The sequence below is a fragment of the Cebidichthys violaceus genome, unplaced genomic scaffold, assembly GCF_023349555.1.
Source record: "Cebidichthys violaceus isolate CVI_PGR_0920_01 unplaced genomic scaffold, fCebVio1.0.p SCAF_36, whole genome shotgun sequence".
NCBI classification, from domain to species: Eukaryota; Metazoa; Chordata; class Actinopteri; order Perciformes; family Stichaeidae; genus Cebidichthys; species Cebidichthys violaceus.
Genome location: NW_027176550.1, coordinates 1613640 through 1747232, shown reverse-complemented (window position 1 = coordinate 1747232; position 133593 = coordinate 1613640). Strand labels below are relative to the sequence as shown.

At 45.2% G+C, this 133593-nt stretch overlaps 3 protein-coding genes across 7 annotated transcripts; all 3 read left to right on the top strand.

Annotated features, from left to right (window-relative positions):
* Positions 1-36925: 36925 nt before the first annotated feature.
* Positions 36926-99588, top strand: LOC137883974 (protein shisa-6). 5 transcript variants are annotated; one of them, XM_068725587.1, is made up of 9 exons: positions 36926-37011; positions 37464-38364; positions 42551-42708; positions 48880-48975; positions 49373-49441; positions 85873-85935; positions 86855-86875; positions 88381-88509; positions 94916-99588. In XM_068725587.1, exons 2-9 carry the CDS (start codon positions 37802-37804, stop codon positions 95563-95565), a joined length of 1749 nt encoding a protein of 582 aa, XP_068581688.1. In that variant the 5' UTR covers positions 36926-37011; positions 37464-37801; the 3' UTR covers positions 95566-99588. The 5 variants fall into 5 exon arrangements, with proteins under 5 accessions (XP_068581688.1, XP_068581689.1, XP_068581690.1 ...); XM_068725588.1 differs by lacking the exon at positions 86855-86875; XM_068725589.1 differs by lacking the exon at positions 88381-88509.
* Positions 99589-126545: 26957 nt separating this feature from the next.
* Positions 126546-128151, top strand: LOC137884012 (phosphoinositide-interacting protein-like). The gene is made up of 2 exons (XM_068725639.1): positions 126546-126619; positions 127728-128151. Exon 2 carries the CDS (start codon positions 127744-127746, stop codon positions 128149-128151), a length of 408 nt encoding a protein of 135 aa, XP_068581740.1. The 5' UTR covers positions 126546-126619; positions 127728-127743.
* A 2155-nt stretch (positions 128152-130306) lies between these two features.
* LOC137884018 (transmembrane protein 238-like) lies at positions 130307-131368 on the top strand. Its single transcript, XM_068725645.1, has one exon. It carries the CDS (start codon positions 130420-130422, stop codon positions 130930-130932), a length of 513 nt encoding a protein of 170 aa, XP_068581746.1. The 5' UTR covers positions 130307-130419; the 3' UTR covers positions 130933-131368.
* The last annotated feature ends 2225 nt before the right edge of the window (positions 131369-133593 follow it).

Here is a 133593-nt window from a genome sequence, read left to right as displayed (position 1 = left end):
ACCTTTTATAGAATATAGTGAGCTACTCTCCACAGCTGAGTTTCACGACATTATTCTGAGGTTAATGAATCAACGCAGCAAAAGGAGGACGAGAACAGAGAGGAGTTACGGAGCGACTAAACTCCCACCGTCACCTCTGTGCCGCCTCCTCAAGGATCGGTCATACGTCTTCAACGCAATAATCTCATGACATTTACAGCCCAGCACACACACACACACACACACACACACACAATGAGACACGTAATTAATTAGGGTGAAATACCCTCCTGCAGAACAGGAGTGACTTTTAAGGTTGACTGTTTTTGGTGGACGTTTCCCCGTCCTCAGACCTTTCTGTCGGAGAGAGAGAGTCCTCTTCACAAAGTGTCAAAAGATTTCCCAGCCGAGGCGCATTAAAATGAACAAAGTGCTCACCGGCTCCATTAGCTGGAAGATGTCTCTGAATCCGGAGAGCCTGTGGGAGGACCCGCCTGAAGGAGCAGCAGCTCCCCTAATGAAGTGAAGGGATCGCACGGCGAGGCGAGTGGACATGAACTTTGACTGGAAAATAAAAGATTTCGCTGCGGAAGCAGTTTCTTTTATGAAACCCAGGGGGTGGAGAGAACGGGAAAGTCGTGTCACGGCGCTCGGAGTCCACGTCTGAGGACCGTCGGGGGGGGGGGGGGGGGGGGACGAGGCGCCTGCAGCTGATTAACTCCAATTGAGGACTCATTAAGATTCCTGCCGGATCATCAGATGCACGGTTGTTGATGGAAATCACTACTGACAGGTCTATAATTACGGGACGGTTCTGAAATCGGTCTGGATGACCCGACTCTCTTCAGGATGAGGGGATGGGGGGGGGGGGGGGGGGGGACTCAGAGAGGACAAAAATGACATTTGCAGACTCGGGGGCCGCTTCTCATTGATTGCTTTGTCAACATGTAATCTCAGCATGGCATCGTGAACGGGGGGGGAGGGGGGGTCGTGGGATGCGAGAGGGCCCCAGGGGGAGATAATGTGAGGCAGGGAGGGAACCTCTCTCCTCTCTCGTCGTGGTCCTGCTCCAGTGCCCTCCCCCTCCTCCTCCTCCTCGTCCTCCTCGTCCTCCTCGTCATCCTCGGTCTCTCTTTCCCCCCCTCAGCGCTCCGCTGTGTCCCACTTTCACAATGGGCAGATTTACCACGCTGCAGACAGAGGAGAGCACGCTTTCACCGAGATGAAGGCTATTTATTCCCCCCCGGCAGATTGAGAGCTTGAGATACAGGTTATCACTGGTGTATGTAGGTCCCCTCCGCTGAGGATCACAGCCACATGCTGCACTGTAGCCCAGTTGTCTCTCTGTGCCGTCGCTCCGGCGGTCGCGTCGCGCAGAAGAGATGATAAAACATCGAGTCACGCCGATTAGAGGCCGTGAGTCGCGATGTCTTCTGAGTCTCCTGTTAAGTGGGAACCAGATATCGTCCAATCGGTGAACAGATGTTTCCACGCGAGGCTTTTTTCCGAACAGATGCCCCCCCGAACCTTGTTCCACCTTGGACGTCGTGATCAACGCCACATGTGTGAAACTCGCCGCGAAATGAACATCTACGGCGCACCGGCGGCCTCCGTTAACCCCCCCCCCCCCCCTGCCGCCTGGTGTCGAAGACAGGCTGGAACCGGCAGACTGAACACCTCAGGGTTCAACCGTGAGGGGTCAGGAAGCGAGAAAAGAAAAAGCACAAAACACGGCGTCCGTCATTGTCTGTCAACATGTCTGCTGACCCATCAGAGAGCTACAGTACTTAGTGCTTTACACGACACAAAGGACCATTAAAGATCATTTCATGTTTAGAACAACAAACACTGCTGAGTTGAAGTTTGGGAAAGATCGTGTTTCGCGTTAGAAGAAGTAGTTGACTGACGCCACAAACAGTTCTGCAGAGTGAAGCCACAGCTGAAGGGTCTTCAACATGTCCACCCTCAGTGTTTCCCCATCAACGAGCTTGAGTTTGAGTTTTTCTTGATTCGGGTCAAAGGACGTCATTATGCTGATGTACGGAGAGTAAATCCCTCCGAGCTGAATTTGTGATTTTGGGGCGTTGTAAAGATAATTGACTTCCCTTCAGAGCGACTGGATCCGGTCCACGTCCGGTCAATACCATGTTCTTTTTCATCTGATCTAGTTGTATGAATATAAATATGTATTTTCTGACAAAGAGCAGTGTTGACACTCATGCTTGTTTTTTTTGTGCTCTTCCACCGTAAAAGCTCACCTGCCATTAGCAGGATTTCTTTCCAGTGAACACAGAGGGTTTCCTTCACAGCGCTGCTGCTTGTTATTTTTCCTCTGTAGCTCCACTTCATAAGCAGAGGATCGTTTGACATCCTGTTCGGCTGCACCGGGCATTAGCTTTATGTAAAACATCTGAACAAACACCTCCCCCCGGCGGTCACGTGACATTTTAGACACCTCCTCGTCGCTTCCCGATTTCCATCGTCCGTTTCAAAAGACAATTCAATTAGTGACGTTCCATCGCAGCCAGTTCGAAATATGGCGAGAACCCAGGATGTGAAGTGACACATGGCGTTCCAGCAGGTGATTTGGTGGCGGCGAGCGCGGCTTTTTATGGCGGAGCCGTTTGGGTTTGACAGAAGCGGCGCCTCGGGGTGATCTCGTGCTTCTGGCCGACGGACTCGGGGAGGCGGGAATGCGGTCGTCGACGTCGGCGCTTGTGCAGCAGATCGCATTAATAAACCGCCTCCATGCATCATTCTCCGGCCCTCTGGCCTGGACCGCTGCCCAGAACAAAGAGATTGAAAGTCATTTGAATCGGTGGGGGTGGGGTGGGGTGGGGTGGGGGGGGTACAGAGCAGAACTTACACGGAATGAGAGCTACCGACCGCACCGCCGGTGAATACCAATCAGGCAGCGAAGGCCATCAAAGCGATTGGTTAAAAGAGACGGGAGACGGCGAGAGGCACTTATTCAGGGTTAGAAAACATCGTCTCTTCAACAAAACGTCACGCAACGCAGGTCTGAATCCTGCCGTCTCTAGTGCACGCCTACTTTGTCTTTTCCGTGCACGTTTGCACCACCAGAAGGTAAGTGACAGCAGCCGATTCCACACGTCACTGCAGTGTGATTAGAGAAGGTGCGCTCAGCAGAGAGTGCAGAGCTCCGGCAACGGCCGCTGCTGTATCGTGAAGCTAAAAGAACACACACACACACACACACACCCACACACACACACACACACACACACACACACACACACACACACACACACACAGCAGCTCTGCACGTCTCACACAACACAACCTTTTAATTCATGCAGATGTCTGTGTGCAGGAGAGCTCCGTCAGCTCCGTCAGGCGGGTGTGAAGCGTTTATTCTGGCTTCAAGTCTTATTTTTTTTCCGAACAATATGCATGTGAATGTGAGGTTATTATTATTATTAACTGTGTGGCTTGCGGAGCAGCGGCTCAGCGGTCAGCTGTGTGTGTAGTTCTGTTCCGCCAAACACACCGTCTAAAACACAAGCACTGTGTTCTTCACTAGTGAGGAGTAGTGAGTCAGGAGTCAGCCAAGGCGTTTCAGCCATTAAGGGTCTTTGAGCGTGCAGCCATAACCGACTACCCAAAATATTGTGCATTTTGCTGCAGCAGAATGTGAGATCAGCCTTGGACAGACACGGAGGTGCACACTCACTCACTCACTCACTCACTCACTCACTCACTCACTGCATCGCTCGAGGGATCGCATCCTGACAGAGACAATGGCGACAGCGTTAATCATGACCCTGTTCTGTACTGGTGGGTCAGGGAGGGACGAGTTAGAACAGGAATAGAAGTGATTGCTTTGATCACTCCTGTGTTTACGCTTCATGACAAGATGGCCGCTGTGAAAAGTGACTTCTGTGTGTGCAGAACACAAACAAGATGTGGACAAATTGCCATCTAAGTGCTTCATTTTATTTGCTTTTATGTTTCTGACTGCAGGTTCTCTTTGAGAGACATTCAGAGACTCCATTCAGCATTTACGTTTATTTATTAGACCTTTTAAAAAGTCCAGAACAAAGACAAACTAAACTAAAACAGAAACAAGTTGAACCACAATTCAAACCCAGGGAACAGGATGAAAACAGAGGACAGCAGTGTGTTTAAAGACGCATCAACAGACCCGTCCTGTCTTTGTCTCTCTGCATCTCTTTTTGTCTTTTAATCAGAATTCTTTTGTCTTCTTCTCGCTGTAAAACATCAAATCTCTCTGAGAAGGTCCTCTGAGATGGACGCTCAGCTGTGAGACCTTGAACAGGTTCTGGGACTTTTCCCCCCAAAATGTGTCCAATCAGCTGAATCGATCTCAGGTGTAGAAACCTCTCAAGATGATCAAGAGACATGGGAGACACCTGAGCGGAGTTCGCTTCTTTTCATGTGATAGTTCAGCTTTTTAGTTTCTAACAAACATCCTGACTTTGTCTCGATGGTGTTTGGAGTGAAGATTGATTCATTTAAACGTCTGCAACATAACAGAACTTGAAGAGCGTGAAGGGGCCTTGAAGGCACCATATTAATGCTTTAATGAGGCACTTCTGCCACATATTCATGTCTCAATGTATGTCATTGTACTGATAACAGTGGAGCACAGACTCTTGTGGTGTTCTTGCATTAAGTTCACTACAGAAGTGCTCCTCAGACTGGTTTTATCTTCTCCAGCTCGTCATCGACTTCCACAACAGCGCAGAAGATGAAGCGCTCCGACGCCGTGTTTTTAATCCACAAGTTCACCGGAGAGTAAGTAACCGAGTTCTGTGGAGCTAATTGCTCCACAAGGTCCAACACAGACTGTAACAGCCCGTTCTGACATAAACAAACACTAATTGCTTCCAGTAGATTTGCTAGATCTGCTCTTTATTATTTTGTATGTGATTTGCTTTTCATACATTTTCACCAGCTCCGTTTAACGTCTGCAGGTTCCTGCAGACAGCAGCCACATGTTTCATTCAGCAGGAAGCCTCACAGGAGCCGTTGAGGAGGAGGAGGAGGAGGAGGAAGAAGAATGTTTGTTTGTTTACACGTGTTGAGACCGAAGACGTCCGTCTGTCGCACCGACGACCTCGTTCCAACACAGAAGAGGCAAACTGAGCCGACGTGGTTTTTCTTCGATAAATTGCCGACCAACACGAGCCTCGTTCAACAGAAAAAAGATCAACTAAATGAGCTTTCTTTTGGAAACGGCCATTCATCACGGAGTTAATTAGCAAACATTACATCCGCTTTCACTTTGCACAGAGCAGTTTAACAATTCATTATCAAGTGATTCAATCCGGTGAAATGAAATGGAGGCTCCTTCTCTTCACGTCGGAGGTAACGTTTGCACAAAACAAGACCCTTGTCGCAGATTGTCGTCTCTCCCAACAGAGCTCCAGAGCGGGTGAAGCGGTCTGCTGGCGTCACGTGTTCGGGTTTCAGCAGCCCTTCGGCCGATTGCGTCTCCTGCTCCGATGCGTCTCGGGCCGCCCGCTGAGCATCCTGCTCTGATTCGGCGTCGCTGAGAGAGGATCCCCAAATTACAAGAGGGTTTTATCTATTTATTAATCCAGCCCTTCCCTTCCGCACCGTTGCTTTGTTTTCCCAACTGACAGACGTATTAGAGCTAATTGAAGATGACCCGGTGACGGCCCGTCTGAAATAATGACGCCTCTTTCCCTCAGGGCGGTCTCTCGCTGCTGCACTTCGGTCCACATCAAAGTGCCTTACACTGAGAGTCCATTTCACTGCTACTGCACCGAGGGAGAGACGTCATTACGGAGCCAGGAGCCGTGCTTTCAGAGTCAGGAGACAATGGTCGGACATTATGGGGGGGGGGGGGGGGGGGGGGGGGGGGGGGGGGGGTGGTTGTTTTTGGTTGTTGTTTTTGTTGTTCTAGCGAAACATCAGGGTGAGTGAAAGGGACGCCAAATGTAGCCAAAAAATGTGTGGGCGGTAATAGAATCTACTTATGATTATGATTGCTTGTAAACACGTTTGATTATTTGTCTTTGAAGAAGCCCAAACTGGGGTCATAATTCACTTCAAATTGTAGACAAAATGTGGACACAACACAAGGTGTCAAAAGTAACTGTAATCCCTTTTATGCTAACAGCTCTCAGTGTGACTCCCGTTGTTTAACTGTATTGCATATTTTACCACGATGTTTTGAACTATTTTACATATTATAAACGATACTGTTATTGTTCTAAGATGCCTGAAAACATCAGGCAAAGGGACGGCTGATGAAAACCAGCTTTTCAGTTAACTCAGGGAAACTTAACTTAGTTTGAATTTAAGTCCTGGGCCTGTTTTTAGGCCTCTGCTCGAAAATTGCATACCCATACTAAAGAGAGTGTATTTCTCTAACTACAAGGAGTATTTTAATAGTTTTGGTGTTTTAATAAAGGGAACACTTGTGAGATTTGTTTAGATTTGTAAATATCAATATATATGTTACTGGTTAAGAGTAAATTAAGATGGCACACAGCACAAATTGAAAATTTTCGACTATAAAAAATTATAGTTTTTTTTCATTTTCTTTTTTAAGACATTTTTAATAAATATATTTTTTTAATGTTGTAGCTGAAAGCTTTAATGTACATTATCCCTTTTCAAACACAAAAAGTATTACATTCAATGTCATTAGCACAGCCTCACAGAGTCTGCAGCGACTATTCGTGCTCCCCAGAGGATGATTTATTATATTGGTGTTTCTCTATCTGTAGCAAATATCCACTTGCACAGCAATAATATCAAAAATAAAGCAGACCAATAGCACATTCATGCTCCCCAGAGGATGAACTCTTTCCACTGTGAACAGTCCCATGTAGTTCTCCATTCACAGTAATAGTAATGAACCTGCTTCTGTGTGAGCAGAAGCTCTACCTTTTTTAAATGTGGATTTAATGTGTACAACGTACACATGGATACAATTCAATTAGTGCAACAGATGAAGTACGGAGCTGTGGTCGGACAGGAAGCTGTACTATGAACCACGGTGATGTTCTTGTTATTCATTTGGCCGAAGTTTGCGTCGGTGGTTTTCAGCTCACTTAACACGGAGACACAGCTCCAGCCCTGCGGTCGGTTGTCTCTCCCCGCTCTGCGGTTCACCAGTATGTTTATAATGAAGGCTGACTGATGCTTCCATGTGTGCTGGATTAATGCGGCCCAGTGTCATTTGTTTATAAGTGGAGATTGGCAGAAGAGGCTCTTGACATCTTACACAGTAATGAAAATGTAAATCTGCAGATGATTAGCCGTACTGCCGGCTGACAGGGTTTTATAATGGCCTTCAGATTATAATGAGGTTACAGTATGTTAATAGACTGCAGTACAGCAGTGATATACCTTCCTCTTGCTATATGATGTTCTAGTGATGTGAGACGCTTCCTGATATACTGCAAGTATTCCAGCTGTAGGTGAGGAACTTTTAACTGGTTACCAGACAGACTTCATGTAATGCTAATGCCTGTACAATGCATGCATGTAAGACCATCAGCGAGAAGATCGGCAAGTTCTATGTTCTTGTCATTGGGTCCGATTGCCTTCAACATCAAGGAAACGACTCATGGCCTGCAGGTTCATCAGAACCTCCAGCAGCAACCGGCCCGCCGAGAAAACACAGACCACGGTCCGGCTTCGGTTGCCGGCTTGATGGGAGGGGTTAGAGATCTGCTACCGGGCCTCCTGGGAGCAGACACGCCGCTGGAGGAGACCCAGGACACATCGCTGGAGGGAAGGGAGGCAACGGGAGAACCAGAACCAGGACTGAGAGGGGGCAGACTGTCGGAACCCTGCTGCAGTAACATAAGTGGTTTTCTAAAAAGGTGCACTGGCATTCTTATGACCTTTCACCATCAGGACTTAATATAAGTGTAGGAATCATATCCATGCCGTCCAACCCAAGGTTCTCCTTTTCCACCTTCCACGTCTTCTGTGGACAGAACACGTGTTTGCATTTTAAAACGTGCTTATTCCATAAAAGATGTACGAGTCCAGACCGACTAATCGCACAGGATTCAAGGAGGCTTTGGCTCAGACGCTCGTAGTTTCTATAGTCCCAGATATTTTGTCCTTTTTTTTTAATAAGGGATGAGACCCGCGTTGGAAACCTGGATTCAGATTTCCAATGTCTTTAGAATTGATCCAGAGGATGTCATACACCACCTTGCTCTTTTTCTGCCTCTATTGTGTAGAAGCGTATTATTTATAGGTACTCTGGGGCCACAGACAAGAAATACAACCCCATTCATTACTTGTAAAACTTGAGAAATGTCCCTGCCAGGCAGCAGGAACACCCCGCAGACTGTGAGCGCCGTCAGAACCAACGGGCATTTTCAAAGCACTGCGTCTTATTTCATGGATTTACAATACGACAAAGCAGTAGACGATCGACACGACTTTCAAAGCTCTCCTCCGTGGGCCTCGTGTGCTCGGTGGGACGAACCTCTCGTCGGTCCAGATGCTCAGATCGATGAGGGAGAGATATATATCCTCGCGCTCTCATTACGACTCACTTTGCTCTTCACAGAGATTACTTCCCTCCGCTCAGAAGACAACTTGTGCAAGAAGGACAGCGGGGAGGCGTTCTCTGAGAGCACATGTCTGCAAACATGGCAGTGAACTTTAAAAGTAATTTATTCAGCAGACAGGAGCTGAGAAAGATTGATGTTCATATTTCATCCATCAATGGTTTTCATAATTCACTAGCCTGGTGGACGGCTGCTAGTCAGAGCTTGTCAAGAAAGCTTCGGCAAGTACGTTCTCAATTCAGCGGGCTTATTGATAATCAAATCTCAGCAGCGAGCGTGTCTCGTGGTACATTATGATGGGGGGGGGGGGCGGCGGAGCGAAAAGGCGGCGATGCCGACAATGCAGTCGGCGACTCTTCTGCAGTCTGGAGCTCCGCAAACCTGGACTGCTGCGACGCCACGGCCGAGCGATAAACGCCTCCGATGATCAGTCAAAAGTATAATTGAATACATAAATAAATAACACAGTCAGTTAAATTATTCAAATTCATGTTAAAATGTCCCATTTCTGCAGTCGCTTATATGATAATGAGAGGTTTCCAAATGAAGAGACGGTTTCTGATTCATGGCTAATATTTAGCTGTATTGTAATTCAGGGGCTCATGTGGGCCTGTGATGGGACCAGAAGGTCAAGAATGTCCCGTAAAATGATAAGGTCTGGACTCACAGAGATCAAAAACCCCCTCGGCGTCGAGGCAGCCTTCAGATTCTGCTCTTTCAACTGACTCCAATAGAAACCCGTCCACGACGTTGTTAGACGCACGAAGGACACGACGTAGCATGAAGAGAGAGAGGCGCTTTTAGGGTGGAGGTGAAACCCGATGACCCGTTGGCAGTTGTCACTCCCTCATTGACTTCAGACTGTGAGGCTCTTCCTGCTCCTCTGGTGTCAATCTAGTTCCTGTCAGGGACGGCGTTGTTAGGGTCTCAACTCTCTTGGACAAAGGAAGGCCGCATGTGGCAAAAACTCAGCTGGTTCGAGTTCAAATCAAATCAAAAGATATTTAATAACTACAGAAGCAAAACAGTTACAAACCGAATACACTATTAATAACAAAACAACCATGAGAGTGAGGCCTCGTCCGGGTCACGTGACAGACTCTATGTCTGCTCCACGGTCAGGAGGAGGTCTGAAGATGGTCCAGGATTCAGTCCTCTTGTTCCTCCAAAGTCTCTGAAAAGTTCTCACCTCACAACCATCGATCAGCTCAATGATTGGCTGAAATCCAATAAGCCCCCCCCCCCCCCCCCCCCCGGCTGATAACCCATTGTTCTGGTCAAACACCTCACTCATCCAGCAGGTATCCTTCCCCCTAACCCTGGCACATTCCTCACCCCCCCCCCCCCCCACAGACACTCAATATACATACAATCCTCACAGCGTGCCAGCTTCCATTATGGTTTTACAAAATAAACGTAAGTTTAGGAATCAAAACCGCTTCGTTAGAAGAAGGAAAGAGCGTGGAGGACTGTAAGTTGACTGAATAAAGCCTCGAGTCACGTGACAAATGGTTAAACGTTGACTTTAAGTTTCACATGAGACACTAGCGGCGGTCTCCGACACGGACGTCCCGTGTTTGTTTCTGGGGTTGGTAGGGACCAAAAACAGAGCTAAAAGTGAGAACATTTTGATTTAAATACAGGAAAATGAACGATACTGTTGACATTGACACAAACAAAACCAATCTCAGCGCATTTAAGAAACTCATTTCTCATCATTAGAATGAACAGGGACAATGAGGGACAATGAGAAGTACTGTAAGAGAACTGGAAACGTTGGAAGAAATAGAAGACATGAAACTTGATAATTCTACGCACCACATCACATATTAAATTCACATTACTTATTTATTTTTCTATTTATTTATTCAATTATAAGCTTGACTAATCAAGCTGCCTATTAGCGTCACCTCTGGGACTCCTCGTGACCTACAGCTCATCCCCCTCGTCTCTCGGAGGTAAAGAATAATTCTCGTCCAGAGATCACTTAGAGTCAGAAATCTCTAATTTCAGGTGAATCATAAAGCAATTATGATTCAGAAAAAAACATCTAATTGGTTGTTTTTCCTGCTTTTTCAATTTGCTTCAATACAACGGTCTTATTGACAGCCGTAAACAATTAGATAAAAAAAAACAATAATCAAAATGCAAGGAAGCTCAGGCCTGTCAGTTAATATTTAATGAGCAATATGCAGTTTGTGAAGAGGAAAATGGAATTACTGATGGAATTGTTCCCCCCCCCCCCCCCTTCTCTTAATTTCCTAAAGGGCAGAGGAAAGCAGTCAGGAGACGACTCTCTCCTCAGCCAAACTTGGATGCAGAGAAAACGAGCAAACTTCTGCAGGGAAGGAGGTCGGCGTTCGAACCCGAGCCGTCGTCGATTTTGGTAATACCAGCGCCGACGTGTTTCACCGGCAGCATGTTTTGTAACACCAACATCCTCGTGCTTCTCAAACATAAAGCCGCCTCGATGCAATTCCCCCTGAACGTCTTGTGACTAATTGCTTCCCGAATGTTCTTCCTCGCCGCTCGCTTGGATTCGTAGCGGCGCCGGACACGTGCTCAGACGGAGCGCTGCCTCCGGATGACCGCGGCTGACACTTTATCACGAACCACCAGTTTTGTTTTCCTCGTTGTTCGTAGCTTTGTCAGGGACGGATGTCTCAGTAAGGCGTGGAAGACAAACGATGACAAATCCAATCCGGAACATTGAATATCCTGCAAACTGCCAAGAGTTAGAGATGTCTGCAGGCTACGTTTGATCTCTTGTTCTTACTTTACTTTGAAAAGGACGCATAGAGATCAGTCAACTCTTAAATAACAAATCTATTGAACAATGAGGAAGAAGTGTTCACACCCACAAATAAATACTCATCAAAGTGATAAAATACTTGTTTTGCAAAACAAGCCCCATGTGACCAAGAAGCACTTTACTGTTTCAAGTCTACAAGTTTTAACTCCTTCATATCGATCTAGTTTAGTCCAGTGGTTCCTAATCTAGGGGTCGGGCCCCTCTAAAGGGTCAGTAGGTAACTCTGAGGGGCCGTGAGACGATTAATGAGGAAGACAAAGAAAAAGGTTCTGATGCAGAATGTTCCAAATATTTGCACATTTTTGGGACTTATTATGAACTTTGGGGACATTTTGGGGAAATGTCTCTTTGGTGGAACCGTCTCAACTAGACAATAAGTCACAAACATGTTGGGGACAACTGGTTCAATCTTTAACAATGTGTTGTATTTTAAATATTAATGTCAAATATAGTACAGTTTACATGAAATGTAGTGGAGGAGAGCACCTCAAACATTAAGTAGATGTACTAATAGTCAGTGGTAAGAATGTAATGAAAGTAAGTAAAACAACAAGAAGTACACATCAGAAAGTCTTACAGACGGTTGCGTCAGATCTGTGGACTAAAGTGTTGTAAACAAAGGGAAGTCAAATGAGTTATTTCAAAGTAAAACAGCTCAGTTCCTCATAGCCTGCATGTGATCAAAATGTTACGACACCAAAAAGAAGAACGACTGGTAAACGGAGTGTGTTCGGCGGAGTGAAGATGGCGTTCATTGTGACACAGCTGTAGTCTGAACGCTGGCCGTGGTGACGGAGCGGTGGACTCCGGCTGCACCGTGATCGTTCTCCTCATGGACGGAGAGCCTCTGTTACAAAGCACCCAGGACCGTGATGCATCAGACCTGTGAAGGAGGCCTACAGCTACCTCTCACAGCTTTAATTTGCACATTAATTCTTGCCGACAAGCATACAGATAGCCAGCGTGAAACGGCTCAGAAAATTAACCCGGTGAATTTGTTAATCGGCCCCTAGCATTTTAGAAATAACAGAAGTTAATGGAATGTCGCTGCACAGCGTTTGTCCTCTTTAGTCATCCCAGATATTGTTAGGACACAGATAATAGCTGCTCATGAGCAACTGTGTGTTTCTGTGAAATATTTACTTTTGATGAAATAGATTTTTCGTCTCTCTTTCAGGTTTTGTACCCGTTGTGTCATAACTCTGAACTCGGCCGATTACCTTTCAGTCGTTCAGCCTTTTTATGATCGACTTCTCTCATAAGAAGAGAAATGTGTCGTTTTATAAAGCTTATCTTTACATTTCTCTGAGAACGTAATCGTGAACCAAGTCAGCTGACGTCGTATAACGGTCGGAGGAGGAGGATCGGTGCAAAACAGGACTTTCACCCAGGAGATGGTGTCAGGTCTGTCACATGACTGCCGTACTTACGTCACTACTGTAGTTATTGCAACCTAAATGATGACTTATTCACCACGTCACTTCTGTAGTTATTTTCACCTAAACACTTACTTATCCTTGTCCCCTTCCTAACCCTAACCACGTATTTGTGTTGACATCACACTGTAGGGTTTGTGCAGCACGACTGATCTGTGGTGTTGCTGGTCTATTGGTTGAAAAGAAAACGTACTAAAATGTATTTCCTCAGATATCATACGACCCCTTGAGGATAAGTCGCGTTGTTAAGGCACTGCAGAACCTCTTGAAGAGCAACCTGTGTTGTGGTTTAGGTTGAAGACTTGTTGTGTGTCAGTGTTGCTCTCAGACTAAACCAGACTGTAGATAAGAAGTGGACGTAATCGTCCTGTTGTCACCCGTTGGTTTGGAGACGGACGTTTTGAAGCCTCGATTCGATGTTTTGGCCGTCGCCATCTTGGCTTTCTGCAACCAGTGAACAGATAGTGACCATATTTGGACTGAGGAGGAGTCTGGCTCTGGTAGAGACCCGTCAATCACAGTAAGCCCCGCCCCCCTGCTTTATGGTGTGTTTGACTCTAAATGGAGCATAATGTACTAAATGAACATCATGCTGTATTGAAGAAGACTGTAAACTAGAGATTGAGACCATAAACTCATGTTTACAATGTTTACTGAGGGAATAAATCAAGAGAGAAGTAGAGTCATTTTAGACTAGACTTCTATACGACCAGAGGAGTCGCCCCCTGGTGGACACTAGAGAGAATGCAGCTTTAAAACATGAAGCTTTGGCTTCACGCTTCAGGAGGTTTCCGCTCTGTGCTAAACACGTTAAGATGAAACTGATGCACTTTCCCATTCAACAAACAACCAAATAAAGAGAAAGACGTAAACAAACATGGTGATGGGCCTCTTGAAGGTCGTCCTGACTCCAACACATGTTGAAGACAGTTTTTAATTGAGCTAATGGTGGGGGGGGGGGGGTAGAAAAACCACACTCTCTGCATATAATCACTTTTTCTAATCGCAAGTCTTTAACATAAGACATCATGAAGCGTTTCAGCCTCCTGGCGTCAACATCTCCGTCTGTAACTTGACACGTAAACTTATGTTGAAGGTACTTATAAATGGGGGGGGGGGGGCTGATTTGACAGTGCGAATGTGTTTTTACTTGCTAATTCAGTCGTTGTTTAAAACAAACTGCTCACATTTGTTCCCCACCAATGCTCTCGGTTTGGATGCTTCTGGCTCAGTTACAAGTCTAACAAATCATTGAGACTCATTGAGTCTTTTATTTCTATCGTTTCCTATTTTTTGAAACGTCAGTCTTTTCGGCTTTTAGTCCGCGAGCGTCATGATTATTCATGAGGTTGTTACTGGAGACGGATTCCTCGACTCCCTCGGTGGCCGAACCGTCGCTTGTTCTTTTTAACCGCTCGTCTGTTTTCATTGCTTAAACCAATGAAAGAGCGACCTGTGACCTGCAGCTATATAATGTAATTATTGCTTCATAATTAAAGTGTAACGTGGTGTGTTTCCCCTTTTCCTTTTTAAACTGCCTCTAATTTATACTCCGAGGCACACATTGTGCACGGAGCCATTGTATTAGCCATGCTTATTACACCCACACATGGCTCATTCATAATTAAGCTGCGTATCTTAATAGCTGCAGTTGATTTGTCTCACTTTACTTTGTGGATTCTTTTGTTATGGGAGTGGGGGTGGAGGTTGAGAGGCTCTTCCTTAATGATTCATTAGTATTTGCACACGTGATGACTTCTTGTAGCTTGAATACAGGCGAAGAATTAAGCTGTTTGACAAAAATGGCACAAAAATAAAAAAAAAAAGACAAAAGGTTTGATGAAACGTGCGTGCCAGGACGAAATAACTCGTCCTCGTTATTGTAAAACAAAGAGTTGTCATAAAACCTCCCTTCTGTCGGGCGATGCTGTTGAATAAGTCAGCGTGTTTTCCTGCCTGGTGCTCTGGGGTCTGAAGCTGAACCTCCATTGTAATTAGGAGACGTTTGTAACCTCCCCCGTTATCTCCCGCTGATTAAAAATGTATCCGATGCTTGTTTGTGCAGCTGCCTGCAAAGTCACACCGAACAGGATCTTCCTCAGCCTGAGAAGCTTCGTAGGCGGCGGCGGCGGCGGCGGCCCTGTACATGAATACTATGAATGAAGTTGGGAGTGGAGTAATGGAGTAACGGTGTAGGAGGAAGGGAACGGCCTCCGGGCCTCATCCCGGCGTTTATCTCTCTCCGCTATCAGTCTGAGGAAGTTGCCCTTCAAAAGCTCTCGGGGGGGGGGGGTGAAGCCGAGAAGACGCGCCGACAGATAAAGCCGGCGGCTCTATTGCGCCTGTCATCCGGCCGCCCGTCACCCAAAGGCGGCTCTTCCCGGAGCGGCGATAAAGATGGATGAGGACGTCCCAGCCGGTCCAATCACGAGTCGGAGTGATGCTGATGGAAAGCTCGCCGAGGAAGATAGGAGCGCCGTCCGTCTCACCCGGCGTTCACTCCCCTGGTTCTGTACGCATCCTGACCTCACGACTGTGTTCGCAGCAGCTCTTCGATGCAAAGGGTCTTAATGTTGGACAGCAGGAACAGTCATTTACAGTCGTTCCTTTTTAAAGGCTCATCTGTACCGCCGATGAGACTTCTGGCTCCACCTCAGTACAGTGAAGGAAATGTCATTTGTGGAGCTCAATGCATCGGAAAAATGAAACAAAAAAACCTCGAGAGGGAACAGCTTCTATGAACAGCGCTTCATTTATTTGTGTTTTGGATGAAGTGACTTATTGAAAGCTAGTTTTCATTCACCGCACAAACCCACTGTGACTCTTCCTCAGCCTCCCAATTAACTGTCAGTGAGTTGATTAAGAGATGAACGACTGGCAGTCATTTACCACTTCATCACAATCACATCTGTAACACTTATTTTTTCATGCTGTTTATGAAAATAGAATTATCATCAAACTGGGATCTGATCTTTGAGGGAGCTGAAACTTGTTCTTTTAGAGGCCATTAAATACTAGATTTAGATGCTATTTTATCAGCCAATACACAAAGCCCAGGTGTTGGTATCAGGACAGAAAAAGTTAGATCGGTGCGTCTCAGCCGGCGTCACGGCCGAACTAAAACTTCTGTTTTAAATGTCATTTTGTCCCAAAAAGAAGTCGTTCCAATCCGGGCTAGTTGTTGTGAGACTGTGTTGTGCGTTCAGACCTCTAACCAGACATTGTTACTGGTACATGGTGTACATTTGGGCCATCAGGCAAAGCTAAATTGTTTTTTATTAACAAACGAGTTCTATTATTGATCTCACTTTGTTTTGACAAAAGCAATCATCCGCAATGAACGGAGCAGCTGTTTCCTCTGAAAAAGTTAGCTAATTGGATTCAGATGATTCATTGAAGCAGATTTCTCTAATATCGTACAAAACACTAGAAAATACAAACTAATCAACAATACTTTTAATAACAGCCGAGGACGGCCGTGTGTGTGTGTGTGTGTGTGTGTGTGTGTGTGTGTGTGCGACCCGGTAATGAGATAGCAGCACTATTGATGCGCTGCTTTCTGTCCACAACATCTGGCCTGACCTTGTGCTGCAGAGCCAACTAAATAAGACTGAATGATAACGATGTTCTCAGCGGCCCCGGTGCCCACATTAATCTCTGTGAGCAGAGGCAGGCCGTGTTTACCTGCGGTTTGTTAGCATCGCGCTAGTCGTCTAACTGCTGTCTTGGGGGCTGCACTGTTTATTCCCCTCACATAATACACTGTGTAAGCTGCACTGTGGCTCTGTGGAGCAAGCAGAATTACAGACCAATATTTGAGTCTGATAAGGACCACCAGAGAATATACTACTTATTTTTTTTTTTTTTTTGCAAGTACATGTACCCGCATGCTAGTCTACTTTAAATGCAGAGCAGCTTCAGCGGCTTTAACGGAGCTACAACTGTCAGGTGAGAAGTTACATTTGACGTAAAAGATAATGAAATGAATGTCCCCATCTCATCTGTGATAACAGGCATTAACTGAACAGATGGACGGATGGATGGATGGATGGATGGACGAATGGCTTCTCGGAAACAGTAAAGTCATTAATACTGAACCTTTTTAGGAGATGAGTCCTTCTTTGGCACATGTCAGTGTGTAGTACTGCTGGCAACAAACAGGGTTGTGTTTACAAGAAGAGAGCCGGTGAACAAACACCCTTTGTTCCTAAAGGTCTATCTCTAAAAGCTGAGCTATAGCAGCTCTCACGCAGTTCAGAAGGTCTGCTGGATCCGGATCAACCAGGGAACCAGGTTTTTTAGGGTTTTTCAGCGACCAGCAGAGATTTAATTGACTTTGATGGACTTCATGGTGTCCCCCTGTCTGAAGAACTGGAACAAACACATTTCCTCATGTGGGACAAAGACGTCGATCAGAATCTGAACGATGGTACTCACAGAGATGTTTCCTCGCCCACAGAAGTCGCCGTCCACTCTCCCTTCTTTGAGCTTCATGCAGAGCCAGCGCTCCACTCTGCACCGTCATTTCTCCTCCCACACACGTTCCATATCGCAGCAACCAGACGGTGAAAAAGAAACGTTCTTCAAACACTCCAACTGGGCGTTTTTTTCCAATGAACATTTTCGACTTTGAAACACTTTCGGTGGACACGGCTTCTTAGCCTTCCTCTACACGATCCCTTCAACAAATTCAGGTGTTGTCGTTCATCATTTTGTTTGTGCTGTCATGAGGACCGCAGAGCCGTAAACCAGCAGTGGATGGAGAATGGAGGACAGGGTGGAACTCTTGTCCTGGTTCTGCCAGCTCCCCGTGACAAGGAGCCACATTAATCAACCCCGTCCAGTAGACGTGGGGAGAGTCCAAAATGAACATGTCACCACATTTAGCCCATTTTGACGACAGAGGTTACTACCCCTCTCCCCCTCTGCAGGAATACCCTGGCCAAAATAGTCCTCTCTGGCTCCGTCTGAAGTGGGAAAAAAATCCTTCACCCGTGGTAAAGGTTAAGGTAATATGAAAAATAATTGGACTCTGGCACTGGAATTGTTTTGGATAATGTTAAACATGAGAGATATATCGCTGAGCATGTGCTATTCTAGGAAGGTCATATTAATTTACGACAAAAGGCTAATTAAACGGACATCGCTCCCGGTTTGACCGGCTGATGAAGCCCGGACACCTGCTGACAGTCCTCACACGGGGAGACGATGGAGCTCGCTGTCTCGATTCATTATCGATTCGAGGTTGAAGACGTGGAAAGATCCAGACTATTTGCATCGCAGCAAATCAGGTACGATTGTAACTGAGACAGAACCCAGTTTGGATTCAGCACCGGTGATGCTGGGATTTGGCTCTCGTCCCACCCGGCACCAAAACAAGGCGCGAGTTTGTCACGCCAGATTGAGCGCCTCTCCGTCCGACCGTTAGTTATGGTGATGGAGAGCGCGGCCATTTATCAGCCCAGACGATTCCTTAAATGAGGACGTGTTGGCAGGCTGCCCGAGCAGCACAAGCTCGAGACGAGGGCTTCACGTCTTCACGTCTTCACGTCTTCACGTCGGCCGCGACCAACAGGCGACGTGAAGAACCCTAACCCTTAATACGGGAACGGGAGCATTTGTGGCTAAAAAAGTCGGTAAATGGTTGTTTTGCCTCCACCGCATTGTTGCAACGCTGAATGCATTTTAATTATGAGTCGATGTAGAAATACAAATGATACACCAGGACATGAAATATGTCACAGGCTGCCTGTTCAAATATGATAACAAGACATTTCTTCTGTGTGAATCAATAACGTTGGCCTGTTATCAATTATAATTCTGTGTTTTTTGCTAAGGATGCAGTATAGTGGCAGTCAGACGATATCGCCTAGGCCACATGATGAGAGATGGAACGAGCTTCACAGATTCATTTATAACAGAAGAGTCAACAAAGGAAGGAGGCTGGTGCGTCACCTCGTGCAGCACGGGGTCTAAATGATATTTGTTGAGGTACAAACGTAGATGGATTACCTCTGTTCCCTGAACGGTAAATTAAAATGCAGCATATTCACCTCCTGCTGCAAGAACGGGGTTTGATTTTTTTTTGCTCTCTTCTCATTTATTTGCTTATTTATTTTCATTCAAGCGGGCAGGAGGATGGAATAATAAATCGCTGTCTTTGGTGGTTGGTTAAGACTCATTAAAAATCTCTATAACACACTGCAGCCAACTGAGACTGCAGCCTGCACAATCAACATCGCGCCTCGGACATGTTTTCTTTCAGGGATTTACATTAATAAGATAGTGGGTGTTTGCGGTAATCAGCTAATGGCAAGCTCGGCCGTGGAGGGCTAATAGCGGCGAGGTTGTGCAAATTAGCCGGCGATTGCAGGCGACAGCTGAGACACCGGAGGAGGAGGAGCAGCGAGAGGCCGTAATGAGAAACTATTTCTGGGGATTATTTTCAATCTGTTTTCCCCAATTTGTAAGCAAAATGCAGCCCATTATAGTCCACCTGTCTAGATACCTCCACATGAATAACTTCATCACATCAGCAACACGAAGACGGAACAAGCTGCCAACGAAGACTGAACACCAAGCGCTCTATGATCGCTGGTTTTGCGTATTTAGCAGTAAAGAACTGTTCGTCTCCAGACCCGTCACACGGCTCCAGCCCATCCAGCAGCTAAACAAAGAGCCCGTCTGTGAGCGGAGGACCTGACCTCCATTCAAAAGGACATCATGTGAGCCCTCGCAATAGAACGGCGGGTATAAATAGCAGCCTCCCGGTCCTCCTAGCTCATCTCACTCTGCTGCGTTTCTCCAACATTTAGCGAGTGGGTGATGGAGACAAAGAAGAGTCACAGCAGATGTGACCAAGTAGCCCAGATGTTTACCGTCGGCGTTCAGAATCCAAAATAATACTGAGTTGATGTTCAGTGGCCACCGCTCAGCTTAGTCTACTTAAAGTCTTCTTCCCATTGCAACAAAACTGCTTTGTCAATTACATGTTTTGGGCGTATCACAAATAAGTTTCTGATCATAGTCTGCAGAAGTCAGATATTCTTATTTCAAAATGAATTCATGATGGCGTCATGGGATTGAGGGCGGCTTAGGGTTAGTCCACAAACTTAGATTCAGAATGAATTACCTCAACAATCATGGGATGGATTACCATGAAGTTTAGTGCAGACAGTCGTGGTCCCCAGAGGATGAATTCTACTGACTTTTCCTTTTCACACCATCAGGTTTACAGTCCAGTTTTTATCAATGCAACGTCAACTATCAGATGGATTCCCATGAAATTTGGATGAATGTTCAATGCTAATTAGCTCATGTTAGCATGCTAACATGCTAATCTAAGACAGTGAACATGACAGACCCTGCTAAACATCGGCACGTTAGCATTTTTATTACCGCATCTTAGCACGTTGACGTTAGCATGTAGCTCAGTCTCGTGACGTTAATGTCACGTTTCACAGCAGCATCTACTATTTCGCTGACCCAGCTAGTAATATTAGTAGCAGTGGGTGTCAGCAGGGCCACGGTCCAGGTCCAGGTCCAGGTCTAACCACGATCCATGGAAACCTGCGAGGGTTCCTGCTTTGTTTACACGGACGTTTCAATGCTGCTGATGGAAAAAAACAAAACACGAGCAAGAAAGAAATAAGAATGCTTCTGTTTCGGTGGGATGTTCTTCCTTTTTGTCATTCAAAGATGTCTGCCGCTTCCTGAAACTGAGTCCCTTCCACTCGAATCTTCAAGACCTTTAAGACCTGACCTCCTCAGACCCCCACATTAATGCTGACCGTGGCGATTGCTTAAAAACCTTTGTGGGTACATCATGGTCACGCTTTCGATGGAGTCATTAATACAATGAGTGCAATCAGGGCCAAACAGAGTTCTAGATTATACAAATTCATAACCTGGGCATCTGCGTCACTTCGGCTCCGATTCCGTGATCTTTGTTCCCGACGGAAATCGAGGGCAAGACAGTCATTTAATGGCAGGTCCGGGAGGGAATTAAACTCATTAGCTTTGCATACATGCATTATTAAATCTTGAATACACTTTGGTAATGTTTTCGTTTGCATTATGTATTGTGACAGCTCGATGGTGAGAGTTGAGCAGCAGAAGTTTGGACCGCTCCGCTCCGAGTGACGAGCGAGGAGACGCAGCAGGTTTAGGACCCGCCGGGCTGAGCTCTGGCCTCTCCCACAGAGACGTCGAGGACGATTCAAAGACGTGTTTTCTGTTTGTTTTCGCTCCTCGCCGTTGTTTGTCTGCAGCCTCTCTGCGTCTCCAGAGGGCCATGCCGAGGTGGCAGAGGTACAAGCTGCATTAAAAGACCGAGAGACGTTTCCTTTCCTTCCCCCAGCCCCTTTATGGTGGATTAATGATTTATTGCTCTGGCTTCTCGTCTCTTCTCATCTTACTTGGAGGGGGGGGGCAGTTTAACAAGCGATGCTCATTTTCTCCCCCGGCCTTCAGATAGTCCTCACTCACGGAGAAATGTGCCACGGTGCCACTGTGTGCAGCACAGCTGTGACCCAGTTCAGAGACTTTATTTCACCAGAACAGCCTCGGCGGGGTTTGCAGAGAGATCCAGCAAGAAAAACCAAACCCGACGGGCACGGCTCGCTCTGCAAGCTGCTCCGAAAACCCTCAGTCCTGCTCCGTGTCGCTGCGCCGCGGAAACAGCATGCCGATGCACACCTTGGGCGGACGAAATAACGACAACACCTCATGAAAAAGGGACTTTGAAGAAACTTAATTGCGCCGTAATGATGTGCGAGGCGGGTCCTCGTGTTACTCCGTGATTTGGAGACGTGATGTTTTCTGATGCAAACTTCAGAATCAAGACTTGTCTCACCTTTGTCTTCCAGCAGCAGGTCGCACCAGCGTCAAAATCCAAAAGTTTCCTCAATTCAGTGTTCCAGAGACTGTTCCTGTTTGTCTGTACTCCCATTATTACATATCACACACTCCATTGTTTCCAAAGCTCCTGCAGTTTGTTTTTAAAGTCGAGATTAATGTAAAATGAAATTAAAACACGTCCCTGGTCATATTATGCAACTATTTACCAATACATGCATTTGTTTATTTTACAAAAATGTATTTCTTTGTCAAAATCCAATAATTTCTCTTCCTGTAAAACTAAATATGAAGTGTCAGCTTGGTTTGAAGTGTCAGCCTGGTTTGGTTTAAACCAACCAGTTTAAACCAAACAGTCTGTTTCTCTGGGACTTTAAAACGCTCATATCAATGTGTCAGTCTCCAAACCTCTTTAAGTTAGCAAAATGCTACTGATTTGGGGCAGGTAGCGCCACCATGTGGTCATTTAGAAAGCAGTAGTTTACATCAGAACTCCTGGAAGAAGAAAGATTCCTCTGTCAAAATCATACAGGAATTGTTTTGTACTCTTTATTAAATTTGCTACAATATGCGCTTAGATAAATTAAATAGCATGTGTGTAATAACTTTGAACATGATTAATGTTTAATGTCTGCAACACTTCATTTTAGCGCCTGTCTCTTTAAGACTCCCCCTCCTAAAAAAGTCCAGTCTGCTCTGATTGGCTTGCGAGAGTGCATTTCTTTCATGATACGTCCTCTTTAAACATGAACGAAATTTAAAACATATATCTTATTTTTAAGGCGTGAAACTCATTGAAACACATTTTGAACATGCTCTCTGATTTCTCGTGAGCTTTCCTGTATTTATAAGACTTTTACTTTGTATTTATTTTCCGGTAGAAAACTTCTCACGACTGCAGCCAGACTCCAGCAGCCATTGTGTTAAAGCTGCAACAACCTTCGGGATGTTCTCGGTGATCACGGGCGCTTCGGCGCCGACATCATCGCCATAATCCCAGGGAGGAACATCCTCCTGGGTGTTTGTGCTGGAGGCAACAGCAAAACTCATAATCAATTCAGTTTGAGTTTACACCACTCATTTGCCCGTCAGGCACTCGTAGAACGATATGGTGAATATATATATATACATATGTATATATATATATATATCTGTCTCGCCTTTCGTCAAACCTGACAGACTCACATAGAAGCATGCATGCCACTTATATTCCTGTCCGTCACACCAGCACTTGAATTACACGTAAGAGGCAGCAATCATGTGCAGAGTGACAGGAGTCTCTTCAAAAGATAATGAGACCGTAATAAAACGACATGACCTTTATATGGACATTTGAATAAAACAATATCTCTTTCTATGTTCATGCACAGTGCATTGATCCACTTTGGTACAATACATATATATATAAATGCTATTTTATACTTGACCAAACATTTTAAAATGCTCGAGGTTGACTTCATGGCGCTAGCTGATAGCCATCATAATCCTTTATATCATACGATCTAAATCAATTAGATTTTAATTCATTTTTCTTTATTCACTCTCTCACTCTCTCTTCAGGCATTCATGTCACTAATTTATGATCCGCAGCGTCTCTGAAACAGCTGTGAAATGTCATTTTATTCACAGCTTTGTCTCTTCAACCTGCGCGGGAACCTTCAGTCCTTTAACCGAGAGAACTCACCGAGGATCCGGTGAGGCGTCGGTCACCGAGTCGGTATTCTAGCCTTGGGATCTGAAGCTCTGCTTTCCAACCTGAATAAATGGAAACGCTCAGCTGCAACAAGCAGCGATGTAGTTTACCACAGTAATCATCGGTGATGAAATCGCCCCGTTTTCATTCACTACTCTACTCTTCGTCTATGTAAAGATATAGTAGAGCAACGTCTACCCGAATGGAGAATGAAGTGCCTTTAGCACCGTTAGCAACTTTAAAACTGTTAGCAGCATTAACACCGTTAGCAGCGTTAAAACCGTTAGCAGCGTTAACACCGTTAGCAGCGTTAAAACCGTTAGCACCGTTAAAACAGTTAGCAGTGTTAAAACCGTTAGCAGCGTTAACACCGTTAGCAGCAGCGTTAACACCGTTAACGCCGTTAGCAGCAGCGTTAACGCCGTTAGCAGCAGCGTTAACACCGTTAGCAGCAGCGTTAACACTGTTAACGCCGTTAGCAGCGTTAACACCGTTAGCAGCAGCGTTAACACCGTTAGCAGCGTTAACACCGTTAACGCCGTTAGCAGCAGCGTTAACGCCGTTAGCAGCGTTAACGCCGTTAGCAGCGTTAACACCGTGAGCAGCAGCGTTAACACCGTGAGCAGCAGCGTTAACACCGTTAGCAGCGCTAAAACCGTTAGCACCCTTAACGCCATTAGCAGCGTTAGCTGTCGGCTCAGGCGTTGCCGTCTTGAGAGGCAATCGTTCCCAATCTCGTATTGTGCAACTTACAGTGGTCTTCGGTTGATTTTTTGAGGTTTCACACTGAACAGCGGTCTCCTGGGGGAATGTTATTTTTCCAAAATCCGTCCATACACGGATTTTCTCACTTCCGGAGAACTGGCTGCGACGGTCTAATATTGCTGCGGCATGAATGACACGCAGAGTGACTTCAGATATCGGCATTTCCTTTAACAATGCAGCCTGGTGTTTGTCCACCAGCACCGCTAGCTCAGCTGAACCATGCTGACAGACCCGTTTATGTGACTGTCACACGTACGCCGGCCCACCCGGGACCGACGCCGTCGGCGTGGGATGTCCCGCTCAGGTTCCTTGTTCAATCACCGCTCCTCGGCTGCCGGCGGCGTCTGCCTGTGGCATTTTGATTGAATGTTTTCTATTCACACACAAGAGCTCCCTTTTAATGGCTCTTTTCATGTGACAGTGATCTATATGCAGGTAATTACAACGGTCTATGATGGATAGCGCTGTCCGCTTTACCGTGATTATCCTGAGATTAAACATGTTTCAGAAATCCCAAAATGTCAAAAACTATTACAAGGTCAGGGGAGGAGTCGGTTCTGCGGTTCCTCACGTTGTAATGTATGTGTAAATATGACCGCAGCGCTAATCATGAGCGGATGAACTTCTCTTTAATGTACAATATTCAGAATATTGTTTAGAAGAAATGCTCTGCCGGTATGTAACCGGTGTGCCTTGTTTACGGTGCCTGCGTGTCACGGCTGTCACGCTGCAGAGTGTGAAAGCACACGTTTGATGTTTGGACCGACAGGTTTCACCGGCCCGTCTGAGTGACTGAAGGTTGCCGGAGCGCCGACGGACGCTTCACAGACGAGATGACGGAGCCGGAGAGTCGACGGAGGAAACTAAATTGAGAAAAATGGAAAAAGTATTGCAAAAATGCCCTTTTTCTGTTTGTTATTCAATATTCTTGTTGGCTGTGTTGTTGCTTTTCGACCCTCAAGAGGCATTTATCTTCGTCAGAGTGAGAAACAATCTCTTCTAATGTGACCTCCCTTGTTAAATAAAGGTTATGTGGAAAATAAAAAAAAATGAAATATAAACTGCTCAAGGTTGTTCTCTGAGAGCTCGGCTGGGCCAGCGCCAGAGAGTTTTCCTGAAGCAAGAGGACATCCCGCCCAAAAGACGAGGCCTCAAAGTCTAATTGGTCTGATTAGAGGGAGTCCTAAGCCAGCGCTCGTGATTAAGCGGAGTGATGGAGGTGATAAAGGCCGACTGGCAGGTGGGGCTGGACCGTTAAGTGGGCAAAATGAAGCAGGATCTCCAGCCAGCCAGGTGTGAACTTTGTCTTATATTTCATCCTCCGTGAGCGGTGAGATGGGACCGTGTCAGCCATCGTCTTGTGCCAGCGCCGGCTGCAGACCGACACGTGCTCCAAAGTGTGAACAAAAGAGCGAAAGGACAGGAGGACGTTTCTGCTTCCAGAGTTTTCACATTTTCGTCCTCAGCCTCGTTCTTTTTCATTCCTTTACGTGTTCTTACGCTGCCTGGACCCGAACATTCTCCCTGCACCTTCTGCAATATGCACAATTCAATATTTTGTACTTATATATATACAATAAGCAAATTAGGTTTCATTTTCCTCTGGCGAAACACAAACAAGTTGAAATTCGGTTTAAAAACAATAACTGGGGGAGAGGAGGAAGCCGTGTAGCTCTGCAGGGCGTCGTGCTGTAACTGGGTTAACGAAGCGCGCAGAGAGAAGCAGCTCTTCCTGGTTCTGTTGTGCGTTCGGCAGCTTTCGTGTCCCGGCGTCTCCAAAGTTCGCTCACTTTTACCAGTCTCAGCGCTGAACACTACATGTGAAGAAACAGAAGTCTGTATGTCTGAGCAGTGTCACTTTGGGACACGAGTCTTGATAAGGAATTAGGACGTTTGCGAGGAGACATCGCACGCCTGGAAAAGAAAATATTATTCTCTATTAATGCTAATCCTGACTGCATTAAAGTGGATTCATCAGCGTGGACGAGTGGGAGTCACAGCAGTCGACGAACACGCCGTAAAATCACAATAAAAAAGAACGTCCTCTCATCAAACCAGCTCTCTTTGATTGTTATCGTTTTAGATCAAAATTATTAATGCTGTTTTTCCCATTGTTGTCGACCCCAGCTTTAAGAGATTCAAGAAGATTCAAGATGAACTTTATTGACATTACTGCTATACACAGTGCGAGTGCACAATAGAACAAGCGAGCGATGTTTGTGGCCTCGATCCAGCAGCGTGCGTGTTCGTCTCAGCTGTCTTCCCGGCTGAGGTTTAACACACCAGATATAGAGACTCGACTACCAGGTCTGGTTGGTCCGTGATGTGGACCCCCGGGACCTGAACGTTCCGTATCGACGACCGGTTCTGGTTCCCAACTCGTCACACGCTGATGCCCAGTGTGAATTCAACCTGAAACACTTGCTTAGGGTTAGTTTAGGAAAAACATCACGGCGGGGCTTAAAATATGCACGTAAACTAAGTAAAACATCAAAAAACATCACTTACGTAAAATAACTCAACTTCACGTTTGTGACACGGACAGCGGCCTCCTGGGTGAAAGTCCTGTGTTTGTTTGTGCGACCGTATTTTGACGAACTGGTATCAAAGAGACTCGCGCTGCGCTACACACACTATCTAGACGCTCATTGTGGCGAGAGACGATATCCCGAAAAAACCCAGTTACACGGCGCCACTGTTTCTGCAGCCCGGATACAATATCTCTGAACGAAGTCAAGGCAGAGGCTCCAATCCGGTTTGGACCGAGCGTCTTCTTCTTCTTCTCTTTTACAAACACCGTCCCCCTAACCGCGTGAGGAGGAGGAAGGCTTAAGAGATTCCTCCGCTCATAATACACGTCAAGTCCTTATTGCCTCTAGGTTATTAAAAGTAAAAAGTTATATTGACGTTTCAATCACTCGGCCTTATTGCTTTCTCCACGGCGACGGTGAACGCTCGGAGCCGAGGACTTTCTTTGGACTTGGCTTTCAAAGCTTACGTTGCCAGAGTTGCCAAAGGTCATCCATAGTCTTTATAGCGTCTGCCTTTGCTTTGCATAATTAGGTTTTTATGATACCTGATGGGGTTTACACATTACAGTCTCTGGGGAGAGTTTTACTGCTCACCTTTACACGACGACGTGGGCAGTGGAATTTCCTATTTCCTCTGCGACGCACATCCAAGTGAAAGACGATAGTTTAATTGGAAATCTGTCTTTTTTTTTTTTTTTTGGTGCGTGTTTACGAAACCTTCAGCATCCATTCCGTCCTTAATAAAGCGCCGGTTCCTCTCGGTCTCTGCCCGGTGACAGTTTCCAAAGCTGTGACATTTATTTCCAAATGGTAATTGATTCAGAGGAAGCTGTTAGTATGCAGCTACAATTTAACAAGTGTCCTCTTGGGGTTTGGGGGAGGGATCAAACCCGGGGAAAGGAGACACCACATTTATTTATTTTCTTCTTCTTGTTTTCTGTGTTTCAGGTAGCCCCCCCCCCCCCCCTTCTCCAGATGGGAGAAAAGATTGGAAAAAGAGAGGTGGCTTGTTTTCCACGTTTTGCTTCCTTGCTTCCCACACACACACACACACACACACACACACACACACACACACACACAGCTTGTGCAGTGGGATGCTGCCGAGGCCGTTATTGATTGGAAGCCACTGACAGAATGGACTTTGTCACAGGCAGTGCTCTCCACTCTGCTGCAGGCTGTGTTTACTGGTGCGTTCTACCTGCGAAGTCCGGGCACCGACACCGGAGCGGACGACGACAACAAACAACAACACGAGGGACCGACGGGCAGCGGTAATCCTCCCCAGATACCGTCAGGCCCGGCTCCACACAAAATAATGGCATCCGGGAAAAAATAAAATAATAAATCACCGGGGCTGTCACTCATGATTAACGCTGGTGAGCACCGGCTACGGACCGGTTCAATTATGACACACTTTAAGGAGAACAAATGAAGCGATGATTGACCATGTGATGTGACCCCCCCCCCCCCCCCCCCCCCCCTAGCTGCTGCCATCAGGGGTTCACCGTGTGTCCTCACAGTGATGACCGGTAATCACTTACCATGAAAGCCGCTTTTTACGAAAACACGGAGAAGAATAAATAGAGAGCCCAAGGATCGCTCCGTTCATTACAGAGATCCGAGGCTTGAACACAAACAATCGCCCCGGCGTTGCAATTTTGGAGTCGGGGCCGGATCAGGAGGTGAAATGAGTTTAGCGCCACAATCTTAGCTAAACAAGACAAATGCACTCTTTCCTACAGTTTACACCCTTTAATCTCGTTGTTAGGCCTCCGTTTCTTCTGGCATCTTCTTTATCACACTCTCAGAATCATGCAAACCAGCAGGATAAGGATGCAAGAAGTCTCCTTCACCAAAAATAATCAGCCTTTTGTTGTATTGTTATTTGATTTGACGTGGAGAGCAGACATGTATTAGTGTGCTGCAACGTCCCTCTAAAAGACTGGAGTGTTTAAACAGCACTTCACCAACTCCTGACAGCCAGATGTCTTCTCATAAATACACCACCAAACACCTGCGATGGTGTGATGCACACACACACACACACACACACACACACACAGTCCTCAGCTTCTGTTTTTACATTTACTTTTCAATCATTGATCTCCTCTGAGAAAATCGCAGCAATTTTGTTCCTCCTTCCTCCTACCTCAGCGTTTATGCAACAAAAACAGACATTTAGACAAACAGCCCTGCTTTGCATTCTTAAGGACTTCACCACGCATTCTTTAAGGTGCGACTCATCCAGTCACTCAGGTCCAAATTAGGAGTGTATTTTTTAAATCCCCTTCTATGCATCACAGAGCAGCGAGGTGTGTCAAATAGAGACGGAGCACTGGGCTCCACCGGTCTCCCCGGCTGCTCGGGAGTTTGATTGGAAGAGTTTTCTTCTAATTTATGCTCCTGATCCCCTCAGACTGAACGTCTTCAGACATGTTCATTAAAACGTGGAGCTTTTATTCCTTTAATTAAGTTTGTCCACATCACAACAAAACCATAACCCGCACACTGCAAGAAGTATTACAAGTACTGTGAAACTGAAATGATAATATATGTATTGAAGATTAGACTCTTGTCATTTTGGTCAATATGGTTATTTAGAATAAAGAATAACCAATACTTAAAAATAAATGCACAAGAAGTAAAAACCTCATGTATTTTCTAAGCTATGTGGCTATGTTTTAAATTTAAAATTGGGCAAAAAGGCGGACATTTTCGGAAAGTTTCCCCTGTAAGACATTCATAGTGTTCGCCACGTATTATAAGTATGTTTGTTATGTAACTGGCATTAGCTAAATTTATTTCGATGTACTGTTATGGATCAAATAAACACATGGTTGATGTTCATGTTCATACAGCATGTAGCTGCATTCAAGACTAGCAAGAGAACTTTAGTTTTCTCAAATCCATCTGGCGTGTGAGGAGCACTCTCCATGAAAAAAGGGAGTTTTTCCTCATTTACATAATATTTGCTAAATAATTCATCAGACCATCATCTCTGCCACATGGGAATAAAAGTTGTGGTGACAGGTGAGTTGGTAGAGTTGAACGAGCTCAGTCAAGAGTGCACCGGCACCCCGTTATCACTTTACATTTCATCTATTAACCGCAATATTTTGTTCTGCCTCAAGAGAGTCTCGTATTTAATAAGTAACATTTTGCAAGTAAAATTGTCAATCAAAAGCTTTTTTTTTTCCTCTTTCACAGCTGAATAAAAAGCTGTTGTGACTCTTGAATATTTCATGGAGGAAGCATCACTGACATAACAATGTTTACATGGACTCTTTTTATGGAACCCCAAAGTGTAGAAAATAAATTATGAAAAAATAAACGTGTAAAATGAGTAGATGAACCAAAAAATCTGTGAAATAATTGAAACTCACACGCCAATCACACGCCCTCATATGAGCTAGCAAGCTCAACAACTGCTACCAAATTTAGCCAGCTAGTTCCCGTTAGCTAGTGCTAACTACAATGCTAACGTTGCTCTGTCAATAAACACAGTACACAAACGCAGTTGGGAAACATCTGTAACTTTTAACTCTTAGCTTAACAACGCTACTGATGCTACCTACCTAACGTTAGCAGGCTAACTAGCTAGGCTGGTTTGTGAGTTTGTATTATTAGCGTTAGCATCAAAGTGCAAAGACAGTATTAGCAGGGTTAACGTTAGCAGGCTAACTAGCTAGGCTGGTTTGTGAGTTTGTATTATTAGCGTTAGCATCAAAGTGTAAAGCCAGTATTAGCAGGGTTAACGTTAGCTATGTTAGCCATATTAGAGACACACTGAAATAAAAATGAGCTTAACTTTAACATAAGTACACCACTAGTGCAGTTAATGCAAATGACGCGTGTTAGAAAACACCAGACTAACACCAATCTTTGCATAGTTCCGAAAAGGAATTTTGAAATGATTTGTATGCACTCTGGCCTTGCACTCCGAAACAGCTTTTAATATCTTCTTACACAGCTTTTAACAACATACTCAATAAAGTCAACATTTATTCAGAGTAAAACACTTTTCTCTCCGGTTCTCCCCAACATATTGTTAAGAGATGCAGCTTTGAAGAAGATCATCAATCATCTCACTGACTGGCAGGATTTCAGGCATCATCGGAATAACTGTCTAAAACTTATTAGAAAAGCCAAATGAGATTTTTGCAAATAACTCATCGGGAGTTTTGGAAAATTATCAAAACGCTGCCTTGCATATCAAAACAAATCATGTGTGTGAAGCTTTTAATGATTTACTTTCTTCTGGCAATATATTCACCAAACTGTTCACTACTACTACCTCCAGTGCTGGATCACCGTCTGCTGCTTCTTTACCAAATATTTTCCACTCTGGCAATATTTTCTTTTTGATGAGGTTGTCGAAGTCGAAGACAATTAAAAGCACATTTTTAACAATTTTAACGTATCATTTGCATCAGGTAAAAATCGAAAAATCTGGAAGTCTTAACAGGTTATCCCATCACATTAAAGGGATCCGAGAGATTAAAAGAAATTACCAAGCAAACTCATTGGCAAATATTACAGAAGGCTGGAGTCCTATTTACTCGGGTCGAACAAACGCAGGAGACCAGTGTTTCGTGTCCCAAAGTGTTGTTAAGTTATTTTGAAGTTACGCAGGTTTTTTCTTTTGTACTTTTGTTATGTTGTTTACGTTTTACTAAACCCAAGCAAGTCTTTTGGTTTGAATTCGTTAACGTTAACCACACATTTACTGTGATCGTAGTGAAGCATCAGAGTTTTTGTAAGAAAGTGACGCCAAGGGTCCCGACCAAGCGTCAGCAAGTTCATTTTTCATTCATTTCGTGTAATTGTTATATCAAGAGCCTTTTTGTTTGTTAAGTGTTTCATTTCTTGTTATTTGTACACATGTAAACTAATGTGTTTTATCACATGTTTTGGGAAGAAAAAGCTTAAACTTTGTTGTTAGAACATAAATTACATTTGGTTTTGAGAGAACTAATTTATTGGAATATTGGGAATTTTTTTCCAAGTGGAAACAGTACAAAAAAAATTTGTTTTTATTTGAATTATCACAACTAGCCCAAAATAAATGTGTACCCTCCCAGTCAAAGATTGGCTGAGAGGTGAGAGGACGGTGACAAATAAGTGATATTATGAAATACAAAGTGGCATGGAATCAAAGTGTTTCTTTATTTTACACAATTTATTATTATTAACTTAGTTATTTACACTTTTGGGCTTTATACCATTTTACCTCTCACTTGATATCCTCTTTATCGGTCTCTCATACCTACAGTACGCTTTATATGCTGATAACCTAAAAAACGTGGTTCAGTCTTCAGGCCTGAATGTGCTTGATGTAAAGTTAAGATTTAAATGGTACCACTTAAAGCCAACGGGCCCAGTATGGAGCCTCAGACACCTACAAGGTCGATATGAGCAGCGCGGCCCCTTCAGGGATACGCATTCATACCAAAAATGGTGTTAAGATTCACTTCGCATCGAGTGTTGAGCTTTTGAAACGCGTCGAGACTGCCTGGCTCATTAACAGAGGCGACGGAGCGGACCCTTGAACAGGGCCCGGTGTCAGAGGAGAGCAATTCCCCTCTGCACCAGAACTGGGACAGACATTTTGGTTGGTGCTCTGAGCTAAGCCAAATCAAGACCCACATAAAATCCCTGATTGAAATGACAAAATATAGACCGACTAGATGCTAGAGAGAGAATGTGGGGCAAATATCTGTGATGCTAATCAAGCTGACAATTACAAGGCGAGTGCTTTCAAGAGCCTTCCCACAGCGAGTGTAAAGTGCTGTATTACTTTCCCCGTGCGATTGTTTGGCGCTGTCGGCGTTGGAAAGCCACCGCCGCGCTCGAGATCTCTCGGCGTCATTCATTACTTCATTCTCGTGTCGAAACACGGTCTCATTATTCTGCAGCCGCCGTCGACCCCGTCGTTACCTGTCAGCGCTTTTTTGCTGAGGCCGGCTTTGTGCACTCAGAGCTGTTAAACGCTAATGGACGACCGCTCTTCCCTTTGTGCTCAACATGCCATCTGACGTGCCATTGTGACTGGCAGACGAACGGAGGGGCCAATTTGCAAACGCTGACTTCCAGAGCATCCAGTGTGGAAAGACATTCATCAAAAGCGTTGTGCCCTTTTTCACGTCTCCTTGTCATATTATCTGTGCGGCGCTGTCGGGGGGGGGGGGGGGGGGGCATCGTGGAGTTGATCGCACTTTATTTCTAAGGCCCGCTCGAGTGGGTCGCATGACTGGTGTAAAGTACGGCAGAGCAATTAAAGTCCACTTCCTCTTCTGTCTGGGATGTGAAAATGACCAGCGAGAGATACAGAACGAGTCGAGAAGGAGAAGTAGAAAATCCGCCAGGATTCATTATCGGAATGACTTCTGAATCCACCGGTAATAATGAAGAGCGACCCAGTGGCCAGAACCTTTTCTTTTGGCGTCGTATGTTTCCGCAAACCAAGGATACTTTGAAGGACGACGTTTCTGAACCAGAAAGAGGTTTCATATCGGCCTCGTATCCGGTTGCAGAAACGCACAACGACGCGGCTTAGTTTAGATCAGATATCGTGGTTTGTGTTCAAGTCGTAACAAAACAATGGAACATAACGTAAATCACACCTGCTCTTCACAGACGTTATAACCTAACGTTATAACCTAACGTTACAACGTTGACGTTTTGGTTTCACTCGGGGACATGAACATCGGTCTGCTGGGTGAAAGTCCTGTGTTTGTTTGACCCCTCCTTCACTGGACTTTCTTGCTCGTCATAATGTACCAGGTGTCTTTCAATAACGGCCGCTCAATACACCGCGTCCCTTGGCTCTGCCAGATTGCAAAAAAACCTTGATGTTCAACGTACCTGTGGTGCGTTGACGTAGCCGCCAAAAATGCAATCTATTGTTTCGTGTACGGCGAAACAAATCGTCAGTTTTATTACGTGTGCTGTGGAACGACGTCTTTTTTGGCACGACATTACGTCACAAAACAAAAATGAGGATAAGGTAACAAACACTTAGTTTAGGAAAGACATCAGTGTTTGGGAATAACACCACTCATGTTAGGTGAAGGTGACACGACCACATCAACACGTTGAGGGACGCGGTGTCAAACACCGGTCTTGTCCTTTGTTCGTTGGACCCGTCCTCCTTCCCTCCTTCTCACAATAAGTTGTCTTTTTGATATTCTGTTCATCAAGAGGTATACCGGTCTATTAATGTTTCAGATACAACATCCTTCCGTACAGGGAAACCTTTAAATACATTTAAAAATGTACATCGTCAAACGGCAGTATATCGGACCGTCGCTTTGTCCGACAAGAAAAAACAGACATTTTGTGTCCCTGTACACGAAACCGATAGATTGCCTTTTGTGATAATTGCACAACTTGCCGTGATAGAATACTTGTGCTATCGTGTGTCTTCATGACAACACTCGAGAATCTAAAGTCCTTCCTACGGCTGCAGCATTTTATCTCCTGATATATTAGATATGCAGAGATACTAGGACGATGTTTTGGGAAGAGAGTGACTCTTTAACTAAAATATACAATTCACGTCCCCTCATCACAGGTTACATATTTCAAGCTAGAGAAGAGTGCCTTTTATGGATTGTGGTAATAGGTTTTAGAGACCCGAGGAGGTACATTTTACAGGAGTTGAAAAGATAAATGTCTTGAAAAACAACAACTTCATGGAGCTGATTTTCTTTTTCCCTCTTCCCTAATTTATTCATTGTCGTCACTGCTATCGTCGCCCACCATCGCTGGTGAAATGCAGAATTATAGTCTTTTTCCGAGCTTTTCACCGCAACTCGTTTCGCAAATGAAAGCGGCCCGTCCGTCATCGAGGTGTGTCGTTACAGGGGATCGAACACGGTCCTCGCCATCAGGTGTAATATCTGTCTTTGGAGCAACAGGACACTCCTTTACAGACAACCGGCTCGAGGAAAAACCGGTAATAAGGTGTGCTGTGAATCCTAATCCTCAGAATCACAGCGACCATAATAAAGCTTACAAAACACTTTTTCAGACCCTTTTTTGGGGGGAAAACGGCGTGAGAAACGATGCACAAGACATGGAGAACATGTCCAATGTTGGAAAGGTACAGCCATAAAAAAACATGAAGTCTGGTGTAAACATAAAGGAGCTGAAACACGATAAAACAGAATATATTTGATGCTCTCAGACAGTGGGGAATTGGGGGAAAAGATGGTTTTAACACCTACAAAGCTACTGAAGGAGACTCTGTTTGTTCTTCACTATATGATACGGTGTCAAGCAGCGATGTGACTTCTTCTTTCAGCCAATCACAGGCCCTCTGGAGGAAGCCCAGCAGTTGTCATTAGGCTGCTTTATTTTACGTAATTGTGTGTAAGTACAAATTGTTCTGGGCTCAGGGTCATTATTTTGACACGTATCAGTGTAATACTACCTTCAGTGCAGTTAAACGTTGCAGAGAACAGTAGGTATAATCACCTCGCCTTCTGGGGCTACATGAAACCCCTCCGCCATAAAAGTAATGACAGCAGACCTCGGTCAAACTCCATTCACCTTGATCAAATAGCACTCGGGCCGACCAAGACAAATAAATCTCGGCGGTGGTTTTTTAGTCTGGACGCCAGATGGATGAGCTTTGACACGCCGGATAATAACTGAGTGAATGAGGACGGCCGAGTGGAGCCAATGACAGAGAAGTGTTTGAAAGTCAATTTGATGTGCTTCCCTTTCCACTGTCACCTGTCTGCGTGTTTTAATGTGGTCATTTACACCATCTGGTACGACCACATTCAACATGTTCAAACACATTTGTGAATACGATGATTACACCTCCATCCAAACACGCTGGACCTTAATAATAACCGTCGGATAACCGTGAATTCTGCAATCAAACGAGGGATTTTGAGAATAACGCCATCATTTTAAGAATCTAGTGGAAGTTAAAGTGTTATTAAAGTTTCTCTACACAATATCCAGAGCATTATTATAGCAGCGAATACCTATTGTGTATTTAAAGAGCCGATAACGATGAGGTGTAGCGCTCTCGGCCGTCGCCATGTTGAGAGCCATGTGGAAGCAATAGAAATGCTCTGACTTTCAAATTTTGCACTTTTTACTATTGACGTGTTTTCACAGTTTATCGTAACGTTTATCTTCAAATGTCAAATTTCAAAAACTCAAATCGGCCCTATAGAGCCAGTGTTTGGTTCCTCTCATTTCTAGATGATTATACAGAATTTATTCAAAACATTCTGAATTTTTCACAAACAATACAATTATTCAGAACTTGAATCACTCTTTGACTGTATTTATCATGTCAGAATTCTGCCGTATACCTAAAAGGTTTTTACTTTGTGTAACTTCATTCTCATGTTTTTCCAGTACCGTAAAGTCAAATTTCAGAAAAAAAATAATATGTGTTTAATATCAGAATCCCCCCCCCTCCCCTAACCTTTACATACATCCAGTAATAACTCATTTTACTTTGAAAGTCAGAATGACAAAATTCCCAATCGGCATCAGACATTTTTGAAGCAACCAAATCCTTCTTCCACCTCCCCTCAGCACTCGCATGCACGGCATTTGATTTATAATTCTAAAGTAAACCAGCTCGGGCAGGTTTTCACATTTCCCTGAACACACACACACACACACACACACACACACACACACACACACACACACACACAGGGAGAGGATGTGATTGGTGACTTGTGAGTGGATCCAGCTTGTGTGCGCACTGATGCGTAAATGTACACCAACAGCAGCGCCTCGCCTCTTGCAGACAACTTCTACACTGTTATCTTTCTGTTTCTGTTTTTTCTTCCTCCTCCTCCTCCTCCTCCTCCTCCTCCTCCACGAGTCATGGAGTGAAGCCTGGAAGCATATGACCAAAAGCAGGGAGGGGGAGGAGAGAGAGAGAGAGATGATGCCGATTGATAATTAACTGAGGTACCTGGATTGGTGAGTGTGGAGGGGTGACGAGAGAGAAAGGGAGAGAGAGAGAAAGAGAAGGAGAGAGAGGGATGGAGAGAGAGAGAGGGTTGGAGAGAGAGGGAGGGAGAGAGAGAGAGGGAGAGAGAGAGAGAAAGGGAGAGAGAGAGAGGGAGGGAGAGGGGGAGAGAGAGAGAGAAAGGGAGAGAGAGGGATGGAGAGAGAGAGAGAGGGAGAGAAAGGGAGAGAGAGAGAGGGAGGGAGAGAAAGGGAGAGAGAGAGAGAGGGATGGAGAGAGAGAGAGAGAGAGAGAGAGAGAGAGAGGGATGGAGAGAGAGAGAGCGGGAGGCGGGCCGGAGAGGAGAGAGAGGTCTTGCCTCTTGTCTTGCTGAGGCTCTTTGATTCAGTGGCAGTGGCTGAGACAACCCCGCTACCGGCCACCGTTCACCCGGTAAGTACTCCTCATCTTCTCTCTTTTTTTACGACTTCATTTATTCTCAAAGAAGAAATTTAGAAGTTTAAAAGCTCCGTTTTCACACGTCGGATAGAATAAAGTTCATGCGTAAAATAGAGTCGAATGAGGCAAAATGACTGTCTTTTGTTCCTCGGTGTGGCTTCAGGAACACGACTCGTCTGTTCTCGAGTTAAACAAAACCTCAAAGATCAAGAATCTGTTTTACGTTCTGACGCTGAAGCGCTCCAAACATCCGGACGGAACCGTGGGCGCTGTCCGCGGTGCTGAAAGTGTTCGCAGGTGTAAAATAAATCGAGTTTTCTCCCAATTATCGATCCGTCTCTCTGTCAAAGCTGCTCATTAACACGGTTTCTCAGGGATACCTGGCCGTGACACGAAGTCATGTGTTAGCGACTGAACCCCTCTGTGCATGCCTCTCTCCTCCACAGAGCTTCCATCATCCGCATGGTGAAGATTTCCCTGGAGGACATCGCGTCTTCATCGCGTCTCTGCAGACGAAATAAAAAAAAAGAAAAGAAAAAGGGACATTTTGGCCAAAGCAGAACTTTTATAAGAAAAAAAACCCCGATTCACGCTGGACGGCAGCAAAGTCAGAAGATGCTTTGCGTGTCCGATGAGCGCAACACCTGCCAGTCAAAGTCCGTCAGTGAGAGCTCGGCACGCACCAAGGAGTAGCCTACCTGCGATGAAGAAACCCGCAAGGAGCTCCACGCGGTAAGAAGTGGAAGAGAGAGAGACACTGAGAGGGACACCAGCGCGTCCTCAAATGATGGGGATAAAGCACCTTCTGCTTCTTTTGATTTACTTAGACCCGCTGAATGTCCTGTGCGCCGCCGCCACCGCCAACAAGAAGAGCAAAAACCCGCCGAGGAGGAACCCAAAGGTGAAGGAGGTCAACGGCAGCACCACCGCGGTCCCGCTGGCCGTTGCCGTCCCGGGGAAGATCACCCAGGTCCAGGCTCCCACGGTCCAGCACGACACCTGCCTGGGCTACTACGACGTGAGCGGGCAGTACGACAAGGAGTTCAGCTGCAACAACACCGACCACCGCTTCTGCTGCGGCAGCTGCTTCCTGCGCTTCTGCTGCGCGGACCGGGGGAAGCGGCTGGAGCAGAAGACCTGCACCAACTACAACACCCCGGACTGGATCAAGACCCAGCCGCCGTCGCCGGCGCCGACGGGTGACACGTACGACCCGGAACTGGACCAGACCAACACCACGGTGTACATCACGTGCGGGGTCGTGGCGCTCGTCATCGCCATTGGGATTTCAGTTAAAGTTGCCTATGATAAAGCCACCAAGCCCCCTCAGGAAATGAACGTGCACAGGTAAGATCGCCAAGCCCGATCAGGTGTCTATAGAGCAGCCTTAAAGGGACAGTTGACCCCCTATCAGTGACATGGACCTGCGCACAATTGGGTTACCGTGAGTAACCAGGTCACGGTTTCTTTTTCAAATAGATCTTTCAAGCCGAGTGTTAAATAGTCCCATCGTGTCGGAGAGAAGGCAGATAGCTCCAAAACTAAATAGCACTGTCGGGGTGAACTGTGCCTTTAAGACGCAAAACGGGGGATAAACCCATCATGTATTCCTGGAGCTTTGTGTCAAGTGAGCTCACTGCATTGATTCTCATTACAGCAGAGAAAACATGTTCATTTATAATATAAACTGTGGAGAACTACCGTTACTGTGTAGCGACACGCCGTACAGCGGCCTACTCGACTCAATACCACGAGTTCAAACAAGCCCACGACCTTTAACACGGCGCCGCTACTCTCCTCCCCAGAGCTCAGTCTAGATTGTACAGCTCTCTATGGTGCTGGGGGGGGGGGGGGGGGGGGGGGGGTCCGTTCAACCCCAGAGGGATGAATGTAAATGCCACTGAAAGCCATCATGATCATGTTCATCTCTCCTACGACGACTGCATGTTTAAATCCTCAAGGCACCGGCGGTGCTCACTGAGCGTTAAGGGAACATAAATAACCGTCCTATGGCAATGCATATATTATATATATATATATGTATATATATATATATATATATATATATATATAAAGCTTCGTCGGTTTTGAATTTAGTCCGTCTCTAACTCTCCTCTGTGGCCCCAAAAAAAACCAGCTCAATATTTGGAGCAGATTTTTCCATCTGCTCCTCCGATGAACTGCAGGAGACGTCCCTTAACGTTCCATTCAGACAGATTTCGTGACGCTCAGTTTTACATCGGAGTTTCTTTTCTCGGTGATGTTAAATGTTCGTGACACGGGGCTGCGTGGCTCCATTCTGATTGGTGCGCAGACGTATGTGACATCATCCTTTTTCCCACTGAGCCCCACCCACTTTAAATTGAAACAGTAAAAAAAAAAAAAAATGAACATATGCAATGGGGTCCTTTAAAAAAGTGGACGATTAATTGGACGTTTTGACGGTTGGTTAGTCGTCATTCTTTAACTCAAACCATCTGGTGGAGCCTCTCTAGAATGAAGACTTGATGCTGTTCCTCGTCTTTCTTTATCGTAAACTGAAGATCTTCGTGTTTTTAGACTGCTGACCGGACAAAACGGGCATTTTAAAAGACGTCAGCTTGAGCTGTATCGCCGTCCGTTACGGCCAGATGATTAATAATCGATAATAGAAGAATAATCATCGGTTGCAGCTCAAACTAGTTCAACGTCTGGCATCGCTTTAAGGTGAGCGCATTGTGTGGATTAAACTCTGGTGTCCTCCCACAGTTCATTCAGTCTCTCTATGACGTTCGAGGCTTTACAAGTGTCCGGGCCGTCTTTGACGTGATGCATGCTGGGATACTCTGCAGCCCCGCTAAAGCAGGTGTTGAAAAATCTATTAACAAAAAAAGTTGTATAAATGGGTTTTTAATTGAGGTTGGATTTGACTAAAATTGCATGTTTTCCACCGACTGATTTAGAAGAATCACTTAGTCATCGCTCTTATCCAAGAGTCACTTGAGTCACTGGCGTTAAGCAGAGGCCGCTGTGGACAGAGCAGAGGAGGACGCGTGGCGTTGACTTAACAGTATGGATGTAATTAAGCGTCGTCATCCGTCGGTCGTGACACTTTGGCGCCTGCTGCTTTGAAAATGTCAAAGAGGATGACTCAGCTTTCTCAGAAGTTCTTTTTGATAAAAAGAAATCAAAATTCGAGCCCCGACGACGACACAAAGGAGCTTTGTTGTAGATTCAATCCAAAACTCCGGTGATTGCTCCGAGTGTCGTCTCAAAAGTCGGCACGGCCGGCTTCATAATATCCAGATGGACTCGTGAGAATTTACAATACACTGTCTCATTTGAAACGACAAGAGAAGAACCACAAAGCTCATGACGCAGCACTTTTATTCCCTCGTCTCATGCTCGGAGAAAACGAGGAGACGGTGAAGTTGGCGTCTCCTCGCTGAGCTTCCATCCTCGCCGCGGGGCGTGCTTTCAAGTGGATCTGCTTAATGCCACCACTCCAGTGTGAGCAGCAGAGAGAGAGAGAGGTCGGTTAAATGAGGAGGCATGGCGGCTTGCTGGGTGCTCAATGGCTTTTATTTTTTATGATTTGTTTATTTTCACCGACCATTTGGCAAACAGAGCGCCGTCGTAATGACGTCTGCTGGAACAGAGCTCGGAGGCCGGCGGCAGACATTCACGCCGACGGCCGTGACCGAAAAGAAGTAGTGGAACGTGGGATTAGCTGCATGTTGGGCCTGCTGCTAAAACGTGGCTAGCTTCTTCTTCCAATGCGATCCGGCCTTCTTACCTCTGTGAGCAGAATACTGAGCTGCCGGCAGACCTTTGCTGTTCGGTCCGTGACCTTCACCGAAACACAACAAATGCAGAGTGAGAGCTATGAAGCCGGCGGTTTGAACGGGTCGTATTGATCACATTCTGCAGGCTGAACCGAGAGGCGACGCGTGCCGGCTAGGTGGTGAGAATAGAAAGACCGAGATGAAAGGAAAGACGAGTGAATGGGCAAAACAGAGCTGCAGGTGACTGAAGGTTCAAGAGAAGCTCAAAAGTTAGTCTGAGAAGTCTGCTCTGAGAATGTATCGTCAGCCGATCTCAGCTCATCGGAGGAATAACGGAATCAGCACAAAAGTTTGGACAATAAATCACGACAGATTGCAGAGAAGATGTGTCCTCGACGTCGTAACACAGTTTGTCCCACAAGAGAACGATGACGTGTTTGTTTCTGCTTGTTGAGTAGATGGAGCTCTCTGTTTGGCCTTATCTTAAAGTGATGACGCTGGAGGTCTTCTGCTATAGACAGAACAAAACCGACGACGTGTGAGTCTCTGTCCGAGTTCCCCTCCCTCAGACTCAAGCCCATAGCTTCCTACTGGAGATCTAAATCTTCACAATTTGATTTCATGTTTAGTTGTTTCCTAAAAGGCACCTATCAACTTTGGAAACACACAGTACTTATTAGAAGGGTCAGCTCATTGCTAGCGTTGGTCTTAATTAATATGAAGACTTTTAAAGGGTGCTACTACTTTAACACGGTTATGTTCTTAGCTCTCAGAAACAGAACTTTATGTTCTGTTTCTCTGAATCGGTTCAATTGTGGCGTTCCCCAAGGACCCATTCCTGGCCCATTGTTGTTTTCAGCTCACGTCAAAAACTAGTTTTAGGATCTACAAGTGTGTAAAAAAAAAAAAGAGATTGTCTATATTGTTGACAGACGTTTTGAACTCCCAAATATCGATATTAGTATAAACCCCCAGAATGCAGTATTGATCGGGCTCTGTTCGGATTATAAACGGTCACGGCGAGTCCTGCAGTTTTCCGTGCAGCTTGAAAACGATGAAAAGCGTCTTTTACCTGTTTTTGGTTTTGTTTGTCGTTCTCATTAAAACACTCAAAGTCCGGCCCGCTCTGCAAACCGCTGCACACGACGTCGCAGCCAACTGGGACGATGCAAAATCAGGTCGCCTCTGTCTGCGGAAAAAAAGGAAAACGGCTAAAGTGTTCCTCATCCTGGAAGGGAGACGCTATTAATACACTGTGTGTCTCCCAAAGTCACAGAGTTAGAGAAGAGTGGAATGTGCGGCTGCTTTAGGTTGACATTGACACACTTAAATCGCCCTTTTTCATTTCCTTTAAGGAAGAACGAGGAGCCGGCTCCCCGTCTCACAGGCCGACACTCTTCCACCGAAAGTTGGAAATGGTGTCGGTGAAATATTGCTTTTATTCTGTGACTTCAAAGAAGAGACACTGACTTCTAGCTCCTCGTATATATATATATGTGCGTGTGTGTGTGTGTGTGTGTGTGCCTTGAGCTCGAGTCCGGCGAGCGTAATAGGACTGGTCTGTACCTTGTGTTCAGCTCTGTTGAAAGTCTAACTCCCTTGTGGCTCTGGGTGTAATTAGGATTTCCTCTCTGCCTTGTCCCCCGTACCTCTATGATTCAAATTGGAGCTGGAGCTAAATAAATTAGGAAGACCTTCAGGGGGATGACGAGGAGAACAGAAAATGTTGGTAATTGCTCTTTTTCTCATTTGTGTGATTTCTTTACCAGAGCCCTGGCAGACATTCTGAGGCAACAGGGACCAGTTCCAATATCTCAGTACGAACACGAAAACATCGCAGCGATTGATGGATCACCCAAAGACGAGACGCCGGTCAGAACCTCGAAGAATCATTACACGCCGGTTCACGCCAAGGCTTCAAACCACGGTAGGTGACACTGCTCTGCTGCTACACAGATCAATACTGTGAGCGCTTCTTCAAGGCCAAACGATGTCTTATGTAGCTTCCATAGAAAATCCAACTTTATGTTATTACGACGGTAAAGCTTAAGCATCGTAAAGGACGACCCCCATTCGCTCTCCTTAATCTGCCACAACGTTCTTTGATTGACGTCCACTGAAATAGATGGACCTTGAATCTTAAGCTTTTCCCGCTCAGTCCTTCTAAAGACGGGACACATGAGGGAATACACAGAGAATTAAATGCAAGGCTCTGGCTCCTCACGCTGCGGTTCCCATAAGCCCACTCAGCTATTGGCTCAAAATTGAGATGCAAATTATCGTCTTCTGCGGGAGACGCGGAGCTTTTTGTCCAGAGATAATTCTGTCGTGCTCCGCCGCCGCCGCCGCCGCCGTTCCTCCTGCTTTTATCCGGTTCGGTCTCCAGATCACCGCTCCAGGGATCAGCTCGTTTGCTAAGTGCCCTAGTATGGTGTCCCAGATTCAACGGTGTTGTGTTTCACTCTGGTGTCACCCTGCCTCCACCCTCCTCTCCACCACCACCACCACCACCGCATGTGTCAGGAGAGAGCCGATGCAGACTGTACTGAACTGCAGCATTTTGAAGATGTTCTACTAAAGACAAGTCAGCAGTCCGGTTTTAAATAATCTTCTGTTTGTGTCATCTTTTTTATATAAATCAGGTCTGCTTTTCCACTGAAAACCGCTGATTTAAACTTTGCCTAGTTTAACAAAATCAATGAAAATTGGGAGGAAATTTTGAGAATTTGCTTTTGAGCGTTAAAACCAAACCATTGAGTTTATCTTTAACCAACCACAATGTATTCATGAGGGTTCATGTATTAATTAATTTATTATTAAGACAGTTAAGAAAGTCCAGGAATCGAGAAAGTTCATGTTTGTTTGCAATAAACAGAAGAAGTGAAAGAAGAGTAGGTAGCAGAGAAGGAAAACCACCAAGGCTGAACATAGAAAAGGAGCCACCATGAATGGATTATAAATCGGGCAAATGGTCCAACGCACCAGGGTCCCAGACCTCCTGGTCCCAGACCACCTGGTCCACCAATCACTTTAAGTCGGTGTTAATTTAAGTAATTGCAAATGTGTTTTGATAATCCTGCATGCGCCACTAAAGCGCGTTATGAATGAAGACGATATGCAACACCTGCAGGGATACTTGTTGTAAAGGTCCCGTCTTGTAGGTGAGTTATGGGGTCTGGATGAGTTTGGAACGCTTACACTCGAGTTGAAATTGTGCTCAATCGTCATATTCTACAGACGTAAGGAAACGTCCTTGTTGGGTATAGATCGACGCGTCAATGTTTTGTCAATGAAAATGAGAATAATGCCGTAAAACTGCAGAATCAGACACCACTGGGTATTTTTCAAGATCATTGAACCTTAGTCAGCATTTCTGAGAAACATCAAAGCATGGAATGTTCTGCAACACAATCTAAATTCCATCCACATAACACCTCGTACTAAAGACATTTCTTACATGTCTTTGTCCAGTGTTGAGCTGGAATCTGTCTTTATTCGCTGATACTGGCTCGTGTTTCTGAAGCGCTGTGTTATTTGTATCAGCAGCAGCAATAGAGTCTAAACCTTAAGCACATATCTGAGGAGGTATGGAGCATGCAGAGAGGAACAGGCTTTATTACTCAAACTTCTCACATTGTGCGATCGTATTGATTAAACGTGAAGTATTGCTCGTCGCAGGCCACAGCGCCGTGAGCGTAAGCCAGCATCTGTGATTCACAAAGCCACACATTATTTAGCATGAGGCGCCCACAGACAAGATGTCTCGATTGTCCGACCCGTGTCACACCGGCCTGCTGCTGTTCGCCGTGTGAGCACGACGCGACACTGTTCGGCTGAGTGCTTTTTGAAGGGAGGGCGTCCGAGCAGCGATGGAGGCTCTCCGGGGAAGACGTGACTCAAGATTTATGACAAATTCACGACAGTGATGTGAATTTGAAACAGACGATGGCTCTGTTCTTTTTCTTCAAAGCTCATTACAGTTTTATGGCTGATTCTGGATGTTGCCTCAGTAGATTTTAGTGCTACTATACTGTCACTACTAAAGTACAGTATGTGAATATGCACATGTAATCAGGTATGACAGAGGTCTAAATTTGCAAATTTGACTTTTAGTTTGCAAAAATGAACGGTTAGGTATTTGGTTTAGGGTTGAAGTTAGACTACAGTTTAAGGTTTAGTCATACGGAAACAATTTTTATACTCAAACAATTACAATTACAAGGTGTTACAATATGCAGATGATGTCTCTGTTTTTATAGAAGTTAGTTTATTGTAAAAAGAGAATATAAATGAATACGTTTTTTGTTTAAATGCATACTTTTCTACTTTATTGTACAGTATCACAGCTTGTTTTTATACCTTATACTTGGTCTTCAGTTACATACATGTTTACAGTACATGTACTACTTTATGGAGCTGTGCAAGTCTCTCCATTTACCACGACACTGCCCTACAAATATTTCAGAATAAAAGCCTTGTGTTAACGATTGAAAGGATTCTGTCCACATGAAAATGGTCTGCAAGTGATGAAATTAAATATGTTTTCTGTCATGTCTGTGACATATTCTACTGATGAAGACATTCAAATTGCAATAATGTTGCTGGTATGATGTTAAAAGATCGTGTTAAGCGTCTATTTTTGCTGAAGAGAAGCTGAAGATGTGCCGCAGCCAATAAGCAGGCTGACTTTGTAGTGCGACTCGTTGTAATTGAAGACATCGAGGTTAATTCAAGATTTCACACCTTCGGTGTTTACTTTCCCATTGAGGTTTTCAATCAATAGAAAGGTTAGGTAAGTAAAAGGGTTTATATATATATATATATATATATATATATATATATATATATATATATATATATATATATATATATATATATATATATATATAAAGAAAAAAGAAACACATTTCCAATCGATAATGCACGTTTAACCCATTTGTGAGTTCAACCGCACTGGAAACAGAGGTACAAATTCTCCTTTCATGATGTTCCCACTGAGTGGAGGAAGACAAACGGTCCATGATCCACATTTGGTTCATAAGAGATCCTTCATGAGGGACGCCAGCAGCCACCATCTCCTGGGTCACAGATCACAGTTAATGAGTGAAGAGGATGATGATAGATTTGTTTTGAGGAGGATACATAATTGGTGCCGTCAGAAGCCACACTCAGTCGGTGTCCTATATAGTGTGCAGCGTATTCCCTCTTTTAAATCCTTTTTATTACTGCTTTTATTTGCCCCCAGTGATAAAAAAAAAAGGTGTCCTTAAAATAATAATTCAACAAAGACACTTTTACGGCATTTCTTCCAAATAGGAAAGTATTAACCTAGAGGGGGGAACGATAAAGAGAAGCTAATGACAATGCAACGGTGGATCTCTGGATTTAATATCGAAAACATCAGCAATATATGATGTTTCCCACTCGATGTTCCAGAAGAGTTATTACGGCGAGATGAGACGCCGAGGAAGAGCGTGTTTGGCGGTGGATGGTACTTCACCAGGACCGCCCTTGAGTGGACATTATCACCTCAATGTCCCGTAGTTCTGTTCTCTCATTCTGTTTTCTGCTCTAAGGTTTCTGTGGTGCTGTAAAAAAAATAATAAAAAATAGGCGACAAATGTCTTCCACACTCTGCAGACGGAGAATGGACTCGTCTCAGCTGGGTTCATCTGGGGCTTTAAGAATGACACGAGACAAACTTCTGAATGATGATAGTGAGCGTCTCAGTCTTCCTGTAAAGACGATCACAGACAAGTTCATTAGTATTTTATTAAAGATAGAGCGGTACACAAAAGTCGCTGTTTGAAATGTACCTTGGTTTGTTTTGTTCTTGGTTCATTAATACATTTTTTTCCATTAAAAAAGTGAAGAAATAATAAAAAAAAACAAACAATAAAGCTGTAAAAATCATTTCTTTTGGGACTTGGCTTCATACATGGATGCAGTTTTGTATTGAAACAGGAAAGTAACTTCCCCAAAAAATGTTCCACCAAGTTGGAAGACCACTTTGTCTCAAATATTAATGCATTCTTTAGCATTAAAGAGAGTAGCTCAGCACAGATGATGCATTGGTTCCCATTGGTCGGAGCCAGGCTTGTTTTTTTGAAAACCTATTTGTGTTTTGTCAAAAACAAAATGTGTTTAATACGAAATGTAATTCACAAGGTAGTTCTGTTGGATGTGTGCTGTCCTGAGTTAGTAGACCTTAAGCTAACAGGGAAGTGATTCAGGATTGACCCACGTTGAACTGGTGTGCAGAAATGTGCACACTTGAGTCACTAATTTGAAAACTGTTAATTTTCCTCTAAAGGCCGAGTCAAATATAAGTTTGTAAATTTCACTTTCATCCAGAGATTTGAGTTTCTATCTCTGAAATAAAACACTTCATGAATGTGTGGTGAAAACGTTAATAGAATGGTTATTCCCCGACAGAAAAGGTTAGATCCCTTCTCATTATGCAGAGTCGATATGGCAATTTTGAGGAACATTTCCGGAGATAATAAGTGGCTGTTGGTTTGTGCTGCCACATGGGAGCAATTCATATCGCAGGCAGCGTCTCCAGCTACCTGATGTCAGCTCCACGGCGCCGTCCTTGGAGCACATGGAGGTTATAAATCATCGGCATTTCCCCCCGGGAGACATCGCACACACACACACACACACACACACACACACACACACACACACACACACACACACACTACTGTATCATCGGCATAGAAACAACACTGTGCTATACGTGGGAAATACGTTCATTCCTTTTCTTCTCATATTTGCGGGATTTCCTCCAAGGTCCCGCATTAACCGTCAGTAACCGGTTAATGTTCTTCTCTGGGTTTGATGAAAAGGAAACAAACGAGCCGCGGCGCTCGGTCTGGAGTGCCGGACCTCGGTTTGTGATGAAGACCGGGCCTAAAGGTCCCAGGTGTTTCTTTTCATTATGATAATTTGAAACGCTGTTCGATATCGGCTTCCCGAGGCCCAAAAGTCTGAGTGATGTTATTGGCTTTGAAGTGGTTCCCTTGGAGAAAGAGGCGTTTAACTGTTCGCCAGTTAATGTGGAGAGAGAGAGAGGGGAGAGGTTTGATGAAGTACGTTTTCTGTTCTTTTTTGCCGTTTTCGTCGACGCTTACATTCTTTTATTTCTTCTCAAGACTCGTCTGGGAATGACGGGACAATTGAAAGTTGTCGGGGTGCCAGCAGGCACCTTGCTGCTTTGTGCTTCAGGCCGGATTCTCAATCACAGCACCGGTGATGTGGTACAAATTGCATCACGGAGTGGCCTTTTAACCGGGGGAAATCCGAAAAGGGCGTGTCGCCATCCTCGGAGAAGTAAATCCCTTCTAAAATCAAGTGCATCCAACTCCAACCATCCTGCCTCTAAGAAGCCAAAAGTATTGCTATTTTATTTTTCAATTGAATGTAATATTTCACTCACTGCAGACTGCATCTCTAAGCAATATTGACGAGCCGGTGGCGATCCCTCCCTAGGGTTGGTTTTCACCAGTTGTGCCATTTCAGCCCCGTTTAGTATTCTCGTCGTCTCCGGCTAGTCTGTTGTAAAATGGCAGATATTTCTGGGGAACTTTGATACAGACGCTTGTCAGTATTAAGGCCCACGGTTGATGGATTTGCTCGTGGGAACGACGTGTTCTAAATCCATCTCTTCACAACAATGAATCATTGGCGTTGTACGTTTCTGCAAACCAAAGAATCTCAAAGTTTCTGAACCAAACAATACGCTTCGTATAAACACTTCTGCACATTTATATCAGCGTTATAGTGATGGTGCTTTAACAGCTTGTGGCATTGACTGGATGTGTCTGATGTGCTGAAATGCACCTTGGGAGTTGTCGTCAACATCTGGGAGTAAACGACCCACTACAGAGAAAATTCTAATTATTTCAAGGCTTTCTGATGAACTAGCGCCGCCTACTATGTTGCTAGCTAGTTAGCCTTTTGGCTCGCTAGCTAAAGTAAGTCAGTAACCTGCTATTATTCTACGTCACCAACAAGGATGAAACAAGGATGGATTTCACTGCACCACTTTTTTGCTGAAATATATTAAATTTCCCACAATTGTTTTTCCCACCAGGGCACTATGGGAAAGAGAACCTGCGCGGCGGAGGCCAAGACATGCACAACTTCATCTCTTCTGGGTTCGTGACGCTCGGACGAGGCCACTTGAAAGGTAAAGTCCGTCCTCGTCGAGCGCTTCTCTCTTCACAGGATCCTGAAGTTCAGAACAGCACAGAGCCGCTGTGACATGCTGTCCTTCTCTTTCTGCCAAATAACAAAGTGACTGTGACTTTTGTTTCAGCTCAGCGGAAGTTGGACATGACAATACATAATGGCTTGAAGTGACATCTTGCAAAAGTCCACACAGACATTTATTATCTGTGATTAAATCCACACTTCCACTGACAAACTAACACTTCCCGGCGGCGTGAACGCAGCACGGCGCAGTAGTAGATTTCCCGGCTATTGTCCTCCTTTGGAGTTTTAATGAATCCGAAGCCGTGTTGGAGCGAGAGCGAGCTGTAAACAAGCGGCCCGTTGTTGTTGTGTGTGTGTGTTTCTTTTTACAGCGCAGCACTCCATAGACGAGTCGGGCCAGATGTCCTGGCAGGGCGACATGGACATCCCTCTCTCCTACGGTACGTTACACAAATGTTCCCGCTTTCATGCCGGAGAACCGGCTCTCTGTTCGCCCGCGATAGCAAAAGTCACTCACACTTCAAAACACACACACACACACACACACACACACACACACACACACACACACACACACACACCGACCAGCCCTCGGCTGATAATCACAGAGCAGTCATTCGGTGCCAAAAGTCGTAATATATATTTTCCTGTTGGTGGTTTTTTGTGAGCCAAAATGTTTCCACTGGTGGTGGTTTGTCAGCCGGTTTGAATGAAAGCCACACAGTGTATCTGTGAGGCTTTTATGAACACATGAGGCTGTCAAAACAGTGACAGCTGATACACTTTTCTTAACTGTCTGCAAGGTAAGTGAACGTTTGATTTAAACACTCAGCTTCGCTCTGATTGAGAGCGTTGATTCAGTGGTGGTGGTTTTGCTGTGTATCAGCTTGATGTTGATGGTGTTTGAGTTTGAACATACCGTTACGTGTTTCTGTTGTTGTTGGAGTCTTTGAAGTCAGTTTATTAAATATGAACACGTGAGCCGATTGACTGTCATTGTGATGTCACCCATCGGTTTGTGGACTTCTGGTTTTGAAGCCTTGAGTTCGGCTGTTGCCACCTTGGTTTTTGGTCGCCGCCATCTTGTTTTTTTGCAGACCAGAAGAGACAAGAAAGGGTGGAGCTACAACCGAACGAGACATTTGTAGGCGGGCAAAATGTTACAGTTAACTTTCATGAAGTGAAAAACTCACTCTGAAAGGGTTAAAGTTAAACTCCCAGACTGGACAACACCGTGGTAACGAAACCGTCAATCACTGTGTAGCCCCGCCCCCTAAAGCATCCCCTCTTTGTGGTCTGTTTGACTCTAAATGGAGCATAATGTACTAAATGAACATCATGCTGTATTGAAGAAGACTGTAAACTAGAGATTGAGACCATAAACTCATGTTTACAATGTTTACTGAAGGAATAAATCAAGAGAGAAGTAGAGTCATTTTAGACTAGACTTCTACACAACCAGAGGAGTCGCCCCCTGGTGGACACTAGAGAGAATGCGGCTTTAAGACACTTAAAACTGAAGGCTGCTGTCCGATCCCAACTAACACACTGATGATCTCATATTGTCGTTTTAATATGAATGAATGTTTTCAACACGTTTGGACTCTGTGGTCCTTGTGGTTTTCACTCCTCCCGGGTCTCCTGCTGGTCATTTTTATGCCGCTTCTCCGTGGGTCTGTTTCAGATCAGGTCCGATACTTTGGACCCATGAAGACCTCTAGCTTCTAGAGTTAATGTACTGCTGCTGCTGTAAGTGGCATAAATCCCCAGAGAGCTCCGTGCCGAGAGGAGTTTCTCCTCGAGAGGACTACTTTATTGAAGCGGTGATTGTAACCCGACAGCTTTATTTCAGAGTCTCTGTGATTCACGGCGACGGTCGCTGCCAGTAGAAGGTTTCTGCAGTCGAAATGGGTTTACTAGATCACAAAATATGTGTGGTGTTGCTGAAAAAGGTAAAAAGCCTTTCTTCAACTTGCTGCATGTGTTTTTATCCATCAATAGTTAACACGAGCGTCTGAAACTGACCTAACAGCTCCTCTTTAGTATCTCTGAAGCCTCCACTCCCCGACGTTTAGCTACATCAACGTGTGTGAGTGTGTGTGTGTGTGTGTGTGTGTGTGTGTGTGTGTGTGTGTGTGAGTGTGTGTGTGTGTGCATACATCCACCTCAAGACACCAAATAATGTGTTCTAGTGATTATTTGCAGAAGACTTCTTAAATATCTGCTTCAATTTGGATGAAATGAAAAGATTTTGACTTTATAACCAGTTTAATTGAGGACCAAAAATGCACGAAGAAGAGGAGGATGTTTAATTGACTGTGTATGATTAGTTGTTGAGTGGCCCTCTGAGACCGTGATGAGGACACCTAGCCTCCTAAAAATACCCGCTGGTGATGAATCGACTGACATCTGACTGTTGTTGTTGTTGTCATGTTGGAATGACTCAACCCTGAAGATAAATGACGGAGAAAAAGACAGCGCCGTGTTTCATCCCCCGGATTAATCCCAAGAATAAACAGAATTTTCAAAAGCAGTGGACGACTCGGCCGCGGTGAGGTTCCGGTTGTAACGCCTTTAATGGATGTTTAAACGGCCTCGAGCGAAGACTAGTATTTCAAAACGGCGCCCGAGGCGGCGCCCCTCTTCCTCCCGCACCCGTCACCTATTAGAGGACACGCTTCAGCGGCCCGATGGTGACGGCTGTCACTTCAAAGCGGAGGTCCTGTCAGCCTCTGTCGTACGCGTCTTACTTTAACAGCTGGCCACACACACACACACACACACACACTCTCACACACACACACACACACACACACACACACACACACACACACACACACAGCTCCTGCTGTCGGGCTTGAAGCAGACGGACGGATGTGCACCGTGTCACCACAGACTGCATCCAACGCTGCTGCACAGACGCCTCCTGTGGAGAACATCTCTATCTCTGCACAGGTCATGTGACTCGCCTGCTCTCCATGTTCCTCACTCTGCTTCTATGTGAGGAGGAGGAAACTGGTTCAGTGCTGGACCATTGGTTGAACGTCTTTTGAGGGAAACATTGCTCTCTGTAGACACTTTGTTCCCCCTTCACCTCTCTTCTTATTGCTCTTCTGTTCTTCCTTCATTCCTTTCAAAATACTTTCCACTCTTTCAGGCCGTTCCTTCCTTCTTGTTCCATCTTTTTCTGCTTCATTCTTTCTTCCCTCTTTTACTTCTTACCCTCCTTTCCTTCCTTCCTTTGCTTCATCACTTCTTGCTTCCCCCCTCCCTTCATCTTCTTGCATGGTTCCTTCTTTCATTTTCCTTACTTACTTTCCTTATTTCGGTCATGCGTTCCTACCTTTTTTCCCCTTCCTTCCTTCCTTCCTTCCATCTTCCCTTCCTTCCATCCTTGATCCCTACCGTACAGACTAAACTGTGAATAAATCAGCACTTTAATTTGGTGCAGAAGTGCCTTTTTACGTCTGACATTTGTTGATTGAATATTAGAATTCATGACCTGGATTTGTAAGATGGTATTTTCGTGTTGCGGCTCGTATTCTTACATAAGAAGCTTTGGAGCAGCAGCTCTGCTCTTATTTGCATTTCAGAGGTTCAGCGCTTCAGGTAAACAAAACATTTGCAGTAGTTCCTTCAAAGTGCACAACGCTCGAAGACGAAGCGCGTCTGAGCGCGAGCGACTCAAACTCACCTGCGTGTGAAACCTTCCATTGTTTGTGTCGGAGCGTCGCAGAGCTAAAGGAACATCATGCTGTAGTGAAGAAGACTGTAAACTAGAGATTGAGACCATAAACTCATGTTTACAATGTTTACTGAGGGAATAAATCAAGAGAGAAGTAGAGTCATTTTAGACTAGACTTCTATACAACCAGAGGAGTCGCCCCCTGGTGGACACTAGAGAGAATGCAGCTTTGAGACACTTCCACAGGTTGCTGCTTTGGTATTACAGCGTCCGAGTCCACAAGGTCTTAATCTCACATCGACGGTTACGCGATTCCGTTGTGAGCATTTAGCGAACATCTTCCCAGATCCCCCCCCCTTCTTCTTCTCTGTGGCATCCACTGATGTGCATCCTGCTTAATTACTTTTTCACGAGTTGCTCCCTGTTTTCGTCCTGAAGGAATTGCCCCCCCCCCCCCCCCCCCCCCCCTCATCCCAATTCACTTAAGGTGACCTTGCCTGTTTTTGGGACACATTGCTGCAGCGCTCCCACCCCCCACGCTGTAATCCCTGCAGACCCACAGTGTGTCCGTGCAAATGGAGGGAGGAGCCACAGCCAAAGCAGGCGTCACTTCGCCTCCATTACCGAGTCCTTACAGCCAGCGGCTCTGAGCTCCAGCAGGCGGTGACTGAAAACTTTGAACTCGTGAGTCGCAGGTCGATAAACCGACAGATACCTGATCTCCTGCTCTGTAACCACGTGTTCTTGTCGGTAAAGTATTTCCGTGAACTCGTACGCTAACAACAACAACAAGCATGAGCGTGCGCCTGGTATTCAGCCACTTCCTGCCTCACTTCTTTCATGACGAAGCGTGGCGTGGAAACAGACATCCTGGTGTGTGTGTGTGTGTGTGTGTGTGTGTGTGTGTGTGTGTGTGTGTGTGAACACCACTTCCAGCCTCTCGGCTCCAGAGCGGTACGTGGTGCAGTGAGGACAGAGCGGCTCTCTGAGGACGTTTTGTGTGAACGAACTCGCTGAACGCCGAGACCAAACGGGCCGACGAGACGGTGAGAGCCGTGTGTCCTATTTAACGGCCCATTGTCCCACACAGTGCTGCTCCCGTGCTGTCCACATTCACGCTGCACCACATAAAAACACCCAAAGAGTCCGATCGAGTCGATCAAAGAGACTCAAAGACGAGGCGTCGGACCGAGTGAACCGGCGGTGGAGGCTTTACCCCCTCCGCCTGCTGTCAGCAGACGGTGAACTCTTCATCCCGGTGATCCTCGTGGTGGAAGCCAGACTCTCATGAATCCAGTGAAGCCGGGTTTTCTGGCCAAACGGCGTCACTTTCCACTCTCGATTTTCTCTCTGCTGGAAAAACAAGCCGGAGAGGCTGAAAGTCGTCCCGTTGGTTCACTGAGATTTAAGAAATAAAAAGGTGACTTCAGAGTTCAATGAACCCCATTTTGTGCCTCTCACAGAAAAAAGAATCAATGTATATTTATTCCAAACACTAATTGGTGGATTTGCATAAAGTTTTTGGGCAATCACAGGATTACATTTCCATAAAAGCGTCGGTCTCTGAACCAGAACCTCGCCAACGTTTAGCCACAAACCGCTTAAAACGGTGAATTAAATTTCCTCTGACAAACAACGTCATGAATAAATGCATCCGCTCCTTAAAGTGATGGAGGAAGTCATGAAACACAGGCAGAGTCTCCCGAAGAACATCCTATATATTAATATTAATATGAATGTTTTTACAAAAACACATTTCCAAAGAGCGATGTTCAGTCTCATAAACGGTGTTCTTGTGTCAGTTCTGTTCTGTAAGCAGCTGTTCTAGTCTCAGTTTTACTCTCTTTTAGTCACATTTAAGTTACTTTTGTCCGACATGTAAAGTTTCAGTCGACGAAGAGGTCATTTACATGTTAGTCAAGTCTGCTAAATTTTGGCAGCTGTTTCTTAAATAAGTCTCAGTCCTATGTCAAAAGTTTTTCATCCAGACAAAACAATCATTTTGTCATTTTAAATCAAACTTATTTCCATAATTTGTTGTCCTATCACCCGTTGAAAAACACGGGTTGAGTGATTCGTTCCTTCTAGTCTTCATATCAGTAACGGTTGTGAATGAACGCGTTCTTCACGTGACGTTAACGACGTCAACAGACCGTCTGTTGATGCTGATTGGACGTCTTCTCGTTCACTAACAGCTGTGAGGGGGAACCACACGCTCTTCACATCTACTTGTACAGCAGCATGCTTCAAACACGGACGGATGATGTCGTTGGACTTCCGCTGAAAGTTGATGTTCATGTACTGAGAGACAAAGACACGTGTTTGGACACAAGAACTGAGACAAACGAGGTTAAAACACACCTTTAATGAAGGAAAAATTCATATTTTCATCTATTTTTGTAAGCTGCTCGCCCACAGTACTTGATGTCTTCTATGCTTTGTCTCTCTGAGGTCGAACATACAATATGAGTCTTTGGTCTGATGAACTCAAAACCCTCGCTCTGTCGCCGGGCGGTTTCCCGGCAGCGCCGGTGCCTCTGATTGGTCTTCATCGGGTCATTTGAAGTCAGCGCGGCGTTCGCCAGCAGCGGGGTAATTTCCTCTTCCTTCTCAATGAGCGTGATTCAGAGCAGCGGGGAGACCGTTCCCCTCGCGGCGCAACACCGATCCGCCGCCGCCGCCGCCAAATGCACAATATGAATTGATTCCTCTCCTCATCTCCCCCGTCCGTTAAATAGCAGGCTAATGAACCTGATTGGGTCGGTTAGATGAAACTCACACGGCCGAGAGTGAACACTGAGATTCTCACACACACACACACACACACACACACACACACACACACACACACACACACGCAGATAGCCTCTTAACACCTCTTCTGATCCAGCCGCTCCTCATGCATTATGTAGTGCATGTTTGTACACTGAAATCACATCTGAAGAGCTGACCGGACGGAACGTCACCCGGCGCTATCGCACCACATTAAAGCGCCGCTGGCCCTCGCCAAACATTCTTTATCTCAAATTGGAAATAAATATCTCGTCCTCCTTCCGGTTTCCTATCGAGGCCACCGCATATAGCTCCCGCATATATATATATATACATATATATATATATATATACATATATATATATATATATATATATATATATATATATATATATACATATATATATATATTTGTGTCAGGCGTTTCAGAATGTATTACAATATTCCGGTGAATTCAAATATCAGCTCTCGGTTGTTGATTTGAATCTGGACCGAAAGTGGAAAAAAAAAATCCTCGTGATGTAAAATACGTGAATCCTTCACTCGTCAGTCTGGACATTTATTCAACATCCGAGGCAGCGGCGCCGTGAAACGCCGTTAGCTGCACAACAAAAGGTCCAAATTGAACGAGAAAGCCCGACGCGACACGCGGAACCCTGTTAGGAGGCAGATTAGCGTTATCGGCGCTGCACCTTGTCGATATCTATTACGAGAGGAGGAGGGCAAGGACGGGGCGGAGAATGCGTCTCGTCAGCACAGTCCAACCAAACGCCAATACTTTAAAAAGAGGACGGCTTGTGTTGGTATGCGAGGAGTTAGCTGTGATACAGTAGGCAGAGCGAGCCTCGGGCGGCGTTGTTTCATCACAGGGGAAAGTATTCGCTCTGTACAATGACGACGGATTGCATTCAAACCAGAAGGAGAGAATAATTCAGGAAAAGAAGCTGACACCCAAGGACGAAAAGAAAGAAAGGAAGGCCGAAAGAAAGGAAGGAAGGAAGGAAGGAAGAAAGGCAGAAAGAAAGGAAGGCAGAAAGAAAGGAAGACAGAAAGAAAGGAAGGAAGGAAGAAAGGAAGAAAGGCAGAAAGAAAGGAAGGCAGAAAGAAAGGAAGACAGAAAGAAAGGAAGGAAGGAAGGAAGAAAGGAAGGCCGAAAGAAAGAAAGGCAGAAAGAAAGGAAGGAGAGGCCTTGCAGTGGCGAGGAGAGGCTGAGCGTTAATGGCGGCGTTGTGAAGGACGAGTTCCTCATTTGGAAAACAAGGGAGGAGCTCAAGCTGACAAGATTCACTCGCTGACCGTTAGTAAGCAAACTACTGGCATACAAATACAAGAGGAGGTATTACTACCTCTGTGTGTTTTACTGCTGATACTCTCAATTAACCGATGTATTAACAGTTCACGTCTCCAGAATTGACCGCTCGCTAAGCCCCGCCCCTCTGCTCCTCAGAGCCATGTTACCGTGGAGCCCACACTGTCACTAACTGCACTCCCTGAATAAATGTCTACATCTTGGAAAAAGCTCAGAGAGAGACGCAGACTTCCCGATAGAGCTCAACAGTGACTCAGGAAGTGAATCTCCAAACTACGGCAGAAGAATCGTGAGCAAAAAACATTTGATTCAGAGCGAATAGAAATAAAAGAAAGGTACAATACAGAGACGTCACAGTGTAGGGTTGTGGGTAGACGAGTACTTCTCCATGACGTTGTGATTAAAACACGGTTGATATCGTATTCTACGGGAGCACACACCGTCGTTTTACCGTCCCGTGCCTCACGGTGACGACATCATGGCCGATAATCCAATTCAGAATATGAACGGGATTTTCCCTTCGAGCCGTATTTGACAAAATGTAACTTCTGTTGACTGTACACACACGAGGACGATGTCCTCATCTGGAGCGCCCGCACATCTGTAATCAGAACACACACTCTCACCGCACAAAGAGCTCGGTGAAGACACAATGAGCTCATCAGAGAGACACAAACAAATCAGCGCCCAGTTGGGCAGAGATGTGATTTCTGTTCCACATCAAACCTCCCACTCTCTCCCACTCTCTCCCACTCCTCTCCACACAGCGCCGCCGCCGCCGCCGCCGCCGCCGCCGCCGCCGCTCGAGTGTCAAATTGCGGCTGGCGGCGAGCTCTCGCTCCAGGCACACAAGCGGCTGGTAATTGCGCGTACAGAGCGCGGCGTCAGAGATTCAAAATTGCGCCTCATCTGCAGGTCGGCGCCGCCGTCGGAGTCTCTCCCTCTAAATCCTCCGTTTAGTCACCGCCTCCGAGTGTTTTCTGTGAATGGGAGAAGCCGAGCGCTGAACAACACAAACCCCGACGCCCACCAGTGACCCTACGGGCCGACCTACAGTCGCTGGAGTGATGCGTCCTACACACACACACACACACACACACACACACACACACACACACACACACACACACACACACACACACACCAGGCCTCATTCATGAATCCAGCTCTTTCAAACAAAAGGCACAGATGTGAAGCAGTCCTTCTTCTGCCTCCGTACCGCAGCGACAATACCAGCGTTGATTCTCAGGCTCGCTGGAGGTGGAAGAGCTCTGATTAGCACCTTCCCTTGTGTGTTGTCTTGGTAAAGCACCCAGCATGCATTGCACCGAGGAGAGCAAAGCGCCGGTTTGAATGGTGAGCTTTGGATATTCTTCTTTTTTTTTGGTTTGTTTTCCTGCCCTGTAATGTGAAACTTCTAGCAGTGTGGCCACTTCTCTTCAGCGCTCATTAAGAGGCGACGCCAGCTGAGCGCCTGCAGGAATGCATGATGGTTCATTATAATATTTACCCATTTTGCTCCTCATTCATCACCGGGCATAATGCGCTTTGCAGAGCGCCATCAGCGTTATTATAAGTGCGCGCCGCAGAGCAACTCCTGTGCCTCGCGGTATTAAAAAGGTTTGGGATGGGGGAGCTGGCTTCTTTCTGGATTTCCTCTGGGTGCTTTAGGGGAACCGGAGACTCGGTCCTCTGTTAAACGAGGTGCAGAATCCCGCATACATGCATGGGGAAGGCTCCAAAGTACAGATGTGTAGAGGATCAGTATGGACAGCAGAGGTAGGCGTGCGGGAAAGAGGGTCGAGAGACGGAACATTTATCATGCAAATCTTTGTCTTATTAGCTACGGTATTTGTTTAATCGTCATGGAAGAAGCTAATCACCGTCGGTAGATCAGGGTCCGACCGGTCTCCGGATCGAGGTCTCTCCTTTCCTTCTCTTCCTGTGATAGGATGCAGTGATTGAGGGTGCAGTGATTGTAGGATGCAGTGATTGAGGGTGCAGTGATTGAGGGTGCAGTGATTGAGGGTGCAGTGATTGAGGGTGCACTGGATCCATTTTTCTCGTTCAAAGATGTCATTTCTTTGCACTTTTCAAACTAGTTTTTCGTGGCCGACAGAGCACACGGCGTTACCACAAGTCTGTCAGGTTTGATGACACCGAAGGACCGACGGGTTGATAGATATGGAGCGGAGGTTCTAGCGCTTCATAAAAGACCTCGTAGAACAGTAGCATCCAGTGTGTCGAAGCAGTGCGACCTGAATATAGAAACGTAGTTATAATCAAAGCTCAAAGTTATATGAAACTCCTCCTCAGTGCTCAACATGGTGGCCTGTTTGCATTAATGTGCGACTTAATAAAAATGCACTTGTGATACTTTCACTGAAAAGAAGGTGTGGAGTGAATTTAATCAGTCATTGTAAGTCAGCGCCTCACCCACACACCTGTGGATGATTGGCTAATCAGAGGGCGACGGCGCTCCTGCGGCGTCTGCAGTCTTTTCTCAGATAAACACGGCAGCCTGTGGAAGTGAAGACGGCGGAGTGGAGGCCACAGTATCGACTCGTTTTCAGGGAGCGCCGGCGTTCCGGTTTGTGCGTTTTTAACACGTCTGGTAAAATGTTCATATTGCGAGTCGGCGTGAGACTCAGCCGAGAGTCCAGGACAGATTTCATGTGGAGGCTGGACTTCACTCATTTGCATTGGAGACAACGTGCGACCGGTTTGATCCGTCAATTAACTCGACTGTTTGGTGAATTCAGATTAATTGTAAAATCTTGTGTTGAACGAGGAAACGAGACTCCTCCAAGGAGCAGTAGTAGCACCTTATCGTTGTGATGCGAGCTTTAATGTGCTGCAGAGCCGTGGCCCGATCACATCAGATCTGGCTCCGGGCGATTGGAGCCTTTCATGGGTGGAGGGAGGGGGGGGGGGGGAGGAGGAGGAGGAGGAGGAGGAGGGAAACAGAAGAAAAAAGAGGGAGCGGCTTCAGCTCGAGGTGCATCATATTCTTCCCATTCCTCTCCGGTTCCAGACAACAGGCCCCGGTGAAATGACTGTGGGTGCCGCCAACTGTGAAATTAATTGAACTTGTGATCCGCGGGGTGCGGACCGGCATCGGCGCTTCCGTTCGCTCGTGACGGAGGAACGGCCGAGCCCAGGGGCGCCGACCGGACCCGCGGTCGGTTTCCTCGACAAGATGTCTCCCGACGTGCCGTCGTGCCGCCGGCTCTCGTTGGAGGCCGTTGTTTTGGAGGGAGCTCGGGGATTGGTGCACAGATCCATCTTGTCGAGCCGATAATGGTTCTGGTGATACCGACTCAGTGCTCCGGACAGGTTTTTGGTGGCCGGGGATTAAGACCGGTCCGCACAAAGTCCAGAGAGGGTTTAAAAAGGATTATGTAATTATTTTTCAATTTGCTAGGCTGTCATTTCTCCCCGTAATGATACAGTCGCAATTCATTGATGTCAAGAAACGGGAAGCATTTAGAACCAACGAGCTCTCATGGGACGGCGTTTAACTAGCGCAGCAGTTTTAAGGACATTTTGCATGTCACGTCTTTTGAATTTTAAGCTTTCTAAATGTGCCAATTAAGGCTCATTCTGGCTGCCAATTCACCACACGTGGATTCACGGGTGTATTTTTGTGGTTAGGGACGTGAATTAAAACAAAACTACTCGCTAAGGGGCCAGGTAAAAAGATCACGGTTTTGGATTAAAATAACGGTGTTTGTTATGTAAATGAAGTTAGGTTGAGCAGTCTACATCGTGGGACACTAACAGCAGTCTCCTGGGCGAAAGTCATGTTCGTTTTTACCCACTCGAAAAATGAGTTACGAAATTCTACAGTTAGAAACCGTAAATGGAGATTACGATGGCAACACTGTAAAGAGTAGACAGTATACAGTATATTACTGTCAGGTTAGCTACAGGGTTGACACCGTAAGCATCGACCATACGCATCTGATGAAATGCCGTTAACCTCACAAGAATATCCTAACAAAATTAACGGTAATATACTGTTGAATTAAACTACGGCATAGACACTAAAGAATAACAGCAGGATGATGAACTTTCTTATGGTCCCAAAATAAAATGTTCTCGTTCTTCCTCACGTGTGGACTGGGTCAGGTTAACGACCGCAGGAAGCAAAGTGCTGAAACAGAATTGGCTTCGGCAGATTATTTTCGTAATTTATGTCTGAAACCATCAAATCACACCAACTGGCCGAGTGTGCCGAGGTGTGGAATTATGGGATTATTAACTTCTCTCACAAGCTCTCTCTTTTGTAATCCTGCACACTAAACCTCTGACACTTTATCTGAGTTCAAGGACTAGACTAGGACCGGTACGAACAAGTCTGGAGCCCGCTGAAGGCCTCCTCGCAGGCAGGTTTAACCTCACATTAACGCCGAGTCATCGTGGATTATTTATATTATTTTTAATGAAGACGTTTAAATAAAAAAACACCACCAAGCAGACGAGAGCACTGAAAGCACCCGAAGACACCAGACAGTCTCCACACATTCAGAGTAGTGGAGAGCATTTCTACTCGCATTAAAGCGTATTACTTTCTTGCTCGTTACGTTGAGGTACTGTTCTTTTTTACTCCTCTAATTCCACCAAGTGATGAACCTTTTTGCGATTCCTCCCCCCTCCACTCGTACCAAGCAGCCTCGGGGCCGGGGCCGTGTGCAGGTAGTCTCGCTAACGAGGACGAACACAGGTGCAGGGAATGAATCTCGTTAGTTCAGCGCTCCAGAGTCGAGGAATGGCAAATACAAAAAGGAACATTTCTTCACAATTTGAGACACTTTTAAGTTACGTGTTTTAGTTTAATTTGTTCCCAGTAGTGTTCGTTGTCAAAGAGGGGAAAACAAAAACGTGACAACTATTTATTTCAAACATCATCTGCCTCCACGCTCCGCACTGCGAGTGTCTTTCTGTTGAAATTGAATCAATAGGGAGTAAACGAATCAATTACTTTTCTCCGTTTGGCCTGCGACCAGAGGCGGAGCCGGAACAGACCGGAGGCTCGGAGTGAGGAGAGTAGGCCATCTCTATCTGCTTTAAGCAGATCGGGTCCCTGAAGTTCCCCGGCTCTGCGCTCCCGGGCCCCGTGGATGCAACGCAATCTGCGCTGCTGCCCCACATTAGATAAGTATCCCTCCAGCTCTCATCCAGGTCACATCGCACCGCAGAGGGCAGCGGGGCTCCAAGACTCTGCTGCTGCTGCTGCTGCTGCTGCTCAGGTGGAGGAAGCTCTGCGTTCGATGGTCAAAGTGTTTCAGGTCAGCGGAGTGACACAAGATCTGAGTCCACTGGTGTGTTCCAAAATGACTTGAGTGAAGTGTAGCTTGAGTACTGCTGTAGAAGTATTGTCAGCATCTGCAAGAAAATGTAGCTTTTTATTCTATTTTGCAAAAGCTGAAAACCATCTGAATGCCGAAGCTTTAAGACATCCAGAGTCAGTGTCACGTGAAACCAGGTCACAGTACAGCCAAGTCTCAAGTCCTTGAAGAAAGTCAAGAATCGTGTCTATTGAAGTCAGAGAAGTCCTGTCCAACAAGTTCCAAGTCCTTGGAAACAAGTCACATGTCCTGTCCAACAAAGTCCAAATCAAGTTCCAAGTCCTTGGAAACAAGTCACACGTCCTGTCCAACAAAGTCCAAATCAAGTTTCAAGTCCTTGCAAACAAGTCACAAGTCCTGTCCAGACAAGTCTCAAGTCCTTTCCAACAAAGTCCAAATCAAGTTTCAAGTCCTTGCAAACAAGTCACAAGTCCTGTCCAGACAAGTCTCAAGTCCTTTCCAACAAAGTCCAAATCAAGTTTCAAGTCCTTGAAAACAAGTCACAAGTCTTGTCCAACAAAGTCCAAATCAAGTTCCAAGTCCTTGGAAACAAGTCACACATCCTGTCCAGACAAGTCTCAAGTCCTGTCCAACAAAGTCCAAATCAAGTTTCAAGTCCTTGCAAACAAGTCACAAGTCCTATCCAGACAAGTCTCAAGTCCTGTCCAACAAAGTCCAAATCAAGTTTCAAGTCCTTGCAAACAAGTCACAAGTCCTGTCCAGACAAGTCTCAAGTCCTTTCCAACAAAGTCCAAATCAAGTTTCAAGTCCTTGAAAACAAGTCACAAGTCCTGTCCAGACAAGTCTCAAGTCCTGTCCAACAAAGTCCAAATCAAGTTTCAAGTCCTTGCAAACAAGTCACAAGTCTTGTCAAACAAAGTCAACAAAGAACAAATCAAGTCTCAAGTCCAACAAAGCCAAAGTTATCGAGGACAAGTCACAAGCCATGTCCAATTGAGTCTCAAGTCTTGTCCAAGTCAAGTCCAAATCAAGTTTCAAGTCCTTGGAAACAAGTCACACGTCCTGTCCAGATAAGTTTCAAGTCTTGTCCAAGTCAAGTCCAAATCAAGTCTCAAGTCCTTGAGGAGGACCACCAAGTCATGTCCAAGTCAAGCCCATAAATGACACAACATTTGAACATTTTGCTTGTAAGCTGCGAGTCCCTGAAGACCTTCATGCTGACTCAAGTTTGACTCGGTCTCAAGTCTCAAGTGGTCCGCTCTGCAGCTCACGGTCTAAAAGCAGAACGCATCTTGACTGAACCCTCAGCATGACGTTCATTTAGTGTCTGGATATTTAATTAGAACTCTTTGTCGTTCAGATATCACAACCTTTAGGAACAACAAAGCTCAGTGGCTGCTCCCTTTAATCAATTAGACGCGTAAAGCTTTTAAGCTCATTCCTCTTGATATCTGTGATATGCATAACAATTAGCTCATTACTGGAGGCGTCGTGTCGGGGGGAGATTGGATGCAAACACACAGTTTCTTTTTTTAATATTATTTATAATTCATCCTTCAGAGGTTCTGAGGAGAACAAGAAACAAATGTTGAGAAGCAGAGAAACACGGACTGAGTGAGTCCAGCCTCGGCCACACTGTAATCTTCTGCCCACGGTCGACTGCAGAAGGTGTATGAAAAGTCACTTTTTCTTTTTTCCCGTCATATAAAACATGTCACTGACAAAGCCGGCTACCAAGGGGGGGAAGAAAGGATGACCTTTGTTCAATGGAGAGCAGGCCTTGGACGTGTTCTCTTTCAGCCGGCCACGTTTCCAGAGACGTCAGAGAGAGAGAGACCTTGTTTCAGCCGAAGGTTTATATTCCAGTGCAGGCTTTTATTTTTATATATTTCATAAATGCATCCAGATTTCAGCCCAGTGATTGAAAGGAGAAATATTGAGTTGGTTTCATTACACAATGCGCTCCCTGTGTCATGAAATAATTACTTATGAAATCTATAGAGGGGGGGGCTTTGCATTCGGAGGCATTTCGCAGATAAATAATTCATGATTTTTTGTTATTTTTCTCATGCCAACAGACCGTCTGAATGTCAAACAGGGGTGTGAAAAACACTGAGAACAGAGTGGATCAGAAGAGGAAAAAGAACTCGGCTCTTTATTCGGTCCAGTGTTCTGTCATCACGAAGAGACTTCAGTCCTTTCTCCAGTGATAGCTAAGCTCAGAGTAATGTTGCGTCTCGGTGGAGAAACACGGATCATCTAGATTTGAATTTAAGAGCGACGCACGTCGGCTCATAACGAGGACCGACGAGTTGATTCACACGACCACGAAAAGCCTCCAGGGTTCACGACTCCTTCTGTCATTTGAGTCAAACATTGATCACTTCAAAGCTCCTCTGGACCCAGAGTAGAGATTCAAATTACAATGCAGAGAAACAGAGCTGCGTCACGGAGCTCTAAGGACACGACGACAGAAATGCATTTATTCGACAGAGAAGAGCAGAAGTATCAGAGGTGAGAGCTTCTCCCCGGCTAAAGATCCTCTTATTGGCACATTAAAGATCCTCTCGAAGGACTTTATGTTTCGTTTTATTTTTGTTTCTTTATGACTCCCCGGGTCAATACGTTGAAATCACCAACAGCTTCCAGCCCTGTGATGCGATGCTCCTCGCCCTCAGCGTCGCTGCCAAAGACGGTTATTGTCGTACATTAATGCGTCCACGACGGCCGAGCGGACCTTCACCATTCTGACTGCATTTTGAACTGTAGGACCGCCCCTCATCAGTCTCTTACAGCGGTAGTTCATATCAAGAACGCAGAGTGTGGCGTTCTTCTGGTTCACGTCATATTTTCAGAAGTCGATCTCAGACATCTCCGTGTTTTCGTCACGCCTCAGTCCCGGTCGACACGTCGTTACCTTCTGCTCTGCATAACTCGAGGCGTGAAACTAACGCTCCCATATTTATGAAGCTTAAATTGTTGAGAAAGAAACCACGTTGATGGACAACGTGATCAACCCCAAAACCGGTCAATAACTCAGAGATTAAATCTGATCTGTGGCTTGATAAAATAAACTATTGAGTTTTGAACGTGGTCTTATCTTCAGCAGGACTCTCCTCAGTTTTGTAAATGTGTTCGATGTCGTTGGAAGTCTTTCGGGTTCAAAGCACCAGCATGAGTTTTTACACGTTCCTCCTCCGGTTGCTTCTGGTTTTGTTCGTCGGAGTCTTCTCTGTTGTCGGTAAAGACTCTCAATGGATCCCGACGATCTGAGCAGAAGTCCTGACGGGCTCGACTGCTGAGCACAGATGTTGTCTCTGACTCATCGTGAGTCATGAATATGAGTTCCAGCTGCTCTTTCTGCTGCAGCCGGACGGTTGGATGCAGATGAACACTGAGGCCCTCAGACATTAAATTCTCTTCAGTCGAAGATATTTGTATTTATTTAACAAGTTTTGGAAGACTTCTTGTTTTGGGTTTTGTTTTTCTTTGTAGTTTTGTCTTTTTTGTGTCTTTGTAGTTTTGTCTTTTTTGTGTCTTTGTAGTTTTATGTCTTTTTGTGTGTCTTTGTAGTCGTTTCACGTCTTTTTTGTCGTTGTTTTATCTTTATTGTTTATTGTTGTGTGTTGTGGTTTTGTCCTTAGTTTGGTGTATTCCTGGTCTCTTTCTGTCGTTCCTAGTCTTTGTAGTCTTTGTTAGTTGTAGTGTCATTTGTTGGTCTCTTTGCATCTCTTCCTGGTTGACGCGTGTCTCTTCGAGTGACATCTTCCAGGTGAGGATCAGGAGGACCCCCTGACCCTCTGGGCCCCTGATGCCGGTGCTGGGCGTCCCTTTCGGTTATCCATCCACGAATCTCGTCAGATTTCAATGAAACGTAAAGTGACTTCACTCTTGAATCATAAAAAACAAAATGTATTTGTCAGATGTTTTCTCAACACACGCGTCACTCCGGGAGATTCAGTCTTTTGGTGGTGAGACGTGTTCTCGTGGAGGGAAATGCAATTAGCTGAGCAGTCAGCGGGGATCTGGAGTGAAAAGTCACATTTCTTGATGAGTTCATTAGATTCCAGGGGAAAGCAGCGCGGCGACGGAGCAGCCCCTTCCACAAACAACCGGCAAGCTCGGCGAAACATTGAGTGATTCAGATGCTCTGGAAGAGGGATTAGAGAAGGTCAACAGATGCTCCGCTGGCTTCCACGAGATCCGCCTCACACGGCGTTCTAAGAGACTCAGGTGTGAGCGCTTGTCCTCGGCCTTTAATTGTCTTTTACCGCTTGAAGGATGAAACCTCCGCCGCTGTAACGTCACCATTCATTCCTATTTAGTCGGCAAATGACTTTGATGTCGTTGCGTCGCGGTTAAAATGAGTTGTGATGTTGCGCTGGCGATATATTTCAGCTGTTGTGGCAATTAAAGTGTCACAGAGAGAAGGAATCACGCTCGAGGACACCGAGAGAGGCAGATCAGATCCGAGGGAGACGAAGGAGACGAAGCTCGGTCTGACGGGCGACATGTTTAACACTCGACCTCCTCGACGCGATGGAGCGTGAGCACAGAGGTCTCTGCTGAGACGCGACCCTCGGTGGGGACTCACGGCCTCCTCACCGCTCCAATATTAACGCTGTCGAGATCAGGCATTGAATTAATAACTCAAATACTGATTACGTTGCTTCTCTCCTATATCAGACGTTTTGTTTCCAGACGTAGCCTCGACTCGAGAGTCTCGTTCAACGCTACGAACTTCTACCTAGTTCTAGCTTAAGACTTCTAGTGTGACGTCACAACCTGTCAAACACCGACAATCGGTCAGTGGCCCTCGTCGTCTGATGCCGACCACACCCCTTATGTGAGAAGGTGACGAGGTCACTGTCAAGCTTTGAGTTCGCCGATTTCGCCGTCGCCATCTTGGCTTTTTTGCATCTGATGAACAGGAAGTGACCATATCTGGACTGAGGAGGAGTGACGTAGAGACGCCGTATACGTCTCTGGTAGAGACCTGTCAATCAACGTGTAGCCCCGCCCCTAAAGCATCCCCTGCTTTATGGTCTGTTTGACTCTAAATGGAGCATAATGTACTAAATGAACATCATGCTGTATTGAAGAAGACTGTAAACTAGAGATTGAGACCATAAACTCATGTTTACAATGTTTACTGAGGGAATAAATCAAGAGAGAAGTAGAGTCATTTTAGACTAGACTTCTATACGACCAGAGGAGTCGCCCCCTGCTGGACATTCAACTAACTCCTCCCTAACTAACTCTTGCTCAGAGCACCGTCTAGTGGGCTGCAGTGGTACTGTCCACTATTATTTTTAATTCAACATTTTCGTCAAATTTAAAGACGGGTGTTTCCCGTCAATCCCGACGTCATGACGTGGAAACCAACGTGTGTTTCAACAGCTAGCGAGCTAACGTTCCCTCGGATGCAGCGACATAAAAATGAATCGATTTTTTGAAAGGAAAAAGTCAATCTGAAAGACAATATGAGGAAATATGACCCTGATACATTAAATGTGGATTCAGAATGATTTTTTTGTCATTGTAGCTGATGGAGGAATAACACATTTTTACAGTTTATTTGTTCTCATGTTTTTTTGGGGAAGGTGTTCCTCAGGATATAATTAACAATCCTGGAGTGATTCTTAGGTTCTGAAAGGTTCACTCCACAGTACCGACAATACTCACTCAGGTTTGGTGTCCACCAACTCCTGCGGGGGGGAACATCTGGCTCTTAAGCGACTAAATGCTCCACTACGCTCAGAGTGTCTTAGTGCCGTTTGTAGCAGGGCTCAGTCACATGACAGCTGTACGCTTCATGAAGGAAAAGGTTGGTACACCGGGGTCCGTATGTGGTAACTGTGGCAACACAGCTTCTGTAAACAGAGTGGCCTGAAGGGAGGTTAGATACGATGCACGCACACACACACACACACACACACACACACACACACACACACACGTGGGTGAACGTAAGCCTCGTACTTCCTGTGCATGTTAATGTCCGGTGTGGCCCCGGCTGGAGACGGCGAGCAGCCCGGAGGCGTTCTCCTTCAGTCTGTTGACAAGCTTCCCGGAGTGGCTGTCAGAGGCGTGGTGGGGGGGGGGGGGTGGGGGGGGGTGAACACTGCTGGAGGAAATAAATCCTTCACGGTCAGATAGTTTTAGGTGGTTTGTGGCTGGATTTACCTGGTCGAGTGGAGAAAAAAAAACAGAAATCAAAGCTTGGAGTGTGAATCGCTGAGCCAGCGGTTGTCCTCCTGAGAGTCCAGCGTTCTCATTACATCTGGGTTAAAGGGGCATTAAATGATCCGGACTTTTAAGACCCGGGTACATTTGATTCAGTACGGCTCTGCATCTGAGCACTTGGTTGCCAGACTGGTGATGAACGACCCAAATCTGAGCTGATCCGTATCTGGATGATAAAACTGTGCCCAAACCCGGTCCGAGCGCTGGCCCAAGTCTGCATCCTCAACCAAACGCGGCATTGGCCCACACCTCCCTCCACACACACATCTGGTCCTCTGGTAGTGGTGCACCGTCAGCATTACGTGACGCAAAAACCAATTACAAAGTAGAAGGTCAGTTTGAGAGGATAGACATCCCAAACATAAATCTCCAAAAAGTTGTACTCTTAAACTTTTAAAACTCAATTTCTCCCCAAACGTGCACTTTAGTGGAGATCACAGTGTTTCCAAATGAAACAAAATGTCAGGCTGCATGTCGGGGAAATGTTTTTTAAAAAGTTGCACGAGACGTCTAGAATAGCTGTGGGCTACGACTTGATTCCTGTCTTTTTTTTAAGCCTCTGTTTGGGGAACTAGCACCATTTAAAAGTATGCCTAATTAGCTATTAGCGGTTCCTGTTTGCAATGTACTTATGGATGTACAGACGTGTCACCAGATTGATTTCATATTGAAGAAAAGTAAAAAAAAACTCAGGAGTTATTGTGGATCGAGCAGATCTGAGCCGGAGGGACGGTCTCCTCACTCGGAGAACTGAGGTTACAATGTAACCGAAACGTCCTCTAAATTTAACGAAAATTTACTGGGGGAACATAACGAGAAAATCAAGGGTTTAAGAAGTTAATTGAAGCGGGAGCTAATGGACATAAACATCGTTTGTTTTCCACCGGCTGAACAAGGCTGCGGCTTTGGCAGCGATTCAGTTTGCCGGCCGAGAACAATTCCATTTAAAGTCTCCAGTTAGTCGAATTGATTCCACGTTAAGCTCAGTCACCAGAGACGATCGGCACAAACGGGGAAAAAGGTGATTGTGTCCGTAAATATTTAGCCCATTCATGCCTCACAATGAACTGAAAGTTCAGCTACCGAGGGCTGAATTACAGCACAATCATGTTTGTTGTTGTTGTTGTTGTGTTCTTTTCTTAATCTTTGCATTTTTATGATAAAAACAGTATTGCTTCAACAGAAGAGCGTCAAGGTGAAGCGATGGAGAATAGCTGGTGTTGCACTGTATAATGCGGACCATTACAGGAGCCGCAGAGACTATCATGACTCACATTAGATTAGACCGGGCTTCTCTCATTGTCCCCAGGGCCGCATTCATCTTGTGGCAGTCACCAAATATTGACTGTAATGGTGACAAATGCGGTCTGCATAGTACAACACTTTACCGCTGATATTGTGCTCTCCTGTATAAGGCCAGTTCATTACTGGAATTCATTATATGTGCAGGACAGACTGGGGGTGATGCTGCGAGAATTGAAAGGCGCCAATTTACTTTTAACAATATGCAAGGCTCCCCTAATCCCTCGCCGTAGACCTCATCAGTGGAACGGATGGCTGCGAATATGCAGGCCATGAATCTTTAACCACCGGCGCTCCATTTCGGGTTGTTTTTTAAAACACCCCAGTTGTAGAAGTTGCTTTCGCTGGCGGTGCTGAAACTCAAAGTGTGGAGCTCCAGGAGTCCAGAGTGCGAGCAGCCGATCAATCCCGATCAACGCCGCAGGTCCTCGCCGCGCCTTTTCAATTTCATTGTATCGTCAGAACCCTTTGGTTGGCGGGATTCCGCGGTGTGTCACGTGTTTGGTTTATGTGACTCGTGGATTGGGTTCGCCGTGCAGCGCGCTACACCCCGAGCCTGGTGCGCTGGCCTAGTTAAAGGGGTATTTTAAGAGTTCCCACACGGGTTCGTTTGCCCTCGTCTCCTTTCTCCAGTTCAGCCTTTTTTTTGTTCCTTCCAAAGCATCCGTTTTAGTGTCGCACCGGAGAGAAGCAGCCCGAGACAATCGCCACGCCGTTGTCCTGTCGCAGAGAATAAATGACGACTCTCGTCCGTCTTTTAGCTCGCAGCGGCTGTTAAAACGAACTAAAGGACAGCAGGAAGTGTGCTTCCACTGGGTTACGTTGGAGATGTAGCAGCCGAGTCTGTGCACGACCTTTACGTATGGCTTTTTAATTCTCATTTACCTGAGCTCGTTAAAACGGACAAAGTGCTTCACAATAAAAGATACAAAATGAAAATTACTCTGGAAATCATGAGGGAAAATGCCAAAAGCGTAATAGATTAAAAGTATATTACAATTAAACCCACAATTGCCAATAAGACATTTGCTTCACTGTGCTCGTTTTGACAAGCGTAATTGAAATGTCCAGAAGCACATCTGGTCTCTGACCGTTCAGACTGACCCACATCACACGGAGAGAGCTGTTGGCTCCACATGGTCTAAAGTCATGAGACCACCTGCCGGCTGCTCATTCTTTATTCTTTTTATTGTTTTAGGGGACGTTTCATGCGTTTCATGCAAGGACAACTCTGTGACGTTCGGCGTCTGATGCCAAAGCACCGTTTAGCATTTAGGGCATTTACTGATGGAGGTCTGATAGAGGATCAGGACTAAACTGAGACTGGTTCAGAACCAGTTAGAAGTTCCTCACAGTAACTCTAGAGCGTCACGGTTTGAAGCGACCGAGGAAGGTTTCTGACTGGAGACGTAAAAAGGAGACCTTGTGACTCTCGTCCTCTGTATCCGGTCGACTCTGTCATCTGGAACAGCTTTTGTCTGTGATTATGTGAAGCTGTGCTTGAAGACTTCATGAACACAACAGCGTTCAGACCTCTGTGTAAAAAGTGCTTCATTCAGTTCTGCGGAGGAGAGCGGCGGCGCATTGATTTAATGACGCGACCCAGCGGCGGCTCACAGTGAACGCTCTGTTCTGCCATCACCAGTTCTATCTTCTGACGTGATTCGGATGAATGCAATTTCAATAACGCTGCCGTCAAACAGCACCGGAGTCATTTTAATGACTTTAGCCCGACTTCTGGAGACATTTAATTAGGAGGCTGTTATTTGAAACGGTCTTTTCCCCGCTGCGTTCTGTTATTTCTGCTTCTCTCTGTGACCCGATGTGACGACGTAACGCTGGAGATGAATTATACATTTGAAATGTTTGTGCTGGATTGTTTTTAATCTGCCAAGGTGGTGATAGGTTTCTAGCCGTGTCAGCAGTAACAGGAGGTACGGTTCATAATGGAGGCTCATTACTTCACAGGCTCCTGATCAGCGTTTCTGGAGAAGTTGGTGGAGACCTTTTATTTTGTAATTAAATTTTAAATCTCCCCCCCACTCCTTTCAATTATTTGAAGAGCTTAAATCTTGATGATTTGTCAACCAGATAATTTCAAAAGTTAATCTATAACCTCCATCAACCTCTACAATACTAATTACAACAAGTGAATATTTTACCAGCATACAAGTATGAATTAACTGTTTCACTAACAAGAACCACGACATACAACAAAAGTAGGTTTCGAGAGGTTTATTGCGAGAGGGGTGAAGGGGTCGAGGTAATCGAGGTAGAGGGATGAAGGGTCGAGTTAGAGGGATGAAAGGGTCGAGGTAGAGAGGGTCGAGGTAGAGGGATGAAGGGTCGAGGTAGAGGGATGAAAGGGTCGAGGTAGAGGGATGAAGGGTCGAGGTAGAGGGATGAAAGGGTCGAGGTAGAGGGATGAAGGGTCGAGGTAGAGGGATGAAAGGGTCGAGGTAGAGGGATGAAGGGTCGAGGTAGAGGGATGAAGGGATGTGGGGTAGGGGATGAAAGGGTGTAGGAAAGAAGAAGGGAGGAGGGTAGAGAGGGTCGTAGAAAGAAGGTGGGGGGAAGCTATGGTGGACCGTTGGTGTCCGATGCCTGGTGGGAACGGAGGGATGGAGACTGTAGAGTGGGGGCCGTCTCTTTATGAGCTCTGGTGGTGCAGAGTCCCCCGTTGTTCCTGTAATCCTCTGTGAGAGAGAGAGAGAGAGAGAGAGAGAGAGAGAGAGAGAGAGAGAAAAAAGAAACAGGGTTGGGGGGGAGGGATGTGGAAACTGAGTCGAAGAGGAAGTGAACGGGTTTGTTGTGCTGAAGTACTTGTGGCGGAGAAATGGGCTGAATCCTGAAACAAGTTCATGAAACTAAATTTGTTGTACAGCAGAGATCCAAAAAAAAATGCAAAGACGATTAATTATTATGAACTTAGAATCACTTTAATACAATTATTAAAATGTATATTAAGTCATAAAAAAATAGATGAATTGAAGATTTCATATTTTTATTCCTTCATGCCACCTGAACGCCACACTTGCAACTTTACTAGTTTATCTGCAACTTGTGAGTGAAGACGGGACACTTCTACAGTCGGCCTTCAAGCTGCAAAAAAAAATAGCTTTAGGAAAGAACATGGAGAGGTTATTTTAATGTATACGTCTGGTGATGTAGTTTATCGTTATGGCTGAAATAAAGCACCGTGCTGCTGGCTCATACAGCGCTGCCCTTCATCCCGGAGCAGCTGAAATTGCAAACCCGTCGGCAGGGACTCATTAGTGACAGAGACGCTTATTTACGGTCTATATATTTTGCTCTGTGAAGCAGCTCATTGGTGCCTCCTGTCCAGTGAGCTCGTCTTCGAGAAAGCTCCCGTTCTGACATCACGTTTCCCGGCGTCGGCCGCTCGGATCGCTACGTGGATTCCAATCACGCGGCGCCCACTAGGATTTCATCTCCAAGCAGTCGTGACCCCTGCGAACCCGCAGACAGATGCGTCTGGCACCCGAAATGAACAGACACAGCGGGGGGGGGGGGTGGGAAAACGAGCCGCTCTGAGGGCTTGTTAGTGCATCGCTCCGTCTTGTGCGAAGTGCCTGGATGTTGTTTGCTCCAGCAGATCGCAGAGGTGTGTGTGGTTTTTGGGGAGGTTTTTTAAACTCCCTTGCACACCGACTCCTCCGGCATTTTCATCTCTCACTTTTGGCTCAGGCTCAGTTTTTATTTAGTTTTCATCTATCAGATCCCAAGAAGTGCAATTTCCTGTTTTTTTCTTCTTCTATATATATATATTTGTTATATAAAGTGCTGTCTGTGTGATCGACCACGGTGCGTCAGCCACGGGGCTCATATTTGCAGTAGATACACTTCGGTTAATGCAATATCGCTCACATTGAATAATGTATTTTAGGTAAAAAAAAGAAAAGAAAATGAGAACATGAGAAGTGATGCAGCCTCTTGCTGGGTCTAATTAAAAAGTGAGCAGTTTGGTTAGAGGGGGAGGAAAGAGTGAGAGACATGAAAGCAAAGATCAAGATGTGAGACCGGTGGAGGCTGACTGTCAGCAGGAACTTCCTTCACTCCACCGCGTGAGACGCGACGCACCTCCGAACCAATCAATCCCGCAAATTGTTGTTTGACTTCTCCTCTTCAACCCCGACGGTAAATGAACGCTCCGAGGTGTAACAGTGTTCATCGTCTGCATGTAGAGGAGTGCGAAGCACGAGCAGCTGGGTTTACTTCCTCTCTTGGTGCAGCTTTTATCAAAATGTGAATCCTGCAGGATGCCTGGTCCCGTGCAGCGATGTCTGCAGCTATCGAGAGGTGTTGTTTTGGGCTTTTTTTTTGGGCTGAAACTTTGCCGTTGAATCCACACATCAGGTGCTTAAATAGGAGAAAGAAAGCAGCGAGAGGAGTGGAGGTAGCAGGAGTTGCTAATGGTGTTACAAATGTCATCACAGCAGGAGGCGCAAACGTTGCCCAGGAGAAAAAGTAGCCTTCAAAGGGAGATTTTGTCAAGCGATCAATTGCAGAACGCTGCGGCCGCTAAAAATGGAAATGGTATCGAGACGGGTTGAAGGGAACAAATGCAATCAGTCTGCCTCATGAACAGTTGTAAACTTTATAACTTTAGGGTCATAAAACTTAGCATTTCTAATTAGTAGTGACTGGGTTGCAGGGTGGTGGAGTAACACATCGGCTAAAGAGAGTTCTTTCAGTCCAACGAGGGGGGAGCTGTAGTCTCCGGCTCATCCACCGAGGGGCTCGACCAAGTAAAGTCTGATCGATGTTGATTCAAATAGCAAACAAAGCGATTATTAACGAACAGATTTTAACTAAGTTTAATTAACTTAACTAAGTACGTAACCAAAGTCACTGAGCAGACGCACTCATCTTAACCTAAACCATGAGGGTATGCTAGATGGTAGTTCTTAGGAGTCAAACGATCTATTCCGTCATTTAGGTGTGAGGAGGCGCTGATTAAATAGTCCCCAACAAATGCTCTTCTTCCTCCTGTTTGATCAAAGACTGCTGTGACCAGCTGTTTTAAGAAATTACAGATTTTAACGATTGTTTTCTTACATCTTGAGTAGAGTCAAAGACTCGGTCCTGACGAACACTTTGTTGGATTTGTTGTAAACATTTTAATTCTTATTCATCAGTGAGAAGAACGAGACAAAGACGAACATCTACTTATTCATAAAGAGGTTTGATGTTCTCTTCATCGTCACCACTTTGATGTTGCTTAGGTCAGAAAATGTCTTTTTTGTTGGAGGGTTGCGTCCGTCCTCTTCCTCACCTGTGTCTCATTCTCTTTGTTGGGCAGTGAGGGATGTCTTCATATGACAGACCACCTATCCCACCCTTATCTCTTCACTGACCTCTCCTTTTGTTCACACCAGACGGCTCTTCAAAAAGCTCCCGCACAAAAAGCCCGACAATCATTTTCACTGTTTCATACACCTTCTCCTCCAGTCCTCTCTTCTGATCTGCAGCCTCTCACCTGCTCCTTATCTCCTCTTGTTTCCTTTGAATCGCAAAGCTTCAGATCAGACAGGAAGCAGTGATTCAGATGTAATTCTTATTATTCTTTATGTATTCAGGAACGTCCGCAGAACATTTTCTCACTCGCTGTGATCGGAAAACAAATCCTTTCTTCCCGTCGTGGTAATCTGATCTCACATCGGTTCTTTGCCTGTAGGCTACAGGAAACAACATGAGATCATTTATTTCGTATCTTCAACACACACCTGCCAGTCAGTCGATATCATATTTCAAGCAGAGGATTGTGCCTGAGAAAAAAAAGGAAAGAAGTGCTTTTTGAAGATTTTCATAGACTGCTAATTAGCGGTCAGTCCTGCAGTCAGGACCGTGATGGGAGACGAGAGTCCATAAAGACCTCCCTGAGAAACGGGTCAATTATCCCCTTCCGACTGAGACCGCTGCATAGTTTCCTGTCACTGTGAAGGTCGCTATTGTTACCCGTAGTAGTGGGAAGACTCTGGGTAGAAAAAGGCACGAATGTCCTCGTGTAACGGCATCGTAACGAGAGTTCTTAAAGCCTCTTATGTGTTGCTGGTAAAGGTGCTCGTCAGAGGTCATTAGCAGCAATGCATTCCTCAGTGCGTCACCATGTGGACAGAGAAAGCCGAGTTCTGCTCGTGGAGCCGTGCCGGCGGTGCACACGTGTACCCAGGATGCATTGCACGCGAGCTTCCGATGCCCGAGGGTCCCCACCGGACATATCCTCTTGCACGGATGATGCAGCCGCAGCCTCAACCTCTCTCTGCTGCAATTTACTTCTGTCCGTGCATTTGGAAGTATAGATAATTTGCAATACAAGCGGAGAGAATATGGAAGTTTTGTTTTTGAGCGGGCATCTAGAGCCCGGCGCCCTCCGGCTGCCCCGAGGCAGAGGCTACGAATCCCAGCCGAGACCAGCAGCTTGTAGCTTTTCCTTTTTTTTTTATCTGACTACGTCAATGCCGCGTCCGGCGCCGGATGCAGGAAGAACGACGAACTTTGCGGCTGCCGAGTTGTCTTTTCTCGGTTCGTAGATTTACGAAGGTTATTTGACCTTTATTGATAAAATACTTCATAATAAGACATAGCGTGCAGCTGGTTCAAGGAGACTTACTGCTGAAGAGTCCAGTGTAAATAAACCACCTTCCATCACTAATCTTTGTGATGATGCTTCAGGGGCGGGCCTGAGACCAGGTCCGCTGAGCTCACACGTTTAGTCCTGCAGTCACGGTGTCAGCTTTGTTTTAAAACCTTTATTTGTTAAAGTCCTGTCACAACATCTCTGAGAACAATCCAGGTCGACGTTTGTCGTCGGCGCCTCATGAGACGTGCAGCGCGAGTGAAAGTGTGTCAGGATTATTCCAGAGGCTCAGCTTGACCTCCAACCACACGCCTTTGTTTTGGGCCAACTCTTTGCACCTGCAGCCCACCGGGCGAGCTGCCGGCACGTCGCAGGTTAAAAAAAAAGGACCCGGAGGCTCTTCGGGCCGGACGCCAACGTTTTTAATAAGCAGCCCGACTGTGAACCTGTTGAGGCGCGGCCCGACTGGAGGGCATGTTTTGACACCAGGCTACACAATGTTCTCAACATCCTCACCCGGGGGGCTTCAGGCACGGCCGATTAGAAATTAAAAAAGCACAGCGGGGGAGGCGGAACAAACGCTTGATTGTATTCTGAATGTCTGAATACACAATGAAGACTCTGTTGTTGTTGTTGGTTTGGGTTCGCCTTGACATTTGCAAAAGTCCCACTGCGCTCCGGTGTTAACGAGTGTCGGCATCGTCACCGGAGTAGTTCATGTGAGACTCTTACGAGGGCGCTGGATATTGTGGATCAATTAGATCCGTCGCTGCTACTGTGAGATCTCACTCTGCGTCTTCATGAAGCGGTATTAATCTTGAGTCTCCTCACAAACACCATTAGGCGTCTCTCAACACGGAGCGCCTCTCGGCGTTCAAGCCATCGTTAATTAGCGTCATCATCCCCCGATTGTTTACTCGTGGCGAACGATCATTTAATTAGGTAACTTCAGATGGAGGATCCAAATATTATGGATGGATCATAACGAGATCAGTAGCGAACGGCTCCCGCGGCGGCTTAAGGAAGCTTAACTCCGTAGGACAAGTATCAATCACATTTCTATGTAAATAGATGTAATTATCTGTTCTAATCATCGCACATTACTCACGAGGCAGACGGGAGGGAAGGGGGCTCGCTGCTTTGATTCTTGTGAAAGTGGCAGAAGTGTGAAGGAGACAAAGCCACTCAAAGACGTTCAGCGCCGAGCCAAGAAATGTTCCGACCGGGCTGTAAAATAACACCCACTTATTAGAAAAGCTCCTGAGACACAGAGTCGCTGCGCGGCGAGACACCGATGCCGCTTCGTTCTCGTTTCTCCTCGAGGAACACCGAGGTTTCTTCAAAATAAGAAAGTAATCTGCAGAAAGTCTCACACGGTCAGACTGATATTGTGTTTCCACTGTTTTTCCTTCACGCATCACAAACACGTCGCCTCATCGAGTCTCTTGGTCGTACTGCGAGGCCTTCGTTTGACTTGTTAGGGGCGAGGTTGCAGATTGAGACCGACTGGAACTTCTCAAACATGTCAGAGAACTACGACGGCCGACGCTAGGATGTGAAAATATGAATCGTTCGTATCGCAAAGCCAGTGTTGACGGTTTGTCCCTTCTGGGCTACGGTAGAAACATGGCGGCTCCTTGACGAGGACGGAGACACAATGATTTTCAGTAGCAGGTGATTATTATACGCTACAGAAAACGTACGTATTGATATGATATTCTGTTCCCGTAATGATACACACTTTCACTTTAAAGACAAAAAAAGGACTTAAAAAAGATGGCAGACATGTTTTTTTCAGCCTTATTCTGACATTTTTTTACGTCACTATATCGTCAACATGTTGTGGTTTTGTGTGATTCAGCATTTGTCTAAAACAAACTTGTAAACCGATATGATGAAACTGTGTTCTATACAGAGAAAACTATCATGTTAGCATCCTTTAATAAGTGAAGTTACAGGACTCGATTATAAACGAGAGGTCACAAGTCTGCCCAACAAACCTCGCAGCAATGCTGCTCCAAACTGCCAGGAATGAAATGCTGGAAATTGAAATTATTTTTATTTTGTTGACCTAAAAAACTAATTCTGGAATCACCCATAAAATACTCACCGAGGGGCGAATTCACCAAAGGATTGTGCGGCTTCTGCGGGCCGCTAACCCTGAACAAATAAGACAAAAAGTAAACCGGCAAAGAGTCGAGCAGACGGCGTTACTCCTTTTGCTATCTGCACCTGTTTAAATGTTCTCCTTCCCATGCAAATGAGCCTCACTGCAAAAAAGAAAAACCTCAGTCCCAACTCCAGACGAGGAGCGCCGTCACACTCGGCGACGGTGAGATTATCGGCGTCTTCAGAGAGTCGGTGGAACGACGTCGTTGTGCTCCGCTAAGACTCATCTAGTTTGGGAAGAAGTAATGAATAAAGCTCCCCTACATGTCTAATTAATAGAAAATAAGCTTATTAAACAAACAAACTGATTCATTCTCCCCCTGCGCACAAAAAAAGGGCAATCTTTAGTGCAACATCTTCTGTGAGGAGACCTTGAGACGAAGCCCACAGACATACAAAGCAACATGAGCTGCAGGTTTTTCATTGCGTATTTAACACATCCTGGGTTTCTTTCCTCCCTTTTTGTGGCCGGCAGCTCAAGAGTTTGTCTGCAGGAGTCACAAGGTCAGCCTGAAGGGGGGAGGAGAGGGAGGAGGAGAGGGAGGAGGAGGGGGACAACAGACTGTGCCTCCTTTTGACTGGAAGAAGAAAAAAAAGCCCATGTCAGGAGAGCATGCTGCACTCAGGAGCTGCGACACACAATCCCGAATCAATAAAGTAGAAACGAAGATCCTCGGCCTCGAGGGAACCTCGAGTGGGAAGCCGTCGTGCCGAGCCGCCGGCGCTCTGTTCTCTCTGGGAGAGGAGGGCCGTCTGAACCGCACAGACGCACAACGGATCTGTCAGAATTATAGAAGAGGACCGAAAGGACGGCGCAGGAATGGCGACAGACTCTCAAGTAGGAGCAGCCTCCTCCTCCTCCTCCTCTGGAGGGTTCTTCTCGCTCACTTGTTCAGGGTGACTTTCCAGTTCACTCGAGTGGTTCACGACGGCGTCTGATCAAAGCGGAAAACCTCGCGTGAACTCAAAAATCGGTCGCGTCGCGTCTGAAACGCTCCCGTAGATTGAAGCGAGAGACGGAAACATTTGGTCGGTTGCACGCCGGCGAGCAGCCGCCTCGCAATCGCAAAAAGTCGTTAAAAGATCTGCGTTGTAATTTTCCAGTTTGCGGCGTCTTCACAAAGTCTGCCTTCACCGAATCATCATCAGCTGCTTTGTGCCAAACTACCGACGCAATCACGGTGAAAACACGGAGCGCAATTATGGAAATTCATTTTTTTCTAATACTCTTTTTCTCCCAAATACGCTTTTTCCTTTAAAAACCAAACCTGATAAAGTCTGCACCTAATTACTTCTGACATATTTCATTGTCTTGTGTTTGAGTCGGGAGTATTTCACTTTTAACTTTGTTTTGATTATTAAATATATGCACGTGGCTGTTATTCACATCAATACATTCATTTTAATTCATTTATAACAGGTCGTGTTTCAAGCAATAATGTCTAATTATATATGTCTATATGTGTGATTGTGTTTCTGCACATTTGAAACATTTCACACCGAGTTCTCTTGAGAATCAAGAATACGACGTCGTTATCTTTCAAGATAAGAGTCATGATATTCCAAGAATAAAGATGTAAAGTAATAAGAACAAATGTTGTAATAATTAGAGAATAAAGTCATATTTCAAGGGGAAAAGTCCTAATATAAAGATTATAAATTATAATTATTTAATGGGAATAAAGTCTTAATATTTAATGAATATAATATTTTGAGTAAAAAAAAGGGCCGCCTCCTTTTCTTTCGGTACGTTTTGGGTTCCTGAAGACCAGGAGGCTGCTGTTCCAGTTCATCCATGAGGTGTTTGGTGGGGTTGGTGTCCAGTCAAGTTGTTGCTGGTTAAACAATGAACCAGTTGCTGTTGCAGGTATCAGCATCCATACGTCTGTTGTTGTTTTCATGTTGTAGAATGTGCAGCTTTTTCCTCTCCAGACCCGGCTTCTCTCCAGCATCAGCCGTCGACGTGGATCCTTCAGTTTTCCTCTCGCTTCACGGAGTCCCACGTTTCCACGGCAAGGATAACGGCAGCTTTGTATGATGTTACTTCTGACATATCGGAGAAGACATCAGATAAATCTGTGCTTATCCTTGTTAGTAATTCACAGACTCCTCCCCCCTCCAGACCCGACGCGTTCCGTTCTGCGCCACAGCTGCAGCTCGTCAGACGGAAAATGAGCCGATTCGTCGTCTGCAAAGGATGATTTCAGAAAGACGGAATTAAGATTCATTCGTGTGCAGAGAGAGAAACCACGATTGAGTCGAGAGCACAGAGTGTGAAATGCTGTTTCGCCGAGGAGAAGAAGGCAGATGTGGCGTCCAGGAGACACCATCGCGTCACTGAAGACGAGGAGATTAAAGCGGCGGCTGCATGCGTGACATACGTTACCTTCTCCTTTGGTTTTGACACACAACACAAATCCACTGAGGTTTCTTATGCAGAGGTTGAAAATCTGCATTAAGCACCAGTGGAAACAAACATCGTTTTTATTCGTGCGTCTCGTCGCCTCGTCTTCTTCTGCAGCGGTGAAGTGGAACCCAGCTGGAGGATCGGCACCACGAGCTCCTCATGCTCTCATAGTGCAGTGATTCACATCATCTGCACATTTAGCTCTACTTGCTTCAGAAACCTGGCTGTAGATTGAGGAAACGCTCCGTAACGTCGGCCTGATGATCACTCACAGTTTCCATTTTGTTTCATTTCATTCATTCAGACGTTAAAGCAAAGACGAGTCTGTTTCTGTACGAACATTATTTGTCGTGTGTGTAGCAATTTTTTTTGGGCCTTTTTTAGGCTCCGTGTTTCTGGGACTACAAGTTCAAATATGTATATTAGATCTTTAAAAAGGTGTGACTTCTAAGCGACGATGACGATGATGATACATTTGTCACCGTCTGGCGGACCAGACGGCAGGAGATGGACCCGAACACGGGGAGCAGAATGATCACCAACTGTGATTTTAATAAAGAAGAACGTTGAGAACTAAACTCACATGGAAGGTTGGTCCAAAAGTTAGAAGAAGAACAAACAAACTAACCGGGTCAGGTGAAACAGATTATAAATAACTAATCAACAACAGGACAGGTGTGGACGGTCCGAGACGAGGACTTCTCATTTCTTAAAGGCCCGTTTGCCTCGACTCCTCTCATCTCGAAGGAAAGGACTCGAGGAGGCACGAACGAGACGAAGCCAACACAGGCGATGCATGGAGGGAAGTCGAACAAACACAGAACAAGAGAGGCTGCACCGAACTGAACCTTCTGTCATCTTCTTTACATCGTAAATCGTTTCGATTGTCCTCTTCAGATTCTGGTGCTTCAGTTGTAAATTTCCCCATCAGAGGTTAAAGTCCTGAGAAGTTGGAAGGTGAAATCTCTCTCTCTCTCTCTCTCTCTCTCTCTCTCTCTCTCTCTCATAATATGCACAAGGGCAAAACGAGGTGATCCGTCCCACCAGGTCCACATGGCGCTTCACCCTCTGCCAGCATAACGACAGAGCGAGGGGGTCTCTCTCTCTCTCTCTCTCTCTCTCTCTCTCTCTCTCTCTCTCTCTCTCTCTCTCTCTCCCCGGGGCCGGCGTCTGTCCATCAGCTTCCCCCAGAGCGAGCCGTTTAAAATGGATCTGGGTCACAGCGGGATCCCCCTCTGTCCACCCGCTGGAACCTGGAAGCGTTCGACTCATTTTGCGACAGAGCCGCCGGCGTCGGTCACTAACGGCCAATCCTCGCGACACGCTCCACCGGCAGCGAGAGCTTGCTGCATTATGTATTAAAAACCGGAGCGGGTCCACGTTCTCCCTCCTCCACGCTCCTCGTCCGGCGCCGGAGTGTGAGTGATGACACCGACGTCTGGAGCAGGAGCAGTGAATCCCCAGACGTTTGCTCCACTTTGCTCGGGACAGTTGTGACTTTTTCTGCCTTGTCTTTTCGGCGTGGTGCTGCACAACGATGAGAGTGTTTCTCTCATCGTTGTTTAAAGATGGCGTCAACTTGGTTATTTAAAACGGACAAAAGACTTTAAGAATTACTGTCAACGAATCCCACGAGAAGAACAAACGCCATTGTTGTCGAAGAACAATTAAAAACACGTCAGTGTTGTTCCTTCATCACCGGAGTTAATTTTAACTCGATCCCACACACACACACACACACCGTTCTGCTGCCGCTAACACTCACTAATCGAGTCATCATATCTTCATAAATGATGACCATATCTATGTTATTTTGAACACAGTAGTTGACTGTGTTTTTGGGTCCATAGAGATGTAGTTCCCCTGGTTGCTGCATGTCATTCCTCTCTGCTGTCAACCACCCAATGGAGGTGAAAAACACCCAGAAAACACCCTCAAATCTGTGAAAGATACATGTTGTTCCCAGCCTGAAATTGCCTGGCCTGAGCTCAAAACCCCATCCGACGCCTCTGGGATTGAACCGCATCGCCAACTGTGAGCCTGGACCTGATCGGGCCCAACATCGGTGTTGGACCTCAGCGCTGAATGGGAGCAAATCCCTGCAGCCCGGTTCAAACATCTGGTGCAAAACAATGAAACCAAACGAAGCAGCAGATTAACACCTGTTTGCTTTTGGAATGCCACGTTCAATAATGGCAGTAATCTTTTAGTGTTCACGTGTTTAAATGTGTGACAGAATATATCTGCACACGTCACGCATTTGCAGAAAAGTGCAAATGGAGAGTGACAGACAGTCCATCCATCAGTCTGCAGCTTATTGCAGCGGCGGTGGACTCTTTCTGAACAAATCACATCCTGGTGCTTCAGGTTCAAACTTCCATTATTGTCTGTCGTTGTGCGTCTCCGGTCTCGGCGGTTATAATCCAGACCCTTGCAGGTTTCATTTGCATTGTTCAAATGGAGATAAACTGCAGCAAGATGCCAAAAACAAACAAGCAGAAGTCACTGCGTCTGCTCTGAGTGTGTTCCCTCCGATCGCTCGCTTCGTCTATCGACTTCACCGTGACGTCCGCCCCTCCCTCGTACACAGAGCAGCACAATGCGTGCTCAGTTTCGAGGCACAATAGTAGCACTGATGGTCATGTTCCTCACATAAAGGGGATAATTGGATCACACGCGTGTAAAAAGCGAGATTATCTCCTCGCAGGGTGCTACACTTATGAACCTTTGGTTAAACACCCGCTGTACATCTTAATGTGTGGAAGTTATGCGTCAGTGTAAAAAGAGGAGTTTCTGCAATTACACAGATAGTAAAATGGTTATTTATTTGGTGCTTTTATTTCGTAGTGCAGGAGTTTAGCTGAGCTTTCTTTAGCCGCTGTAATTGGTCCCTTGATCGCACCGGTGTGATTGGAGAGCACAGCTGCTGGGGGAACCGGACCAACGCCTTGCTTTATAATCACGGTACACAGCGACTGAAGTCCAGTCAACCCAGAGTCTTCACAGTCCTGAACTGAAGATCAGTTTCAGTCGAGATTTGGCAGCAACATTCCGACGCCACATTTAAAACTGTCCGATGTGTCGTTACACCGGCTTCAGATCTCAGTAAAAGTCAAATAACATATGTCTGAAATGTCACATCCAGCCGCCGGGGGAAGCTTTATTATGGAGACACAGGCACTGATCTTTAACAGAAGCAGAACACAACCCCCCCGTAGTGAGGTGAAAGCTTCCCAAAGAGCTCATATGTGCAGGTTTACGCTATCGGAGACGTGTTGTTATCATCTCTAGCGCTCTCATAGGATGATAAATGATCATATTTAAATGCAAATAAGGCACAACTATCACACATCCGCGTTTTTGTTTGCTCCGCTGTTCGGAAACACGGAGCGTAATTGAATAAAGGCAATGTTTTCCTCCCGTGTGAGCCGCTCGGCGACGGAGGTCTCGGATGGCGTCGCTCTGTTCTTTAACCGCTCCGACGACGCGTAACGATGTTAGCGCAGCGTCAAATGACTCACTTTACGGCCAAAGATGGATCACCGCGAGGAAGTGTGGCTGCCTCCGTGTTACCGGATAAAGAGGCCGTGATCAATCATTTAGGGTGGGGGGGTGAGGAGCAGCGGCACTCTGTAGGACTCAAATGAAGAAACACTCGCAGTCCCACGACTGAGCCGCGACGGTTCAACCGCTCACTGGAGACGTCTCTCGACAAATCAAAGCTCCTCAAATCTGGAAGGGGAACGGAGAACCCTGACCGGACCGGACGGGAAAGCCGACTGTCGAACTGAGGGCAACATTTGTCAGACTGCTTGTTGACTACATTCTTCGTAAAGAAGGGTTCTATACAGACCCGGAACCGGTCCTTCTAACACGGCATGACTTAGTGCAGCACCCAGCAACTGTGGTGGAGCGGCTCGTCGTTCAATCGCAGGATCGGCTGTGTCCACGTCGACGTGTCCTCGAGCGAGACGCTGAACCCTAAATGGCTCCCCGTAGGCGGTGTCGTCAGTGAGTGAATGGAGGTGAATGGAGGTGAATGGGTGAATGACATGACACAGTATGTAGATCGTCAGGAGTCTGACCCCCACGAAGAGGAAAGATCAACAGGTTGAGGAGGTTGAAACATTACAATCAATTTCCCATTTTCATGCCTGGAAGAATCTAGTAATCCGATTTCAGACGCCCTTTAAGTGGACCGAACCATTTCGTAACGTCTTTAGGGACGTACTCCTTTTATACATGTATGTTATAACGTGTGCAGCTACAAGGGGGATTTAAATCAAATCCTTTGCATTTGATTGGAGTAAACTAAAAAGTGGACGAGCTTAGAGGACCGTTGAGCGTTTCCTTGAATGAATTAAACCTCTGTGACATTTTTTGGGGGGGAAATGTGGAAAAAAAAGCTTTTGTCCCTGTCGGCTCCTACGATCCAGAAACCTGGTTTTAACATAACGGTGTTCCTATAGTCGCTCAAAGTCTCATTTGATTGAATGATTTTCTTGTTAACGTGCAGGAAGACGTGTTTCACAGACGAGAAAATACAGTGATTTCATGTAAAAACAACATAACTTTGGCAAATAAAAAGAGAGATAAATGAACGACTAACAGGATTCAAAGTGGAAAACGTACTTCTGGCTTCAGTGTGACTTGACCTCCACGTTAGCTGAATGTCTCGTCTGAGTTGAAGTGGCGACTACGACTATTAGTTTAACACACTTCACTACTTTCTGACCTTCTGAGCGTCTGAATCAGATCGTGTCTACACTGTAAAGGATCTGCAGACTGCAGACATGAGGTTAAACAAGCAAGGTATGCTGCACGACCGCCTCATTCTCATTTCCCACTATGTACATCCTCGATTCCTTTCCTCGCGAACAAGGAGGCGAGGAAGAGGCTCAAGGAAGGAGTCTTTTATTTTGCAGAAGAAATCTTAAAGACACGTGATTCGCTACCACAAAAGGTCATGAAGGAGAATATATGTGTTATTAATGTCTGATTTTCCTCTTGTCACTTGAACCCAGCGCTCTGAAGCGAAGCGTTGACTCTCTGTTCTTCTCACACCAGGGAACCATCACCACGACTATCAGCACAGCCACCTGGACCTGACCGCGCTCACGCCTAAACTGGGTAAGGGAACACAGTGAAGCAGCTCAGAGGAGAGCTGGAGAGACGCCGCCGTGTGGAAACACCGAAACAACCACGATAAAAGTAAAGCGATAAAGCTCACCACGCTGCAGCTTTTAAATTAACAAGTTCTGCACCGCTCTTACTTTTTAAGTGGTGGTGATTGACCCGACTTGACTTCCCCAAATGATCTGCCTCATTATCCGTCTCCATATGAAAGTGAGCCAAACAATTCTTCTTTATTTTTTACCAATTTCAAGGACAAAAGTATATCTTTCACGGGGAAATTAAAATGTGAGGAGCTGATAAAGAAGTCCTCGAGGGGGGGGGGGGTATGATAATCAAAGGATCTTCTGCACGATATGCTGCAGTTATTGAAAACTCAATTACTGTTATTGCATCCCATCTATTTCTCTAAATGTGATTTTCCGTGAAGGGAGAGCGTCTAAACGGGCGACGAAATGAAACCGTGGAACTAAAGAGGGAATCTGGCCTGACTTCTGATACATACGTCCATAGATTCCTCTATGATATTCTAAAAACAGCAGAGGCCGCCGTGTCGTTGAGTCCTTTAGACCAACTTCCCCGTTAACGGTCCACGTGCCGCATGCCTCTTAAAACAGCACGGCTCTTTTTTCCGCAGAGAAAATGGGTTTCAAAAGCTCTTTACAGCCCCGAACACAACTCTTCAAACAGCGCTTTAGAAGTCTATTTAGCTGCTGATGAGGGACGGTAGCTGTTATGCATAATTCCACACTTTTGCTGGTTTTTGGACTTTGTGTTAACCCCCACGTTCTCGGCAACGTTCTCGCAATACGGGCTTTTTTTTTTTTGTGGACCCTCCGGCGCTGGAGGTTTGGTTGAAACATTCTGTGCAAAGTTGATTGTTATTGATCCTCTCTTTCTCACTTGGATTCGTTAGCCCACAGACAAATGAGACACGGTAAGTAATACACATGCACACGGTGTCTATGTGTATTTTTTATATTCCTCATATATCATGTAGAGATCAAACATTCTTAACCTGCACACTGGGGGTCTTTTTTCTTTTGAGTGCTTGTGTATTATTTTGTTTGTTGCTGTCACAACAATCCACGCTGCCGCATTACCGTCCATGACCTTTGAGTCCGATGTCAAAACCCTCTTCTTCACGCATTGTTTTCCACTCTTTCACTCTCACCTAACCGGCTCTGTCTTCCCTACGAACCCACGCTCAGTGGACGTCTCCCCCTCCGCACCATATGTTCCTCGGTGTTGTGTCCTCCCTGTCCTCCTTTCTGCACTAGTCACCCTAAGTCCTATTTTTAAATCCAGCACCAGAGTCCCTGTCCGTATCCCAGGCCCCTCTCCCCCACCCGCTGCGCCTCCTGACCCGTGATGACTGGGCGTCCCAAATAGTGAAGCCGTGTGCAGGGAGCCTGCCACACACACACACACACACACACACACACACACACACACACACACACACACACACACACATCACTGACGCCCAAACAGAACTGTTAAAAAAAAAAGCACAACGAACCGAAATTGAGCTGCTTAGACGCTCCAGCTCAGGATGTGTGACGGCAAAAGATTAGTAGATCTTATTGATGCTACAACTCGACCACATTCAGTGAACAATAACCCAGAAATGCTGAAAGGAAAAAAAAATCAAAAATCAAGTGTTTAGTTTTCCTCACGAGAAGAAACACTAGAGAGTTTCTAAAATGTGTCCCCCAACAAGAAAACTAGAGTAAAAGCTGCTTCTCACAAGACAACGATGCACACTGGTTCCAGTCCCAATCGACCCTTCGTTAAGTCCCGCCCCCTCAAACGGAAGCTGGCCAATCGCAGCGTAGCATCGGTCATCTCCAAACTACCATTTAATCACGCGTAAAGTAATCAGACCGCGAATTTGATGCTAACGCTAAAAGTCAGCCGTCGTGGCTAGGCCCCCCGTTGCGCGACCAACATATAACGTTAGCGCGTGCGTATTAGCAGCATTACCGCCTTCGTCGTTTATCAAGCTGCTGGGCGATCTGAAGACGTTTAGCGTCCTTTTATTTGGTTGAGTTAGTCATCGTGGGATTTCCTTCTTTTTTTAAGTATTTAAACGAGTCGTAGAACATAACGTACAGTCGCCTAGCGTTTGTCAGTGCATTGGCTGTTTGTAGCCTAATAAACACGCTAGCGCAAGAAAGTTCTCGGATGAAGTGAAGCAAAACTTCACGACATGAAGTAGCTCCGTAGCTTTAATAACCCAACGCTCTCCTACCGATTCTGGAGCAAACGCGTCGAAATCAAAGCCCTCCGGCACGAGTCTCTCCCCCACATCACGCCTCGCTCTCAGGCCTCCCTTTCCTCTCCTGCAGTAGAGACTCCCATGTGTGTTGACCCATCTCTCTGACTGACTGTTGCTCTGACTGCACCGCACCGCTTCCTCCCCCCTGTCCCCCCCTGTAGAGAGACCCCAGCGGATGAACAACATCCTGACCTCGGCCACGGAGCCCTACGACCTGTCCCTGTCCAGATCCTTCCAGAACCTCAGCCATCTGCCGCCCTCCTACGAGCTGGCCCTCAAGTCTGACTTAAGTAAATACTCCTCCTCTCTACACAGATTAAGTAGGTGGTCCTTCATTCGTCCTTCGTCGCCGTGTTTTTGCCTGATGCACAAAAAAAGAGAGAGAGAGAGAGAGAGAGAGAGAGAGACCCGGCGTATTAAAGGGTCGCCGCATTCTGCACGTCTGGGCCTGATGAAAACCAGCTGAATGTCCATTACAGAGACACGCATCATGATAAGCATCTCCAGATGTTTTGGCGGCTCGTCATGCAGATCATCTTCTCACCTTTTTATGGAAATGAACTTCTCATGCACGACGGCGCGCCGGAGCCTCCGCTCTCTCTCATTCCCACCGACTCGTCTATCGGCCCGATCGACTGACATCTAATTGGCGTGTAATTTGGCTCCATCTGCAGCCCGTGTCATGTTGCTGATGTCTCTTAATGACATATTAACAGCTGAGCAGCTTCTATTTTCGCCAACAAGATGGCGCCTCAATGTTTCAGCGAACGCTACAGTTCGTTATCTTCGCTGTGACGTTCTCGGCTGGATGATGACGCGGACGCGACCTCGGAGCACGTCCAGTGTTCTTCACGTTGGCTGCATGTCGTTGATCTAGAGTTTCTTATTACTGATCGAACCAGGGAGTCTCTTGAGATACACGATTCATTGACAACATTAACGCAGAGCACAGTAAGATGAGACTATCACAAATAACGGCATTCAAAAATAAATAACACACATGAATCTTTCTCTGGATTTTTTGTTGCGGTTCAAGTGGACTTTGGGTCACTTACCCGGTTTGGGTTTGGGTTGTTGCGGCTGGTTTGAAAGCCGTCAAATGAACTCTGAGACCGTCTGAAGACATTTGTGGGACAGGCTGGTCTCATCCAGCGTTCGTGGCTTTACCTACGAAACAATAATGCATCGTAATTCATAGACAAGAAGTCGGTGTCGATGTTTTTGTCAGGTAACAAGCGACGATCTTTTCCTAAAGTTTCCTAGAGTTTCCCGTGAGGACGGAAGTTTATTTTGAAAAGGCCGTGAGCTCGCAACGAACGGAAACTTGAGTTTCTCGTAAGATACGAACCGTTGTACGAGGATGCGATGAGTGGATCGAAAAGCAAAACGGACGAACGACTTGTTAGATATGTGATGTTAGCATGGATTCAGAAACTAAACCGATGAACTCTCAAGTAAGCCTTGTGTAGCAGCACTTTCAGTCGCCCCAAAAACAGGTTTTGCAGTTGAATGAAAGTCCACAAAGGACGCATGGGAGTCAAGCAAACACAGGACTTTCACCCAGGAGACCGCTGTTAGTCCCCCAAGTGAAAGTTGACTTTACCGTAGTTATGTAATAGTTATGTAATTACCTTTGAACATTTGAGCAGTTGTTGGTTTTTGACGGTAAATCCATCTGTTTTTTTTAACTAAACCCAACCAATGGTTTAACGTTAACGTTGTGCATTGTGCGTCTCTACCAGCGCGATACGAAGCTGATAATAAACGTCTTTTGGGGGATTCGGAAACGTCAACATTTCACGTATTGCGTGTTTTCTTTCTGTCAAAGTAAATATTGATTTAGAAGGTTGTAAATTAGTTCTTTGGGGCATTTAGGGTTCAATTTAACATACGTGAAGTTTGTAGATTGGAAACAGATGCAGTCGCCTGATTCCCTGTAGGATACCGGTTCATTTATTAAATCTGAATGCTCTTCTAGATGATACCGAGGTTTATAAAAAGCAGAATTGCGAGTGTATTTATCTCTTCTGCTTCGAACTGATGCAGAGCTCCAGAGGGTTTCACTAACGGGGGTTCAAAACGAACCTTTAAAGCAACAACAATATTTCATAAACTCTTACTATTTTTAGTTGACTACTCGCGCTTCAGATCCTCCGCTTGGAGATTATGTATTTTTCATGCTTTTTAATTTCGATCTGGAGCGATGAGGTAATCGATGGGGGACGTTGCGTTTTGCGGCTGAACTCGTCTCTTCCTCTCAAACTTCAGACTTCTTTTCAAAAACACGTCAACAGACGTCCAACACGTGCCGCTGAAGGTGCCGTCATTTGTCGGGCGTGTTTGACCGCGGCGCGACCTTGGAAACGCGCCGCACGCTTGCTGGCGTGTCGTGAGTCGTGAGTTATCGCGTCCAACTGATTTGTTGACAGAAAACATATTTCCCTTCTCGCCTCAAGAAGCCGCTCTGTGTTTTTACGGCGATTCGTCAGTGAAAAAAAACACCGCAGGGGTACGTTTTCCTTCAAAGCATTATTTTTGCAGGAATGAATTCAATGCATAGCAGATTTTCAAAAATTGCTCCGCAGTATGAACGCGTGAATGCACCGCTCGCTGTCCTTGAATCTTAAAGAGACGTTACAGCAGAAAGAAAGCCATTTAAATGCGTCTTTGGTTGTGCGATAGAAAAACATGCATCGGTGCAATCTCCCCTCAGCGCATTCAACATTCCTCTTTTATACGTTTGCCTTCACTCTCTCTCTCTCTCTCTCTCTCTCTCTCTCTCTCTGTCTCTCTCTCTCTCTCTCTCTCTCTCTCTCTCTCTCTCTGTCTCTCCCTCTCTCTCTCTCTGTCTCTCTCCCTCTCTCTCTCTCTCTCTCTCTCTCTCTCTCTCTCTCTCTCTCTCTCTGTCTCTCTCTCTCTCTCTCTCTCTCTGTCTCTCTCCCTCTCTCTCTCTCTCTCGCTCTCTCTCTCCCTCCCTCTCTCGCTCTCTCTCCCCCTTATCAACTCCGGGCTTTGCTCTTATCTCGTTGGAGCCGTTGTACACACACAGAAAAACCACAGAGATGAATCATGCTGAACTACAAAGAGGCTTTTCGAATTTGAGACAGGAGCCCTGCAGAATTTGTCAAACGAGCAGCGAAGTCGTCCCTTGAACAAAGCACTTCCACTCGGGGGGAAGAAAAAAGGAGGGGGGGGGTGGGGTGGGGGGGGTTTAAGCATGAGTGAAGTCTTTGGAAACAGGCCTAAAAGCAATATAATTAGTTATTATTTTAATTAAACCATCTGGGGACATGATGATGGCTAAATTAAATTAGTGTGGTTTGTTTCAAACGATGTGTGTGTATGTGTGTGTGTGTGTGTGTGTGTGTGTGTGTGTGTGTGTGTGTGCCTGCTCTTCCATCCCGCCCGTCCTTCAGCGATGTCAATGAGGCTGAGACATGGAGGACGCGCTCGTCTCCTCCGAGGAGGCTGCGCAAAGTCTTGCCGTCGTCTTTTCACCTTAATCACCCTAAAAAGGGATTAAAGCACCTTTTTAAGAACAAACACGGCACCTTTAATCCTCCCAAAACAGAAAAACAATTAAAGGAAATTGCTGCATTTCCCCCCTTTTTATTTCACCGCTGGAAACCTCTCCAAAGATCACTTTATAATTGATGTTTCACGAGTGTTCGTGCATTACATGATTACAGTCTTCTGTGATCAATAGCTGACACATAAATATACTGTTTATATTGAATGTAATCTAGCAGAGTGGGAGCCGGGGTTTTAATTAGCCGCCGTGAGCCGTTTTTTTTTCTCCCCGTGTTTGCGGCACCGCCTCACGCTCGGGACCTTTGGGCCTTTCGCAATCACGTTAATTGTAAAGTGCTGCATTTTATCGGCGCCGCAGAGATGAGATGAGAGCATTACGCGCCGCCCCTCTTAAATCTTTTCGGTCACTTAAAGTGTAAACGGTGTAACGTGTGTACACAAGCTGGTCTTAAATCAAGTGGCGGAAAAAAAAGGCAGTTCTAGAGGAAGAGGAGATGTATTTGTAGCTCGTCTCTTTGAGGCAGCAGAGGAACCAGCAGAGGAACCTTTTATTCCTCAAATAGTGGCTTTATTTAGAGATCGCCTGATTGAATATGATTTAATTGATTGATTTTCGTGTCATGCATATATAATAGCCTGATCAGTGGCCCTACACTTCAAACTATGACACTCTGTGTTGTCATGTTTTGCTTGCATGCAGTTCCTTTTCAAAATAAACGTCCATGTTTGCAGGAAACGTACAGTTTCATGACTTCAGGTTTACTTACGCAAAACAAAACTCCTAAAAGATTGCAGTTTGGGTCAACATAATTACGTTTCTCACGTAAGATAACTGCGTTGCAGTACAGAAGTTATGTAATAAAACTAAGGTTTAAATAACGTTTCATTTTCGTTGCATACAGGACATGAACAGCAGCCTCCTGGGTTAAAGTCCTGTGTTTGTTTGACCCATCCCATCCTCCCCTCCCCCGACTCTTTATGCTAAAAGGTGTCTCGGTTTCTTGAGTTTCCCTTTTCATTCACTAATTATTTCCAGGTGCTTCTGTTTTTGCAGTCGCTGGAAAGTTTCCATTAAGAGAAAGCGAACGCTATTAGCACAGAGTTGTTTACATTAAAAGTTTTCCAGGAAATCAATAAGCACATTCCCTCGCTGCTCCTGGTAAACTTTCGACATATTTTTGGTCCTTTTTTGACCTGCGACGGTTCACCAACTTGAGCGTCGATTTGCTCACGATCCACCCTCTAAATATATCAGAATATACAAGCGACAGGAAATTGTTCCAAAACTGTATTTCAGTTACAAAGAGTGTGACATGACCCACCTCCCGGTTGTTTTTGTTGGTTTATTTCTTCTTATCTGAGACTTTTTTTTTTGTATTTGAGATGTTAGATGTATTTCCGTATCATAGCAGGACATGATACATTCCTACCACATCAGCGTTTGAGTGTATAATCACCACAGATCTCTCCCACTGACTGGCGTTTGACCTATCAACGGAGCTATGGGCCACGGCGTCTCGATTGTCTGTATACTTGTAGCCTCTGGTTGAGTTTCGGTGACATTTTCTGCCATAATGTCACATCTAAACCGAGCCCTCGGGGGGACGAACGCCGGAGCACACCGCCGCGGCCCAAAGGTGGGCCTTCTTCATTAGGAATGCACAGAGCGGCGGACATGAAACCCCTCATGGACGGACAATAAGGTGACCTTCTGCCTCCAGGCATGACATCTCTCCCAGAGAGAGCCAAGCATCCGCGACGCGGTGAAGCTCGGCGCGCACCTGAAAAAAACATTCGACCTCTAGTGTTCTGCAATAATGAACCACTGCGGAGGTAACAACCCCTCAGCCGCAACAGTTAATCACAGAGCTTCTGTGGTAGCGTCCCCCCGTGTGCCAGCGCTGCCAAAAACAGGTAGATAAAAGTCTGCCGAGAGCCGATTGCCACCTGTGGTTAATACGGCCGTAAATGACTTAACAATTAGGAGTGCCCAGCGGAGACACCGACCTGCTTTCTGGCAGAGGGAGTAAACAACTGGTTGACCGTTGGGGCACAGCGTGAAGCGTCGAGTCCTCTCGACGCTGAAGGACAACTACACAGATGTCTTCCCCCACAACAGCAGCCAGAGAGCGCAGGACAGATGCAACGGGAACCTGTCAAATATTTCCTCCCTCATGCTTTTCGATCCCTCGCGGTCCTCGTGGTCCGAAGGGCCCGTTCAAATTGTGGCAGCATCACAAATTACTGGAGCTTGTTAATTACGGTCCTGCAGGGCTCTTGCATGCTTCTGCATGGGTTGCAAGAATTATCAGAGTGCCTCCGATGCAGCTTAGAATGTCGGATCAGTCCATGCAGCGATCTGATATCTCGTTATCACGTCATCTGTCAGCTCATTTACGCTACACTAAAACAACACGCGTACGCTCGCTACTCGATCCGTACATCCTGCCTGATCGCTTCTGCACATGTGCAAACTCTTACTACACACCAGTGGTTAAACGCTCTATTTTTGTCCTTGATTAGTGCTGGAGAAGAGCTAGTTAACGTTAGCCGTTAGCAGTCCTGCTTGGCTGAAGAATGGAGCTAACAGCTAAACGTATACGGAGGTTGCACTCTGATGCGTTCAAGCTCCGTTACGTTCAAAATTTGTATTGGGTGAAGGTAAATTACTACTTTATCATACATAATCAAAGCTAATATAGATATATTTGGTTTTAACACACTGGTGTTGTATCAGCACTCCACATCAGCCGATCAGAAAGGAAAAAATAGAATCTCTAATAATAATGTACTGATTTTTGAAATGTGTCAAAAATATGCAGGAGAGGGAATTATCTCCATGCTGCAAATTGCAACTTGCATGTTGTAAAAGTTGAAATTGGCCCCAGGTGCTGTTTCATGACTCAAATATGTTGTGGTCTTAATGCCCCACTATGACAAAAAGACTTCCCCAAGTGTGTACGATACAGAATACTGGATAATAAGTATAGATTTGTCTGGAATGGAGGAGTATGATGTTATTGGATGGCGTTCTAGGAAATGTAGGACTCAGTAGAGTAGAATTCACACGGTACAAGTATCCATGAGTGTTAAGTCAAAGTAAGGCCGGCATTCTTGCCACGGCAGTCGTCTCCCTCTGATAACCTTCGTCTCCTTGCTCTTCAGGTGATAAGGATGTAGACGAGTACTACATGAGGAAGCATCACCATCCTGACTTTGGCGGCCGTGGCCCGACCCACATGGTGAAGCTGAATGCAGATCCCCCGCAGCACCAGCAGCACCAGCAGCATCAGCAGCAGCAGCATCAGCAGCAGCAACAGCAGCGGCAGCGTCCCCGCCGAGTCCAGAGGGCCATGTCCCAGGACCACGTCCTGTCCCCTCCCAGGACGCCGCGCCGCGGGGACTACGGCTTGTCTTCGTACGGCGTCATGGCGGCGGCGGCGTACAGCAGCAGCCGCCACCTCTCGGAGGAGCAGCTGCTGTCGGCGGACCGCCTCCACTCCCAGGATCCCCTGCTGTCCCCGGCGATGAGGCGCGACAAGTTCCGGGAGAAGGCGATGGCGCGGGCGATGTCGCACGCCGACATGCTGATGCCCGTCACGCCCGTCATGGACCGCCACAAGATGACCAAGATGCACTCTCAACCCACTGCCTCTAACGACTCCTACAACACGCTGACGGTCAACCACCAGGCGACCACGTCTAAGAGGCAGGCGTTTGCCTCCCGACGAACACACACGGTGGACCACCTACAGTACATTCCCGGCCATCACCACACATACCGCACTGCCAGTAAGAACGAGGTAACTGTTTAACCGCCGAGCGGTTGGCTGAAGGATGCCTGAGACGCGCCAAGGTCGTCGAGGGAAATCGCCTGATTGCGTTCTGTCTTCGTATGACAACAACCTCCTACATTAAAAAAGAACTTCCTGCTTTTTAGCACAAGCTTCCTGTGTCATCCAGAATCAACCCCGGCAAAGACTTCTCTCTCTTAGAGCATCATAAGGGCTTTGTGCGTTGACACAAAGAAGGATCCTTCATGTCACACGTTTGACAGCCTGAAGAAAATATTTTTTAAACTCGACATGGGACTGGCAGGGAATTGTATCAACTTTATAAATATATAAATACACTATATTTACTATTTGTATTTTCAGTCCTTGTTATAGCTCTAGAGATTGACTGATGTAAGCACTTCAACAGGTGCCCCTTAAAATTGCCCCATTTCAGCGATGAAGTGGATTTGTGGGTTAAAAAAGCACAATTAATGAATTCCCTTTTTCCGTTTTGGTTTATTTTACTCTTCTTCGTTGGTAAATGGCCAGAACATATCAGCTTATTAGTAAAAACAGAGATTATTTCTGTTGCATACAATAGAAAATTGTAAATAGGCTAAATTAGCGGCATTAAAACAAGAGAAGCTGGCCTTTTTTGATATTATAGTTTTTTTTTGTTTTCTCCCACCTGGAATCTATCCTGGATTCCCAATTAATCATTTCCATTTTAGATAAGGCAAAAATTGACTATTATTTCCACAGATGTCTGCAAAGTATGTGGATGTAATATGTATATGGGGAGTATTTTGTTCTGTTTTACCTCTGCTTGTAGCATAGAATGATGTGTATGAAATAAAAACCCATGGGAATAGAATAGGAGTAGAACGGACATTAAGACGTTTTTCAGAGGTAATTTGAAGTGCAAAGGAAAATGGTGATCGTTGTTACACGTATCCGTGAAGAGAGCGGACGAAGCTCTGGCGGACAGATAGCTGGCTAGTTAGCTAGTTAGCTTGTCCTTCTCCAGAGCACCAGGGAGAGAGGCAAGAGAGGAACGGTGGACCCGGCGCTTGCCATTCGGCACCAATCCGCTGTTGGGCTCATTTTCAGTTACGTGTGAAGTGTAGCGTTAAAAGCATGGTGGAACTAGCGAGCTAGCTAACTAGCCATCTTACCGTTAGCTTAATTCCACCATGCTTTAATGCTACCCTGGTTACAGAAAACAAGCTGAACAAATGTGCCACTCATCTGGTGATAGATATGTGCTTTCCTACTCGGTGACAACAGTGTGTGGATGAAGCATTGAGTTGTACAATTGTACGCATTTATTCTCTTAGCTTTGTTACTGTACTTCTCAACTGCTGGTTTTAATCTTTACCGCAAAACATAACCTCAGAGAGATTTCCCTGAAGTCGGTTTAGTTTATACAGAAGTTGTTAACAATGGCGATGATACATAACATTTTTATTTGTTTGTTTGCGTAGGAATGTCTGTTCTACTCTAATTCTATTTCTATGGAAACAACCTTTTACCGCCGCCGACTGGCAGCTTCAGTCTGCAAACGTAACTCCACATGTGAAATTGGAGCCCAAAAAATGGTTTTTGATGGTTTCGAATTTCCTTTGCTTCATCATCCAACGAGGATGCCCCGCCCACTCTTGCTCGGTTTTGTGATTGGCCGGCTGCTTCCATCTCCACAGATCAGGTACCCGTTGTGTCGGAGCTCACGGCTCATAGTTTTGTGACGCTGTGTTGACTGAAACAATCAAAAGGACGTCATAATCGCTAGTCAGTCGAGCATTAATTAAAACTGTGAACTGTTTGTCCAGATGTTTTCATTAAAGCAATGCCTTATTGTATGGAATCTCACGTGCTCTTAATTGATCAGTCGTGCTTTTAGCGCTCGTCTCGTTGTCTTAGCTTTTTGTTCAATATTATGGATTATAGTTTACCAGCAGTAAAAGCCGTGGACAGTGATAGATGAAACAGTACATGTACCTCAAAAACACTAAATTAAATTAAAGGAGTCTCAAACTTTAAGAGGAAAACAATCAATACGTACTAGAGGGTATTTCTATTCAAAATGTGTCACATTAATCACATTAACTGAATCAGCTTTGTTGTAGGTTTACGGGCTCATAGGTGCTTTTTGTTATCGGCAGTTTGGTCAGTTCAGGTTGGAGTAGGGCCTCTGGTCTGTTTTTAAATGACTAATACCTGAGTGGATCCAAATAGACTCTGATCCAACGGTGGCTGATGATCATTGCAGGAGAATAACTTTTATTTTTAATGCTGATGGATTGTGTGACAGACAGACAGTTTAGACGGACACAAGTAAGTCTCAAGTCTATAAATCCAGATTTAAAGCTAGGGTAGGTAATGTACTGAAGAACATTTTTTGTTAAATTCTTATTACATCCCTACAGGAATCAAAAAATGAAATGCTCCTATCTACCTGTTAACCATGTTTGTTGTTTATGTTTCAAACGGTGGAATTATAACTTCCTGGTCAGTCACTTAAAGCCAAAACATTCACACACATACAAGACATCTGTAAATCAGTGGATACAAATGCTTAAAAAGTCATTAGGTCCTAAACTTTGTAAATTTAACAAATAGTTGAATCCAGAGTTACTCTCCCTGGGAGGTGGGGCTAAAGGAAATTCTAGTGAGCGTGCTCTAAGGGCCCGATAATGTGGACGATCTGGGCAATTTTATTACTGGAAGTCAAACTTTTTTTGCCTAATGCGCCACTGAGCAACTTTTATAGCAATGAACGTGGCCACGCCTCCAATGCTGTATCTTTATATGTCTGCTGTGTTGCTGACTTTTCCCGCTAGAATTAGCAACATTTGGAGCTAGTGCTGCTAGCTACGTTCATCGGAAAAGAGTTGTCAACACTGATATTTCTTTTCAGCTGGATAATGTTTAAAATCTAGCGTACTCTTGTAGGTTCCACCAATGTTACCTGCCCAAGCTTTTAAGTCCCAAATCAAAGACGGTGAGTCCAGAATGTGGACCCATGAAGACCTCTACTACAGAGTCCAAAGGCCTTGACAATATGCTTTTTTTACCCTCAAACTGTTTGACAATAAACAACCTTCAGTTTGAAAATCTTTTGTATTTGCTAGACTTGCACTGTCCATTCCCTAAAATGCCAAGAACAATTATGAAATCCTCTTAGAGATCAACATTCATCAGATGAAAACCTTAATGTACCAGTAAAACAACAGGAACACTGATGTTTATGATCAGATATTAAGTTGTACGCTTCTGTATATAAAGATAACGTTTTTCGTGATTGGAACAACCGCAGGAAGGCAACGTCTCATCACACAAACATCCATGGGTATGTTGCAATGGGCTCATGTCTTGTTGCACATGTTTCCTTCATCTGTCTATGTTGTGTTTTTAATAATTGATGACCTTGCAGGGATGTGGAAAGTTGGCCAAATTCATTCAACTTCACTTTGATGTGCTGATTTCCTTTTATTTTTAATGCCAGGACTGTATTAAATGATGTCAATTAGAGATTGTTTTTTCCCCCCAAATTACTGTCTTTGTACATATAATGTGTTTTTTGTTTTTAGGAGGTAATGAAGTACATTTGATAGCTATGGGTGAGAGAGGGTGTTACTTCTTCAGTAGACTGCTTCAGAGGGATATCTGTACCCTTCCACCTCGCTCAACTAATCTAATCAAACTTCTTGTCACTTAATTAATAATGATGTCATCCCAAGAGCCTTTTTTTTATCTATGTGCAATATTTGCTTGTCATACAGCGTAACTATAGCCACTTCTAAAATGTTTGTGAGGTTCATTTGCTGCCATAAAGGCGTTGTTGTCCTTTTTTTCCATTTAGAGCTGTTGTCTTTAATAGTCAAAGAGGAGGTTTGTTTTGTAATAGACCTAAATGTGGTATGAATGAAACAGGTGTCTGTGTAATTGCACAAATAACTGGAAGGTTAAAGGCTTCAAAACAAACAAAACACGACTGTTCTTGTGCATTTTCTTGTTTGTTTACAAACTATTAAAGCACATCATGTGTGTTGTATACATCAATTTTAGTCCCTGACATGTTTATGGAATAAGTGGCATCGCAAAGGACTTCCCCACATTATGTGCAAAATAATGCAGATGTAAAAATGGTACGGTCCAGTTTTGAGTCATAAACCCTGGAGGTGGTATTTTTTACTGTCGGCTCTGTCGACCAAATTAATTACATTTCAGACGGAAGTTTGGTTGAAAGTTTTAAAGTAAGAACATTTCTTCAGTAGGACAAAACAGGCTAGAGGTATTAGTATTCAAGCCCTTGCACAATGATGATTCTACTGTTGACTGAACTTGATTCTTTTTGTACTTTTAAATAACTTAAATTAGCTGTCAGCAGTACAGAGAGCTAAAGTTATGGCTTTCTGTTCCACCAGCTTAGGAAACTCACTGCAGATTTAGAACTTCTTTCATGTGTGTTCCTTCACTTTTTCATGAGACAATTCTACATCCACTGCAGCAGTAAATGAAACCGTTGTGATTTTAGCAAAGTTTCTTGTGAGTACAGAAACAACTGGCACCAAATGGCTGTATTCTTTTAGTTATTACTCGTCTCTGTTGACGAGTTGCACAACGTCGGTACCGATCGGGGAGTGGCTAGTGTAGAGCGTAACGTTAGCAAGAGCAAGCAATACGCAGCAATTTGGCAATATATTTATTACTGGGTAACAAAAGACAGCTCTACGACATTGGTTCCCTGTATGCATTTGTTTATGTCTTATGAAGGGTTTGAACCTGAGCCAGGTCTTAGCACTGAAAGCAAATCACATCCATACACGATTAGTAATGTACAGTAGTTAAACGCACTGGTATCGGATCGTTATCGGTAAGGATAAAATGTTTTCCTACCTCTGAAACAGAACGCTGAAGTTTGTTTATCTATTATGTCTAATTTGTTCATTATACTTAACATTTAACATTTGTTTTGTTGGGGTTGCAACTCCTTCAGCTTTTGTACGTTTATCCATAAAGGTACGATTTTTACTCTGCCCGTTGCTTTACCTCCTCCATCACAGGGTTGTTTTTGCATTTCATCAAAGAGACCATAGATCTTCACGGTACTCTTTGTTCACGGTTCAACGGCGGTGCAACCGTAAACGTAATTGAATGTGGCACTTGAGAAGTGATGCTTTTCAGTTCTCACACTATCAAAAGACTAACGGAGTTAAAGCAATCTCAGTATGTGATTGAACAACCATTTACTTAGAGGTGGTCTTTGTGAGGTTTTTATCTCCAATCCCTTTATCTTGTAGTAGGTTAAAAGATGTGGTCAAAAGGCGACTTGTATTTTCTTTTGCGTTGTTGTTGTTCCCGACACGCAGCTCCATCTGTGATCATTATGTCCAAGAATGCAAGTCGATACTAGTGACCTTGTGGACAAAGTCCCCCCCCCCCCCCCCCCCAAGTCTGGAGAGAAAGCGGTTTGGAGAGAAAAACTTTCTTCTAGTTTTTAGACCAATGAAACCACAATCAATAAAGACACAGATCTTTAGTTTCCTAGATGGTCACAGTGGAACTGTTCCCAAAGGATGCATCATCTGTGTAGTGAGTATTGAGACTTACCTACCATTTTTGAGATTTTTAATGCAATTTTCTTGATTGCTTGGAGCTGATTTTTTACTTTAGGGGGCGGGGCGGTGATGTGCGTCCGGAGAGGATATTATTTTGCAGAGCTCACATGCAAACCTTAACCTTCAAAGAAAACCCAAAAGAATTGCCAGGGAAAAAAATTTTAAACTCTTGACGATGCCTCTGCTGCACACCTTGGTTAGTGGATTTTTTTTAACCAACATGCAAAAAATACTAAAATGAGTTTTAACATTAGTTTATCCAGCATCCAGCAGTAAAAATTAACTGAAATAAATAACCGTGGGCTGTAAAGCCTCGCTGAGGACGACATGTTCAAGTCTGCAGAGCCCTGAAGCTCCGCCCCCGCTGAGTCAAAGTTAGTCAAAGTTTATTAATATTAGAGTGTGTCCGAATTGCACCATATCCGACATAGCACTCCATGGGATCCCCAGCAAGACACCCACCAAGTGTGACGTAGATCGGGCGTACGGTTCTCGAGGTATACAAAGGACACACAGACAGACAGACGTCCCTTGTTTAATCATTAGATATCTCAAACTCCTTTTCGCCTCACAAGCTAAAAACTTTTGTTGTACATCTGGTCACTGACACCATCAACAAAAAAGCATTGAGACTCCTATTTCATCTATGACACATGTATTAGTACTCACTGTTCCCATCACGTCCTGGGCCGTCTGAAACCTCCTTGAAATTCATAGAGGACTGAGCGGCCAATGCATTTCTCACAATACCAGACAAAAAAAAAAAAATGTATGGTTGCAACAGTGCACAGAGACAAATGGGCAGATAGCAAATGGAGGTGGTTTCAACTTCCTTCAACACCCGACCATTTGCATTTAGATGGGAAAAAAAGGAGCAAGGTTATTTGGACAAATGTGGCCCAAATGGAGGAGCAACGGTCAAATGTTTGGCCATTAAAGAATGTAGTTCCAGTACTTATCATGTGAATTAAGACACACGCTGCTTCAATGACCCTGAGCATCAGAAACGACCATTCTTTATCTATTTACCATCCAAAAAAGTGCTCTTGTGTGTATTATAACATGCGCTCTTATCATCAGTATTTTAACCATCAGAGGGGTTCGTCTGTGCCTCCAGGAAAAATACTGTCTATTCAAACTAAATGCCACTGCCAACAATGAAGAATATCCACATTTGTCCATAAATCTTCCCGTTCAGTCGTTGTGTGTCACTGAAGTCTTGCTCTGATGGGATGACCTTTCCATTTTGTATGGAAGAAAACACATGCAGAGCTCAGGGATGAAGTCTGAACTTTACGCCTTTATTTAACTTTATTCTATTATTCTTGAAATTTGTTAGCCGAGTAGACTGGTGGAGTGAAGGATTAAAAAAAAAAGAAAAAAAAAAGGCTGCAGTTGACCTTATATATCACAGCCGACCTGATCTGATCAGAAGCGGCAAAACAGCGAGGGATAAGTTCTGCTCCGGGTGATTGATGTGCCAAACAAAGGACGGTAGGACTGGAGGAAGCCGGGTGGAACAGAGCCGGTTCAACACAAACAAACAGTCTGACCAACGGGGGTTGAAGCTGCCGAATGTTTTGAGTGTCTCTCTGAATACTATTTTAAATGTAAGTGGCCGCTGCTGTTCATTTTCACCAAACGTCTGTCACTTTTATTGAACGGACAACCAGTCTGTTGTGTTTCCTGTGTGCTCTTTATTGACCTGAACCACAACCAGAGGACAATTCAGAGAAATAGTTTTTTTTGGTGGTGCCTGCTGCTATTTCCAGCGTGGAGTGTGTGACGTTAGAAATAATGTATTGCAAATACTCCAACACTTTCTGTATCCACTATGTTGCGCTAGAGAACATGCGGAAACATGCATTATGTTGCTCTGTATCAGGTGTAGACCACATCATGTAAATTGGATATATACATCTTTTTTTACATCTATATATACAGATTTGAGCAAGTCCAGTGAATTTACATCAGCCTGTTGTTTAATGGGGAGTCACATAACATGGCAGCCTTGCCACGACTACGCCATTCCATCAAATGTAAAGATTCTGATCACTTTTAATCAGTCTTTAGATTGTACTGACCAAATTTGAAGTGGATCTGATAAAATCCCAAGGAGGAGTTCGTTGAAGTATCGCGCCAAAATAACCAAGAAATGGAAGAAAAAAATCACACAAAAATGAATAATGGCCGACTTCTGTTTGATTTTAGAGAACGGTTCCAAGAGACTTATTTTCAAGTCTACATTTGATACAATGTAGCGTCCCCTGGTGCCTTCCATTCAGCCGTTGACGGGTGAGGGTATGTAATGAGATGCGATGTAGACATATGCTGCACATTTCGTGATGATAGTCCAAATGTTTTTTAAGTTATGTGTATTGATGCGCAAAGCCACGCCCCTATGAAGTTCATTGGTCCATATCTTTTAAACGCAATGAGATATCAACAAATTTTTGATACATTTCGATGACATTGATCCAATAATGACATACCGAAAATTTGGTAGCAATCGGATCTAGCGTTTAAGAGGAGTTTGCAAAAGTGTGGTTTTCACAAATTTCAAAATGGCGGAAAATTTGGGGAGGTGGAGTTTAGGGGTCTAATTGACTTTTTTGTAGAGCAGATGGAACTGGACATGTGTGTGTGTCAATCGGACATACGAGGTGAGGGGCGTGGCCTTGCAAAGTTAAAATTAACTCTTGGGGGCGCTATAGAGACATTTTTTCATACCCAAATGCGACACCCCAAATTGGTGAGTTTTTGAGCATGATAAAGCCCCCAAAAAAGCCAATTCACTTGGTAGAAGAAGAAGAAACTGTCTGTGCTCGGGCCCTAATGCATGATATGTTATACTGTAAACTGATTATAAAATAAAAAGTGTCTAGTACCTATGGACTGAAAAGTAGAACACTTTCTGCATTAAAAGGGAAATGCTCAGATAATAAATGTACTTGTTTACTCTCCACTGCTGACCAAACACCTGAGCAGAAATAGAAACCATTAACTGAGCTGCAATTAAACCCAAACAGCATCCAACCTGAGTAGAAATTGACCAGCTCCTGTTAGTTATGGTCCACAGCTGGAGCTCCTCGCCTCCAGGGAGAAAAGCAGTGGATGTGTGCATCATGTAAATGCAGGGAGTTAATAGTACGTAAACAGCGGGGGCGTCCACTGGTGACCGTGCATGCCACCCCGGGAGTCTGATGATGAATGCAGCTAACAGGCCGAGGCAGTTCTCACATGCACACACATACGTGGTGCTCATAGGCGGCTGGTATCGACCGACACACCGCTTCACCGCTGCTTAAATGAGAGCAGTCAATAGCAGAGCTGTCTGTGAGACGGCCCCGAGTGCCTCTGCAGTGGAATGGATAGTTGTTGAATGAGGAAGGAAAGATTTGTCAAAACTACAGCCGAGAGAGGAAAAATCCACAAAAATCGGTCTTTTCAGACAATCTGAATGTCCGCTTTTTGGATTGTTTTTTGCTAGAAATTGACCTGTGAGATCGAGATTGTTTCAAGTAATAGATTTCTTTATCACTGGCAAAAAGGAAAATGTCTAAACCATTTCTCCAGAATAAATCAGACGTGTTCTTTTGACATTGAGAAATCAATCTCCCCAATAATCAATGGTACAAAGTGGAAATCGTGGTATGCCTTCATTTCTTTTCTTGTTGTCTGTCTTGGTGATCCAGATCTTTACTTTGTTCTACCTGGAAACATTGAACTCATCACCTCCAAAGGGATTTCTTACCACTGAATCGTCCACCAGATGCTGGAGGTTTGGGATCAAAAACTTGACACGAATACTTGGCTAATAATGGCTAATTGCCAATAATGGCTAATCGCATTAACAGTGAGCTCTCGCCTTATTTTTATAACCCAGATCTTTTATAAATGAAGATGTTAATGACTATGAAGAGGCTACCTGCAGGTGTGATATCCATGACTTGGATGTGATTTGAGCAGTTTCCTAATGAGGCTTGGCAAAGCACCGCCGTTTTCCCCCTGAATGTGCTCAGGCCTCATCAGCTCGGTCAGTTTTTACCCAGCGAGGGAAGTTACCGGCCCGCTGAGCCAACAAAGCATCGGGGACTCCGACTCTGACCGCAAAGTAATGATGACGATTAGCGGCGTAATTGCAATCACAACAATTATGGGATTCATTATACAATCCCTCCTCAAATATCATGAAAATATCCTCATCAGGGAACACTGCATTCAGAAAGTGTTGTGTTTACTACAGCGGCTGCAACGCTGCTTTTATATTAAAACATCCACTTTTAGTAAAACAAAAGGAACAATGATGAGCTGGATTTCTTAGTTGCAATAAAACCTTTTTGGGGTTTTTTTTGCCCTCAAACCTGTTTGATTGGATAATTAAGACAAAAGTACCAATGTGGACCCAATATGTCTACATTGTAAAAACTAAATGTGAGAAGCATCTGCCAAATGAATGTAGTGTATGAATCACTTTAAGATACTGGTTAAATGATCTAAGAACTATATTTTATGCATGTTTACCAAAAACAGATATATGCCCATAAATGGGTTCAAAAGAATGAAATCCATAGTTTAATGCTCAGACAAAATAAAGGTTTAACCCCAAACAAACACAGGACTTTCACCCAGGAGACCGGTGTTAGTGTCCCACTGTGTTGTTGATTTACAACGTTAACGTTCATATGTCACGTTGTTGGCGTTTCACTTAGTTCACGTACTTATTTTAAGCATAAAAACAGATGAAGACCATGTGATGTGATAGAAAGCTGGACCTTGAGGTGAGATTTTTATGTCAAACGTAGTTTACTCTGCTGCATTATGACATTGAACACAACTCTTTGTTTCTATATAAAGTTATATTTCTACGTGCTCCACATCCAGAGGAAAACATTCTTCAATTATAGCCAGAGCCTCCTGCCAGACTGATGAATTAATATCCCGCCTGCTTCATCTTATTGACAAGCACCTTCATTAATCACAGAAGATGCACACAATTCGGTCTCCATCTGCTGCCAAGATAACAATGGCAGTGGTTTGTTAAATTCTCCACACAGCGGTTTCTTGCTCCTCTCTTGTCATTCCCCACCTCTTTCCTTCCTCTCTTCACCTTGAGGTTTTTATTTTATTATTTTCATCTTCCGGTCAATGTCACTTTGAGGGTTTTTTTTTTTTATTATCTCTCCCCAGTCTGGACTTGAAGTCATGAAGCCGAGCAGAGATCCCAGACTTCAGACGAGTCCGAGCCACAGAGCGGATCAATGTGCGGCACACCAGAGATCAGGCGCCCTCTCCAGAGGCTGAGGCCGACTCATATATAACTCATATGTCCATTTGATCAAATGCCAGCAGAATATATAAATATATATATATAAGTATATAGAGCAATCTGAGCGAACACCTTGTGACAGAATGAAAGAGCTCAGTTTATCAACTGCTCACAGTTTACACGAGTCTATGTTGGACAGACAACCTGCCTCTCACTTTAAACCTCACTCTCCGATGAGGGATTGCTGCAAAACTTGTGAGGTGAAATATAACTGAGCAAAAAGTTCTTCACGACTTATTATCACCAAAATCTGCAGCTCGTTAGTTTTGGATTTTTACAGCATTACTGTTTGGTTTCCGTGTCAGCGATCAAAACACGGTTTCCAGATGCAGCAGGCAGCTGTTTTCAGAAAAACAAGCTCTTGATAAACTCCACTCCGTGTGTTTACTTGCCTCAGCAGCAAACAGCAGACGGACAGTTAAGAGACTAGCAGGGGAAGGAAGTGGCAGCTGAAGGAGCCGGATGTTTTCTAGGCGCTGGTGGAGACCAAAGCGGAGCTAAAAGGAGAGTGAGTAGTGGACTTCCATTCGTCATGTGGACACCAATGCGATTCTGATCGCAACCTTTGCCCACTGGATCGTGGACTGCCGCTTTGAAGCCCTTGAGTTCGTGATTTGGTTGTCGCCATCTTGGATTACGGACGTTACCGTCTTTGAGACGTCCATAATATCTCTTGTCCACTCTGTAAAGCTCAAGTTTGTACTTTCCGCGTCCGCGGGTACAAAGGTGGTACAAAGGTGGTACAGAGCGGACGAGAGATAATTGTCAAATAATCCCTTCACTTGGATTAAATTTGGATTCATAATGGCGGTCAGCGACGCTGTGAGTTAAACCATCGAAGCTCCAGAGACACTTGAAGACGAAAGCAACCGGGACGTGTTGGGAAGACAAAACTAAATCTGCTATACGGAAAAGAGACATTAACATTAATTCAGTCAAAAGACACTTTGAATGTTGGGTTTTTCTCATTTATTTGGGAAAGAGGTGCAATTAGAATTGAGCCTTAAATTACAAAAGGTTGAGAACCCCTGGTATGATATTTAAAAAGTGACTGCCGACTCAAAGCAGGAGACGGGACACGTTTACATCTTCAATATTTAGTCAAAAACAAGATAATTTAACTAAATTAGACGACAAAACCAGTGTGCGAAATATGGGGGGGGGTCCGAGAACCCTTGAAAGCCTCAATAGCAAAATCTCTGACAAAATGATTTGTCACTAAAATGTCTTTGAAAAGCTTACTAATAGCCACGTCTTCACGTCTGTTTGTGGACCTAAACGGACCCCCTTTGTCCAAAGGGGGTCCGTTTCCAGTGCCTTTGGTGAGAGACCTAAACATGATTCAGGACCCAAACCACAGAGTCCTGGTCATGGTTCACCCGTCATTCACCAGGTGTGGTACAAGAACGCAGACCTCCAGGATTTGAACCCAATTGAAGTGTTTAAAATAACCTCAAGGCACACTTTCTGTTTCTTAGACTACATGCTTACATTTGACTACTGATGCTGGTCTGGGTCTGGTTCCTGGTGCTAACACAGGAACATGATGGGGCACCTCCTGTTTCCTCTGTGAGAGGGAGGGGGGGGGCTGAGGTGTGATGGTGTGAGGCTTCCTACTGTTTGAACATGATGAAACAAGGATGTTCGTGCGACGAGATGCTGCTGATCAGACGGCGTCCCGCTGAGAACTATCTGACAGAGGGAGCCTCCAACAGAGACCGGCGCTTGTTTGTGTGAGTTCTCTGCACTCATTTCTCTCTATTAGTGTGTCAAGGTGTGTTTTTCATGCTGTAGTTCCTCTTCTTCAAGTGTTGGATGTATGAGACTTTGTAAGTGAGGAGTTTAAAACATCAACATTTATTCGCAGTGAGGCTCACTCGCTCTTCTACTTCGCTAAAAGTTACCGGCCGGCTCAAACCGGCCACTTACAGGCAGAGATATTTAATCTGGGCAACTAGGCTGAAGCCTCTCAGAGGGACTTCCTGGAGGGCCACAGAGTAAGCACACAAAAGAAAAAAGAAAATACTCACCGCGGCCCAGAAACCCCGCGGCTCCGAGAGGCCTCCAGCAAGGGTGGCTGTTCGCATCACAAATTCATCAATCAACAGCACGGACGCTGCCCGGTGGATCACCGGGTCCAGTTGTGGATTTGAGTACAAAAGGATTCAGGTGAGTATTTATACAGCTGTGCAATAAACCCAGCGCGGCGACTCATTTTTGCGATCGTGGCGCCGTTTTGTTTTTTTTCGCCTCCGCCGTCGCTCTGCCGCCCTAATGTGAGGACGGATGAACAGCTCGTCTCATGAGGAGAGCTGTCCCAGATTCAAACAGACACCGTGTGACCTTGATTTCTCCAGGAGAGAAACCTACAGAGCACCGCTTTGCTTCCTCAAAGCCTAAAGGAAGGAGCTGCACCTTGTGTTTGAGCGGCGCGATGGGTCGCAGCCTACTTTAGGCTTTTGTTTGATGGGTCGATGCCCCAACGTGTCGTTCATCAATATGGAGCTGCTTGTGCCATTTTGCTTCTTTGCATTAAATATTTGTTTTTTCCAACGGTGGTCGACTCGTTGGACCGTGTGACCGCAGCCTCCCTCTTTCATCCCTTCAAGCAACTTCTTGAAAAGGTCAGGGTGGGCGATATTTGTTCATATCCAAAAGTCCTTCATAACGGATATGAGTAGGCGTGTTACTCCTGCTTTTCTGTTGGGCATGCATCTCTTCTCCAGCTCTGAAAACGGTTGCATTGTTGGTTGACTGTTCGATGCACTCAAACCAACAGGAAAGAGGCCGTTAAACTCCCATTGAGACTTTTGAATGAGCTGTAACACAAGTCCAAAGAAGGCTCTTAAAACCTGAATAATATCATACCACACACGTCTCAATCGGAAAAGATGCTACATTCGGAATTAAGAATATCCAAACGGAATATATCTTTTATATGAGCTGTATCAAATTCAGAATATTGTCATTTTGGGAGTAATAGTAGTGCCGTACTCTTCATTAGTTTCCTGCGTACAGAATATCTTCTTTTTATTGTGGTCCACGTTGTTGGAACTGTTTTCATACAACAATATACATATTTCATACACATAAGTAAAGTTGAGCCTGTCTCAACCCTCTGGGGTCATCGGGATTTTGCGACCGGAAAAAAAAAGAACGTGGGTCACGCGCCATAAAAGCTGCGTTCAATCAATGACTTCACGAAATGCAAAATGAAAAGTGCCACATTCGATTGCTGGGCTGTGGGAAACCAGGCTAAACTGCTAACCTAATTAACGTGTCTTCCCTCCTGTGATTTGCCAAATCAGAGAGTGCTAATTTCACCCAGTGCTGCACAAGCTACCTAAAGCCGAGAGAGGAGTGCGAGCGTTCGTTTGTTATCGGGTAGCTGCTGTGTGTTTATTGATGAGCTCTGCTGAGGCACGATGCTGTCGCCTGAAAAGAAGCAAGATGGAGATAAGGGCTCCGTTTCAGGGCACATAAAGCTTTTAAAGGCTGTTTCACATTTTACAAGTTATAGCGTTCAGTGTGCTTCTTCAGAGGTTCTGAGGCCTATAGGCAGTACTCTGAGGGCTACAGAGTGGTGGACACAATGACAGACACCTGAATACTCTGTTGAGACTGTCAGAGATTTGTTGATTCAACTCTGTGATCACGTTTGAGGTTGTCGTTTTCATTGCTATTACTGTTTCGACGACGTAATGTTTTATTGTGTCGATGCAAACGATGCACGACCGCTTCAGACGCGTTTTTCTCATCATGCAGCGGCTAAACCGCAGCTCACTGCGTTACGCTTCATGCCGACTACTTCCTCTAAAGAGAGACTGTCCGTCCTGCTGTGCGTTTAGTTCCGTTAGCCGTTAGCTCTGTTAGCCAAACACACCGTAGGACTCCCATCAGCTGCTAACAGCTAACTAGCTCTCCTGCTACCGACAAGAAGACACATCGTCGATGGCCAACAGTTGTACATTACGTACAGTTGTCTTACTGAAGGAGTGCAAATCAAGAGAGGAACAATTCATAATCCGTAGGGAAACTCAGCCCCTACCGACCGGTGAAGACGAGTCAGGAGTCAATGACGGTATAAAACGGTCAATAAAATAGGTCCTTTAGGGGGCGGGGCTACCTTGTGATCGACAGGTCTCTCTACCAGTGCCGTATACGGCGTCTCTACGTCACTCCTCCACAAGTCCAAAGATGGTCACTTCCTGTTCACTGGTTGCAAAAAAAGCCAAGATGGCGACGGTCGTAATCCAAGATGGCGAGGCTCCGTAAAGGCAGTCCACAAACCAATGGGAGACGTCACGATGACTACGTCCACTTCTTACACGCAGTCTGTGATTACACACGACAACAGTGACACGTTTTGACACGCGAGTCGGTAGTCGGTCAAGTCAACACCAACCACAGTCGGAGAACGTGTTGCACAAACACAACCGAACGCATAATCCCCTGGCGGAGATGATAATCTAATCTAAAGTATTAGGACCCATTTCATGGTTAGTTCCAATGACGGGAAATCTTCACGTCACGGCATGATAGCCTACTGATGCAACTATATTGATGTGGTGTTTGTCCCACCGTACATTACAAGTATCAAGTCTGTAAGAACTCTTTGGGACCCGTTGTTTTGTGTTTTACTTCTTCTGCTTCATTCGTTTGCTGCGTTGTCAGCTTTTCTCTTATATCTGCTGAAAACAACCCTGGAGGCTCCACCACTCACCTCCACTATCTGCTCTAATTCAGGGAGTGCGGGCCGGCTCCAGGCTCTCTGCACCTGATCCTATCTCAAGTCTGAGTCTCTGGTTTCTGGCTCTTCGTTCACGGTCGCTCGTGTATTGATTTTTGAGCGTTGCGAGAGCGCAAGGAATCACATCGAGAAATTCTTAAATGTGGATTTATGGGGCCAGCTCCCACTAAGCCCGATAAAGAAAAAAAAAACAGCTGTTGACCGTAAATGGTTTGAACTCTCTGGTGAGAGAAAGAAACAGTGAGAAAATGTTTTTTTTTGTTTTTATTCACTTTATCTGGCCTTTCAACTGTCCTGCCAACCACCGTGCGTAATCTGCCCGAGCAAAATAAAGAAACTTATAAATGTTTTGATCTCAAACGGCTAAAAGATTGCCCCGTTAAGGTCAAACCTCTTTGTGTTTCTGTGGAGGCGGCGGAATAATTAAAATGTGGCATGACAGTTTGGAGCAAACAAAAAAAAAACAACAAACAGATTCAGGAGAAAAAAAAATGGGTTTACGCTCATGAATAATTCAAAACGCTAGTCTTTCAGCAAACACCACTTTATAATGAACTGTGAGTGTAAGAAAGTGAAGCTGCCGAGAACGTGTTGATACTGACAATGTCTGAGTCAATTACAAAACACGAGCGCGAACGTGCAGAAAAGAGGCGACAAATACCGTCAGATGTACAGTTTGAGTAACTTTGCATGAAAAATGGTTTGTTTTGAATCTTCAGACGAGGATAATTACACAGCTGTTCCTCTTTTCAAATGAATAGAGTGGAAAAAAAAACCCAAAGAGGAATCGATGTGCGTCTCGATAGAGAGATGAAAATGAAGGAGCGAGAACAAAAATCAATCGTTCCGACGTAATCTGAGGGAGTTAGTGTTCGTCGGGAGAAGTGCTGAACAAAATCTTTAAACCTGAATGAAATCCTTCAAACGAGGAAGTGAGGCTTCCATCATCACAGAGGAATTCCATCAATAGATTGCATCATCAGCTGCAGCGGCTCATTGATAAAATAGACTCAGCGTCCGACTTTAAAAGCCCCCCCCCCCCCGACCTCACGCTCTGGTTGGTTTAGAAAGGGACAAACAAAAATGGAGGCACTGGGACACAAACATCAAAGGAAAAGTTTATTTGTATTGTTGGAAAGAAGAACAAACTATTCTGACCCAACACTTTATCACACCTGATAGTTTCTCATTGTGTTTGTTTTTATTGTTTCGTCGATTGTAATATTTGATCAGTGTTGAAATGTTACCTCAGTTTGTCTTGCCTTCGTTGGACCTCACTGGTCTATCAGTTGATATATTGCTTTACTTTGTAAACTTCTTCTTATTATTATTATTATTATTATTATTATTATTATTATTAAATAAATTAGAAACGCTTGACATCATGTCAAATGATTTATTTTAAATGTTCTGTGAAGTTTGACAAAATTTAAAAAAAAAATCACAGCAATTTGTTTTGTTTTTAAATTAGAAGAAAAGTGTGACTAAATTCATCAGCAACAGTTGAACAGCTTACCAGAAGTGTGTGTTTAGGAAGTAAATATTCTCACACACACACACACACACACACACACACACACACACACACACACACACAGAGTCGTGCCAGCAGAGCTGCAGAAGTCACACAGCTGTTCTCACTTCCCTCGTCTGGCCTTCCTCACCTGCAGCTCGTTCCCTCGTCGTCCTCTCGGTTCACTTATACCGGTCCAGTTCCCTTTGCTCCTGCTGGAAGTTGCTTTGCTGCTTCGCACCGTTGCGTCTGTGTTCTCTGTAAACCTATAGATTGCTTCACTTTGGCAACTCTTGAACTGTCTTGCATGAACGATCCTGCCGAGTCGCTGCAAAGATATGAACTCGGTTCACTTACTAGATTCCTGTCAGCGCCTTCAGAAGAGGTTCCTTCAGTATTCTTTGTGTTCCTCTAAGAAGTCTGGATAAAGTGTTGGACTTTCAGTGACACTTCAGTTGAGTTTGAGGCCGACGTTCAGAAGCCGTCGTAGCATTACGTCCATAAATAATTTTTCCTCCCGCTGCATTTAAAGCAGAGCTCTGCTCACGTTAATCTCATGAATGCATCCCTTCATAAGTCCCTGATGGGTATTATCATCACTGTCAAAGGACTGCCCAAACTCTGAGTATTTGTGATTAGGATCATGCTCGATGCCGGACTCAAAGTGACTGAGTTTCTCTTTGCTTTGTCTAAACGCTGCCCTGCATAACAAGCGACGCAAAAAAAATAAAAAATACAAAACACAATCAGCAAAAGAGCATAAAATCAATGGGTGTTTTCCTCTGGACTGACGCGTAAATGGAGCGAGTTGAGCGGGGAGGTCTCACTTCGTCTAACAATGTGGCGTCTCCACGCCGAGGGGGAAGCTAATGGGATGACCTCATGGAGGCGCCGAGGGGCCGGGGCCGCTCGTCACGCTGAGTGTTTGTGAGAGCCGGTTCTCCGTGTTCACGCCAACAAAATGTGATCCCTGATATGTGAGATGAACCCAAAACAGCAACGTTGTCTTTTGACCCCCAGAAAAATACAGTGATATTCTGTAAAACACGAGTCCTTCAGATCCTGTTCCATCATGGGTGCTTTTAAAAACTACACCAGGCTTTCATGTGAGTCGTGTTAAAAGGTTTCAGCTTTCATCTGCTGGAATCAATAATTGTTTTTAGCATGTAAATCAGACATTTTGGAAATAAGGAATGTGCAACCTCGTCGTTTTAAATGTAAACGCTGTAAACAAACAGAAGACGGTAACGTCACAATAAGTATATTCTATATTGATTTGGTATATAAGTATAAATGACTCGCTGATATCTTGAGTCATTTCTCATGCTATCACAACGCGGAAGTGTCATAAACCTGCATTCTCTCTAGTGTCCAGCAGGGGGCGACTCCTCTGGTTGTATAGAAGTCTAGTCTAAAATGACTCTACTTCTCTCTTGATTTATTCCCTCAGTAAAAATTGTAAACATGAGTTTATGGTCTCAATCTCTAGTTTACAGTCTTCTTCAATACAGCATGATGTTCATTTAGTACATTATGCTCCATTTAGAGTCAAACACACCAGAAAGCAGGGGATGATTTAGGGGCGGGGCTACACGCTGATTGACAGGTCTCTACCAGAGACGTATACGGCGTCTCTACGTCACTCTGCAGTCAAAAAAACAAAATGGCGACGACGACGTAGCCGAACCCGAGACTTCAAAACGTCAGTCCACAAACCAATGGGTGACGTCCCGATGACTACGCCCACTAATTATTAAAAAAATCCCCATTTGTCCAACAGCCTGTTATCCTGAAAAGAAAAGCTCATTGCAATGTTTTTATATCCTACTATGGCGAAAGCATGACCCGCCCTACTCTGCCTCTGATTGGCTAACCCTGACACCAAACTTATTCTAACTCTCATTCTTTATGCCTTTTAAATTAACCAACCAACAAAGACCAGTACTAGTCATCGGAAGTTGTTGGCGCGTTATCTCATCAAGATGACAGCATGAGCCACAGATGATGCTGAGGGAAACATACTAAGAATACACAATAATACATCCTGGATATGAACAATTGTCAGATATAAATTGGAGTATATATGTTGTTGAACAGCCTCCTGAGCTCTCTTCTGAATTTTAAGGCGCTTTTTTAAGCTGAAGCTGCAGAATAAGGGAACAGTCAAGAGGGGAAACTTTGCTAATTGCCGTCTGCGGCGGCGAGAGTCCCGGACCGTTTCCTCTTTGTAATCTAAAGTCTGCCGGGCCTCTGCAGCTCCACGGGGAGCAGGTATCGCTCAGTGGGACCGGCGTATTGACTTGTGCAGCATGCAACAAAAGGCTCCCATTTATCTTGATTAGCCCCCCCCCCCCCGAACGTCTGCACAGCCTGGGGCCGTTCAAAGCGGCATTGAGCGCTACTCCTGGTGAGTCTTCACCGCGTGCGCAACGACAATACGGGAGAAGGTATAAAATACTCGTCCATATGACCGCGGGATCCTCTTCTGTCGGCAGACGGGCATCGATATGAAGCGACATCGACCGGAGGGTTTCTCCATCAAAAGGCGAGATGTGTCGATGCCCCCCCCCCCCCCCCGACCTGTGAACCCCGTGCCTCGGCAAACACTGCAGCTTTGTCCACCGTGGAAAACATCCGCTTTACGTCCGGTGCCGATTTTGTGGGAGTCTCTCGTGGTGAACGCCTGCACCGCCTGCACCGCCTTCATCCCTTTGACCCCGGATAGATTGCTCTTATTTCCCGTGGTTCTGGAAGCCGGGGCCCTCTTGATATCTGAAATTAGATGTCAGAGTCTCTCTCGTGAAGCGGAGTCATAACTCGCCGCTTATATTGCTTCACTCGGGTTTGTAACCCCACGACCGAAAGCTCTCGACTCCGTTTCGGGGGGGGGGGGGGGGGGGGGGCTGAGGGCTGATGCTATTAAGGGTTTTATTGCTTCCGAGAGGATCGCGCAACAGACGGTGGTCGATCACATCGGTGTTTCTGAGACTTTTTCCTCTCACTTTCTCTGTGTTAAAGTCACTAGATCTTCAGCGTTTGGGGGCGATTGGCCTTCGCCCGCTAAAAGGTTTTAAATAACATCGTCCGTTCACATCGACGACTCTCGTGATCCTTGGAGACGTCTTGAAAGTTTGATATTCGCAGCAACAGGTTTACCTGTCGGCTGACGTTCCCTTTTTATTCTGAACGTACGGGGAAATCACTTTTAGTTCACGGACGTCGATTAACGTCCAGAGCTGTGACATCACCGTCCTTGGCTTTTCTCTCGGGGGGACGTTTGACTTGATGTGGGCGGAGCTTGTTTCTTCATCTGCCCCCCACGTCTACTTGCGTCTCGGTCAGCCATCAAGCTACATCTCTAGCTAAGGCCTTTACACAGCGTCCGACTGTTTATGATGAGCACTTGTGTCGATATCTCTGAGCTTTCGCACCGTGAATGAAGGCATCAGCCGATCGAGTTGATCGAAATCAGTCGCGTCAATATTTATAAATCAATCGCCGCGGAGTCCAGACCAAGATTGCAAACTTGAATCACTCCTTTTCAACTTTGACTAAAAAGCAGCATAGACCAGAGCCGCTCCTTTCACAATAAGAGCCCAAGACAAACAGAGAAATTAAAGCTCGCTACCCCAATGTCAAGTTTAGTTATACTCAGAAATGAAATAAGAACAAGAATGGTAAATAAACAGGCTCAGGTAAACTATAACTGATGTTTTTGGAGAGCAGAAACGGTTTAAACAGACGTATTATCACTTTTTAAGTTAACAAACTTCGTCATTCATTAAGAGTCTTTGTGTTTGTGTCACCTGATGAAGCCCAATATTCTCCTTTTATCTCTGTCTTTGGTCTCCTCCGCCTCCTGAGGGAAACATCTGTTCCTTTATCTTCCACTATGTCCACCAGTTGGTCTCCGTTTGTCTGCTGGTTGCTGGAGCGCAGTGAGCCGACATCAACGCCTGAGATTGAACCAAAACTTTAAAGCAGCCGGCCATGAGGTCTTATATACTTCTAGGTGCATTGTTGTCACTTAGTGTACATGACTGCACAGTTTAAAGTGTCGCCTTAATGCGGATAATTCTGAGACTTGGAATTTCAAGTGAGATTCTTATATATCTATATTCTCCAGTATGGCTGTTTTAAGCCTTCATACAGAGCACCAACACAACTTACACCACACTTGTTCTCTCTTAGACATTGTTCAGGCTGTATACATTAACAGGAGGACCGGAGGAACCCTTTCACACAGCCCTCGTTCACCTGAAGTGCACCGTACTCCACTCAGTCTTTTGTATATTTCTGACTAGCGCTTTAAGTGTGCGCTACGCGCTGGTCCTCCAAACATAAAACACCGCCGATGCTCTTTGATGAAAGTCGCACGGAGTTGAACGTGAACGTCTGAGCAGAGCTGGAAGCGATTATTCTTAGAGAGTTTTTGTTACATCATTCCGTGATCTGTTTGCTACAGTTCTGATGTGTAGAAATCAAACTGACCGACATCAAAACTAAGAATACAAAAAGGTGTTTTGGTTCCCGCTGAACATCCTGAACTACACGTCTTCAGTAAAAAATACAGAACAAGATCCACCTCCAAAAACCTTTACTAATCATCAACAACAACATGAAGCGTAAAAACGTCATGCTGTAGTTTTACAGGGATTACATGTATTTCTTGAAGTTGAATTTCCCGAAAACCTCCCGAAACCACGACGATAACAAGACTCCAGGAAGTCATTTTCCGGATGGACAATCTGAATCTGCTTGATGATGATAAACTCGCCACCCTCTTCAGGAAATTTGGGAAACAAAACTCCTCCTAAAACGTATTAAAATGTTATACCAGGCTAGCCTTTCTAATTACAAGTTACATAAATCATTATGTAGAAATCAATCTGGTCAAAAATTAAACCGCTAAAAGGTTTTTGGTTCCCGCTCAAGTTCACGTTCCTTGAATCGAGGTTTTCCTCTCCGCTGCGTTTCTCTTTTTTTTTTCTCCATTTTAAAATGGGCCAAAAAAACGTGACTCATCACAGACTCATTATTAGATAACGTTTCAGAAAAACCATCAAATTATTCATTTCAAGTGTGAAAATCGCCCTTTGAGTGCATTCTTCCGGCCGGCGCGGTTCACCCACTGAGACTCTTGAGGCTCTGTCATCGCGGGCCGGTTAGGTCCGGCTGATTTCTCACCTAAGAAGCCCGGCGTTCATGCAGACTGGCAGAGACACCTCCAGGTCACCTGCTCCACGTTCTGAAAGAGTTTGAAAATGACCAATTCTCTCAAATCTCTTCTTTTTGGCTCAATACAAATCTTCCTCTTTGTGGTTTTGCATCAGGATTCACATCTCGCTGTAGTATTAAAATAACAAAAACCAGTCCAGTGGGTCACATATGGAGGAAAATGTTAATGTACTTCTGTTTAAAAGCTGCGCTGCATTGTCGCACCTCAGAGGCCACAGGTGACGGTTTAAAGGCCTCGAGGTGCAGCTTCAGCTGTGAGACATCCAGGATGTGATGAGAAAGGAAATCCCTTTTTATTTTCCTGGATCTCAGAATGAGCCCTCTGGATTATTGCCGCTTCCTGCGCAGACATCTGCCTTCCTGTCTGCACGCGTTTGGTTTAGTTTGGGTCTATTAAACGTCTTATTAAATCTGCATGCTGGAGATGTTAAATCGAAGAAGAAGAAGAAGAAGAAGTGCAGCTGCTGGTTATCCAGTGGACGACCGTGAGTCATTTCTCTTTGATGGGCGACCGTATTTATTCTACTCTCAGTACCAAGAACGAGGGACGAGGAAGAACGGAGGCAGACGTTCTCCCTCGTGTGCGACGTTTTGGTGGAGGAGTGCAAAGTTATCTTGACCCACGGTCAGAATGGTCACAAATATGAGCATCAAAATATAAATCCTTTTAATTTGGGAGGAAAAAGAAGCAGCTATGTGGTTTCTCTGAGACTAAATGTGTATTTTTAAGATAATAAATGTGTGTATTTATCTGGTTTATTGCATGTATGAGGTATTTTGAGGTACTGTATGAGAGAAGAACGATGGCGGGAAATACGCTCCCCATCCACAACAGTGGGGGCAGCGTTTTGTCGAAAACCCTCCCTGTGTCCCCTGGTCCGTTTCGGTCTATCGTCCCCACCTTGACTAAGAAGTCCAGCAGTGAGCTCAGACGATCCATCGGATCAACAGGAGTGTGACACACTTTGTTATTTGCCCAATTATCAGACCGGGTGGAAGCAGAGCCGAGGCCGAGCTATCGATCTGATTCATACGAGCCACGTCTTCTCCTCTGCAGCAGCTTCTGTTGGCTCCGCCTTTCTCCATCCGACACGCCGGAGCAGCGGTGGAGCAGCGGTGGAGCAGCTCGGGCCGTCGACGTCACGAAAGCTCGGACCGTCACCAGAGTTTACCCTGATGCAGCGTTATCATGTGCTCTATTTTCACTTCAGTGTGGCTCCGTATGCTAATGTGTGATCTTCAAAGCAGGGAAATCCACGAAGCGTCAAAAACAACTTAACGGCTTCAACACATATTTGATTCATGTGGAGAAAAACATTCCCTCACTCGGTCAAATCAATGTCCTTCTACTGCGTCATGATGGACTCATTGTTACGCAACTATTCATTACAAAGATGTGTAATGTGCAGTGTTATTACTCTGCCTCCGTACTTTGTAGTTACATTGGGAAACTTAAATGTTTTTCCTCTGTCACACTATTAATACTATAGAATTAACAGACAGGGTGCTAATATTTATACGTTTCAGCAACAAAGAAAATTATGTAATATTGTCTTTTTAATTTTCAACTTCTGGGTCTGTTAAAGCTGCATTCTCTCTAGTGTCCAGCAGGGGGCGACTCCTCTGGTTGTATAGAAGTCTAGTCTAAAATGACTCTACTTCTCTCTTGATTTATTCCCTCAGTAAACACTGTAAACATGAGTTTATGGTCTCAATCTCTAGTTTACAGTCTTCTTCAATACAGCATGATGTTCATTTAGTACATTATGCTCCATTTACAGTCAAACAGACCAGAAAGAGGGGATGATTTAGGGGGCGGGGCTACACTGTGATTGACAGGTCTCTACCACAGCGTTTGTCCGTCTTTTCGTCTTCCAATGTTAACTCTTTCACCGTGTTTTCAGTGAATAAGAAGTTAATTTTAACGATTTTAGTCGCTTGATAATGTCTTAATCAGCGTTTGGTTGTAGTGGTTGTTAGTTAAACCAAAATGGTGACTATCAAAAACCAAGATGGTTACGGTCTAAATGCCGAACTCGAGGCTTTATAACGTCAGTCCACAAACCAGTGGGTGATGTCGTGATACGTCCACCTCTTATACACAGTCAATGGCTGCTGTCTGCAATAGTAATAACCAGTAATCCTTTGTGCTCCAGCATCCTGCTGCATGAGACAAGGATGCCCTTTATGTCCATTATTGTTTGTTATGATTGTTGCACAGCTGAGAGACAAGAAACACAATTTACCATAACTTAATGTTGACAAAGTGTCCCGTTTTTAAAGTCACTTTAAATTATTACAAATGCTGAGGGGGGTTTGGTGAAATGCAGTGTTCTGCTACCCAATTAGAATTAATCAGAAAAACAAGCGGATCTTGGGATTATTCTGAAAGGCCAAATCTCCTCTGTGTGCTCCAGCAAACAGTCGACATCAGCAGCTCTGACTCACCAAAGCGCTGAGGTTTGAAACTGTGGTTCTCACCTGGTCAACCGGTTCTCACTGCCAACGCATCAAATACCGGCTGATCCGATCTTTAAGTACAGTCAGTTCACAGCTCGTAGATTCATTACGAACACTGAACACAGTGCATCTGGTCCTCGTGCATACATGTATATTAAATATCATGTCCATATAAAATCTCCACGTCTCGAGTGACTCTCACTTCCGTCCTTTGCTCAAATGTTACCGGTGACTTTTAAGGTGGAACGTTTTCTTCCTTGTTACTCGAAGCAAACGCCTTAAATGTCAATATGACAACCGTTTGTATTGGCTCTCTTGCAAGATAAACACTTTAGAGATTATTGGATCTTCAAGTGTTTAAGAAATGTCTGTGAATATTATTTCCTCACTTGGTGAAAGAAAAATGGCAGATGGGAAGTATCGCATTTGAAACGCTGCATGGAAACTGAAAATTTGGCAAATTTTATTACGAGAAAAAGTTTCACGCTAGCTTGAGTTGGTTTTTGTCGAGAAAGTTGATGTTTAACATGGATTATGAAAATGCCTTTGCATAAAAAATACTAGCTGACATCAAAGAACAATTTAAACAAACTCCTAAAGTTTTTTTTTTTTTCTCTCATAGATGGTGAGATGGCCAAACCGACTTCTTATGTTTCCGGTTCAGAACCTCTTCTTCTTCTTCTTCTTCTTCTTCTTCTTCTTCTTCTTCTGCTTTGTTGACTAGCGGATAACAGCCATGCATAACCTACAAATTCTGTTCATTCGCTCTAAACCAGTTGATGGAAACGCACCAAATCCACTGGCCTGAGCGATCAGATCTCAATGCATTCACATCTGTACTTGAAGCTGCCCATCAGATCTGCATCAGATCATTAAGACTCATGTGTGAACAGGGCCTTGGGAGCTTATTTTAACTTTGCTGTTGATACAAGTCCAAGAAGGTCAAAGTCTGGGAAAAAGAGGAAAAAGAATACTTTGCTCTGACGTCATGAACGTCAACGGTGACCTCACGATTGGCTCTTCGATTTCACAACAAACACGTTTGGCAGAAAATCCTAACTTTCTGTGTAAAAGTAACATTTAACACTAATTAGTCTCATGTTGTGCAGTGAAGGTTTAATCTAAAAACACATATCTTGTGTGGTTGATGATAATAAAGCTTATTTATACAACAGGAGCAGCAAAATGTTTCACATAGCATACAATGCAGATACATAATTAAGAAAGCAGAGGCACAATGAGGCCATACAGGCTGAGGTGGAGGGGAGACTTCTGGACTGTTCGGCCCTCATTAGTGTAACAGGTCAATCAATAAGACACGCCCCCGTCATCACTAACCCCGCCTCCGTTGTGCTGCCATGGCTACAAATAGCAAAAAACCCTGATATACCTGGATGACAACCTCCAGACTAAACAATAATAGCAAGTTTCTACGTAAATATACTGTATATTTACAAACGCATGAATAAATCAGAACGAGGTCTGCCAACTACAACAGATCAGATCTAACAGGAAATAACTATTTTATTCTTTGAAGGCAGCTGAAAACTGAACTTTGTTGATGCCTTGTTCGACTGTATATTTGCAATTTTGAATAGGAGACGATGCATTTTGTTAAATGATCAGCCAATCAGGTGAAAACAGTCAATTGCTAAGGAAAGTAGCTTGTGGGAAAGTGGAAACACCCGCAAAGTACATCCTAACTTCAAGAGGAACTAAAAGCACGACAGAGCAATGACATCGAGAGTAAAAGTAGAGAACTATGAGTTTCACACTCACTTCTCTGTGTTTCCATGGGTGAAAGGACCTTTATGCTGCGGTTGTTTGCGCGCCTCCTCCCCTGGGATTACTCGACAAAAAGCTGTAAATATGCAAAGCAGATTAATTAGTTTCCCAAGGTCAGCTGTACAGAAGAGGGCTCCATGCGATAATATGAGATTTCTTCTGTAGACGAGCAGATATACCTGCAGATGAGCTGCTGCGCGGATTTCATTGATATTTGCTCGGGAGTTAACGAGGCTCTGTGCGAGGCTCCATTTGGCCAAAAAGCGTTTCTGTTTAATCCGCAGCCTCGAAAAAACCCCTGCAAGGGTTGGAGTTGTTAGAGCATCTTAGTTCTGGTGGCTTTAACCGGAGGGTGAGCGCTCTGCACCTCAAAAGTCCACAGTTCATTTGAATCCAGTCCTAAACCCGACGAACTCGGCGTGCTGACTCAAGATGAGGCTTATTAGCTCTAATCCCTGGCAACCCCTCTGTGTTTGTATTATCCAATAGGATTAGACGGATACCTGTGTGTGCGTTTACCAATATATTGGCTCAACTTTTAACTTGGCAACACCAACAAGTCAAATAATCCTGTGGTACGATGGGTTCTCTTTGACTATAGGAACGTACATCTGAGAAACACGCCACTATAGTTCAATTGAACGTCGTTTGAACATCGTTAGCGGGTGTGGGAGTCAAACTTATCCGGGGGTTTTTTCGTCAAAAACGGATAAGTGGGTGAGGATCCCACTTGGCCTCTCCAATGCTCCAGCTGCCTTTCAGAGAAGCATGGAGGGAAATGCTTGACACCCTGCGGGGTGAATGCCGTATTCCCGACCTGGACGATGTCCTTCTGTTATGGCAAATCCTTTGAAGATCACATTGAGGGAGTAAGGCGGGTCCTGAGAGCTCTGCAGCGGCATGGTGTGAAACTCGGACCAACAAAATGTGAGCTATTCAAGCATGACGTCAGGTATGTGGGAAGGCTGGTCTCTGCAGAGGGAGTACGGAGAGACCCAAAGGACCTGGATGCTGTCTTAGCTTTGAGGGAGAAGACGCCCAACACGGTAGGAGATGTCAGGAAGCTACTGGGATTCCTCAGTTATTAAAGGACATACAAGACTTATCCCGCATCGCCAAACCCATCTATGAATTGCTGCAGGTAAAAGGAAGTACAGCAGAAAACCAACCGAGGACACTGACGAGAGGGAAAGGTGTCCAGCTCTCCTCAAGGTGTCCAGTCCAGTGGACGATGGAGCACCAAGGTATCCTCCACCAGCTCATTAACCGCTTACCAACTCACCTGTACTAGCAAACCCTGACTTTGACCTGCCGTTTACCGTACACACTGATGCCTCAGAGCAAGGGTTAGGTACAGTGGCTCTACCAGCGTCAGGAAGAAGGACTGAGAGTCATCGCCTATGGTTCAAGGACCAAATACGACATATGAATTGGGGACCAATGTGTACTGAACATTTTTATAGATTATTTTGAGTTTCATGTAGTTGTTTAGTAGCTACTTGAGTTAAGACTGACTGTCGAGTGCTAGCTAATCTGACAGTAGCTTTGCATTACATTCCCTGGGTGTTTTTCTGGCTCCTACACGTTGTACTTTTTTGTTTATAACGAAGCGAATCGACTCTTTATGTTCTAGTGGGTCGTTTCATACTAAATATGTTAATTAATGTGACTGAAATATGTATATAAGTGTTGTGAATGTTGGTTAGCATGCGTTAGCGGTTCGCTATGCTGTTAGAGCAGCGCCGCCCATTTTAAATAGTGTCTTCTACTATTTTAAGACAATTGAATGTATTTTTCCTGTACTTTTGTCATGTTAAAATGAAGAAACGTATAAAGGAGACTTTGCTTGTTTTCACTTGGAAAAGTGTGAAGTAAATATAGCTTGAGAAGACGTTACATGAGACCTGTAACATACATACGTCCTAGCCAACCAGCCAGCTAGCATTAGCATGACAAGATGGTGGAATTAGCAAGCTAACGTTAGCTAGCTAGCTAGCCAGCCACTATAGATATACTGTATATTAATGCTTCCTCTACACACTGATTGACCAGATGTTGTAATGTTACACAGTCATTACTGAAAAAGTAGAAGGAGAGGAGGGGGGTCTGATTAACGTTAACGTTCTCGTGAATTTTGTGACGCAGATTCGTCCAAAACGGCCGACTCTCTCTCAGAACTGACCGTGACAGAATGAGGCCAATTTGAAACGGTTGATGCCGTTTTAAGCTATTTTCAACCATGAAATGCTGACTTTTACACATTTGGTAAGAAATGTCCAACAGTAACGGCAGCATTGATGTGTTTTATCACAGTACAGTTGAGTCATTTCGCTTAAAAAGCATGTTTTGTCATTATCGGACAAATTGTCCAAAACTTTAAAATATTCTATTCATGATCACATAAAAGAGAGAAACGCATCAAATCCTTACGACTGAGCAGTAAAATGCATACACAGGTTAACAATCCTTTGCCCCGACGTGTCAAACACGTGTATCTTATCTAATCTTCATCAACCTCGCGGTCACCTGGAGGTCTCCGTCCCGTCCTGTAGCAGGTTCACCCAGCAGCGTTAAACGCCCTCAGACGACCGTCACCAAGTGAGCGGGATTCAACCCACTTTAAGGGACCATTAAAGAGAATTAGCCACATCATAAACGCAAGATACTGTGGCACATCACATGGAATGGTTAATTAATTTCTCATAAGTGGCTGCAGAGAAGACACGTCGGAATGAAATGGAGGCTATAAGGTTACTACAAAAAATACTGAATTTAAGGCAGGAAACTACAGAGGAAGACTTTGGTTTTCATGCACTGGTACATTTTTGAGATTTTGGGCTATTTTGCTTCCATAACACTTTTTCTCTCAGACATCCAAAACACACATGGAGGTGTTTTTAATTTACTACTTTGTCTATTTACGTCTGTGGATTTCTCAATTCATCAAATGTTACCATTAGATAACGCCTCATTTGCATATTTAAACACATTTCATAAAACTTGTAATACAAAGAAATACTGTCCTAATGTGAGTGATGAAGTGGTGAAGTTTGATGGTGATATCTACTAGTTCATGTTGTGACCCTCTTCACCTGGAGACTCTTCTAAATGTCTGGACTTTAACTAAACGTCTCTTTAAAGGAGCTTTTCTATCAATGGAGCTTTTCTCACACTCTGATCCAGAAATCTCCACTTCAGTAGTTCTGACATCCACCAAACTTCACACCTTCATTCCTCTCTGTGTGCTGAAGCTTTCTACAGAGGGCTTTGTCCACACACCACTCACACACTCATTTACACAATAAGATAATAATAAATAACTCATAGTTTCAGGGGGATATCTATGAGTTAAATGTTTCATCTGTGTCGTCTCCTCTGAATTAACCGATTTAATTAACTAATCCTGCCCAGAAATATTTCACAAAAGTTAATGACGCTTTCAATCTAAATTCAACACGCATGCTGGTACTGCCCTCTGCTGGATAGAGCGGCTCATTGCACGTCGTGACAGGATTCATCATGTGTCAGCGTCGCACCGCATGATGGTGCGTTTTAAACCGATCACGGCAGTAATTTAAGGAGTTCATGCAGGAGCAGTCGGTGCTTATTAAGTAAGCACAAGTGGCGGATCCTGACGAGCCGGTTCGGAGCTCTCTGCGGAGCGTAATTGTGTTTAAAGAGGGAGAGAGAGATCATGTTCGGATCAATGGCGACACACTGACACTTGTCTTCCCCCCAAAGAGTACGCAAAGCAACACAGACACAGATGTAATATAGAGGGCTGCCTAATGGAAGCAGGAGTGTCACGTTGCACAAACATCCCTCTGGTGTTTCCTCCGGCCTGTGAATCTGAAGCAGGACATTTTAGATGGAATTATAAAACAATAATAACAATAATTCAACCCTAAATTCTCAAAGACTTCCTGCGTTTTCTCAGGGTTGTTTGTGCCACACTGACGTCATTGATCTCATGTTCGGCGGAACAAAACTACAACTTTGCAGATAATTGCTTCGGGGTACTTTGGGATCAATACCGTGCCAACATATCAGGCTGTATTGGAAAGTGTCTGGTGATTGCTTGCTACATCAATCCGGCTACAACAGAGAGCCATTTCCTCCAGTCGCTGCCCCGCTCCTCTTTGTGTGGAAAGAGTATACCAGCCAATTCAGGCAGATGTTTCTCCCCTCATTGTCCTTTTCAGGCTTCTTAAACTAAAAAGAAAAAACAAGAAACGCCCGAGCTGTTTGGCAGAAGTTTGTGAGATCGTTTTAACAGACCGACGAGGGCGTCGGCCTGAGTGGTTTTTCGGGGTCTGTGGATATCCTCTGGGGACCGTAAAAAGCTCTTCGCCCTGGATGCAGCATCACGGACTGACCGCCTGCGATGGTAGACGATGGTGAGGGGATGTCGGTGGTTTACAGGCTTTTCTCTTGAGGAGGTGGAGATGGGCGTAGGAAGGGTGGATGGTTGTTTGGTGGGGGATCTGAAGCACTGCATTTGTTGCTGGTTTCTCTGGCGGGCGGACATTTTTCTTTTTGTTTGTCAGCGTCTCCTTCTCATTGCTGGATATTTCTGATGGTGAAGAGATTTGATATTATTGTTGATTCTTCAAAAAAAAAATTCAGACAAAGAAAAGTTGATCCAGATTTAAAGGTGGGTGTTTGTTGTTACTTCTATTTGGCTGCTTTTCAACTGTTTCTCCAGTGGCTGGAAGCTAGGAGACTTCATCAGGTAGAATGTGTCGTTCCATAAAGCTGATTTGGGGGAAAAGTCAACAATTCAAAGTAATTTAAAAAAAATATTTTTTTAAATTTAAAAAAAAATATTTTTTTAAATAAAAAAATTTCTTTGTGCAATTAGATTAATTATATATATAATCTGCTGTTTTTGTCAAGAGTACTTTTTACACAGAATTTGAATATTACGCAGCCAAAAAAAGCGACATATTTCTTTCAGAATTTGATTTTTAGCCTTCGAACCGCCGAATAAATGCATCAACCGATCACATTGCCGATACCTAAACTGTCGCGTGCAACAAAACTGCGGCTGTGTCGTCCGAAACAAGAAGCAAGGCGTGCGATACCTTTTCACAATAAAAGCATTTACACCGTGTAACTGTTTTCCAGAGGGAACTCAAATTCTCTCTGAGTGCTTCTCTTAAAGGAAACTCGATAAAATAATCTCCCGGTAGCTTTTAGGCTACAACAGTTTGACAAACGCTGCTCCGCTTTAAGCGTTTAATGAAAAAGAGATGCAACAGTCGCACGTTTTCGGCCGAGTGTTTTACATTTTCGTGTCTTTTATAAGCCACGCCCACGATGTGTAAAGGTCTGAAGGCACGCTGTTTTTTTTTAAATAATTGTACTTTTTATGACTTGTATCACTCTTAAAATAAGCAATGTTGATTACAGAAAATATCTGACATTACTATTCATTGGTCATAACTTTCTGTAGTAGAATCAGAGACCTCAGATGTGGTTTCTTGCTCTGCGTTTGCTCCACAGAGTCCCCCAGGAGGCCATGCAAGGCAGCCCAGAGAACATCCCCCTGGGAGTGTGCACCCTCTCCCAGTCCAGGGACCAGCTGACGCCCCCGAGCCGCACAGAGAGCACCGTGTTCAGCCTGTCGCGCAGCGAGTCCGTGTGGACCCCGGAGACCGCCCCCACCAAGTGTGAGGAGTTCTGGTTCGCCATCCACCTCATGTCCACCGGGGGCAGCTTCCTGGCATGCGGCATCATCATCAGCGGCCTGTGGTTCGCCGGCCACTGCAAGAAGGTGACCAACATCCTGGGACCGGCCCTGCTGTCCATCGGGCTGATGGTGTTTGTGGTGGGCGTGGTCCTGATCCCCATCACCAAGGAGAACAGGAAGCGGTCGAGCATGAAGAAGCCCCTCAGCTACTACAGGCCTCCGGTGTTCAACCTGTGACGGTCACAGAGCGCCTCGCTCGGACGCCGCTCAAGGGGAGAAACTTTAAGAGCGCGCCGGATCCAAACGCGCCTTTATTTCCAGCATGGGAGCCTCCGTGGAATCTCCTAATTAAAGGACTCCACGCGGCGACATTTCTGTTTATTTCTGTGGGACTGACAACGCTAAGCGCTTATCTCAAGTGTGCATGAAAACGTTTTGCATTAATAACCACGGCTGTGGAACAAAAGCAGAGAAGGTGAGAGCACAGGGACGACAACGAGCGAGAACAAAAAATGCAATTTGTTCACGCGAACAACTTAAGCGAGAAGGATACTAGAAAGCAAACTGTCCTCATGAATATTCATGAGGGGAAAGTGGACAAGGGGGATTTCCTAATGCCGTGTGGTACAGTATATGCCGAGTCATGAATAATTAAAGGTTGTGAGAGCTTATAATTGTCACTTCCCGGTTTCCTGAGCCTCGTTGCGTAGTCGGCGTGCATTCATCCTGAAACACGCGTGAAGAGACCAGAAAGCACCTTGTCATGAGATTTAAATACAAACTTTTATTTAACCCCTTCTGACCATCATAAGCATGAAATATTCATATTCATTGAAATAGTCTTTGGCCGAGTAACTAAGCTATAATCGATATGTAATGGATCACATGACTATCTCTAATTGAAATAAGCTTTATAGGCATGAACGTTCAAGTTGACGACACATTATTGCTATATGACATATTGTTGATTTATTATGTACGACACCAGAAAACAAAGATGATGATTACAAGCGACCGTGTTCTGTACAGGGACAAAGAGTTTTAGTGTCTTTCAGCTCGTTGTGTTACAGTTTTGGTTCACTGCTCTCAACATCAACATCTGAGCTGTGGACGCTGCTTTCAGTGAAAAAGCACAAAAACCACACTACACACAGAAAGAGTTAGCAACTAGCTGCTGAACATAGTGTGAGTGGAACTAGTCACTATAGATGTTTAATGAGGCAACTGTCGTCAACTTATAGGAGATAATGTGACAATATGCAGAGTATCCCTAAACAATGGTTCTTATGATAACTTATGAAAAGTATACATTTTATTATGTGTGTGTTTTCCTACTAACGTAAGCAACAAGACTACTTGGTCAGGGTTAGGAAAAGGTTGTGGTTAAAATAACTACAGAAGTTACTTCAGTGTGAAGGTTACGTAACAAATGAGTCAACGTTTGGGTTGAGTTCACTAAAAGTGGTCAAAACAGGAAACTCTGGGTCCCTCTAGCTTATTGTTCCGTTGGCCCTAAAAGCAAACCCCCAACTCGTTTAAATACACAACAAATAAATCAATAATGACAATCATATTGAGTTTACAGCCTTAAAACAACTATTAGATCAAATACAAGAGAGAAATCAGCTGACAGGACTTTGGCTGAAACCACCAAAATCCATGTTCCTGCTGAAGAAACGTTCTCCAGTCAAACTTTCCATAATAGTGGACATGCAAATACATACAAAACAAATGTAATAAAGAGGCAGAAAGAAACTAGAATAAAATGAGTCACGTTCTAATATTTCATGGCCCAAATATTACAGTGACAGTGCGTAGGGTTTAGTGGCATCTGGTGGTGAAGTTGCAGATTGCAATAAGCGGAACATCCCCTCCGCTGACTCCTTCCTGTCAACGCGGCGACGCCGGACGCCATCTTTACCAAAATCAACCTCTGTCAGCAGCAGCGGTACCGCGGCGTCTTTGCATTCAGAACTACGTGTCCCTGAAGTAACGTAAGGACAAGGCGCTGCAGCACACAGGACGACGGAGAAAAACACAACAGCTACGCACTGATGAAGGTATTAATGAATATCATGATGTCTGCAACTAGAGCCACAGACACGCTGCACACTGGCCCTTTAACAGGTAGAAAGTGGTTCATAATCCTGCACAAACAAAGTAGATCCTGTGTGTATACAGCACATTCAGAGAGAGGCTGAGTCATGATGCGTTCAAACCCTGAATATCAATTTGAATATCAAATCACATGTTAAACAGTCGTGTGTGTGTGTGTGTGTGTGTGTGTGTGTGTGTGTGTGTGTGTGTGTGTGTGTGTGTGTGTGTGTGTGTGTGTGTGTGTGTGTGTGTGTGTGTGTGTGCGCGCGCGCGCGCGTACACTGAGGGAAACACCTTGTTTACCCTCACCTGTGAGGTGGGGCGTTTCTCTGCAGGTGTCCTCGCGCTGCGCTCGGCTCGCCATCCTTCCCCGTTACACGAGCTCGAGGCGGCGGCGGTGCCCCCACCATGGATCGGGTACAGTGCTTAGGGGGATGCCTGTCTTCGTTCTTCGCCGCAGTCCTGCTCGACGTCCTCGGCGTCATCCTGCTCTTCGTCGGCATCTTCGCGGACGTGCGCATCGGCGGCCGCTTTTACGGCGACTTCTTGATCTACACCGGCTCCCTGGTGATCTTCACCAGCCTGGCCTTCTGGATCATGTGGTACGCGGGCAACGTGCGGGTGTCTGAGGACGACGGCGGCTGGATGAGGAAGAGGAGCGGCGTCGCGCGGCTGGCAAGGAAACTCACGGAGCGGCTGAGCCAGAAGCTGAAGCCGGAGGCCCGCGTGAAGTACGTGGAGGAGGATGAGGAGAAGGAGGAGAAGAAGAAGGGGGGCAGCCAGGTGAGCGCACCTGCACGCGAGGCCAGCCGGGTGACGTGGGGCAGATCCACAGTGTACCACAACGAGGGCTACGAGGACTCTCTGGACTCCCTCTCTGTGGACAAGAACTCGGAGACAGAAGAAAAGACAGAGATGTGAGCCTGCAGCTGGTAGCTTCACGCGAGATGCTTTACATGCTCCACGTCTGCTTCTCTAAAGACTGTATATCATTCTATCGTTCTGTAAACTAGAGGTTCAGTATATTCAGACCTGACGCTAAAGACTCTTCATTTTCAGTAAGGAAGACAAAGAAGAGTGTTTAGATGGTTCACTCTGAGCTATTCGGTTCATATCGAGGTCCAAATGACATTTCATGCAAAGCTGGATCAGCAGCTATTCATTTCAAATGTGTTAGTTAATATATATATTAATATGTATATATTTACCACTGAAGCACAATATGAATTCCTATGGTCCAGAGTTTCGTTCAGGTCTTTGCTTCATAAGGGTCTCGGGTTAATCTGTGAGGGTCGCAAGTGTCCAACTAGTCCATTTATTTATAGATCTGCTGCATTAAAAAAAACCTGGTTCTATTGAGGGCGTCGTTTGATTGGAGAGCTTTGGATGATGCTTTGAGGAGTTACCGTATCAGAGGACGGGGGGCGGGGGGGTCAAAGGGGGCTAACGGCTCTCTTCCAGCAGGTTAATCCGACCTGCTGCTCTATAATTAATTCATTTTCTTGCTGAAGGTATATTTGAATCAACACAATAGTTTGTGGCGTTCTCATTCAACGAGGAGAAATGTTCCTCTTGTTGACTCTCCTCCAATATTTCATCTTAATTTATGACTTCTTTTTTTTTGACACAAATGCTTTGCCGAACAAACAGCGGCCGTCTGTCATTCACGTCGTGGCTGACTGAACTCGAGTCGTGTTTGCTTTGAAAGCGGCACGAACACTGGTCCGACTGGTTCACCTCAATGGGCTTTTTGGTGTCGGGTAAACAAACCCGAAAAATCCTCAACAGAGGGATCACGTGACACCCAGAGTGACACCCAGAGTGACACCCAGAGTGACACCCAGAGTGACACGCTGTGTGACACTGAGATGCATCTGTCTCTGCTTCACTTAGAGAACACAGACCTGACACACAAATTGGATTCCAAATAATGGCACACCTTATGCAAATGTCCCCGGTCCCTGCCGGGGTTTTGTTTATTGCGAGTGAAACAACCTCTAACACACACACACACACACACACACACACACACACACACACACACACACACACACACACACACACACACACACAGAGTCAACATGGCCGAGTCTTTAAATCAAACACAGGACAGTGTTACAGTAATAACACGTCATGCAGCAGCTGTGGAGGGAGGGGCTCGGTGAACGCGGTGACTCGACTGGTCAAACGAGTCGCTCGCAGGAGAAGTTTCCACTGCGTGTGTTTCCTGTTTGTGACGGTCGCTTCACAATCGCTGTCATGCTGAGTTCTGCTCTGCTTCAGGCTCTTAGATGCTTGTTTAAAGGAGATGTACTCATGACTGGTGACTAGTAGTTCTCTTGATTACCAATGTTGATGCACTTATTGTAAGTCGCTTTGGATAAAAGCGTCTGCTAAATGACTGTAATGTAATGTAATGTCACCACCGAGCAAGTGTTTATGGGGGAAGGCTTGTGAAGCGGTGTCTCCGTCCTCCCTGGTTACACATGAAGGGGTTAAATCTCAAGCGGGACAGTTGATAAAAGATGCAACACAGCGATGCAGCTCCGCGTCGCTCTCATTAGTTATCAGTGTAAACACAAGCTCATGGCATCTGATTGGGAAGCATATGAGCATAAATCTGTCGGGGGGGGGGGGGGGGGGGGGTTGCAGACACAATGGGTCGACGATGCGTCCGTCGCGTTGCAATGACGGGAAAAGGTGCAAAACAAGTCAGCCCTGCAGAGGAATGAGGATGGACGGTAGAACCCGTTGTGCTCGCATACCAGGAGTCTCTGTGCCTTTTAAAGGAGATGGAGGCGTGCTGAGAGGACGGGACGGCACTTCACCACAGAGACGCCGCTGAGACATCGTCCGCTTCGTCCGCCGCCATGGAGCAGGGGAAGTACACCGTCTTCTTCCTGTCGCTGGCCGTGATCTTGGACGTCGTGGGCCTCATCCTCTTCTTCGTGGGGATCTTCGCTCCCTTGAGTTTCTGGGACTTCTTCGTGTTGTCGGGGCCTCTGCTGATCTTCATCAGCCTGATCTTCTGGATCTTCTGGTACATGGGGAACCTCACCGTGACCGAGGAGGAGCTCGACCTGGTCAAGCCGGACATCCTGTGACCTCCATTGGGAGTGAAGCAGGACTCTGAGTCCGGCTGCTGGACTCCTTCGACCCAGCAGCAGCAGGAGGAGGAGGAGGAGGAGGAGGAGGAGGAGGAGGAGGAGGCCCGGCAGGACGGATTGGAGCGGAAGCAGAATCGTGAATTTGGGAACCCTGAAGGTTTTGCCTCCGTGAAGGATGTGAGATAAAACCAAATCCAGGAAGGAACACATTGACTAATCCCAGCAGATATACATATATACATATACATATATACATGTATGTGTGTATATATATATATATATATATATATATATATATATGTGTGTATATACATATCATGTCGTGTTTAATGTGGACTGCAAGGGTTACTGGACTTTGTCGGAGTGTAAATCTTATTTCTCAGCGCTTTCATTGGGAGGAAGCTTTTTTAAAAAGTGCAGCGTCATGGTGTCACATGGTGTACGTGTTGTGATGAGAGGGGAACGCTTGTGAGAT

What these genes read in the sequence shown, in the direction of transcription:
- LOC137883974 (XM_068725587.1), top strand. Translation starts at nt 37,802, where the DNA reads ATGATGGGGATAAAGCACCTTCTGCTTCTTTTGATTTACTTAGACCCG. An exon ending in CGCCAAGGCTTCAAACCACG is followed by an intron (nt 42,709 to 48,879) that starts GTAGGTGACACT and finishes TTTTCCCACCAG; the next exon opens with GGCACTATGGGAAAGAGAAC. An exon ending in GGACATCCCTCTCTCCTACG is followed by an intron (nt 49,442 to 85,872) that starts GTACGTTACACA and finishes TTCTCACACCAG; the next exon opens with GGAACCATCACCACGACTAT.
- LOC137884012 (XM_068725639.1), top strand. Translation starts at nt 127,744, where the DNA reads ATGCAAGGCAGCCCAGAGAACATCCCCCTGGGAGTGTGCACCCTCTCC.
- LOC137884018 (XM_068725645.1), top strand. Translation starts at nt 130,420, where the DNA reads ATGGATCGGGTACAGTGCTTAGGGGGATGCCTGTCTTCGTTCTTCGCC.